Raw genomic sequence first — 144,179 nt, 5'->3', positions numbered from 1 at the left:
GCAACCCTAAGAATGTTTTCCACAGTGTTCCCAGTCCCCTGGTGAGATCAGGGGATTCCCCACTCCCAGCCTTTGCCCTCTCCCACCTCTTACCTAGCCAGTGAGGGGGAAGGGGGGGCAGGCCTGGGAGCATGCTCCTCTGTGCTCCAGAGGCTTTGTTGTCACACTGGGAATGATGTTGTTCCTGGCATGACAACGAAGGTTGCAGAGCATGTGTGAGCTTTACATGCACACACAGCAAGCACACACACCCCTGAGTGTGATTCCCCCCCGCAAGACACACCCTAGTTTGGACGCCAGGGACCTAGCAACCCTACCTCAAATTAAGCCCCAATGAATTAAATGGAGCTTACTTCTGAGTATGCATGTTTAGGATTGTTTCCATTGACCATGTCTGCAAAGGGGCTTCTCCGACGTCCTGTTTAGTACTAAATGAAAAGTCTGGGAGACATTTTCTGAAATACAAATCGTTGTTGTCATTTATGTAAATCGTTGTAGTCATTTCAAACAGTGCAGCTTTTTCTGACACAGGAACTGGCAAAAAAAAAATCCCTCCCCTGGGCCACCATGGGTTTAGCATTTTTTTAAAAAAATGGGACAAAAATTTTGCTACAGCACTATAGCACTGTAATGATAGGAATAGCAAACAAAAAAGGGTGCCCTTCCTTTGCCAGCTTCTCCACTTACCAAGCAACAAATTGGCCTTTCCCAAGATAAGTACTCTACATGTAGGTCATTTCCAGCTTTCTGTCTGTGATACAGGTTGATATCATGTGGATAATACTGCGTAGTGGAAAGGGACTTTAAACTGCATGATATAGTTTTACACCTCAGTTTCTTTTGAACCTCCAGTCACTGCCTGACAAGTTGGGTGGACCTGCTACAACACACACATAGGTCCCTTTTGGGGAAGCAAAAAAACTATACACATCCCCATTGTGGGTTCTTCTTGTTAGAAACAGGGGGTCACAAGACAGAAATGTTTGGAATTGATTGAAATACTATGACAAGAGCATTACACAATGTAAAATAGATGGTTCCACACCCAACCTTTCAATATGCCAACACCATGTTTTTCCAATACCCACAAAATGCCATGGCTTGAAATATTCCATTGCACAACATCTACTCATGATGGACAAGAAAACAGTCATAGAAATTTCAGAAAGACATTGTGGCTTGATAACATAGGTGGGAAATGGTTTCGAAACCATGTTCTCTATTTGTGTACTTCAGTGATGAAGTTCCTTGTTTAGGAATATGCACAAAAACAATCTTTCATTTGCAATTACTTTTAATGTTGATTTTTTTTAAAAAAAAAATCATTATTCCCACTTTAATGTTCCCCTCTCCATTCAAATGGGATACATTACTAGAGATTTTACTCCTCACCCAAGGAATCCCACTTGACAAATTATAATAAGGTTGGAAAAGCATCCCCATTTTTATAGTTAATTAAAATTCTGGCTTGCAGACTATGTTCCTAGACGGGCTTCTGACAACTTAAGAAAGCAGATGAGCATAAATAATATATAATAGGGAGATCCTTGTGTATGACTTCACCTATTAATGTTTAAAGCATAAGGGGGCAATTTTTCCCAACCTCCTCCAGTCTGCAATGCTGCCTACATGTATGCCAACATATGCAAATAAAACATTTCCTCCTGTGTCCAGTAGGTATGCCCTTCAGAACAGCGACCCACAGGAGCTAACTTGTTTATAGAGAATCAAATGAAATCTCAAGCCAGAAACTGGGATGAAAAGCACTTTGGAAAGACCTAGCAGGACAGTTTTCTTTGCTGGGAGGATTTGTGTGTTACTTTGCAGACTGGCAAAGGTACATCTCGCTTAGACTCATTGTCTCCCTGCCCTCTCCTGCCCTCCAAACCTCTTGAACTCTAAGCTAGATAGCCAGGCACCAGAATAGTGCTCAAATCCAAAGATTTCCAAATATTACTGAATGTCATTAATTTTTCAGTTTCCTTGGGTTGTAACAAGTTACATTAAGGCGTTGGGTTTTAATTTGTTAATATCCAAATGCTCATCCTTTTCTTTTCCTTTGGTTGAAAGGAAGCCTGAGAGCGGGTTACTTGTCTTCATTTTCTCACACACCATCTGCCAGTTGTTTATTTGATCTCCATCTGTTACCTGAGATTTGCTTCTGTAAGTTTTAAACAATATATTATTAAAATCCAGGCACATTATGCACCCAACAGGAATAATACATTTAGCAGCACCAGTGTCTTTTTATACTTGAGAATCACACCTTATATAACAAATTCATTTTTATTTCATTCCCTCTTGCTTTAAAACAATTATCAGTGCAATCCTAAGCAGAGTTACTCCAGTCTAAGCCAACTGGTTTCAACTGGCTTAGATTGAAGTAATTCTGTTTAGGATTGCATTGTAGGTATATTTATAAGCGGTGCTCTTCTTTTTATTTCACTTATTTATCATGCCTGTTCAACAGCAGTGATCTAAATGTTGCAGTGTTTTGCACTGCACCAGTATAATAGACCATTCACTCAGTTTCATTTCTGTTCAGACAGACTACATCTCAAACATCTGGATGCTTTTTGCACATCTGTGTATAAAACAGGTCTGAAATGCAATCCTGCTTCCCCACTATGTGAAGTCATAGAGCGAGCAGCTTGCAAGTCTAATCCTTCTGCTCCTTGTTCCTCCAACCAAGCAACAATTGTGCCCATTTCCCCTACTAACATAGTACATAAGGAAGGACATTCTGCAGTCTCCAATCTCCCTATATTGTTTGGCCACTTGAACTTCAAAAACATTTGGCATCCAACTACACCAGTAGTAGACTGAATGGCTCCTTTGTGGGTGATTAACCATATACTTCCAAAGGAGAGGAAAGAGTGCTCATTGAACCACTTGCCCCTTCTGTGTGTGCACACAGACACACTCACACATAACGTTTGCTGTGGCTTCATCTGTTGTGTTTCATGTTGGCTGCACAAAACTGGACTTGCTTGGTGGCACATAAGCCGATGAAGTCATATAAACAGCTGGGCTTCATGGTTCCTAACTCTTTCTCATTCAGCCCATCCTCCCTTGTCAAGAAAGTTGGCTTCAGGGGGAAGGGTGTGCTGTAGGTGGTGAGAGGGGACAGTCAGGACATTTTTTCCTCCTCGGGTAGGTTTAAAAAGGGGTGTGTGCTGTGATGCTACTGGTGACACCATCGGGACAGCATCCGAAAATCCTGATTATTTAAGGCACATGTGGAAGAAAATAAACTGAGTCCACCACTGTAAAACTGCAAAGGAAGGGCAGATGTGCTGAAGAACCATGCCCAAACTGATTCCAATCCTTGTGGGTCGACTGCAAAAATATATATATATATCAGGAGTAAGTTGAGCATGCAGAAAAGCCCCAAGTCAACTTTGTGGGGCTTACTCCCAGGAAGAATTCTTAAGGATTGCACTGGAAACCTACAAGAGAGGGCCACCCCACAGACGAAGTAGAGAATCACTCAGGGACTCCCTGGGTATTAGATATTGAGCCTTGTGCTCAAGTGATTTTAGCCAGGCAGTGATTTCAGCTCATGAGAGTAACTTTATTGCAAGAGAACTCAGTTGTGGCTCCCGGAGGAGCCAGATATATGCACCTCAAACTACACCCCCTTTCAGTAATCCCCCAATAAGAACACAGGCACTAGGGTCCTTCATTTGCATGCACTGAACAAAAGGTAACATGTTTACAAGGCAGCAATTGGCTCATAACCCAGAGGAACGATTGGCTGCTGCTAACCCTAATTCTCAATAGGATTGGATACCTGAGGAGCCCTGTTTTACTTGAAGCTAGCCCAATACATAACACCAGGTATTTTTTATATATATAAAAGACAGTAAATTAACCAAAAGGAGGAATCTTGGAAAATGGCTTGATGAGGATTAAACATGTTCCTGCAGTGGTGGGAAGTTAAGAGCAGCTGTACGTCAGGTCAGATCGAAACTGGGGCCATTCCTCTGCAATCCTTTGGATGCTATTCCTCTGTGAGTTATATTACCATGGTGGACTCATGATAACAAGCTCAGAAGGGCAGTTGTGTTAGTCTGCCACAGCAAAATTCAACAGGAATCTGGTTGCAACGACTAGGTTCTCATAAGGGTTACTGAAATGAAAACAAAGCCCCTTGAGCCCAATAAAGCCCTATAGCAATGCTCCTCATTATTATGGGACCAGCTATGTCAAATATTAGCCTCCAATGGTACATTATATGATATTTTCAACAAGTAATTAAAGCATTAATTTTTTGAGAATTGTAAGGGGAAGTCGTGCTGAGAACAAAAAAGCAGGAGAACTGTTTTTGAAATCAATGAAATTAAGGAGTATTGTGGTACGTTGTTGCACCTTCAGTACCGAGGGGGCTGGGAAGTATTCTGTATTCTGCCTTGGCATCCTGGGACAGCCCAAATCAGTATAATTTAAAAATTAAACAAAATGTGCATTGAAATGTGTATGGAAACTATAAAAGACAAAAAACATGTTTATAGCTCAGGACGGAGGATGCTGTCTCCTAAGCAACATATGTGTACATGGACCCTGATTCCTGCTGAGTGCAATAGAAAAGAATACTTTCACTCTCATCTTTGCTATTTCTTTATTCATTTTCTTCACTTATACCTTGCCTTGCTTTCCAAAGGGGACTCAAAGAGGCTTATGATGTTCTCTCCACCTTACAACAATCCTGTGAGGTAGGTTAGGCTGAGAGTTTGACTGGCTCAGGGTCACCCAGATTGAATCTCCGGCAGAAAAGGAATTTGAACCTCAGTATTCTAATCTGACACTCTTAACCACTGCACCACATTGGATCTCAGTGATGCTATCAGGTGAGGTGATGACATTAAAACAGTAAGCCATCAGCTACTAAAATGCATCATTGGCTTGGTATTAGATCCAGAGGAGTTAGCCATGTTAGTCTGTGGTAGCAAAATAGAAAAGAGTCCAGAACCACAGTTCTCTTCGTCAGATGCATGAAGAGAACTGTGGTTCTCGAAAGCTTACACTACAGTAAAGTTGGTTAGTCTTAAAAGTGCTACTGGACTCTTTTCTATTGGCTTGGCATATATTTTTACAATGCTTGAGCATGCTCAGCTGTTCAGGATCCCTAGTTTTGGTTTACAGTGAAGTCAAACTGAAATAACTTGTCAGCATTTATTGCAGATTGCTGTGAATTGAAGCTGATTTCACAGGTGACCTTTCAAGTCCTTGTGTATAAGCAGTCTTGCCCAACTGGTGACCCACCAAGCCAAAGGCAGTCCATCAACTATGTACAAAGACCCTTCTGAGGTTTGAAAAACTGCCTGTATATGTTGACTACTGGACTGTAAAAGCAGCGCTTGGCAGGTCACAACAATACAAGGTTAGTCAGGTCTATCCTACTTGATGAATCATGTTATGAGCTGGGAAGAAAATATAGTACTCTGGCATAAATCTGCACTTGGTTGGCATTTAGATTACTGGCATCTGTTCATGTCTACCATTTCCCTTTATGCAAAGCATCTCTAAGACCTTTGGGGCTACAAAATATCTTTGCCTTTCATTCCCTTCACATACCACCTATCTCTCCAACACACCTCAACCGAAAGATTTTGTGTACTGAACCACATTGGATTCTGGAGCCATAGGTTGCAGACCAGATCTAGGCCTGAGAAATAATTCCCATTCTTTCCATTCCTGGACAAAGAAGCCAAGAGAATTGGCCTTGAAAGTGAGAGACTCACAAGCAACTCCATTGCTAGACTAGAAACTACGCTCAGGGCAAAAGGAAATCATCTCTTTACTGTATAGTTCAACTCGCCTAATTTCATCTGAGAGACAGCCAAGTGACTTTTGTAAATTCCTGCAGTAGAAAGAAAGATCTTGACACATTATTTTCCATCTGACTTAAAATTGCAACCACCAAAATTGCAACTACAAACCATCACTTGCAGCAGCATCCAAAACGAACTATTGTGAGTGAAGCCAAACCAGAAAGCAAACTGTGTGTTATTCAGTGGGTGAGAATTGGTTGTACAAATCCAGCCAGAATATTTTTTTGTTCTGATTGGTGCTTGGTGGCAGCAGCATGTCTGATTTACAGGTATACCATGACATCTTAATCAGTCTCTTACTCCCCTCCCCACTCAAGCTTTTCTAAATCACACCAACAATAGGGGTGGTTGGAGGAATTACCAGATAAACAAACAGATCAATGTTAAAACTGGCTGTTTAGAGTAATTCTTAAGATTTTGCTGCACAAAACTAAAGATAAGCATCAGTTAATATCTAACAAGGAGCTGCATAGAGTCGTGTCTTATGCACCTCAGCACAGCACCTGCCACAGAATACAGAATTTCATCAGTAACTTGTGGAACAGTTCACTGGAGAACTAATATCTTCCACTGTTCATCACCACCAAATAGGGGAGGGAATCCAAGGGCATCAGGAGATGGTGACTGTGAGGCCATGGCTGAGTGGCTGAACACCTGTTTTGCATGTCCAAGGTCCCAGGTTCAATCCCCCGTCATCTCCCGGTAAAAGGATCACATAGAAGGTAAAGTCAAAGACCCTTGCTTAAGACCCTAGAAAGCCCCTGCCAGTCAGAGTTGATATGGTCTGACTCGGTATAAAGCAGCTGTGTATGTCTTACGAGGCACCAGGGCTGCTGCCTCAATACCATACAGGCATATGGATGCTGAGTAGATAGCACCACCTCCTGAGGGGAACTGGTGATGACATTTGCAGCCAGCACCAGGCACCGCTGTCCACCCACCAGGCATGGAGCTTCTGTTGGAGCAACACAACTTTTCCACTCGGAAATACTAAGGATCAGAGAGCAGGGGCTATTTCCTGGCAAGTGGGGCAGACCTTTGCTCATCTTTCTGTAGTGCTGCCAGGTGAGAGCTAAACTAGCAACCCAAACTCTGCTTGCAGTCCAGCACCTAAAGGAGAGACAGGATAGTCCAAAGTATGCAGCTGGATCTACTTTAAACACTGGCTAATGGTTTAATCTTATGGATCAAAATGAATTCAATCCAAAATGTCTTTGCTTCTAATGAACGATTTTTGTCCACATTTTTTTTTTACAGAACACAACCATGAGAAGGCTATTTAAAGCGGGAGACTGGGGAGGGAGGGAGGTGTCTTAATTTTCTCCTTGTCCTATTTTTCCACTGAAAATTGTCACCCTCAAACTGCTTTTACACACATTTTGGAAAAAACAGGGCAGTGTGTAGTTCAACCCTAAGCAAGAGCAAGAATGTTTTTTTTTTAAAAAAAAAAACTTCCTTGATCGTTGTCTGCCCACACCTAACAAATGTTTGACTGTTAACATAGCTTTTAGATTATGTCTCACTTCTTCAGGAAAAGTCACCTCAGAACTCACACAGCTGACCTCTCTAGCATTCCTCACATTGCTTCCATCAAGCCTCTCTGGCAGGGATCCATAAACAGTCAATTTACTGGACACGAAGAGGGTTCCACATGACACCTCAGGTTAAAATTCAGCTGAAGTTTAGCTAAGCTAGGCCATAAAACATTTTTTTAGCTTGTTGTTCTGAGCACAGTGATTTCCCCTTCCCACCTGATGGATGGTACCGGCTATCTGAGCAGAAGAGTCAAGGGAGGGAGCTGGATTTCACAAACTTGTTTTCTACGAATTGTCTGTGGTAGTGAAATAGCCTTTTATTATATTATTGTTCTTTTCTTTTTTAGGGTGAATAGCCATTTTTCTTCATTAGCCATAGTCAGGTGCTTTTTTACTTGGGATATGTCAGTGTTTTATATTTTTTAAAGTTCTTCATTCTGTGCTGGACTTCTCCAGGGCATTTTGCTGTTGGAGATACATAATCTTAAATGCCTCTTTCTCAAAACCTAATAGGAATATAATAAATTAACTAACTGACAACTTCCTGCCCTTTAATATTGCCCTAAAAAGGCCAACCTCAGGGGAGGTCTAGTCCTGATAGTTGGCCATCCTTATCTTCTAAGTGGAAATTATTTGAAAGATGGAGCATGACCATAAAAGCATGATTTAATTTATGATTGCCAAGAAACATAAAGACAAGTCCTTAGCTATAAAATCTTTTTCTGGGCTATCAGCTTCATTAAAGGGTGTCCTGACTATATGAAGAGAAAGAATATGCCTATCATATAGACTTAGACCTTTTTAAACAGTCATTCTTTCTTCCCAAAGAACTTTGAGAATTATACTCCTGTGAGGGATGTCTAAACATCACTAATAGAAACATCTTTATCGAATCTCAGTTTCCATGATTCTTTGGGGGGAAACAAGGATAGATAAACTGATAAAAACCAATATACTGTATAAGGTAGATGTCCTTAGCCTCCACCATTTAAGGAACAGAAATGCTGCTACGTATCCAGAGGGCTGTAAAATCATAACTATAAATCTGAGTCCGTTCTGGTTAGTCACATGGTATCCTAGAATCTATATGGTGAAAAGTCATTTCATGGGCAATAACTGCAAGTCCTATATAATAACAGGTAGGAAATGTTTCTTAGATCAACTATCACAAATGTGGCCAATAAAAACATATTTTTAAAGCAGGAATGGCAAAACTTTTCAATGATTCACTTGAGGAATACTGACAAGTGATGATGGGCTACATAAAGGATAACCCCATTCATTTATTTATTCTTAATTTCAGGCACATCTCGTTACAATAATGTGAGGCTGTGTATATGAAAAGAATTTTGGGGGTGTGGAATTCCAGTTTCTCCTGTGGAACTGCAGTATCTCCAAATTGCATATGCCGATGTTGTTACATAGGCCTTTAATCACACTACACTTTACTAATGGCAGTAGTGCAGGAAAGTGTGAACAATATATTCAGTACTGAATATATACCCAAAATATAGCTATTTGGAATTATTCGGGTATATTTGGATATATCCAGAATAATTGGATATATTAGGATAAACTGGTATTTACATTACTGAATTATCCAGATTCATAAGGGACTATCCGAGAATCAGCTGGTTTCTTTATCCCTTGCAGGCTTCCCAGGCAACAGGAAGAGGAGGGAGGGAGGCAGCATTACTGTGCATGTGTCTATGTCAGTGTTGCTTGTTTGCTATATGCCATTGTCAGGTCAGGCTGCTGCCTCGATATTACTGGCTTGCTAGGTTGGATGTTGGGATTCTCTGGTATGACATTGGTTCTGGTGGGATTCCTGGTCTGACAGGTTGGTTTTGTTGGGTTTGCATTGGCTCTGGGTTCTGCCTGCATGAGTAACTGCATTATAATGAGTCAAACCACTGATCTGTCAAAATCAGTCTTGTCTTTTCTGACTGGTTATGGCTGTCCAGATTCTCAGATAGAGGTCTTTCACATCACTTTCTACCTCACCATTTTGACTGGAGATGCTGGGGACTAAATGCGGGACCATATGCGTGCAAAGCAAATGCTCTACCATTGAACCACACCCCCACTCAAAGGCACCAGGGACAGAACAAGATTTGTCACTAGCAAGATTTGTCATTTGCAAAACGAGAAGAGGAAAGTACAAACATGAGTGAGAGACAGAAATTGAGGGATATCATTTTTATTCTGGCTTCTCCACTGTAAGAGACCATAAGTTGACCACATACATACATGCTTTAGATGCCAGAATCCTTCCTGGGCAAGTAGATCTCTTATCCGTGGATGACTAGGACAAGCCACAGACCACCCCAGGAGAAAATCAGCATCTTGGGGACATCTGGCATAACTAGACTCCCCCCAGCCTCCGAGCCCTTGGACCCCAAGATCCTGGTAGAAGGGCTGAAGTCTCGGTCAGTTCCAATTGATGCTGCCAGCTTGTCAGACTACAGGGCAGCTAGCCCCCATCCTTGTAGGGCCAGAACCTAGTGTTACCAGAACTGCTGGTTTTATGGGGAAGTTAGCTAGCAGTCTGGGACTAAATTTGGTGCAGATCTTAACCTCTGTATACCAGGGTCCACTTCCGCTGTAGCAAGAAAGGAGATTGCTTCAAATAAAATGTTGTTTTAATGCAATAATGTTGCGTGTGACTACAATAATACACACTCAATCAAGAACACACAAGTACTAAGAAAGGTAGTAAGGAAAGAATAGAGCCAGTTGCATGAGCAGGTTTCCACTTGAGTACGACGGAACTGGGGCTATGATATGAACCTGTCACGGCGAGAAGATAAAGGTCAGCAGTGAAGTGTAGTCTAACGGCCTGCACTAGACTAACAGAGAGATATGCAAGGGTTTGGATAGGAACGGCGCGCCTCGAAGCAGGAGAAGCCTGCTTAAATACCCCAAAAGGGGCTTTGAAGCGTGAGTGTTCCTAGTGGCTCTCAGGCATGAAAACAAAAGGTTTTATTGCTCCCCTTTCTAAAACTAATGGGCCACTTTAGGATCAGGAGGCTTGACAGTAACACCTCGGGTGAGGGGGAATCAAAGAGGGGGAAGAGGGTGCCGGACGGATTGATTGGACTTTTCCAGGAAGCAGGAGCTGTCTTGCTGGGATCTCCTTCTGGAATGTCGTGGCTGCTTTGTTCTGGGGCCATTAAGTGTTTTTGGATTGCCGGCACTCAATGTCCATTGCCGAGGTGGCCTCCCTAGATATGCAGAGCAGGGCACGGCTGGGCGCCGTGGACGTGCTGGGAGCCGGTTCACGAAATGGCTTCTTGGTTGCAAGCTGTTTCTGCTGCTGGGGGCATGGCTTCTCTCTGGGCACTTCTTGTGGGCTGGATGGCAGGCTGCCCGGTGGCTGGGCAGACTCAGTGACCGTCTTTCAAGGGCTAGCCACGAGACCGACCAGGGGGCACCCGGCTGGGCTCAGGGAGCGCCTTTCTGGCTGGCACTGGTTTGCTGACAGGGTGATACTGGGCCCAGGTGGAGCAGAGGTCCAGGGAAGCAGGTAACAGCAGCATGCACAGTCCGTGGTAAAGCAGCAAGCATGGCAGTACAGTCCCACATATGGAGTTCCTGAGTTATGCACAGTAACAGCGTGGCAAAGCACTTGGCACAGTTCATAACATTGCAGGAAAGGGGGGCCATAGGCAACACTAGACCATCAGTTCCTCAGGTTTTCTGTCACCCAGCAGGAACAGCAGAGAAAAGTGACCACGAGGCCTGCCACTGAGCCAGATAACTGCATATATAATTCTTTGTAGGACTGGGGCTCAATCAAGTCCTGGCTGGATGAAGCTCAGGAACAAGTAGAGCTTCTTCCACTTCGGGATACTTAAGTCTTGGCCTAACCCAAGCACCATTCTGGTTCAACCAGTTGAGAGGCCGGTGTGAGTCAATACGATCATTAGCAACAAGCTATCACCAATATATCTAATATGGCCCCCTCTGAGAATACTTAGACCCAGAGCTAGACTACCAGAGACGAATTACACAAGAACGTTCACGGGAAAGGAGTCGCAATGTTAGCCGGGAAGTAATACATTTATTACGTATTGCGAGACCCTGCATGTGCCACTCCCAAATAAAGGACTCACTACTGCCAGAGTTTGAGCCATGGAAACTTTATTAACTATTAATCAACATGTCAATTATCATTAATACTGAGCTGTATATTTTCTGTTATGCAAATATGCAGAAACTGGGGGGGGGGGCGGGGGGTGGAATGGACTCTGCAGCTGATGCAGCCTTTCACCCTGGAGAATGCAAAAAAGTCTGATGAGCAGTTTGGAGACTGAATCAGAGTATTTTAACTGTGTGTGTAGAACTCTGGCGGGAAATCAATGCAGTATGGGGCCAGAACCAATTAAAAAGCCCGGTGCAGAAAAGACCACACCGCCCTTTTTGTTGAGCTGAGTTGAATATGGTTTGGCACTTTAAGTGCAAAATGTTGCTGACCCCTGGCCTAGATGGTGAAGTGCCTGCAACTGTCCCCCCACCCCCGAGGCTTTCTTTTGTTGTATGGCAGGCAGAAATCCAGTGGCTGAATCCTTCAGGGCGAGTTCTCTTCTATTGCAGACCAACATGACTATCCACCTGAAACTAGATTTCTGTAAAGTATCTCAAAGAAGCCATTTAGTTCCATAAAACTCTGTTCCAACCAGCCTCTTCGCATTATTCTAGCATCCTACCTACCCCTCCAATAATCCATAACTTAAAAGATTTGATTTTTTTTAAGAGTCATTTTTGGTTCCAGAGCCATAGCTGGTAGACTTCTGCTCTAGAAGCTGCGCTGGCCACCAGTCAATCTCCTTTTTTTGATATCTAGACGGAGATGATGTGGCTATTTTATAAGGATTAGGGTGCACTACCATCTGCCAGTAGCGATGCAACTGCCTGGCACCAATAGCTGAAATCCTCCAACTTGCACGTTTGTACAGACACTCAGCCGAACACAAAGGGAAATACTGAAAACACCCAGGCTCGGCAGAGGAGGATACCTTAGCTTGAACAGCTAAACTGGCTCTCTGGCGATTCATCTGCAATGCAGATCCTATCAATTTTCCCGCTGTGACAGCAGCCGGCTAGATGCTGATTAAGGGGATTCTGGCGGCCTTGGAGAGAGAGAATGAGACAGAGAGAAGGATAAACCAAGGAGAAGGACTCAGCTGCAAGAGGGAAAGAGTAGGATTAGGAAAGGCAGGCTCTGCAAGAGGCAAAAGAATGGCCACAGTGTGCCCGAAGATAAACCATACAGTGTTCCTATGAAGACATTAGGAAGTTGTGTTAGTTTCTGCTAATCCATCACCTGTCAAGGGGCTGTTTCAGCAGGCCCGAGATTAAAGAAAGCAGCATTGTCTATTGTCTTGGTTACTGGTCACTCTGGAGCTGTTCCCACTTTGGAGCCTTGAAGTTAATCCCAGTTTAGTAGGGGGGCTGTCAAGGAAAACATTCCTTTTAACTGCTGCAATTTTGTAAAAAGCGAGGGGAGGTGGAAATCATTTCAGGGATCGGCTCTCTGCTGAGTTATCTTCACTATCATGTTGCTCGGGCGTCTCAGCCAGCAGGCCTAATCTCTTCCCCATCATCGGCAGGGCAGTTAGGGCATGCTCTTTCTCCGTCCTCCTCTCGCACACAGGCACCCCCAATGGGATCGTTTAAATTATGGACTGTGAAAAAGCTTCACATAACTTCCTGAGAGGTTAGGAGGGGTACAGCTCTGAAGTTCCGAAGACACACCGCAAAAGGTTCCATTTAGCACAGAGCCGAGACAGCTTGGAAATGTAAGCCATGTTCTGGCGCTGTGACCCATGGAGTTTTTCCTCTTTACCTTTATTATTTTAACCCAGGACTTTTTCCTAACCAGTAACTGACACACACCATCTTTGGCACAAGGGAACAATACAGCTAACACTGAATTCTGTATGCCCCGGACCACAGAGGGAAGAAAAGCCCTAGACTTGCCTTCCTATATAATATTTTGCAACAATAAGACTGAAAGGCTGAGCAAACTTCCTGACAAGTTAAGTCCTATTGAGAATCAATGGAACTTACTTCAGCTACTGATTTGACTTATTGCTGTTGCTGAAAATGTATGCTGAAAATTAAAGAAAGCGTCCAACAATGCCACATCTGTTTTAGGTAGTAAACCCCTTACTCATCATTAATTAAGATTTCTTCTGCATGAGGTCTCTCTAAACAAGCTCATTAGGTTCTATTCAAATGAGTCTATTCAAATGATGTGGACAGCATGTCTCTCTATGACTCAAACAGCTAGATAATTGCAATGTAAGAATCTATCTTGACTCACTTTGGATTGCAAGGCCTTTGAGCATCATGTGATACATACAAATAATGTGTCAAGATCTTTCTTTCTACTGCAGGAATTTATAAAAGTCACTTGGCTGTCTCTCAGATGAAATTAGGTGAGTTGAATTATACAGTAAAGAGATGATTTCCTTTTGCCCTGAGCATAGTTTCTAGTCTAGCAATGGAGTGGCTTGTGAGTCTCTCACTTTCAAGGCCAATTCTCTTGGCTTCTTTGTCCAAGAATGGAAAGAATGGGAATTATTTCTCAGGCCTAGATCTGGTCTGCAACCTATGGCTCCAGAATCCAACGTGGTTCAGTACACAAAATCTTTCGGTTGAGGTGTGTTGGAGAGATAGGTGGTATGTGAAGGGAATGGCAGGCACAGATATTTTGTAGCCCTAAAGGTCTTAGAGATGCTTTGCATAAAGGGAATGATAGACGTGAACAGATGCCAGTAATCTAAATGCCAACCAAGAGCATATTTATGCCAGAGTACTAAAATGATTGTGCAGGTTCTCCTGTCTATCTCTCCTGTGCAGGTTCCCCGGTCCAGGCAGCTTGCCCCTTATCTCTCAACCCGTGTCTTAATGACAGTGATCCAGGCAACGGTCACCTCTAGGTTAGACTACTGTAACACGCTCTATGCAGGGCTTCCCTTGGGTCTGATCCAGCGGCTGCAGCTGGTTCAAAATGCAGCGACGCGTGTCATCACCGGAGTGCCTGGCAGTGCACATATAACACCGGTATTGCACAAGCTGCATTGGCTGCCAGTGGAGTATCGAATCAGATTCAAGGTTTTGGTACTTACCTATAAAGCCCTATGCAGACTGGGACCGGTGTATTTGCGGGACTGCCTCTCCCTATGCGTGCCCCAGAGGATACTTAGATCAGGTGCCAAACAACTGTTAGTGGTCCCTGGCTCCAGAGAGGCCCGCTTAGCCTCAACCAGAGCAAGGGCCTTTTCAATCCTGGCTCCAACCTGGTGGAATGCTCTGTCCATGAGACCAGGGGCTGGCAGGATTTGTTATCCTTCCGCCGGGCCTGCAAGACAGAGCTGTTCCACCAGGCATATGGTTGAGGCTGAGCTGGGCCCCTACCGGTCAAATAGAGGTGAACACCCTCCCTATTAGAGGCATCCACCATCAAATTGTTTTAACCTACCACGCAGGTAATTTTAATATGGTGGAGTCGGTGGCAGACTGATCGATCAACTGACTACTCCTGCGCTGCTTTTTTGTACCTTTTTAAATATTTATATTGCACTGTTTTATAATAGTTGTTTTAAAATTGTAAAATATAAGTTGTGGAGTGTTGTTTTGCAGAGTATAATCTGCCCTGAGCCTGTTAGTCGGGGAGGGCAGAATAGAAATCGAAAGTAAATAAATAAAATAAAAATAAATGTATTACTTATTGCCAGACCCTGCATGTGCCACTTCCAAATAAAGGACTCACCACTGCCAGAGTCTGAGCTGTGGAAATTTTATGAACTATTAATCAACATGTCAATTATCAGTAATATTGAGCTGTATATTTTCTGTTATGCAAATATGCAGAAGCTCGGGGGGCGGGGGGGGGGGAAGGGACTCTGCAACTGATGCAGCCTTTCACCCTGGAGAATGCAAAAAAGTCTGCACTGGGCAAAAAAGGCCCAGTGCAGAAAAGACCACGCTGCCCTTTTTGTAGAGCTGAGTTGAATATAGTTTGGCACTTTAACTGCAACATGTTGCTGACCCCTGGCTTAGATGTGAAGTGCTGCAACTGTCCCCCCCACCCCACAGAGGCTTTCTTCTTTTGTTGCATGGCAGGCAGAAATCCAATGGGTGAATCCTCTCAGGGCGAGTTCTCCAGAGAAGCCTTTCTTGCCACTTCTTGGAGTATAACAATGAGGAAAGCGCTCAGGCACTGCAGTGTCTCCACTCACTCCCAGCCATCTCTGACAGGGGAGGGGGCTGGCATCCCCTCTGGGTTCTGCATTCACTGGGCAGGTCCAAGCCCAAGATGGGGTGGGTGTAGCTGGCCTGGTCCAGAAGTCTTCCCTCATCGCACCTTGCTGCAATTTTTCTCCATTTCCCCTCCCTCAGATGTAAAATCTTTGTACAAAGTGTCTACCGTACTTGAGTTTCATTTTGATGTGTTGTTAATGCGATTGAAGGAACTTTCCTTGCCAATTTTATGAGGATTTCTTTTCAACAAGATAAAAAGAGTCCAGTATCACCTTTAAGACTAGCCAACTTTACTGTAGCATAAGCTTTCATGCAGTGACAGGGGTAGTGGTGGCTCCTCTTTCTCCAGCCCTGCCCTCCTCTTCCTCACCCATCCACCAGGATTGTCACTAGCGAAGAGGGGCAGTGGTGGTTCCTGCTCCTCCTGTCCCTCACTGGCCCCTCTGCTCACATGGCAGCAGAAAGGGTTCTCCAGACCCAACTCAAATTCTCTGCAGCAGCTGTGGGGAATGGCAGTTAAAAAATAAAGGAGAGCCCAAACGGCCTCAGAATGCCTCCACAGGGGAGATTGGGCTCCTCCCTCCCCCCTCAAGCTATTTCCCCATATCAAAATAGCAGAGGAGGTAGGTTTATTTCTCTGTTTTTTTCTGCTCCATGTGGAGTATTCTGTGTACATGGAGCCATAAAAATGGGAGCAGTAAAAACATGCTGTCGTGACACAGGGAAACAACTTGAAGAGGAATGGAGGAGCCCCTCCTCCCCCCGCAGAGGCATTCTGAGGCCATTTGGGCTCGCCTTTATTTTTTTAACAGCCATTTACTTTTTAACCGCTGTGGGCCAAGCTACACATGATGAATGACACTTGAACGGCAAGTGGATTTAGTGGAGGGCAAGTGAACAGGGAGAAATACACTTGCTGTTCAAGTGTCATTCGTCATGTGTAGCTTGGCCCTGTATGGCTGTGGAAACCTGAGTTGTGTCTGGGAATCTATAAGATGCAAATGCCACGGGCACACAACCTTGACTCATATCGGGACTGCACAGGAAGGAGGTCTAATCCTTCAAATCTCTCTCTTCTGCTAATGGAAAATGGGCTCCCTATGGCTGTTAACATTTTACCTTACATCTTCTAAATCCAGTCTTTTTCATTAAAATGGGCCTGATTTTGATTAGAAAAATTGAGCATGGGCATAAGGCTTAAATCCCCTCTCTCTTGCCTATGCATCCCTGATCCACATAGAGGCTGCCCATGCCATTTCTCTTTTAAAGATGGACAAATATCCTGGTCTGCCTTCAGAGACTCTTCTATTTAGCATTTTAGAGGTTGGCCTTAGTATTGTAAACAGTTTCCAGGAATGCATTTTGGGTATGGCTGTCATCAGGAACTGCTGTTGGCACATCACCCTAGGAGCCCCCCCCCCCCGCAGGCCTCCAAGAATCAGTCTGTACTGCCACCTGGTCCTTTCCTCTGGAAGTGGCAAACACTGGCTTTTCTAGAGCAGTGGTTCTCAACTGATGAGGCACATACCACTAGCGGAACAGAGAAGTAGCCTCGGTGGGACACAGAGTTTTCATAACAATAGCTAAAAATTTCACTCTCCCACAATCCCAATGTTCACCTGCAAGTGTGACTTCTGCTATTTTTTATGCCCTTAACACTTACCATAAATGATAATTATAATGGTTTGAATCTAGATTAGTAATTTCTGTAGGTGCAAAGATTTCCTCTCACAGAGTATATGACAGGACCCCTAGACTCAATATGGCTCAAGAGAGCCAAGCTAGAGTGCCTTGGATCATGGACCCCTGGGGCTTACATAAGAATAACACTTTATCCTCTTTTCCATATTGGGCCAACTTAATCCTTTTTCAACAAAGGACACCCAACTTGGGCCAGATTCCCTTTTTGCCATGAAAGTGCAGAGCCATCAATAGGATGGGACTATCCTGTAATAATTCTCTGACTCGTAGCAGCAGGCTCTGACATCAGAGATGGAGCTTTTCTTGGGATTGGTTAGATCCTTCAATCAATCTCACAAAGAAGGATGGCTTAGGTCAGACTTCATTGCCCATAAATATCTAGGAACTTTGGACTTCTTTTTTGTCCCTGCTTTGGAATATCTGGAGATCCCAAGACCAGTGAGCCAGGGGTTAAAGACTCCTCCACTATCTATGTATGACAAGAAAATCTGAAGAACCTGCTACACCTAGGTAAAGTGTACTTAGTTGAGTGAGACCAATTTTATTGCTTTCATTTGAAAGGCTGGATGCTGTGTGATAGTGCCCCCCAGTCCTTTTGGGGGGTCTCCTTTCCTACCAGTTTTGAATCCAGCCTCCATCTGTTCTCTTTTTTTCTATAATAAACCTTTTTATGCAGACATTATCTCTCCCCCGCCCACCCCCAGTTTGGCTTCATTTAGTATAATGTGTATCTCTGGGCTATTTCTCTGAATCTCTTCCCTATGTGCCACATTGCTTGGAGCTACATAGTTACTGTAAGATATTTTCTGGGATTTATCTCCAGTCACTTCATGATTGTTCTAGTACTATGAGTCTAGATGTTCTCAGGAGGTATCAGCGAGCTGGGGTGTTTTCCAGTGAACCCTTGGTCTAAAGAAGTCTCCCAGCAAGGAAAGAAGTCTCCCCTTCCTACCATAACAGACTACAATTTCCCCCCTCTCCACCCTTCTGTTGCAGCTCAAAATGCTCGGCCAAATCCTGTTGTTAAAGGAGAGGGGAGCCTCAGGAAGAAGATGGGGGAGGCGTACCTGGCTGCCATGGAAATAGAGAGGCTAGAAAATCATGCTCTGTGATCAGAAATCCTTGAATGTGCGGAACCTTAACCTGGATCCAACCCAAGAACAAGTCAGAAAACCTTTCTCAGAAAATGTGGGAGACAAGTTATCTGACAGCACTATTGACAAGATGTAAAATGCCAAAGGATAAGAAGCCATATCCTAGAGGACTCAGCTTCTTTGGCCCTGCCCCCCAGTGGTGGAGCATGGGGGGGAGGGGCGGTTGGCCCGGGCGTGTAATTTCAGGGAGGTGCTGCGGGGTGGTGTGCCGAGGACAGCCTGCACTACACGGGAGGCCACCCATGGTGCCCTGGCCGCCTGCCGTGCCAACTGGACAGCTGTCCTGCAGCTGAGGAGAATGCCGACCCAGCGGTGGCAGGGGTGGCTCCCATGGAGGGCTGCCTGATGGGGGTGGGGAGGCGAGCGGCCTGAATTGCAGGAGCACTCCCGTGCCCTGCATGATAACGTCACTTGCAGTAACATCATTGCGCAGTCCTGGGAGCACGCATGCATGCTTTGCATGCTCGCACCTGGAACTTGGGAATTGCCCCAGGCACTGCAAACCCACGCTATGCTTCTGCTGCCTAAATGTTCCCATGCTGCCCAAAGAAAGAGAGTGGGCAGCTGTGCTGGCCACCCACCCATCCACCTGTGAAGACTCCACCACCCTTTATCCAGCATCACTCCAGTTGCCCAGGTTCATTATATATAAAATAATACTATACATTACTTCAACTACTGGACAATTGTTCTGGCCTCTGCTTGCTCTCTCTCACAAGACATGACACAGGCAAAAAATAGCGAAAACCGAATGACAGAAGGAAAGGACTACAACAGCTGGCCTGCTGATACAAAGGGGGGGGTGAATAAAATCTTTCTCCCCCTTTGCACATCAGCTGCTCACTTTGCCTCACTTTGAACAATTCCCTCAGCGTGAACATGAACAGAGGCTGTTCATGCTAGCAAAGAGGAGATTGAAATGTAAGGACATTTCAATTTCCTCTTTGCTGATGGTTGACTCATTTGAGAGAACGCAGGACCATTTCCACACGTCCTTAACATAGCACATGACTCACAGAATGCTGGTGGCTCCATCACGCGATTTCTGACATCACCCCATCATGTTGCCGTTTTCGTGGCACCCTCATAACTGCCTGTATCCGGGTGATGTCAGAAACCATGCTACAAAGCCACCAGTGTTCCACGAGTCTTGTGCTGCATTAAGGACATACGGAAACGACCCAGGTGAGGACATACATTCTGGGTCTAGGATTGGTGGCCATCTTGAGATCCAAAGGAGAAGCTGGAGGAGGGGGAGGAGCTGAAGGGAGCCCTTGAGCTGCCATTTACCTGCCCTTCAATCTGTCCCCTATGTTTAGCTGAGTTAAGAACCTTCCTTAGCATTTACACGCCAAATGTTACCTCCATTAGTAATTCACTGTGGGGTTGGAGGCTGGGTGTCTTATCCTTAAAAAAAACATTTTAAATAGAATTATTGCTGGGTCATGATGACCAGAAAGATTTTCATCTCTCTTTAATAGCTCTGTGGCTGGGAAGGGGAAATCAACTGCAGCCTCTTCTGCCTAGCACCTCCTTCCATCCCATTGCCCTGCCCTTCCTAAATATAGGGGGTTGTCCTTTACTGGTATAGCATCTCCTGTGTGCACAAAAGATCCTAAGTTAAATCTGTAGTATTGTCACTTTTTAAAAAAGTATCTCAGCTAGTTAAGCTGGTAAAAAAACCTTTTTGGGAGAACTTAAGAGAGCTGAAGGAGGTTTCATATGGTCATGATGATGCCTTTTCTCCATCTCTACAAAACAGAATACCAGCTCTTGGAGGACGCTAAATTGCGTGGCCGCTCCTTAGTATGATACAAATGCTGCAGGAGGCAGTTTCCTTCTGTTCCGTTTTTAAACAGGATCATTGACAACTGGAACTCGTAAATAATTCCCGTGAGCACTTTTCAAGGCAAGGAGTGTTAACACTTAAAACCTGGCTGGAGGCCAAGCTGGCTGGCTCACTGCATGATCTGCCCAAATAGAATTTCAGCTGGAACAGTGAGTCTTCTTTATCTGCCAGAATAAAACCTCTAAGGAAGTCCTGTGTTGAGGAGCTATGCAGTCTTTGCCTTCCGTAATTGAGCGGCTGGCAAAATAAGAAGTGAAGCTTTCCTCTTTGAGAGGCAGTGGGAGGTCATAGATAGCTCATTGGACTTGGACTAGGCAGATCTGGGTTCAAATCCGCACTCTCAGTGCAATCCTAAACAGAATTACTGCAGTCCAAGACTACTGAAATCAATGGACTTAGACTGGAGAAACTCTGTTTAGGATTGTACTGCTATTGTAAATAAAAAGGGCAGCCACCTGAGTTCTCCCTTCCCTCACTAAAAATTTCATATAAAAACATCTTATGAAGACATTCCCCTTTCCTCTGTAACCATTCTATGACATGGATTGTCAATGACAGACCTCACCAGGATCTTTTCCAGCCTTGCTCCCTGAGATCATTTAACTGGAGAAGCCAGCAATTGGATCCGGAACCACGCAAAGCAGGAAATCTCCCACTGAATTGCAGCAACTGCTCTGTTGCACAAGGAGGAAATGGACCTAATAACAGGTGGTGGAGTTAAGAAGCGGGAAGTACGAATAATCCTAGAGTGCATCTAATCCACCAGCTCTTTCCTGTTCACAAAGTGAGACAGACCATCTACCAACTTTTCACCAATCATTGGACGCACTGCAGATCTGCAGTACAACACAAGCAGATGGAAGGATTTATGCAAGTCAGTTCTACCGGTTCATCTACCTTGGTACAGTTTCCTTTGACCAGCAGCAGGTTATTTGGCAGAGATAGGGCTTTCCTAGCACCTGCTTCCAGGGATTCTTTAGGCAAAGATGCCAAGAGCTGGACCTGGGACCTTTTCTATGGGTCTCAGCCACTTAACTACAGGGACAGGGAGTGAGACTTGATGCGGTCTTGGTATAAAAACAGGTTCTTGAGAAAAGGAATATGTGCTCCTCCCAAATCTTCCATTCAAATCAGCAATTCACCAAGGGCCCACCTACACATCCTTCACTTCACTCTTTGGCTGATTCCGCACACGTTGGATAATGCACTTCCAATGCACTTTATCAATCGTTTGAGGTGGATTTTTTGTTCCGCACACAAAAAAATCAGTTCCAAATGATCTATAAAGAGGATTGGAAGTGCATTATCCAACGTGTGCGGAATCACTCTCTCTCTCTACATACAAACACACATGCATATACATTTATTTTTTATACTCCCATCTTTCTCCCCAACGGAGACCCAAAGTGGCTTAAATTGTTCTCCTCTTCTATTTTATTCTCACAACAACCCTGTGAGGTAGATTAGGGTGAGAGAATGTGATTGGCTCAAAGTCACCCAATGAGACTCCATGGAAAAGCAGGGATTCAAACCTGGGTCTCCCAGGTCCTAGTCCGATAGTTAAACCCTACATATGTGTCTTGTGTGTATGTTGAGAAAGCCAAACGAAACCATTTCAAAGACTGACTGAGTTCAATAGAAAAGTCAAACACACGTTTACCATTTCCCACTGACTAAAATCAGTGGAATTTGTAATGTACCCAGCACTGGCTGGACTGTGACTGTAAAATGGACAAATAGGAGTTGTGTTTGTAGGACCAAGCTCTCTCTCTCTTTTTGTCAAGCCCTGTGGTAAGGTGCTGAATACTCTTAAGGTACCTTATGCCAAAATACTAGTCATCCTAAAACATACAAGTATTCAAAGTCCTTCATACACATTTATCTCAGTAATCCTTAAAATAGACCTGCATGGTAAGCCAGTGCCATTATCTACCTGTGGCTGAAGTAAACCATTTTCATTGGTCTGACCACAGACACCAAGGAAGTTGTAGCCAAGGTGAAACAGGAACTGGGGAATTCCAGTGTACAGGGTACCCCCAAACTCCTATGCTATACCTGGATCAATAGATTTAGAGGCTTGGATCTCACCTAAAATTTCCACAAAGGGAGTGATTTTTGCCAGACTTGCAACTTCTTCTCTAAATATTCCTAGGTGTCTCCTATCCCCAGGAGTGGCATTTGGGGCTGCAGTGGGAGGGGGAGATGAGGAAGCTGGTCCTCAGGGATAGAAATCCCTTCCATTTGCAGAAATTTCAGACAGGGTCCAAGCTTGAGGAGCAGTTGGTTAGGGGAAATAGCAAGCAGAAGCACTGAAGTTTGAGTTTCTTCTTTGAAACATGAGATTTTCCTCCACCACTAACATTCCCGTAGGACCACTGTCATGTGTGAAAATCATATTGTGGTGACTAGGTTTCCCACTTTTTAAATTGGAGCCTCTAGTTGTCCCCTTATATCAGTATGACTTGTCACAACTCCCAGTCCTTTGGCAACCATAATGTTGACACGTTACATCTACCGAAACACAACATTGTGAGAAAAGAAACACTTGTGCAGTTTTCCAGCATTGTGACGGATGATTTTGCCCTACACAGAGGTTCTCCATCTGTGCACAAAGGTAAACCATTTACCTGAGGTAAAAACTTGTGCAGTTTTCCAGCATTGCGATGGATGAGTTTGCCCTACACAGAAGTTCTCCATCTGTGCGCAAAGGTAAAAACCATTTACCTGAAATAAAATTATTTACTGCAGCAAGCATCTCTGCTTGCTGAGGTAAACCATTTTCATTGTACAGCATAAAGCATCAACATGGCTCTTACCCTCCCAGTGTGCTTCAGACAAAGCCTGACTCATGCTGCATGTTCCTCAGTCAGGAGAAGCCAGAAGCAACAGCCAGTTAGGTCATTGCTCTCATTTCCAGTAAAATGCTGACAGCTGCAGAGACAGGTGAAGAGCAGATCTGGTTTGCTGACAAGCAGCTGAGGGTGCTGGGCTGTAGCCAAACGATTATATTTTATATGCAGCAGTCCCCCCTTTCCTGGTTGCCATTCTCGTTCTAAGAGAGACAGAATGCCTTCATTCTAAGCGTATCTGCAAATGCCCACACATTTTGTGGTGGGCGCATGATTTCAAACAGCTGAAGCTTTTTGCCTGAAAGAAGCAGAGTTTGAAGCTTTTGTTTAAAATTTATTAAAAGTTTAAAACCTGGTGGAGGCAGAAGCAGCTAGGAGAAAACACTCCTTGTGGCATTTGACAGTGGGGCCTTTGGAATGAATAACCTTGAGGTGTAATTTGTTCAGAAGCAGTACTACGTGGGAATGCAATTTGCTTCTCTTCAGACCTCCAAGTTAGGTCCCTTTTCAAGAAACTGCTGCACAGGTTTCCATGTTCATCAAAGCAGGAGCAGACAGTGTCAGTATCTGTGGATCAAGAGGCCTTGGATCACAGGTAGAACGTTTCTGGGACTGCTATAAAGCATTTCACCATCTGTGAGCCTTATCGATTTGAGCCATGTTGTTTTGCTTTATGATAACTCTCTGAAGACTTAAGTGAAAGCAAATCACTACAAAGACAAGTAATTAAGAAAATTAAAGCTAACTCTTGAAAGATACACAACTGATTCCAGCTGGCAGATCAGTTTCTGGGAGATGCAATGATTATTTGAGGCCTTGTTTCACTGGGTGAACAGGAGTCCCTCAGGAGAATTGGCTGAGGCCTCGTCGCATCTTTAGAAGTTTGAGGTGGCAGCAACTGCAATAATCCATGCAGCAGCTTTGTTCTTCCCAACAAGGCCTGTTGTCAGCATCCCATAATCTGAGGCACATTCTGGAAGGCTTGGACTTTTTTTCCAGTGCTTGTGGAACAGCCTTCCAGAAGAGGGCAGTCTGGCTCCTGGTCCCCCACCCCTGGATTTCTGGGGCAGTGTGAAAAAGAGGGAATTCCCTGGGGCATAACACTGGCCCCTTTCAATTGTTTTTTAAAGATGGTTTAAGTGTATTTTATATATGTTGGTTTAATGCTTGTTTTTATTTTTCTGTTAGCCACCTTGGGTCGTGAGATGCTTGGGAGACTGGCAGATGTATAAATGCTTTAAAGTGTGATGGGCTTAGTCCAACACATCTTGACAGCAATCCCTAAACCGCTGCCAAGATCCATACCTTTGCCTATAAACCAGACACACGACTATAGCACTTATGGTGCGAAATCAAAAAGTAGAAGTCAACCAGATACATAGAGGGAAATGTTGTAACAACAACAGTTATCATCACCTAGCAGAGAACCTTCAAGGACTTATGGGGGGCATCTCATATTCCCCTGTATCCCCAACTCCCACTATTTCTTCCTGGATTGCCAGTCCCCCATCCCTAGCTGCTCCCAGCTGCCACACTGTCACAGCTCATCTGTCCAGTGGGGGGGGGGGCATGTGGAATGGTGTGGGGAACCGGAAAGCTAAAATGGGTGTGTGTGCTCCCACATTGCCAGCCAATGATGTACTTTCCAGTGTGACATGGAATGATGGGTCACTGTGGGGCTGATTCTCTAAAAATTGGCGCCAAAAGTAAGTATGCACCACCCTGCCACCCCCTCCCAAAGACCCCAGTCTCCCAGATAAGCCCCAGTGGGAACCTGACATGCCTGATCTCTTTTTCTCTTCCCTAGCAGCCCCCACAGCTTCTCCCCGGATTCTGCCACCTTCCTTTATCTGCTCCCTTTGTTCACATTTCCCTCCTTTCCTCCCCCTAACAGCCTTTCCCAGGGAAAAAACTCACCCAGTGTCTGGTGGCTGCCACTGGGCCAAGCCCACTTGCCCATGTACTTTCTTTTTTAAAGTGACAGGCATTGTTTTTATTATTTGGGGTGTTTTTAAATTTCCCAATGTATTTTTTTCTTTAGATTTCTGATTCTCCTGCAAACTTGGAACTTTCTTTGGATGTTTATAGAAATCCCCCCAGTTGTCTCTAGCTCCATTTTGTGGATCTAGTGATCCATACTCTCAATTAATTCAGAATTAGATATGTGACCTGGTGCTTTAGATTGTCAAAACTATTGGGTCAAGCAATTTATTGTCTCAGGCTTCACACTGAAAGGAAGTGCTGTGTAGTGGTTAGAGTGCTGGACTAGGTTGTTGGAGAACCAGGTTCAAATCCTGACTCTGCCATGGAAGCTTGCTGGGTAACCTTGGGCCTGTCACATGCACTCAGCCCAACCTACCTCACAAGGCTATTGTGGGGATAAAATGGAGGAGAATTATGTAAGCCATCTTGAGTCCCGTTGGGGAGAAAAGTGGGGTATAAATAAAGTAAATAAATAAGTTTCACTTTTAAATTTTTGTTTCCTTAGCTCATTCTTTCATTTATTTTCAAATTTCTTTTCACGAGAAATGCATACAGTCAGCCAATTGGGATGAAATTTTCAGGAATTGTATCCCTCGCTGAAGGGACTCTCTCTGCCAAATTTCAGGCAGATAGGATAAAGTATACTAGTATTATGGGTAACTAAATTCCCATTTGTAAACAATGCGGAGACAGACATTTTCTTTTCCCAGTAGGCAGGCAGCATTATAGATCAAGCACTGGGAATCACTTGGCGTCCCAGAAAGGCATCTAACATGGCAGAATGAATATAGAAATCTGCATTTGGATATATTGTCGAAGGCCTTCACGGCCAGAGAATGATGGTTGTTGTGGATTTTCCGGGCTGTATAGCCGTGGTCTTGGCATTGTAGTTCCTGACGTTTTGCCAGCAGCTGTGGCTGGCATCTTCAGAGGTGTAGCACCAAAAGACAGAGATTTCTCAGTGCCACAATGTGGGGAAAATGTTGGCAGGTGATTTATATCTACTCAGGAAGGTGGGTTTGGGCTGAGTCATCCTGTAAGAGTTTCCCAGAGTGTGGAATGCTAATGGAGGGAGGCTTCACTGTATCCTGAGAAGGTTCTTTTGCATATGGATTGATGCTTGATATGCTAATCTTCTCTGCAGGACTATTGTAGAATGTATTTTGTTAGCCTGGTGTTTTTCAGGACTGGGAACCATGCTGTATTCATTCTTAAAGTCTCTTCTTTCCTGTTGAAATTGTGCTTATGCTTATGAATTTCAATGGCTTCCCTGTGCAATCTGACAAAGTAGTTGGAAGTGTTGTCCAGTATTTTAGTGTCCTGGTATAGGATACTGTGTCTTGTTTGGGTTAAGCTATGTTCAGTCACTGCTGATTTTTCCAGATGGCCAAGTCTGCAGTGTCTTTCATGTTTTTATTCTTGTCTGGAAGCTACGCTTTGTGGTCCCGATGTAAACTTGTCCACAGCTGCAAGGTATGCAATATACTCCTGCAGAGGTGAGGGGGGTCTCTACTAGAGATGGGCACGATCCGTATTACAATCCAAAAAACCCCACGATAATGGCGATCCCGCGATCATGACTCAGCGGATCGTGATCGGCCATGGCCAATGATCCAGCGATCAGGAGAGGGCTGGATCAGGACTGGATCGTGCTCGGATCAGGAAGCCAGACACTCAGGTGCCAGTAATCTATTCCCGGGGCAACGGAGCCAGGGGAATGCCTGAGCTGTGTTTCCCCTCCTTCTGTCGCCTGGAAACCCAAATGTAAGCTAGCTTTCCTTGATCAGCAGGGCTTCCTTCCAACCATGGAGCAGCAAAGCAGTTACCAGTTGGGAGAAGACATCCAGGGGAGGGAGGGGGAAGGGGGTGTTCTGTAGCCATGGGCACTCCAATCTCATCCCTGCAAACCCTGATAGGCAGCTCTGACGGCCAAACACAGACGGCCAAACACAGACTGCCAAACACAAACACAGATGCCGCCGGCATCACCCACCATTCTTTTCTCACCAGCGCGCTCCTTTTTGGCCTGGTGGGCGGGCACATGGGGGGTGCTGCCGGCAAGCGGCCAGAACCTTGCCCCCTGAGGTGAGGCAGCTCGTCGCCATCTCCCTGTGCCCGCTGGGCCCGGTGGCCGCCGCCAACACCCACCTTCCCACATAGCTGGGAATAGCAGCACACCCTGATTTGGCCTCCACAATCCACGGATTGGGAACAGGAGATGATCGGTACGGATCGTTTAGTTGGGATCGTCACTGGCGCCGATCCACGATCAGCTGGATTGGCAATTTTTTTTGGATCGTGCCCATCTCTAGTCTCTACTGTCTTTTGCTGATCATAGCATCTGTTGTTAGCCTGTACACCAGGCTAACAAAATACTCTTACATTCTACAATAGCCCTGCGGAGATTAGCATATCAAGCACCAATCCATATGCAAAAGAACCTCCTCAGGATACAGTGAAGCCTCCCTCAATTAGCATTCCACACCCTGGGAAACTCTTACAGGATGACTCAGCCCAAACCCACCTTCCTGAGTAGATATAAATCACCTGCCAACGTCTTCCCCACACTGTGACACTGAGAGATCTCTGTCTTTTGGTGCTAGCCCTCTGAAGATGCCAGTCACAGCTGCTGGCGAAACGTCAGGAACTACAATTCCAAGACCACGGCTATACAGCCCGGAAAATCCACAACAACCATGCATTTGGATAGTCTCAGAAAATAGAGTGTGATTTTCTTTATGTGCCTTTTTGTATATCCACCCACATGTTTTCCATAACGGTTCACTAAAGTCAGTCTGTGGGTGGGAGAAAGCATCATATTGCCTGTTTGCCCCCCACCCTGGTCTGCAGAACTGACTTGTGTCCATGATGTACAAAGAAAATATTTTGACCTGTGTCCCCTCTGCACCAGTTTCTGGGGCAGCATAACCATTAAGGCACAAACCTCCTACTACCTACAAGCAATCACAGCAAAGGACCAAAGAATATCATAGCTCAGGCTACCAGGAACCACAGGTTTATGGTGGGCTTCCCTCCCTAAATCAAACATTGAAAGAGTACTAAATATTAATCAGTATTCTCCTCTGCAGTGTCGCAATGATGACAAAAACATATAGGCCTTTCGGGGGGTGGCTTTTAAAAAATCTGTTGTTAAAAAAATACACATCTCTATAAGCACATGCCTTGACCTGGGGCCAAGCTACAAGTGACGAATGACACTTGAACTGCAAGTGAACACTCACATGTATTCCTCCCTGTTTACTTGCGCTCCACTTGATTACTATGTGATCGAGTGGAGCGCAAGTGAACAGGGAGGAATACATATAAGTCTGTTCACTTGCTGTTCAAGTGTCATTCGTCAAGTGTCATTCATCATTTGGATAGCCCAGGTGAGCCTTATCTGATCAGATCTCAGAAGCTAAGCAGGGTCAGTCTTGGTTAGTAATTGGATGGCATCAGTACCCTCAGAGCAAATTAGTTAAGATATAGCACTCTCTATAAACTATAGGAAAGGTCGTCTCAGAGCCAAGCTACAAGTGATGTCTTACACAGGTTGGACACTTGTCAGCTTCCCCCAAGTTTTGATGGGAAATGTAGGCGTCCTGGTTTTACAGCTTGGCTCTCCATTACAGCTGCAAGACCAGGATGCCTACATTTCCCATCAAAACTTGGGGGAAGCTGACAAGGGTCCAACCTGTGTCAGGCATCACTTGTAGCTTGGCTCTCAGTCGTCCTGATGAACAAGCAGGCAAAGCCAACGGACAGAGACAATCAAAGATCCATGAGGATCCTTCACTGCCTAGCAAGCACTAATAGTGACATTGTGTAAAGATACATTCCAGTTGTGTCTTTCATGCTTCTACCTTCAAGGAAATATTTCTGTATCAATATGAATGCAGGCGAACTGCTTCCTATAAGGTAGGGCTTTGCTTACTTCCGAATACAGAGGACTGTGGCTCACTTTGCATATTCTGCGACTTCTGTAGCTACATCCCTAGTTACTGACTTGTCCTGTTGCTATGGAATGACGATGAGTTCTTCCTATTCATCTACACATTCCTGCAGTATTTTGGCACTTTCTATTTGTATTACAGAAGTAGGTGGCTTATTTTGTTTTCTCTGTATTAAACAGCTAACTCGTACTGATAGTGGTGGACTTTGCACTCGTTTCCAAATAAGTAGGTAATATTTTTAAAAAGAATTTTCCTTTTTGATAGGGGAAGCTGTTCTCTTTCGAGGGGAAAAAATTACCCTTCTGCTTTTCCCCCTCTAATAAATAGCTTTCCCTGCAACCCTGTGGATGAGATAGGAAGTTAAGCCTCTGTTGTATGTAATTTAAATTATCCATGCACGTTTACTCAGATAGACTCTCCATTTTTTTAATAGTGTGCCTGTTGAACGTAACCCATCTGAAATTAAAAAAAAAATTAAGAAAACATTCTCAAAACCTTCACTTTAAATGTTAAAATAAAATCTATGTATGTCCGTCTCCAAATCCCTCTTATCATACAACACATGAAAAAATGGAACATTAGAAATATCAGAATACTGTTTCTTGGTAAAGAAAATAATAGACAATACTGACATTAACGGACCCACAATGAGATTCGGTATAAGGCAGCTTCATGTGTTCAATGCACAGCAATACTATCATTACTCCTTCTAAGAGCTGAGTACCTGTTCTCACAGCAACAAGGGCAGCAAAACCTGACCACCCACAGACAAAGTAAGGATTTCTACATTCTTGTGGGATTCTGAAGCTGTGCACAGAAGTATGGAAATTAACTGAAAAAAGAACGGCCTGAGGAAAACAGAGCATGTTTTAGGAGGAATGGAATGTGGAGCGCAGTAGAGGGTCAGTTAAAGAGGAAGGGTAAATGAACCTTCTCCAGAAAGGGGGTGATAATTTTGAGGGTGGAATAAATTGTTCTCTCTTCCACAATTCTTCAAGGGCCCCTGGCTTGTGGATTAGACATAGCAACCATTCAAGCATGTGGATGTGGAGAAACTTTTCTACATGGTAAAATCCCCATACTTTACCACACAGAAGAAAGCGTGACTGAAAAATATTATACGTTTGTAGTAATGCTGCAAGCCATGTAGTAGAAAAACTTAGTCTTATGTCTGTTCAAGAATTCCTGTTTATTAAAGAGGATTTTTAAAGTAGGATACGCACAGATCTTACAGGCCTGTTACTAAGCCACATTTTTTCCCGTGTACACCTTTTCAACACACACAACACTCCCCCAAGCTGCACATTTCAGGGAAAGAGCCATTGTGGTAGGAAAACTGTCAGTTCAGGAAGACATGTCAGCCATTACTGATCTTCATCAAGGAATGCCAAGGGACCCCAGGCATCTCCGGACTACAGTTTTAAAAACACAGTAACATAGGCTAGTGGTTTGCTGAACAGAACTTATTTTAGTTCAGAGTATGCTTATACAATGTTTGAGAGCTCAGGGTACCCCCAACTCTCACAAGGGGTGGGACTAAGCCACTGGCTGGTTGACCAGCTGAGGCCCTACATGCTAGTTAGGACAGGGACCCTAATCAGCTGGGCACCAACAATGTAGCTGACTGACAGAGATAAAAGGTTCTCACCTGTCAGATGTGAGGGCAGTTCTGAGGTAAAAGCAGGGAAGCATGAGGTCCTATCAGCTAACAGCTCTCTGAATCTCAGGAAAAACCTGATCCTTTGATGGTTGCCAAGAAGCTGTGAAAGAATTTATATGCTCTTTAGGCTTGCCTTAAACATCAAAAGAGAGTCCAGTGAGGTTTTTCTTTGCTCCAGGCAGTAAAGGAGCAACTTGGAAGAGGGAGGATGAGGCAAAGTGAACCCTCTTCTTCTACAGCTGAGGCCTTAAGGAAGCAGGCAAGTGGCAAGGAGCTGGGAAGCAACTACCCATTCTAGCACCTCGCCCAAGAATGGAATAACTGCATTTTTTTAAGTGTTGTTATTGACATAGCAGTTCAGCCATTTTGGATAATAAACTATATTATTTTGTGAAACCCCTTGAATTTCACAGCAGTAGCCTGGATACATTTGTGTGGACCTCCCCCCCCCCCCCGCCCCATATCTCTTCACTTTCCTTTCCTAGGTTGTTTGTATTCCCATTTCACAGCCTGATTTCACTGCATAAAGGGCAAGGAAAGTTTACTGAACAGAGAGACCTTAGAGTCTACAATATCAAACAGTGAGGTGACCTCAAAGGAAAACATATTCCTTCAGGAGGAAAAGGGGAGGGGAAGAACCCAAACCAAAACAGAAGTATAGTTTCCTTGCAAGCCCTGGCTGTTATACCTACTCATATCTGCCTCTGTGGTAACACATGTTTCATATGAGTCTATATTAAGATGAATTTTAAGTACAAATAACTAGATGCAGCTATGCAGTAGGAGGGAATTCCTCCTGGATGATGTAAAGTTTCTTAAGCCGTCAAATTAAAAATAGCACATGAAAAACCTGACCAGTCAACTTGGCTCTGAATCCAACCGACACATTTGGGAAACATTATCAAGTTGGGGAGGGGGGGGGGAGAGACGTATCACAGTAAATCTGCTTCTGTTTATATACCATTTTATTATTCATTTTTGACATGTTCCTTTTTTCTTCCATCAGTTCCTCCCCAGCCCTGAGCAAATAAACATGAGCCTGGGCTGAAATGCAAGACAACAGAGTGGGACTTTTCTTGCATTCCCCAAGCTCTCCCATGAAAGACAAAAAGGACTAACCTGAAGAAGAAACAAATGGTGAAGTGACCATTTGTTCTGATTTCTAAGAAATAAATGTGAAAGTGATGCAAGCTTTGAGGTGGTTGGGAGGATTAAGAAATGAAGGGTTGTTTTTTAAGAAAAATTATGACTGATGTGAAACAGACAAGACAGGTTAATAGTAACATGGGATATCTTGCATATGGCATATTGCGCAGAACAATCCACAGCAAGATATCGCTCAAACACAACCATGAAACTGCACATACTTTTCTGATCTGGTAATATGCAGTTGTCTGAAACAGCATCTACTGCAAACTCCTAGCCCTCACATGTTCTCTTAATTGCATCAAGAAAATAATCACGTACACACGTGAAGCTGCCTTATACGGAGCCTTATACGGCTGCCTTATACAGAGTATTGGTCTATCAAGGGCTTCGTTGCCTACTCTGGTGGACAGCAGCTATTCAGGGACTCCGGCAGAGGACGTTCACATGACCTGATAATTTTATTCTCTTTTCAAAAATGGAAATGTCAGGGATTGAACCTGGGACCTCCTTGCTTGTAAAGGAGGCCATCTGCCACTAAGCCACAGCCCTTGCAGACTAATCAAAATGCTGGGACACGACTATTATAGTAGGTTTACATGACAGAAATGCCAGTAGCGTTGATGAATTTGGACCATGACCTAATGGAAACAAAACGATTTTCAGATGTCTTCATTGGCTGTTCTTCTAAACCCCACATTAAAAACAGTGGATGAAAGCGGCTTTTATGAAGATTGGAAACATTTTAACCCTTGTCAAGAATTAGTTAGCTGAACCTTGGGATACTTTCACTAGATCGAAATCAGCAGGGTATAAAGTTAACAACTAGGTGGTGTGCAGGATGATGGCAACATCTTGGTTTTTAAATGTAAGGTCCCCTAAGTAGCTCACAGTTCCAAAAGGGTAGCCAAAATGTCTTCTCCCTTCCCCTTTATATTACCTACAATTGGTGTTCCGAATGGCACTCTGACCCCTTCTTCCCAAGACTATGGATCACGACTATTCTAAGAGCCAAGCACGGAGAAGCCAGGCATCATGGTGCATTACTTACACAATGGATGTTTCATTACATCGCAGCCAAGCTATCTAAAGCCCAGGTCCCACATAGTTCTAGAGCTTATACATGCCAAAAAGCTGGGATAATAATAATAATAACATTCGATTTATATACCGCCCTTCAGGACAACTTAATGCCCACTCAGAGCGGTTTACAAAGTGTTATGTTTGCTATGGATGATCCCTTTCAATACTTGCATACCAAATGTCATTCTGCAGTAGAGAGCCCTGTATGTAAAGCCTAATCTATATAATGTATATTAGTTATCCTTTTGGAGGGCAACGAACACTTAAAGGAATAGGCCTTTATTCCAATGTGGAATTCAACATGTAAATAATATGCTGAACCAGACCTGGGCAGGTGCGATCCCCTCTACCATGCAAGTGTACCATGCAATGTTTTAAGTTGCTTTCACACAGACATTTTGTTCCACCTTCCTGCCCAAATTACAGGGGATTCCTTGCATTCCCCGCCCCCCCCCAGCTTCTGGATGACAGTGTTGTGGAATTGTCCACCTGGGTTTTCCCCTGACTCAATGCCTCCCCCCCCAAAAAAAAACCAGTCCAGAAAGATAGCACTCAAAGAGGGTTTGATCACTGTGTGGGTGGTGTGGACTTTAGGACTTCTCCACCCACATTGCTGACCGTTTCTCTCCTTTTCCCCTTGTGCCTTTCATTTCTCTGTAGCACCATGGGCTGGCCTTTTCCTGGCTTATAAAAAAAATTGGTAGTTGCTACATTGCTATAATATGAAGACACTATAATGATGTTGCTCATACTGACTTTTTTTGTTTTGATAATCTGGCAAAAAACAGGTGATACCAAGGAAAACATGGCGAATCCCCTTCCCACAATGTGGCTGCTCATTGCCACTATGAATTCCTCTGCATTTATAATGATAATAATAATAATAATATTCGATTTATATACCGCCCTTCAGGACAACTTAATGCCCACTCAGAGCGGTTTACAAAGGATGCCATTATTATCCCCACAACAAAACACCCTGTGAGGTGGGTGGGGCTGAGAGAGCTCCAGAGAACTGTGACTAGCCCAAGGTCCCCCAGCTGGCTTCAAGTGGAGGAGTGGGGAATCAAACCCAGCTCTCCAGATTAGAATCCTGCGCTCTTAACCACTACACCAAACTGGCAGCAGCAATGAACACATAGGAAAAAGTCCCCACATGGAAGCAGCCTTAGTCCATGGATTCAAATTTGTTCCACAATAATGGAATTGGAAGAGTTTTGAATTGTTTTCCATTTGCAATTTTTTGGCCACCAAAACAATTTGGATGGAACTGGAATCATGAACAGGGCCTAATACTTGCTAGAATTACAAGTCAATGCAGATTCAGCAAACCTAGAGTTTGTAGCCTTACCATGACTTGAATACTCTCTTTTAGAGGATGTTTTAATTGTTAGCACTGCAAAATGCCACAAAATAGCAGCCTATCAACTTTAAAAAATAATTAAAATAATTAAAATGGCACATTACTAAAGGGATCTCTTTAGAAAGGTGATTCCCTTGACTTTAACGAGGTTCGAATTAGTGCTGCAATTTATTTACCTCTGTATCATTGTTTACTGTTTGTCAGTTTGACATCTTTTAATTCCAACATCTTTTGCCATAACAACAAAAACAATCCAAGTAGTTATTTAAAGAACATTTTTTTCTTAAAAAAAAAATTCATTTTAAACCTCCATACAAACATTTTTTAAGCAGGCATCGAAAGGTATGAATGGTGAAATCACAGTAGCTTTTGGACCTTTTTTATTATACAGAAGGCAAATTACTCTCTTCTTTAGACTTTTATAAACAGAACTCCCTTGTTAAAATTTTAATTCAGAAGACAAAGTATCTGACCATGTACTCAATTATAAGGAAAATTAACATTGCATCTATTTTGCATGTATATATTGATTTGGGCAGAACGTGGATTTTCATGTGAAAAGGAAAATGGAAGTTTGAGTGTGTGCATTATTTGAGCAGTGAGCCACTGGGGAGGCACACTATGTATGTTTTATTCAAGCATACCACCTTATTTCTCATGTTTGGGTCAAGGGAAACCAGTGTGCTACGTCTTTGCAGCAGGATCCGGCTCTGTACACTGCTCTGACTGGATAGAAATGGCGTCTCCGTGCCCCCTCCACCCTAGAGCAGCTTTTCAAGTATTTTAAACCATATTGTGCTTTCTATAAAAAGAAAGGATATATGAATATATGTTTAATTCAACAAACATACCTGCAGCACTTTAAAAATTAAAAAAGAAAAATAACTCAACTGGAGCAATAAAACATTTGTGGGGAAGGAGGAAAGGCAAGACACTCAACTGAATAAAAGAGCGATCCTAAGCAAGTCTACTCAGAAGTAATTTCCATTTATTCAGTATAGTTTCCTCCGAGGAAAGGATTGCAGCCTAACAGTGCGATCCTAAGAAGAGTTACTCCAGTCTAAGCCAATTGAAATCGATGGGCTTAAACTGGAGTAACTCTTTTTAGAATTGCACTGTAAGTGTTTCATTTACCAGTCTGTCATTTGTCTTTTAGAGCAAGGCTTATCCTCCTGGGGAGAACAGACCTCAACTCTTTTTTTTTTTGGTATATCCTTCTCATTATCTTACATATAAAATACTACTCTTGAGAAATGGTTCCTCTGAAAATTAGGGGTCTGATAAATGGACCTATGGAACAACCCAAGGATGGGTGTCCAATTCTTTGCTTTACATCATAGGACATCTTGTGTCATGCAAGGTCATCATTAAGCAGAAATAGCAATAATAATAATTTCAGAGCAGGCTCCTATTCAAACAAAAGCTGCAAAGTGCTAACTCCTATCACAGATATAAAAATAGAAAGCTATCTCTGCCTCAAGCAGCTTACAGTAAGGCCAACAAGACTATATCCCAAGTAACTTACGGTGAACTAAGTCAAACTGACATCTGCACAAATACTCTGAAATACTCTGGCTTCTGGGTCTGTAGCTAGGAAGTGGACATTCCCAGTCTAGACTATCTTACTTCTCTAAAACATTACAGACCAAAGTTTGCACAAAGTAATGGATTTACACTCTAGCCAGCATGACTAATTCAGGGGGGGAAATGGAGAAACAGTTGTGCTGCAAACTCTACAGAGTCTAAATATATAAAGCCAATCCTTACACACAAAAGCTAGCATATAGTTCTGAAAAATCTCTAAGTTAACCACAGCTGCTGCAGATCACTCAGAAGTCACGTTTGAAAGAAGAACTCAGTATTCCCCAATGGGGAACTCCAGTGGGAAACAACACAAATTCAGTGAAGGATCTTACTTCTTGGAAGTGTCACATTTGGGAACTCCGGCCAGCCAAGAACTGAAATGTAACTCTCAGGTTTCACACAGTGGCCAACTGTTGAACACAGCAGTAAAAGGGATTGAATGGCATTCTTATATGCAGCTCAGTTCCCACACAATGGGAGTCTTTTTTATACCTCTTCTGTTCTCACCCTTTATTATTCTCTAACCACCTACAATTTCAATATGGCAAAATGCCACACCTGACATGCCACATAATACACAGCGTTCAAGAGAATCAAAGCTGCACAAGGTACTGGGCTACAAAAGCTGCATCTTGTTCCTGAGCTGAAGAAAACTTGTGTATTTTGCTAACAGGGGTAAGTACCACATATCTAATTCTCAGCATGGCCTCATCTGCAGATCAGTCCATGCAGAGAGAAAAGATTTCTACAAGCTTTGGGGAAACCCTCGCTTTGCAGAAAAATCCTGAAAGTTAGAAGAATGGAGAGGGATGGTAAATCTCTCAAAATATTGATCTGCCATGGGAGACACAGGAGTGAAAGCCATCGAATGAACCAGACATGGCATTACAGGTGGGCAGGGGGCAGGGCAGAGTGTAGGAGCCACCAATGCTCCCCGTGGAGCTGTGGGAGTGGGCAGGTGGCAGACAGGTACAGCAGCAGGAAGGAGAGAGACAGGAAGATGGACAGAGCAGCATGGAGAAAGATGGGCAGGCAGGTAGGCAGTGGGGAGGAGGGGGATAGGTGGGTGGGCAGAGAGAGAGAGGAGGTGACGGGTTAGATTCCCTGTATCCCATGAAGGCAGACAGGTGAGCATGTGAAAGAGCAGGGAGGATAGGGTCCCCTTGCAAGTCTTGGGGGGGAGGGGTCCCCCACTTGGTGGATATTTAGCAACTACAATTCACTGCAAACTCTCTTCTGCTAGACGGTGTACAATCTTAGAACTTCTGTGAAAGGTGGCTTCGCATGTGCGTATGGGGCTTACCTTCTCTCTACTAGTTCTCCCCATCACTCAGAGAGAAGTGGCCCATATGAATGGAGATACCACCTCCACATGCTATGACAGCAATATGACACATATTTATTTATTCACATGTTTATGAATTACATATCTATTACAAATATTTGAGGCAGTGTGGTTGCTTCTGAAAAAAAAGGAATCTCGTGTTCTGTGAGCAGTTTTCCATCAACACAACTAATGGGCTGGTTTTAGCCAAAATAATGTATTACTCCCCCGAAGAAAGTTGCTGTTATATGGCTAAAGTCCTACCAAGCCAGTCTGTTGGAAGCTTCCCATGTGGTTCTGCACTGACAATTCTTAAAATCTGCAGCAATCACACCATGAAGATAACTGGAGTTTTATCTGTTACTCTCTCCAAAATGGTAATTTAAAAATAGGGGAGAAATTATTAAAATTTATAATTGATTAAAACGTTTTGACTTGCCACATGGTTCAGTGCTTCACTCAGGGAAACTTAGAACATTAAAACAAAGCAGTAAATAATAATGCTGAGATATAAGTTAAAATAGCTCCAAGTATGCCTCAAAGTATGTGGAATTCTTACTAATTAGTCTTAAAAGTGGTCAAAACTCATCGCGCTTTGAGAATCCCCTATTGACTCCATTGAGTGTAACACACCATATAAGCTAGACCTAGGCTAAATCCAATGCTGCATCTTTAAAAAAAAAGTGGTATCTTCCATCACATGCACACAGCTCTCTGCAAAGTTAGAAAAAGCACTAAGAGAGAAGCCAAGGAAACACACACACAAAGTCACTTGGTGCTGCCAGCGTGCTCAAAGGCATATAAAATCAGGCAAAGATATATACAACCAACTTGCTGACATCTGACTGGTTTTCTGCGCAGTTTCACATATTTATTTCCATAATTTAGATTCTACCTGTCTGCCAAAAGTCAGTCTAGGCAGTCATAAAAACCATATCAAGAATAAAAAATTATTAATAAACAATCATTTATGCACATTCAGGCCTCAGGAGAAAACAGAACTCCAGGAATTCTGTAGGAAAGGGACACTCCCAAATTAAGGGAAGAAAAAGAGCACCAATGCTCTATACTAAAGCTTTGTTCAGATGTGCCATACAGACCTTGACTGGGAGTTATGGAAACGATCTGGAAGGAGCTTCATTCTTGCTCGCACGATCCCCTCATCTACCTGTGTTACACATTACTAAGTGTGTTAGAGCCTCTCTACATGAGACATCTTACACGGGGACACTCAAGTGTAGGGAGATGCAATATTAGTTGGGAAACATAGTTTTAAAAGACAGAGCTGGCGGAGATCGCGCCTCAGAGGGTTTGTTAATTTCATCTTCGCCTCCCTGAAGGGGAGGTGAAATAGACAACTTTTTGGGTGGTGAAGAGGAAATTAACTAGCCCTCTGAGGAGCAATCTCTGTCAGCTCTGTCTTTTTAAACTATGCTTCCCGGCTAACATTGCGTCTCCCTATACTTGAGTGTCCTGTGTAAGATGTTTCATGTATAGAGACTCCTAGGTAGCTGCACTAGGTGCCATACATTCATTCTGCTCTACAGCTCCTGAACCTGAGGGCATAGTTGAAGGGAAAACAGAGGAAGTTTCCATATCAAGGTCTTCACAGGTACATTCTCATATGCGGAACTGCTCAGAGACCACAACAACACAAAAATCAATGCATACATCCACAAAAACATAAAAAAAACAAGGCACATAGCCAATTATATCATTTACACATTCAATTTAAGGTACCTTTTTAAACCGTCAAAGAGTAAGAATAGCATAAATCAATGCTCTGCCATACAGAGTCAGTCACTTTATTAATACAAGTCCACATACCGTAGCAACAGTTGTTATGTTAGGTAAATACGCATATGTATTTAAACACCACACACTATTAAATTATGTAAACAAACATCTTCTCTAAATAATACAAAAGTCCACTTGTCCAAAGAGGGCATCACTGAAGCATAGCTCGAACTTGTCTTGAAGTTGATTCATCATTCAGGTGTTTTGTAGTGAACCTACAAGATACAAAGGCACAATGAAAGGGTACTCTTTGGAGAAACTGGAGCAACTTCCAATCTTTCTTAGCTCCCTTACCAAAATAAGATTATCCACACTTTCTTAGCTCCCTTAACAAAATAAGATTATTCACACTAATTTATTCCAAGAAATTAGCAAGAACTGGAGACTATGAAAAATATAAAGCAGTTTACGGCATTCAAACAAAATGAAAGCTATTTATGCTCACAAATGTAACAGCAACAAGATTTGCCTATTATGCTCCTAGTATCCTTTTATAGGTGGCCTGGGTAATACTGAGTAATAAAAATCACCCACAGGTTGAAACAGGTTCCACTGTTTACAGGTTAAATGGAAGCAAAATTGAAATTATGGGGCTGTACCACAAGTGCATCCTGACGCGGATAGCCCAGGCAAGCTATCCATTGTCAGATCTTGGAAGCTAAAACAAGCAATATATATGAGTGCAACACAGTGAAAAAATAGTATAAAGTGTTATTGAAAAAGTAACAACAAATGTATAGTCCATTAAAGTGCAACATGTCCATTGAAGTGCAACAAAAAGAACTTATGTTCTTTTTTACAGGTGTCAGGAAGAAAGGTTTCAAAACGTCTTCCTCAGGAGTCGCAACACAGATAACACCTGAAAGTAATAAATCACCACCATGAAGCTCTTTGGTGGAAAAGTAAAAGCAGCCACACCTTTGGAGGTGCTTGCTTTTCCACCAAAGAGCTTCATGGTGGTGATTTATTACTTTCAGGTGTTATCTGTGTTGCGACTCCAGAGGAAGACGTTTTGAAACAAGTTCTTTGCCTGGCTCCTTGTAGAGTCGCGGGGGTCTTGTGCCCCCAGCCTTTCTTCCTGACACCTGTAAAAAAGAACATAAGTACCTTTAATATGAAAACAATTCTATGACTTTATATGTAGCACTCACCTTGTACTCCATTGTCGTGGTTGGTTGTATTGGTTGCCGCTGCCTGTTCTGATTGTATTTCTATGGTACTGTAGCATGTTGCACTTTAATGGACTATACATTTGTTGTTACTTTTTCAGTAACACTTTATACTATTTTTCCACTGTGTTGCACTCATATATATTGCTTGTTTTGGTACTCCCTTGAGGGTTGCTCCTGTTGCTTTTTTAGATCTTGGAAGCTAAGCAGGGTTACTCTTGGTTAGTAATTGGACGGGAGATCTCCAATGAAGACCAGGGTTGTGGAGACAGGCAATGGCAAACCATCTGCCAGTATCTTGCCATGAAAACCCCACCAGGGGTCACTGTGAGTCAGCTATGACTTGATGGCATTCTCTGTCACCACCACTACAAGTGCATTCACCATCTTCATCACATCTGCTGCGGCATAACTTTTTATAATTTCACACCAATTACAACTGGCTGCAGTACTCCCCCACCCCATTTTGGGACATTATCTCAATTCTCAACACATGAAAACCTGTTGGGATCAAACTAGGAAGATCATGTCAACCTCATTTAAAAATTCTAAACAAATATGAAAATACACGAACACTCAGTGTATGAAAATAAACTCATCCTTCTGTGACATCTTTTGTAATATGCACGACTTGATAGCCTTTTTAACCTGAAACTGAACCTTGAACTTTCTGCTTGCAAATTATATTCTCTTTTACTGAGATAAGGGTTTCTCCCATATGCCTCTGTGTCTCCATCCAGCTCGTGCATGAAATCCTTTAATAACTTCATTATTTGTCTCCTATACCAACCAAGGATCCCATTTAAACTCACAGGAGACAGGGGAAGTTCTCTGCATGGCCAATCTTACATTACTGATACAAAATAATTTGTGATCATGGTGTCTTCCCTGCCAGATAAGGATATTTAAATACAAGTTTGTTTAATTTTGTTTTATGTCAATAAAGGTATTGACTGACTGACAAAATAAGAAGAATAGTTGGTACCTGAGAGCATTCAACAGTCCTTCAACGGTGTCTGGAGGCTGTTCCTTTAAAACCTTTATGCAACCTTTCATCTGGAAAAAGAAAACATGCAGGTATTTAAGAATGCCAAAAGGAGGGGGGAGAGTCTCATTCCAGTCAGAACTTGTATGTTGCTCCAATACGTGGATGAGATCAGAAGAATACCTCCCCTGCCTCTATTCTGCTGGAACACAAAGGAACAAAGGAAATCAATATTCACAATAAACTTAGAATCTTGAGCATAATCTGGAATCTTCATGATGAGCAAAACCAAAACTTGTTTGCCAGGCTATCCTAAGCATGTTATACTTAGATTTATTTATAAGAGATGCATCTTCTGGCTGGAAAATACTAAAACCTTCTGCATAAGTTAACAATGCTGTTTGGCTGCCTACCTGGAAGTCTTCTCATTAATTCTAAGATGTTTAAACAGACCTGAAGTTCCATAAAGCATACTAAGAACTTAGTGATGAGGGACCACCATCCTGCCTACCATATTTTTTTGTCTTCCTGACCACTGGCTTAGCTCCACCACTTAGTGGTGACTGGACTTTTATGTATTATACTGCCCTGATTGCATCATTTTTAGTTGGATAATCCACCTTGAGTCCCAGTGAGAAATGTGGATTATCACTGAAGTGAATGAATGCCCTGACGCTAAGCTGGGCCTGAATTTTACTCCACTGAGATAGCCAGGCAGTCACCAAGTGCTCTCTTGTTCCTACATGATCATTTTTTTTTCCTGTTAGAGTTGCCAGCTCCATGTTGGGAAATTCCTGGAGATTTGGGGGTTGAAGCCTGGAGATTGCAAGATTTGAGGAGGGGCCTCAGCAGAGCATAATACCATACAGTCCACCCTCCAATGTAGCCATTTTCTCCAGAGGAACTGATCTCTATGGCCTGGAGATCAGTTGTAATTCTGGGAGATCTCCAGCCACCACCTGGATATTGGCAAGCCTATTTCCTGCTGACATGCCCACCCAATATTCTTTGCCCAAGGACTACCCTTAGGCTATTCTGAACTTTTAGCGCAAACTAAAGATTGGCATGGATCCAATCTTCCTCCAAGCGTCCTTTTCTCCAACTTATTTTTCTAAAACGGCAAAAAAAGAAAAAGAGACTGACACATGAAGTTAGACTACCAATGAAGACCTAACTGAAGTGTCTCCTTTGTGCCAGCTACAAAACTTTTGCTCCGTCAAGAAACCCTCATTATTATTCTTACATCAATCTTTGAGGCCTTGGAGAAAGCTCCCACAGGATGGACGTGGTCGTAGAGAATAATAACACCAACCATTACTCTCATGCAGAACATAAGGGTCTCTTCACTCGTGAACCTACTTTTGTATTCTCTGAAAAAAAAATTGTTGCTTTTACTTCATATTTCAAATCGGAAATAATTCATTTTCAAAGCAGTATAAAATGAATGCAGATTATCTTTCCGTTTCCAAAGTCAGTCACTTCTACATCACTGATCCAACAGATTTTGCTAAAAATAACAAAACTGGGGGACTCTGGAATCTGGATGAATCATAAACAGGACGATGCACATCAAACATAAAGCAAAACCAAATGCAATTTTGGGAATTGTATTAGATGTGGCATTTCCAGTGTGGTTATGAAATTGTTAATGTCTTAAGTGGAGTGGAATCAGGATGCAAGCACATGAGCCCATGCAGGAACATGGGATTTCTGCTACCGTAAAAGTCATAATGCCAGTGGCCGTATTTTTTAAAACTGCAGCAAGCTGTTTCACAAAGAAAATCCTACTGATATCCAAAGAGCTATTGCCATTTGTGCAAGGCATACCACTAGCATTAGAATGGTGATCTGTACTGTAATTTAATAATGCAGTAAATGAACAGTATTTCAAAGTGGGGAATGGTCAGCAATCATAGCTGCGCAAGGATCACACCATATCCAGTACTACAACTTGAGCAACAATCTCTGTGTTTACTGAACACCCTTTTGTTGGAGATGAACTCTCCTGTTGTCTTGTTGGATACACGGCACTTTGCTTTTTTTCCCCTACTGCCACTTTATCTGTTTTTAGATTACTTAACTATTTATCAATGCGACAATTTTAAAATATAACTTGTGAAATAGGGTGCCTTCTGTATGATGAGGTTTAGGCTCAAAAAACATGGTTGTATCTCCAAAGATCTCCAGGGACTGTCAAACAATTACTTTCTCCAAACATATCCATTAGAGAGATAGCAGAAAGCTCCATTTTTAAAGAATGAATGTGTTTGCATTGTCTATATACAACCATGTCAGTGTGTGACTGAGAAGCACAAGGTTCATTAGGTTCTCCTGACAGAATGACCAATCTCTGAACATCAAAGCTTGTAAAAATACACAATTGATTCAAAGGGTAAAGTCATGTGGAAAGTGACCTGTTTTAAAGATCTCTGACCCTCTTTTTTGGTCCTACCATATCCTCCCTCCCTTTTTTCAACTTTAAATATTTGTCAGAAAGGACAAAGCCAGGACACTGTACCTCTTAGCAAAAGACACAAATCAGACAAATTTTCCTTTTCATAATCATGGATTGTACAAAAGCTAAGCGACTCTAATTAGAATTTACTTGTACTTCAAAATATGTTGATAGTCGACCATCTAGCCATCATTAAGTATCAAGATGTCATGCAATATTTCCTTCTATAATTAAGAAGAAAACATGTATAGGTCTTTTGGCATTTCTTCTGAGAAATAGCACACTAAAGCAATATAAATAAAGTAATATTAAGCTACTGCTAAAATATTAGGTGCTCATCTGGATATGTGCATGGTCCCCAAAGGACATACCATTTCCTTCTTTCCCCCTTCCCCACTGGTTTTGATCCTAGAGAGGATTTCTGTGGCTGAAAAAGATTTCCATCCATAATGTGTGACTTTCTTGCCTGTCCACTCCTTCTACAGCTAAATGTCCCTCCAAATGCTACTCCTGGACAGAGGACCCATCTAGGAACAGTCCGAGGGGGGAGTTGGAGGTCTCTAGGGGTGAGGAGAAATATGAGAAAACCACCCTTCCCTTTCCCCACAGAAATCATCTGTGGAGCCAAGCCATTGCACTTGCACATGGCTCAAACATTACACTTCCCATATCCATACTAGAGGTGGGCACGAACCGAAATACAACCCAAAAAAACCACGAAACAGGCTGGTTCAGGGTTCCCGAACCAGGGTTCATGGAAGCTCCTTTTCTGGAACTTCCACGAACTTTATACTGTTTTGTTGGGTCATATTTACAGGGGCAGTTTAAATGGCCATTTCCCTAGGGAAATGGCCATTAAAACTGCCCCTTTAAGGGACTTGCAAGGGCAGGTTCCTTTAAACTATCAGCTGGCAGGCGGCGGGGGGAGGATCTCTCCCCGCCACCTGCCAGGCCCGCAGAGGGACAGAGGAGGCCAAAAACAGTCTTACCGCCCCTTGCGGGAGGAGAAGGTGGACCCCACACCACAGGGGAATGTAAGTGTGGGGCTGGCGCAGGGGTTGGGGCTGGGGGGGCTGGGGTTAAGGCAGTTTAAAGGGCCCTGCCACCAGCAGGTCCCTTTAAACTATCAGCTAGCAGTCGGTGGAGGGGATCCCCCCCTGCCGCCTGCCAGCTGATAGTTTAAAGGGACCTGCTGCATGCAAAGCAGGAAAGGGCCCTTTAAACTGTTAAATGCCCTTTCCCTGCCACTGCAAAGCGGCCAGAAAGGGGCATTTAAACCCCAAGAACCACGATTCACAAACTGAGTCATAACTGGCCCCATTTCTATGCCAGTTTGTGGTTTTTGGTCCATTAAAATCCACGAACCACGAACCTCATGGTTCGGGGGGGATTGGGGGATTGGTCTAATGTCTAATCCATACTGAGCATGCAGAGTGTATGTGCCACAGTAGGGTAGGGATGGAAACTGCGTCTGTGGGAAACCTTCTCTAGGCACCCCATTACAATGAATCAGGCTCATGAGTATAAAAACAACAAATACAATTAAAAAGAAAGACTGCAGCATAAGCAACATTGCTCTTATAGTTTTCTGCTTTTAAATGTGTATTTATTGTTACTATTGTTATTGTCAGCTGCCCTGAGCCTATTCATGGGAAGGGCGGGATACAAATCAAATAAAACAACAAGCAAATAAAATGGAAACTGGGAATGAAAAACTGTTAAAAATAAAAATGTTTTGATCTGTGGCAGAAGCTGTAGAGGTAAATTGCCTGATGGATCTCTTCAGACAGGGAATTCTGTAATACAGGTGCCACACCAGAACAAAGATCCCACCCAACATGTCCCAGACCATTTTCAATTTGAGACAAGGGAAGTTTATTCATCATTCACTGAAACTGGTAAGATGGAAACATCATTAACGATGGGATACAGAACTGTTTCTTTTCTCCCACTCCAGTCACAAATGTTCTGAATGTTTTAAAATGTCAAGCAGAAGTTTGTAACAGAAAGAATGTAATGATTGGAATGAATGAATGAGCTCCCTAACGATTATAAACTACATTAACATACTTTTAACAAACTTTGTACTGTTACACCAAAAAGTAAACCATGCATTTCTGGCTCTTCTACAGCTAACTTACGGTGTTTCCAGCATGACTTTACATACACTGGCCATCGTACTTAGACAGTCTGTCGTATTCTCAATTGGTAGGGTTTTGTTCTGGAAAAGTTGAAGGGAAAAAAATTTGGGTCACTCATATGGTATTTCCTGATCGTTTGCATTCCATTTGCAGAACACATATTGTAGTCTCATCACCTCTGCAACAAAGCGCATTGTAGCATTGCTCAGTGTTTTCAACACAGGTGTAGCTTCTGCATAAAAGAGGGACATTCTATTGGCCATCTCATTGTTGACTTCATTCTCAATGTCGAGCTGATGGAAACACAAGGAAACACTAGTTAAATCACTGTGCTGGCTGCCATAAACATCAGTTAAGATACCTTGTCCCACTAGCTGCCGTAAACATGGAGATCATACTGATGAGCAATCATGTTCAAAGCATAATGTGACTGTAAGCATATTAAGGGGAGGGGTTGTGGTGCAGTGCTGGCATGCAGAAGGTCTCAGGACTGAACGCTGACACCTCCTGTTAAAGAATCTTGGATAGCAGAAGACAGGGAAGACCCTTACTCTGACATCCTGGAGAGAGATTGCTGGTCAGAGTAGACTATATTGAACTAGATAGACCAATGGTGTGACTTGGTTTGAGGCAGCTTCATATGTTTATATATTAGTCAGGATCCAAAGATCCACAGAAGTACCGTGCCTAAGAGGAATCCAAGCTTGTGTTTCTTGATCAGCACTCCTCCTTAATATAAAGCAAATCACTTGAAACTGAGGGTAATTTTCCAAAGCCATCTGGGATGCAATATTGGCAGGGAGGTGGGGACAGTTTGTTGTTCAAAGAAAAAAGTGTTTTATAAAGAAAAATGTATTAAGTATCCCCAAGTCTTTAGCTTTTTGGATCCTAGTAGTTACAATAAAGTAATACTTCCTTTAACATTCTCTTAGTAGCACAGCTGCTATATCGACAGTGGTTATTTGTGCTCTGTTCAAAGCACACAGGAGACACCCAGCCCCGTAGCATCAATTCCCTTTTGCAGAAGATTTAGGAGCTACTTTAGGAGCAACCATGGAAGCAGGAGCAAGCACAATGGAAAAAATGGTTCTTGAAAGGAGGAATCTAAACCCCAAAGAACAAAAAGGGCTTGATTCTCACTATGAATAAAGATTTTAGAATGTGAATAAATCTTATCTTCAAGACCAATATATCTATCCATTGTTAAGTCTGCCAACTAAAAGCCTCGCCACCTGCTGGTACAAAAGCTGTGTCCATGATAACAGAGCCCTAAAAGTACATTCTCAGTGCCAGGCTCTTACAGGAATAGCTTCTAAGTATACCGTGGTGTAAACTTGGCTATGAACTAACCTTTAGTGTCAACAGAACAACAATAAAGATCAACATGTCACCTACTGGTACAAGTAAGCTGCTAAAAGAAAAAAAATGTTTTACTTACATGCATATTATTTATTCTGTTGCGACTTATTGTCCTCCTGTAATAGCTGAAGTCATTCTGAATTGCTGGGTTTCTCATCTTTAAAAAATAAACAAGTCAATGGAGAAATCAGCTTCCAAAACAACTAACACAAAACAAGCATATTTCAGCATCTAACCTTGAGTTCATCAAAACGGAGAGTAAAATGTAAGATGGCGGCGAACTGCTTGGCAAGGGCCTGTTCTCGCTCTAAGTGCTGAGTTGGTGTGTAGGGGGGGCAGGTGAGGGACTCCAACAAGCTCTGCAGGGCTTTCTCTGGAAGGAAAATGGGGCGGGGGTAGGGGAGAGATGAAGATGAAATTGCATAACCTTATTGCATTTATTTAAAAAGCCATTTTCAAAATCTGCACTGCTGTTTTATTTGGCAGGTCAACAGTTAAAGACTTCAAAACTTTATTAACAAAGTGCCATACCTGGCTTTTAGTCAATTGTTTACACACACATTTATTTACCAGATATTATTAGAGGAAAAGCATCTTGAGTTATTGTATCTTCACTGTCAAATCTGGGGAAATGGAATAGTTCATAACACATCGGAACCAATGAGCTCAACAAATAAAGTCCTTTGAAGGACCTATGTCCAGCCAATAATTTTGAGGGGTGGGGGGGAAGAACCTTCTTTTCTTTAATTGCACTGAAAAACAATTCACACTTGTGGACAATGCTTGTGACAAATCCTTCCTGGCTGATATCTGTATCACATGTAGACTCTAGATGCAGAGGCCCTGTATGAACCACTCTTCTTCTAGTTTCTTTTGCATACTATTCAGCAGGTCCATTTTCTTCCATGTTCTCAACACAGCTATGTCTTGTTCCGCCTTTCTAGTCCTTGCAACACAAGCATTGAAGTATGTGTTTGCATACAAGTGGCTGGCATCATAATACCAGTCTTGGAGGTGTCAAAGGGTTTTTTTCTCCAGGTTAGCAATGCACTATGGATCAGTAACTTTCAGAAGTACACACACCAGAGGCAGAGACATTCTAAGCTCAGATCTCCAAATGCTATAACAGAATTTCATCTCAACAAGCATCCAGAAGAGATACACCAGGAAATTCTATTGAGACTATTAAGAAGGTGCTCACCTAATCTGATGGAAAATTCATAAAATCGCTTCAACCTCACCACCAGGGGACATACTGAATTCCAGGCTCTTTCTTGAAGCTGAATATCATTTGGGTTTTGTATTGCCTGAAGGGGGAAAAAAAAAGAATTTGACCAATGTCAGAGGCATGACAGTGGTACAAAATAGTCAGAATTCACCCTGGCATGCTCCTACATTTAAACCTATCTCAACCCAATACCTCATAAAGACCAGGGCCTTTTTGGGGGGGAAAGAGGTGGTGGAACTCAGTGGTGGAACTCAGGACTGCACAATGACGTCACTTTGGGTCAGTTGGAACAGGGGGGTTGTTTTTTAAAGTTTAAATCACGCTTGGTGAAAATGGTCATGCTGGCACGGAGGGAAATCTAAACTCCACTCTGCCTGGAGATTGGGGGTGGGGCCACTGGCCATGTGACCATTTTCAAGAGGTGCCGGAACTCTGTTCCACCATGTTCCCACTGAAAAAAAGCCCTGATAAAGACTATTCATTTGGAAGGGAGTTAATTCTTTCTGCAATTCCAACAATTACAATAAAGTCCACTCTTCCGTTAGCCTTGCATTTCCCCTCTTTTTTCTTTTTTTTTTTAGCTTACGTTCCTTGAAACAGAGATCTGTTATCCCCTACCCTCTGCACGTGCATTATCATATAAAGCACCATATACCTTGAGCTGAATAAATGAACAGCAATGTAATTATGACAACATGAGAGATGCAGTTCACCCAACCAAGCTGTTTGGAGGTGCACCATTAGGAGCAGAACTGACAGGAATGCTAGAAACCGTCAACATCCAGTGCTCTTATCCTACAGCAGGATTCATCATCTGTCCTTTTAGTCATTAACAGAGAAAACAGAAATATTTGCATTTTGTGTATGGTGTGTGTAAGAGGCGCATCTCTGGAATCGGTTAAGAAGCTTGAAAAGCTGTTCCCAGGGGGTCCCCTGGAGCAGTATTTCAGGGATTCTTTTGGGGACACAGAGGAAGGCAGAAAAGTCATATTCCATGGGTGGAAATCCTTCCACTCACAGAGATGCTCAGTCACATCCAAGCCTTTGTATTTTTAATTCGGAATATCAGGGAGCATTGCTACAGTCGTCAACAAGATTCCTGTTTTGGCAACTTCGTTTGAGTGTAGTAGAAATCTCCATCCGAAAGAGTTAACTGAGTGCCAAGCTACAAGTGACGAATTACACTTGCCTGGCAAGTGAACAGACTCACGTATATTCCTCCCTGTTCACTTGCCCTCCACTTGATCACACAGTGATCAAGTGGAGCGCAAGTGGAGGCAAGTGAACAGGGAGGAATACATGTGAGTTTGTTCACTTGCCAGGCAAGTGTAATTCGTCACTTGTAGCTTGGCTCTAAGAAAAGGTTAACTCAATCAGAAAAAAATCTCACAATTTTTATTTACTTTTTCATAATCATGAACATAACAGTTAAACAAACAAACAAACCACCCATCAGAAGAAGAAATACTGCAGACTGATTTTGTTTCTTCTGTGATCAACATACATCTCTAATCTCTTGTCCAGCTCCTTTGTAGGACTGCAGATCTGACAGCATGCTCTCCGAATCCTGCAGCACAGCACTGACTTGGTTCCATACTTCCCTTTCTCCCTCTGTTGGCTGAGCATCTGGGTATAACATTAAAAAGTAGACAGTTAAAAAGCATTATACTGTAAATGAACCAGCATTAGACAGTTATTCAGTTCAGTTAACAATAGTGCATTGAATCTGATGCATTTTTCATTAGCGCACAGACAATTTGGGTGAAGCTTCCAGCAATTTCCTGTCCCTTACCTCAAATCTAACCAGTGTTATTAACAGGGCTCATTTTGAGGGGGAACGCACAGGAACGCAGTTCCGGCAGTTCCCCAAAGAGGTCACATGTCAGGTGGCCCTGCCCATCTGACTCTCGGCCATTTTGGGCCCGTTTCAGCCTGGATTGGGGCCAAAACGGCCCAGAACGGGCCTCTGACGGGCGGTGAATCACTCTCCCACTCAGCAGCGGCCTGATCCTGACCATTTTGGGTCCCTTTTCGGCCATTTTCAGCCCCTTCTTGCCATTTTGGGCCCAATTTAGGCCCTGAATGGCCAGGATTGGGTCTAAAACAGCCAGGATAGGTGATGTCGGGGTGGGGGTGGCATATGCAAATCAGTTATGCTAACGACACACTTCCGGTGATGACAAGGGATGTGGCATATGCTAATGAGTTCCTCCAGCTCTTTTTCTACGAAATGACCCCTGGTTATTAAAAATGATCTCATTACCACCACCACCCCAATCTCTTTTGGAAAAAAATGTTTGTTGGTTGGTTTTAGTACAGATTTCAACAAACTTCAAAGAAACCAAAATATCATCAAGATTAGCTGGATGCATAAAAAGGAGCAGGAGTCCTTTCTGACTGGCAGGGATGAAGTGTGAGGTTCGAGAGACAGCGTTTCTAGGAGAAGACATACACAAAACAGTTCTCCACAAAGCATCAACTTCCTATCCAGAAGCATAGCTTTCGTAACAGTTAACCTGTCCCCATCCTCACCAGCTAATACTATCTACCAGGCTGACAGATGACACTAAGAAAGAACCAAAACAATCATCTTTCTCCCTTGCTTTCCCCCAATTTTAAAGCACATCAGATTGTCTTGCCTTGCCTTCTTTTCCTTGACATTATTTGCACACCCTGGTTTTTGGAATAAGGTTAATCTCCAGCAAAAGTGTCGATCTGGCTAGGAGATAAAGTTGTCTCTTTGGAGAGGAGGAACTGATTTATTAAGATGTTTGCGGAATCCCTGAAATTAACCCAGTGTTTTAACTGATCTTTTAACTGACAGTCCGCATGGCATAATGGTTAAGCTAGAATCTCAGGGACTCAGGGCCAAGCTACACATGACGAATGACACTTGAACGGCAAGTGGATTGAGTGGAGGGCAAGTGAACAGGGAGAAATACACTTGCTGTTCAAGTGTCATTCGTCTTGTGTAGCTTGGCCCCCAGACTTGAATCCCAACTCTGCCATGGAAGCTTGCTGGGTGATCTTGGGCCAGCATAAAATGGAGAAGAAGGAATACGCTAAGCCATTTTGGGTTCCCATGGGGGAAGGGATTACAGTATAATTAGTTAAATCAAATGACTTCTCATAACAGAATAGTCAGTCCCATAACAGATTGGGGGAAAGCAAAGGCAAGAGAATGTGTTTTATGAAAAGAGAGACTAATGAAGGGGAGTGATAATAGAGAGCTTTTGAGGTACGGTGGTAGAAAGCTAGAGTAGAATTTGGGAGGCCTGAGTTCAAATCCCAATCAACCATGAATCTCACTTGGTGACCTTGGCCCAGTCACACACTCTCCACCTGATCTACATCACACAGTTGTTGTGAAGATAAAATGGACAAGAAAAGAATGTTGTAAGTGTCAGGTCCAGTGTATATCTAAACTGTACTGACTCCATTTTCTAATGCTTCTAGTGTTTAAGTGCTTTCTTCCCAGGTGCACCAGTTCCCAGGCAGCATTCCCACCGGAGGCGACTGTTTTGTCTAACACCGTTCCACCAAGCATTGGCCTTGAAGGAGAGCAGCTTCCCAGGACTGAGAGATGTTGTTTTGAGAACTGTGGGGGGAGGCAAATCCAGATGGGTATTGTTACTCTGTACCTCATGCTTTGCCCTTCATTGGTAACAATGACTATGTACCATCCTGAGTCTCCTATTCAGGACAGTGGACTATAATGGACCTTTTCTGCAGTAAAGTTTCCTTGTTCAATCAATGGACTCCTGTTTGCTTTTGAAAGGGAACCTGTAGGAAGCGCCTTATCTAGCCACAAGCTGACATTTTGTTACCAATCATGCCTGAGTCGGGCCCAGCGGAATCCAAGGTTGTCCCGGACAGGGATCCTTTGTTTGATCCGTATGCGTCCCCCGACAGTCAAACAGTGCAACCCCAAGAATCTCATGTGCCAGCCGGGGCTGGAGCTTCGACGTCTACATCACCTCTCATCGACCTCAGCAGTGAGGGGACAAGGCCGACGGCTACCGCTCTCCCCTTGATCTCGTTACCCACCCCGTCGGAGTGGGGAGCCAGACCCCGAGAAACGCGAGAGCGCCGGGCCGGAGGGCTTCATCCAAGAATTTCGATGGACGGACGCCGAAGCCTAGAGACTGTCCCTGAGCTGGATAGCAGCCAACCGTGGCTGTTTTGGAACAGGACGGCCGAACAGACGGACGGGAACACATCTCGCCGCGGCGCCCTGAGTTGGGATTATTCGGAACTTGTCCCATGGAAAGAGCCAACGGAAGTTCCTGAACAAAGTTGGGTGCAAATGCAAAGTCGCACCCATGCTGTAGATTCCGGCATCTCGGCAGTGACGGGCCTAGCCAAAGGAATCCTAGCAGCGAGATCACGAGTCGATCAAGGAGACCCTCCGCCTTGGGGGCCGTTTTCCCCGGTGAGTACAACCGAGGGAGGTTCCGTGATGGGGCAACCGGGTCCTAGCCGAATGCAACAGTTGGAGGCTAGGCTGATTGATATGGAGGAAAGTTTGGCTCATGCCATTCACCTAATCTCAGCGATGGGGGCAGGGGAGAGAATCTCACCTGAAGAAATGGCGGTACAAATCGCCACCCTCCAAAGTGTCATGTCCTATCCAGTGGAGGACGCCCCGCAGCAGCCGCTACCTTCGGGAGAGGAGGAATACTATCCGGGAGAACCGGGAGAATCGCCCGCGGAACTCCCTAGGATAGACGAAACTCCGCCGGGCAGGGATACTCCAGCTGAGGCACCTGGAGAGACTCCGACGGAAACCCCAAAATCGGACGGGGACCCATCTCCCAAGGAGACTCCAGTGGAGGAGCCTAGAGAGGAGGAAGAAGGGCCAACCCGTCCAACCGAAACGACGGTGATACCCCCTCCTGCTTCTCCAACGACAGTTCGGCCGGATCAGACGGAAGAGCCCCCGGCCCCTTCAGAGGAGGAACGACCGCTAGAAGTGGTTCCCATTCAACAGACCCCGAGCGCCCCGACGCCACAAGATCAGCCTTTGCGTCCCAGAGACACGACGCCGAGAGGGGTAAGCCCGCACGGCCCACCACCCATCAGGCCTTCGCCGCTGCGGCCCCTTCCGCTTCGACCGCAACTAACTCCTTCGCAGCAACCGATACGTTTGCCACTTGAGCAGCCCGTAATACCACCTCCGAACCAACCGGTGGGGCCTACACCACTACGACCCCACCAACCCGTCCCTCAGCGGCCGGTCATTACTCAGCCGCACCGGCCACCTCCACCTCAACCGCTACTGCCAGCACCTCCTGTATTGCCACCAGCCAGACCAAGATTGCAGCCGCCTGCCCGACCACGACTGCAGCCACCAGCCCAGCCGAGAGCACCACCGCCAGCCCAGCCGAGGCCGCTACCCCCGGCTCAACCGGTGGTGCCGCCGCCAGCGCAACCAGCACCGCTACCACAACCGGGTCCCCCCATACCTCAAGTGCCATTGATGCTTCCGACGGACTTCTACCCAGCACCGGCTCCGAGGCAAGACCTCCCGATGGGTTGGGTGAAACTGGAAGCTACTTTTGATGGGGATCCCTCCAAACTGGGATTTTTCCTAGTGCAAGTCGTGCAATTCTTCAACCGGTGGGGACACCTCTTCGGCAGCGAGGCCAGTCAAATTGAACATCTCGGCTCCCGCTTACAAGGCAAAGCAGCGGACTGGTATGTAGGACTATATAATATCGGGGCCCCAGAACTCAATACTCTCCAGGGGTTGGTGGATGCTATTCGAGCGCAATATGAAGACCCCTTAGAGGAAACCAGGGCCCGAACAGAATTGCAAGCCATTAAACAGGGCAGCATGTCGGCGAGAGACTATATCACGAAATTCCGACAATTGGCTGCCAAATGCCCTAGGTGTGAGGAGTCCACCAAAATCATTCTGTTCAAGCAAGGACTAAACCCGAGACTTTTGGACAGAGCCCTCATGCAGGACAATCCCCCTACGTTGTTAGGCTGGATCCAACTTGCATGCGAAGTTGAGAATCGCATTTTGGAAGTCCGTTTGGTTGAACAACAACAACAAACGGGACAAAGAAGACCCTTGACTTTACAGAAGGGAGGACGGGGAGCTGGGTACGCCACCCGTGGAGCGAGAGATGCTAGATGGCAACAAGGGCTGTGTTTGCAATGCGGACAAGCCGGTCACTTTGCAGCACAATGCCCCTACCGGCCTGTGCAAAGACCTCCGCTTCAACTACGGCGCCCAACCCTTGCTCCATTTCCTACTCTCCAACGCCCGATTCCCGCACCACGAGCGAACAGAGGCCGCGGCGCTTCCCAAAGGCCCGCCTCAGAGAGAGGACTAGAAGCGGAAGAAGTTATGGAATACGACCCCGCTTCCCCAAACGCAGAAGTCAATCCAGAAAGCCCCCAGTCGGGAAACGAGATGGATCTGTCGTAAAAGGGCCCAAACGACAGATCCGCCCCAAGCCCGTTCCTGCACGGAACCGGCCGCCCGGGTCCATCTTATTCATGCCAGTGACTCTAATCAACCCAGAGAGAAAAATGCACATCCGAGTGCAAGCCCTTATCGACTCGGGCTGTTCGAGAGACATCATCGCCCCAGCTCTAGTCAATGGACTAGTCTTACCAACTCAGGAATTACAAAATCCAGTAATCTTTGAACAAATGGATGGCACCAATATGAACCCTGTTACCACTGAGACCATCCCAGTGATCACAGGCATGGGACAACATTGGGAAAAGAGGTCTTTTGTCATCAGCACCACTGCCAAATACCCGTTAATTCTAGGCAGCAAATGGCTATGTGACCACAATCCCTACATAGACTGGGCCCAAGGATGCATCACCTTCAGTCATGCCAACTGCAAAAATCACCGTTGGAACCAAAACTGGGGCAATGATCCAACTCACACTGAAAACGCCCTTCTTACTCAAGAAGAAATCAACCAAATACCCGAACCGTATTGGCCTTTTCTAAACGTTTTTTCCGAGGAGGAAGCTGATACTCTACCCCCGCACCGACGAACGGACTGTGCGGTGGAAATTTTACCCGGAGCCTCACTGCCCAAAGGACGACTCTATCCCATGAGTCTCCATGAACGAGAAGAGCTCCGGAAATTCATCGACACCAACCTCCAACGAGGGTTCATCCGCCCAGCCAACAGCCCCCACGCCGCTCCGGTTCTCTTCGTGAAAAAGAAGGATGGGGGACTACGACTATGCACGGACTTTCGAGGACTTAATGCAGTATCCACCAACAACGCCTATCCTATACCACTCATCCGAGACCTTCTCAACGTCGTGGCCCAAGGTAAGATCTTTACAAAATTAGACTTAAAAGATGCTTACTTCCACGTCCGTATCAAGGCAGGGGATGAGTGGAAAACCGCATTTAATACGCCCCTCGGACAATATGAATACCTAGTTATGCCTTTTGGATTGACGGGAGCCCCGTCTGTATTTATGTCCATGATAAACGAAGTTCTGCACGAATTTCTGTACAAAGGGGTGGTGGTGTACCTTGATGATGTCTTAATTTATTCGGACACAGAGGAAGAACATATTCAAATGGTACAAAAGGTCCTGGCCACCCTGATGAATAATAAACTGCCCATCAAGTTGTCCAAATGTGAATTCCATAAAACCGAACTCACTTACCTTGGGTATTGCATCTCCCAAGAGGGTTTAAAAATGGATCCAACCAAAATACAAGCGATTCAAGAATGGCAAACACCCACCACCCGTAAAGAACTACAATCCTTCCTGGGTTTTGCCAACTTCTATAGAGACTTTATAGCAAATTTCGCCCAAATCACGCTCCCCTTAACAGAGTTATTGAAAACAAAAGATAAAGGGGACCAAGCTAAAAAACCCTCCTCCAAACTACAATGGACCTCCGATTGCCAAACTGCTTTCGAATGCCTGAAAAAGCAATTTGTAACGGAACCCATCCTCTCCCACCCCAACGAACAATCCCCTTTCGTAGTGCAAGTCGACGCCAGCGATGCGGCAATAGGGGGAGTTTTACTGCAGAAGGGGGAGGATGGAAAATTGCGGCCTTGTGCGTTCTTGTCTAGAAAATTTTCGGAGGCGGAAAGGAATTGGAATGTGTGGGAGAAGGAGGCTTTTGCAGTAAAAGCAGCCCTTACTAATTGGAGACATTGGCTGGAGGGGGCGCGATACCCCTTCGAGGTCTGGACAGATCATAAAAATCTGGAGGCCCTCCGAAGCCCACGCAGACTGAATGCCAAGCAATTGCGGTGGGCGGAATTCTTTTCCAAATTCAACTTCACTCTGAATTATCTCCCGGGCAAAACTAACTTTTTGGCGGACGCCCTATCGCGCATGCCCCAACACAGGAGCAAACGGGAGGAGACTGTCGACACGGTCTTCTCGCCTACGCAACTTGGGGGCGTGGTGACTACTCGCAGTCGAGCCAAACAGCCCCTCCCGGCCAACCAGGAGTGGAAATCGAAACTTAAAACTGAGGTGGAAAAGGAGGGGGATAAGGCTCCGCGAAACAAACTGGTCCAATCCCCACAGGGGGATTGGCTAGCTGGGAGCAAGTTTTATGTCCCAGACAGCCTCAGGCTGGAGGTCTTGCAGCGCTGTCATGATGCTCCCACTGCTGGTCATTATGGGTATCTGAAAACATTGCATCTAATCCAAAGGCAGTTCTGGTGGCCGGGCATGCGCAAAGACATTTCCCAATATGTTAGTTCCTGCCCCGTTTGCCTCAGCGCCAAAACCAGAAAAGGAAAACCTCCGGGTCTCCTGCAACCATTGGAAACACCCAACAGACCTTGGGAAATAATATCTATGGACTTTATCACTGATCTACCTATTTCAAAAGGACATAATTGCATTTTAGTCGTGGTAGATCTGTTCTCCAAACAAGCTCATTTTATTCCCTGTACTGCTATACCCACCGCTCGAAAACTAGCAGATTTATTTTTAAAACACATCGTAAAATTACATTCTTTTCCGTCCAAGGTGATTTCGGATCGCGGCGGACAGTTCGTTGCCAACTTCTGGCGGGAGCTTTTGAGAATGTTGAATATTGAGCAAGGCATCAGCTCAAGCCCCCACCCACAAACCGACGGACAATCCGAAAAAACAAACCAGATACTAGAACAGTTTCTTCGTTGCTACATTAATTTCCAACAAGATAATTGGGTAGACCTTCTCCCTCTGGCCGAATTCTCATATAACAACAGTGTACACGCTTCAACTGGAGAGGCCCCTTTCAAAATTGTCTATGGAGCTCACTTCAATCCCTTCCCGTTGGACGCTCCCCCTCTCCATTCCTCTAATTTGCCAGATGTATCTTCGTGGTGGGGAGGGGCGGCGCAACAATGGACTCTTATTAAAAAACATCTTGAGAAAGCCAAACTGGATTACAAAAAATACGCAGATCGCCATCGTGTGGCCGAATGGGATTTACAACCTGGAGATCATGTGTATATTTCCACAAAGAACCTGAAACTAGCTCAGACAAGCCGCAAACTCGCTCTGAAATTCCTGGGACCTTTCCCTGTGCGCAAAATAATAAATAAAGTGACTGTTGCTGTAACTTTGCCCAAGAACTTACGCCACGTACATGATACGTTCCACGTCAGTCTTTTAAAAAGAGCTCCTACAGATGACAAGTGGCACATCAAAGCTCCACCCATTCCAACTTTAATTGACGACCAAACACACTATGAGGTACAACAAATTTTGGACTCTAAACTCAAACGAAATCAGCTTTTTTACCTCATTAGATGGAAGGACTTTGATTCTGGGTACGATGAGTGGGTGAACTCTGTACATGTTCATGCTCCTAGATTAACCAAAGCTTTTCATACTCGCTACCCATATAAACCAGGGGGGGATCTATTTTAAGGGGGGCAGAATGTCAGGTCCAGTGTATATCTAAACTGTACTGACTCCATTTTCTAATGCTTCTAGTGTTTAAGTGCTTTCTTCCCAGGTGCACCAGTTCCCAGGCAGCATTCCCACCGGAGGCGACTGTTTTGTCTAACACCGTTCCACCAAGCATTGGCCTTGAAGGAGAGCAGCTTCCCAGGACTGAGAGATGTTGTTTTGAGAACTGTGGGGGGAGGCAAATCCAGATGGGTATTGTTACTCTGTACCTCATGCTTTGCCCTTCATTGGTAACAATGACTATGTACCATCCTGAGTCTCCTATTCAGGACAGTGGACTATAATGGACCTTTTCTGCAGTAAAGTTTCCTTGTTCAATCAATGGACTCCTGTTTGCTTTTGAAAGGGAACCTGTAGGAAGCGCCTTATCTAGCCACAAGCTGACAGTAAGTTGCTTTGAATCCTTGTTGGGGAATACGATAGAGTATAAATAAAGTAAGCAAATAAATAAATTCAAAAATTGGCAAGGATTCTCGGGTCTCTCAATTATGTCATATAGCATCAAGGGACCCCTAAAACCCTCAACATCTTCACCACAAGCTTCACATTACTTAAGGGAGGCACAGGGATGTAGGAGAGGGTGCCCACCAAGGTGGTAAGGGGCACAAGCTCTAGAAAAGTCTCACTCCTACCTAAATGCAATGTACCCCAAAGCATCAAGAAATCTGGGAGCTGCAGCTTCCACCAACGAGCCTGGCTTCACATAACCTCTGCCTATACGGGTTATCCAAGAGTGCTCTTCCCCAGTGAGTCATAAAAAAGAGAGATCCCTCTTCTCCTATGGGGTACAAAAATCTTGCTGGTTTCAAATGCTATTCAAAGATGTGGTGGCCCTTCCCTCTCAAAGACCAGGATTATCACCCAAAGCAGTTAGCTTCAGACTTTCCAGACCTGGGGCCCAAAGAGCATGGGATTCCCAGCAAGCACATGAGTCCCAGGGTACCAGATTCATGTGACACAAAAAGGGAGCATGGAGTTACAACCTCACTGGAATCAAGTCCAGAATCTTGCTCAGCAGATCAAGAAAAGTAGGGACAAAAACATAAGCTGAACTCTAGGAGGCGTATTATGGTGAGGAACAACTGGAGAAATGCTTTTCACCACCAATTTGCTTCGCCATCTTTCTGCCCCTTAAGCATGTGTGCAAAAAAGAAGCGGAAGACAAAAACACACTTGTGCTCTATCTACGTGCACTAGCAGCATGGGATTTCCAAAAAGGAGTACAAACATGGTAGCTAGCTCTGTAGGGGCTTATGACACACCAGGTGGGGCTCTCCAACTCACCTGAGGTCCTACCACTGATGTAAAGGGCAGTAGAGTTCTCTTAATTCCTGTTGTAGTCAGTGAGGGTTAAAGAAACCCAGGCTTGCTTTGTATGATTCATGCATGTCAGGAAACCCTTCTTCCTACACCTCTTTGTAGATGCAAGGAAGGGCTTTCTGCAACAAAAGGTTAGGAGGATATTAGCTCTACATGACACTGCATAACAGGAGAGCCAAGGTGTCAGACTATGACAAGAAGGCCAAGATTCAAATTCCTGCTAAACCATATATTTCACTGGGTGTAATCAGGTCAGTCACAATCTTTTAGCCTGACCTACTGACCAGGGTAGTTGACAGCATAAAAAAGAAGAGGGGAGTATGATGTATGCTAAGCAACTTGGAGGAAGAAAGGATAAAGCAAGGATAAACCTCGATGTGTTCCTACAGAGACTACGAAGAAATATATGTGAAATATTCTTCTGTGATTCTTTTTCTTTGTGCATTATTCAAAAAATGTGACTCCTAAGGCTCCAGTTTTGAAAGCTGGCACAGTAGGTGGGGCTCTTTCCCCTTGTGCTATTTTCCCACATAAAACTCCAGATGCTTTTACACCTGTGAAGGAAAACAAACAGGAATCCATGGTGTTTTTTTCAAGGCAGGGGTAAAAACAGTTTGTTTTTATGTGTGGGAATTCCCAGCAGAAAATTAGTGCAAGCAGAAAGAATTCAGAAGCCCATCACCCACCACGTTGGTCTACTCGAAATTATAGTCTCAGCAGCTGCATTGTTTTTTGAAGGGGAGGGGGCTTACCCCAACAGCCCTCAGTTAAGTGAAACTGCTTTGTGACACTGCTCATAAAGCTCAAGTTGAAGAAGAAGAAGAAGAAGAAGAAGAGAGCCTGACTATGGTCCAGGAGATACAAAATGTTAAGAACGATAGTGAAAAGGTGGGGGTGGGGTAGATGTGTGCACAAGTTTGGGGAAGTTTCCAAATTCTTTATTCGCACTGCCATCCATGATTTCTTAATGCCACCCGAGTGCTGAAATCAACAGAACTCATAGTTCTTTGTTGCCCCCTCATTTGGTCATCAGAAAATTTCGATTCTTTTATATGCTGATGACATGGTCCTGCTCTCCCTTACCCAAACTGGACTAAAAAGATTACTGCATCAACTAGATGAATACTGCAAAGAGGAGGCCCTCAAAATAAATTATGACAAGACCAAGGTCATGGTGTTTAGAAGGCGGCCCAGAAGGACCACCTGGAGTATTCATGGAATTCCCATTGAACAGTGCAGCTCCTATAAGTATTTGGGAGTGACCTTTAGCGAGACCCTAAGTTGGAATATACTCATAGTTGTAAGGTAGGGAAGGGCCAGTGTTTATCACTCTGTGGCTGTGCACTCTGTTCTCTTTGAAAAAGAAAAGGCCTCTGCACTTCTCTTTAGATATGAATGGATGGACATGTCCCGTCCTAAATACCCTTGCATACTCCCACCGTATTTAATTTTGTCCCTCTTCTGTTACCTGCATGGGAAAAATCTGATGGATCAAAAACGTATCTAAATATATACCTATTCCAAGTTTAAGTTCACTTGCATAACAAGTCCAGAACTACCCATTCCAGCAATCTCAAAGGTACGTTTAAAAAAAATACATTCAGTATTCCCTCTGCAATCTTCTCATGGGGGAAAAACATGGTATGGCAGGTGCTTTCAAATTAATCATCTTCCCCCAGGAATTCCAAAAAGGTATAATCTTATTGTAGGTATTGATCATACGAGGTCTTATGCATTTAAATGGTTCCTATATATTGCAAATCTTTCCACCATGTGATTCCTTGAATGCAAACTTCTCTCACTAAGCACATTTCCAATTACTCTTCTCCAACATCACTGAATGTTCAAAGCAATTACTCAATCGAGTCCTTCAACCTTCAGGTACTCACTTATATACTTTGATATGGTTCCTTTGCAAAATGTTATTTCTTCCTTATCTACCAGAACACTCGCACACACTACCAAATTCAAAGGCAATGTCATGAAACACAACAGATTACAGCTAATTCATTAATACTTATTTTCCAGCAGGCATATCAGTTTTGATATGCCGGCAGGCTAATGCTTATTACAAGGATAGTGCTCTGGAGTTATGTCACAGCAGAAAAAAAGAGTGGCCCTCGCTTTGTGAACAAAGGATTGGATCCTAAATCCTGCAAACACGGAAGCCATTGACCCCTCCCATCTTCAAGGCAGGATCCAGCATCTTTGTTTACTATGCAGCTGGGTGACTTGAAGAGGGCTGGGAGATGTCTAGAACATTGGTGGGAAATTTGAAGTGAATCTGATAGAGTGCCCCTTAGAGCTCATTAGAAGACCTAAGCGACAGCAGCAAAGAAATCCTACTCTGCTGCTACCACTGCTTCAGCTAGTTTGTGCTTAGCTCATTTTGAAGTATCTTAGCACTGGCTGAGTCCAAAGTCTGAGCCTTTACATTCCCAGGAAATTGTTGGTCGCAATGCTATTTTCTTTTGCTGAGAGTATTTCTCCAATCCATTCTGGTCTGGATGCTGGTTGTACTACAGATAAGACACTAGAGATGACCAGTTTACCATCTCATCTGTTTATGGGCCATTTTGATCCAGACACTACAACAGATGCTGACAACATCCTGTGATCTGTGAAGGCCACCAACTGTATTGTGGACCCTTCTCTATTCTGGTTACTTAAATTACATAAGGATCACATCAATGAGTACCTGATGTCCATTATAAATTGATCACTGACTCTGAGTAGCTTTCCTTGGTCTTTAAAGCAAGTGGTCATCCATCTGCTACTTTAAAAAAATCACTAGAGAGGAATGAAGTGGACAATTATCACCTGGTGTCTAATTTACCACAGGCAAGATGATAGAGAGCAGGGTATCAGAACTACTCCAGGTCTTCCTGGATGGCTCATCTGCTTTAGACCTCTTTCAGTCTGGCTTCAGATCAGGCTGTGGGACCGAGACAGTACTGGTGGCCTTAGTTGATAATCTTCATCTGAATGTAGACAAGAGCTGTGCCTCCTTCTGTGCTTACTAGGCTTATCAGCAGTCTTTTATACTGTGGGTCATGCCATCTTCTTGAGACATTTGGAGACAGAAGTAGGGATTAGGCTGCTGTAGCATAGCAGTTAAGTGGCTGGGTTCCAAACCAGTACTCTGCTAGTTCGACTCCCACTACTGCCATGAACTCTGCAAGTTGCCTTGGATATGCCACTCCTCTCAGCCCCAGCACCCCAGCTGTATTGTTGGGATAATAATAACACTGACTTTTTAAACTATTCTGAGTATGGCACTAATCTGTCCAGAAGAGCAATATATAAGAATAATGATGATGATGATAGTGATAATAATAATATTAAAGGATTTGCTTTGGATTGGGTTAAATTGTTTCTTACAGGCAGATCTAAGAGGAGTGGTGATAACCAGTAGTCTTCAGTGTGAGATTTCACAAGGCTCAGTCTTATTCCCCATACCATTCAATCTCTATGTATTAGAGGAAATTATGTGTGATTTTGGAGTAGGTGGTCATTCATTTGCTGATGATACTCAGCTCTATTTCTTTTACCAAATAATCTGGTGATGCTAAAAAGGTCCTGAACGAGTGCCTTGATGCTGTAGTTAAATGTCTAAGGATGAACAAATTGAAACCAACTCTTGACAAAGTAATGTTGGTTGGGAAGGCTGAAGTTTCCAAGGAAATTGTGCTTCCCATTTTTGATGGGGTCTAAAACCTGCTGACTCGGTTAAGAGCCTAGGAGTTATACTAGATCCAGCATTACTGATGGAGAAGCATGTTAATGCAGCTGCAAAAAACATATTCTGGCAAATGCATTTAGCCTGGAAGATGGCCTCCTACCTTGATTTGGCTGATCTGTCCATGTGGATCCATCCTATATTTACCTTGAGGGTAGACTACTGTAATGCATTCTGCATGGATTTGCCCTTCAAGTCAGCTTGGGAACTCAAGTTGGTACAGAAAGCTGCAGCAAGGTGTAGGGTGCATATCATACCCATTTTGCAGACACTATTAGTTACCAATCAGTTACTGGGCTCAACTCAAGGTTCTGATTATAGTCTACAAAGTCTTACTTGTCTTGAACCTACTTAGACAGGTTTTTTTTTCCTTCACATTGTTTTCCAATTCTGTTATCCTACTGTATGGTTCATTATATCCATTATTATTATTATTGCATTATTTTTTATATTTTGTAGCCCATTTTGAGTCTCAGCAAGAAAGTCAGGCTATAAACGAATCTTCAATTGAATGCCCAAATGACATACATTACATATACTTGCTATACCTTAATCCAGTGAAAGACGAGGTTAGAAAACTTATTTGCAAACTATATTTTAAAAGACAGTAGATAGGTAGTTCAGTGAAACATAATCAAGCACTCAATCTTTTTTTTTGGAAGATAATGCCATTAATCCAACAATGACAATCAAAGTGTCATATGAATAAAGATTTAGCATTTCCTTTATAGGTAGATACAACCCCCCCAAACACACACACACACACACACTAAGGCAATTGTGGATAGACATCAGAATTTTGCTTCTTTCATTCTGACATGACACCCAGGTTCTGAAAGAGATGTCTACTCTCATATATAGTATGCTGACACTTCATAGTGATGTGTTGCTGAATAAAAAGTGTGTGTGTGTGGGGGGGGGGGGGGAATCACAATAATCTGTTTACTAATGCTTTCGGAATACATCACAAGCCACTTACAATGATCAGTTTGTACATCCAGGGGCAAGGTGAGAAGGAGTCAGGGAGCACAGGATCTGGAGGCCACCCTAATCTTCTCTCTGATAGAATTTGAGGAAGAAATTAATGTTTCAGTGGGACTTTACAGAGTCCCTGAAATCATCAGATTGGATTTAACCAGCCTTTTCAGTAATTCCCTTCTTACCACAGCCCCACCCCCCATGACTTTTGTACACAGTTTCCATGACCCTCAGCATACCTTTTTCAGTTGTCAAAGGGTACATTCTCCTCTTTTTTTTCACCATCAGAAAAACTGGTTGGACCCAACCTACTCTCTGTGAGGTCTATTCTTTGTGCTTAAAAAGCTAACAGCCAAACAAGAAAGCTACTGTAATCATCTGTCCAAAAGTAGCCAGATGACATGGCAGCATTAGATCATTAGCTTGTCCTTTTAAGTGATGCTAATGATTATGAAAACATGGTATTGGAGTTTTGGATGATCTGAACAGCTAACTGTTAAGAGGAAGCTGAAAGGATATAAGTGGCGTGTGCTGTATGGTACATTATGGTACATTAGCGCATGCAATTTATTAGGAATAAAAATGAGAACAGAATGCAAGCCAGGTAGGAAGCTTTGCTCACTTTCAAAGTCAAAGAAAAAATTTGGACCCTGATCAAACTCTTAAGTGAGAACTTGTAAAAGAACCTCGTTCGGTTCCAGAAAAACAGAAATGGAGCAAGAAAGGTGCTCTGGGAGAACAAATATTGAAAGCATTAAGTCAGATCATTTGAATGGATTGAACACGTGACTCTGTTAAAGCGAATCAGGCTTAAACATTCCTTCTCAACCTTTTCCTAAATCAAGGAAAATGATGTCCCAATCTTTGAACTTACTTTCAAAATCCAGGAAAAAATGTGGGTTGTTTTCAATTTCCCTGGAAAGGACTTTAAGAAGGTTACCCATACCAGCAAACCTAGTGAATGCAACAAAATCACAGAGTTATATCTGTACATTTAGGATGTTGACAAAAGTAAGGATTTGACACGTTCTGCTCTTCTCATTCATGCTAAAACAATAAAATTAAGCTCTGCCGAAAATACAAAGTATATGGACGACTAGTGGGTAATAGTGAAAACTGCATCCAGTGGGGTGGATCCAACCATTCTCCGGGAAGCCTTCCTTAAGCCTAAGGACGGAGCCTTTTTCCAACTTAAGTGGCTCTTCATTTGAACAAAGAGCCACAGAAGTTGAAGGAATGCTCCGTAGGCTAGAGGAAGGTTTCAAACTTTACTCAGTGGACTGGTAGGATAGAGGAAGGATCCGTCCAAGGAGGTACCCCAACCAATGAAAATGATATATAGAAATTGTCTTAATTAACTGGGGATGGGGGACAAGACAATGTTTCAAATGACCGAAAGTGGTAAGGTAGAAGCAGCATTGCTAGTGGTGTTCACACTCATTTCTTTTGTACTACTGACTCTGGTCAAACAGATTTTTAGGTCCCCTTCCCCTGGAATCCTAACTCTCTCTCTTTTTTTGGTACAGCAACTCTAATGAGAGATAAGTACAGAATGGTTCTCTCCCATTTGCTTCTTAGAGCAATATATAAAAGAAAAACATAAAAGCAAAAATTTTATTTAGACTTACAAAGTATTTTAGATTCCAGCTCAGTTTCACAGGGTTTTAAATTTTTGCATTGATTTGTTTAAAAAAAAAACCTTGACCACCTTTCTATTCACCTGCTCAAGTCAGTTTACAGAGGTCCTGTATCAAACATATTTATACTTCATTAGTCCATGTAACTTCAACTTATAAACAGCCACTCATTTATTATTGCAATTAGGCAGGGAGCTGGCAGGGTTTTCTTCTTTCCAGCTACTGCTACACCATCAGAAGTCATTTGTGCCATGTGCGGGCAATGGGCTAATAAAAACGTTTCGGGGCTAGTAATTTTTGTGGAGCTGTCTGGCCAAGCTATGTGGGATATAATCTCCATGTCAGACATTATTATATAGCTCCTGAACCCCCAACAGTTCAGTAAGGAAAGAATTTCAAGTAATCCTAAGCACTAGAAGCGTTCATTGAAGAGTTCGTCTGGTGTTACGAGAAGAGTAACCGCAACAACATAATGTCCCTTCTAGGATAGCCTCATATAGCTTCTCATGAAAAACAGGTTCCCTTGTATATATAACAGCTCTTCTTAATGTTAAAAGCACTTGATTTCGAACTATAGACCAAGCCCATGGATATAATCAGTCGCTGGCTCAGTTGGCTTTGGAGATTCTCCCAAGAGTTGGTTGTCCTTTTCAAGGAAAGCATGAATAGCATGTCTGAAAACTCAATCAATGGCCATGTGCCACTGTGTATACTCTCATCTATGAGCAGGTATGTCAAATCCTTTCAAATTAGTAACATTTTTTCAGAATACTTTAAAATGTGTGGTATCAATGCAAGTTTCAGAATAATCAGTTGAGGAGGTATCAAACTTTGAAATTTAATGTAAATAATTTTAATACACAAACACCTCTTTCAGAATTTCACATTTGATCCCAGTGGTACTATTTCACTGCCATTAACATGCCGTGCAGAAGACTCAATGTACAATGAACAATTCTTTAAATCAGCAAGGCAAAGTCCATGCTAAACATATGAATGCATCTCTGATTATAATGTGATTGCATGTGTCCAATCTTAATGTTTCAAGAAAGAGACTTACCTCATTATAAGAGTGCATCAGATTACATTATAAAGTATATTTTAGTTCCAAAGTCCCAAACCAAACTAATTCATCGCAAGGTACTGTAACTAAGGCAAGCGGCCTAAACCCATATATTTGGGTAAAGGTTGTTTCTCTTATAACTGCACAGAAGGTTATACTAGAGCTATTAAAGCAAAGACTTACACTATGGCAAGTGGCATAAAGCTGGATGCCCACAGATTCCAAACAAACCTCCCACCACCAAAAAGAGGCAACCAGGTCTTCCCAATGGGTTTCACTTAGGCTGAAGTTTCTTTCCATATAGCGGCAATGGTATCAAAGAGGGCTCAATTTGGTCTCATACCTGATTTCCTCCAAATGTCTCACAAACATTCTTTTTGCACAGAGCTGGTGCACTGAATCAGAATGAAAGGGGGTTCATGATGACAGAGGACCATTCAGTTTTTATGATGTTTATTTAAAATACAAAGTGGATGCAACCAACATATTATAAAGGAACACTCATCATGGGTGGCTTCCTGTCAAGTGTGTACTTTGTGGCAAACCTTGGGTTTTCTGCAGTGTAATTTTTAAAAATGACACAGTTGCTGTGGACTTCAGAAGAACAGGAAATGTGAAGTGGTTCCCTGCTCCTCTGTATAATGTCAGAGAAGTAAAGAGAGAGAGAGAGAGACCAGAGTGTTCGCATTAATAATAACAGTGTTTTCTCTGCTATAGCCCAAGGGCCTGCGCCCAGAAGATAGACTGCTAGGGACTGCACTTTGGCCTTTTCTGGAAGGGTAATTTATGCGGGTTCTGGCCTGATATCACTTCAGGTCTTCTTCTGAATTCTGCATGCTTAACTGCCCCCTTCAGATTTCAATGTGGTGTTTTCATGGGTTCTCTTCAAATTTTCTGCCTGTGCTCATTCCCCAATGTTTTTCTTGAAGTGGTTTTGAGTCGACTTTTTCAATCGTGCAGAATTTTCCTTTCCTTTTCCCCTCGGCTTTCTCTTCTACCCTTCTCCCCTCCTCTATAGGCCACTGCTCACTGATTGGTCTCTCCATCCTCCTCTCAGCTCCCCCTGCCCCTTTCCCCCTCTTCAATCCCCTCCTTTTCTGTGTGGAATATCAAATTTATATTATGTTTTGCTTTTAATTATTTATATGTAAATATATGATATTTTTATATTTGCATAGTTGTAAGTTAATTGATTAGATGTAGTGTTTTTAAATGTTTTAAATGGTATGCGATGTTTGTATTTCTGTTATCCTCCCTGAGCCTGCAAAAGCGGGGAGGGCAGAATACAAATGCAATAAATTAAATTAAAATTAAATTAAATTTTCCCAAGGCACACCTTTTTTTAAAAAAAAGAAAACAATGATGTTATTATTGTTGTTATTGTATTGTGTCAGGTTGCCTCATTGGTGCCAGACTCTGCCTCCCAGCTCAGGCAAAGCTTTCCCATTTGGATTACATGAAAATTAAAAAAACAATGGGTGGTATGACAGCACTGGTGACACCGACAGTGATGCCAATGTCCACACCTCACCACACAATCTTCTTTATTTCATGGCGGTGTGGACAAAAAAAGACAGCACCTACAGAGGAATTAAAAGTGGCATGCGAAAAGGTAGGTGACCCAAACGAATCTGATCCTTGAGAAAAGAACACCCAAAAGGAGAGAAGTAAATTGGCTGTGTAGAAAAGGACTATGTAACGGCTGTCCGAGCCTTGAGCATTGCATCTCACTCTCTCCCCAGGAGATGTGCTGGCTCTCAAGGGCAAGCTGGGGACTAGTCTCTCCTGTTTTTCTGAATCATTTGAGAATCATCTCCTGGTTTATTTTTTCAGTATTCCTCACAAAGCTTTGTGGTGCTAAACATTCAGAGGTATCAACTCATTTCAAACGTCTTTTTTGTTCATAGTGATAAAATACACTTGTTTATAATAAATGGGGAAATCTGAATTGTTCAACTGTGCTTTGTTAAATTTCGTGTTCCTAATTTGTCTTATTGTGATGGCTGAATATAATATCCATCATTCTACAATGTGACCTTTTATAGTCCTTCTCTTTATCTATGGAAAAAAGGTATTTATGTTGCGTTGGTCTAAAAGTAAGATCCAAAAAAACAAGATTTTTATGACCCATGTAATTTGTGCAGCAAGTTAACAAATTAATTTATTTATGTTATTTGTGGAGCCCACTAACAAATTAAGAACCTGCTTTGAGGAATCACCCCCTCACTCCAAGCAAGTCCTCCATCCATGTAGCAATTGTTGAGTCCAATCTTCTTTAAAAAAACTATTTATTAATAAATATAAACTAGGATTTCAAACCTAATTCAAAGCTTAGTTTTAGATACTGTATGAAGAGAAACTCTAGTTGACTGTACCTATAATTTAAGAGCAGCCCTGGGGGTATCAGATCTGTGAGACCGCAGTTCAAATCCTCATTCAGCCATGATATTCCCTGAGTGATCTTGGATCAGTCACTGTCTCTCTTGGTCCAATGTACCTCACAGGACTGTTCTGAGGATAAACTGGAAAAACCACATACGTTGCCTTGAGCTCCATGGAGGAAGGGAGGGATAAAACTGTGATAGGCAGTTAGATATTCCATCACTACAGATGACTTCAAGCTAACCACAATGAACCAAACCGGAAGACAGCCCCAAAAATGTTCTCCTCAAGCTCTCCCACTGAGATCAATACAAATGTTTTTCTCTAGTGGAGATACTGATCTATCCAATACAACTTGAGAACTTTGCCTGAAGCAGGTTATTGAAATTTGCCTCATGCTAAAATGTTATATATGTTATTTAGGGAGGGAGTTTTTTTTGCCATCAAGTCACAGCCAACTTAATGGCAATCTCATAGTGTTTTCAAGAAACATTCTGAGGTGGTTTGCCATTGCCTGCCTCTATTTAGCAACCCTGGTCTTCCTTGGTGGTCTCTCATCAAAATACTAACCAGGGCTTACCCCGAGAGCTGACAAAATCAGGCTATCCCAGGTTATCCGGGTCAGACCAATTAGGAAGTAAGACCAGAGTAAGTCCACTGAAGTCAGCAGCACTTAATTTTGAGAACAAGTGGCCTAAAATATGCCCTTCTACATCATTCCAGAGAGATACAAATACCTGGATGCATTTAAGATAATATTTGTACGAGGCTGAAATAACTGAATCTTGCCATGTGTTATCCACATAGTAAAAAGAGCAATAAAAATTAGACAGAAATGCAAGTTAGCACTTGCACATCACAAACAACTTGCTGATGCTTTGGAATTGTTCAATATGTTACTCCTTTGAAGGGGGGGGGAACCCTGAAAAGGCTAAATGATTATTTTAAATTAAGTTTTCCAGACCTGCCATTTATACTTATTGGTTTCTTTCATTCCCACAGCAAGCAAAATTGGCATAAGCGGCTTTTGTGCAAAAGATCCACAGAAACAAAAGGTATTGTATTAAACACCTAATGAGTCTGAACTTATTCGTGGAAGCCAAGCTCTCTCACACCATGGGTGTTCCAAGAAAAATATTTTCCATCACATTAAAATATTAGAATTCCTACTGGGAATCATTCAGGGCTTTAAAGATTATTTAAAGCACTGACAAATTATGGTTGAAAAATTAAATTGCACAAGAGCTTGAACATTTTAAAATGTTGTTCCTTGGCAACAGTGGGCATTATATGTGTGAACTAACTTAACAAGACACCCAGTATGTGCCCAAACTCATCTAAAACTGTGGGGTAACCACAAAAATTAGTCAAAAGATAACAATAATCATTAATTTGAAAAGGTGTTACAAAACAAGTGCCCTGACCCGGATAGCTCAGGCTAACCCAATCTTATCATATCTTGGAAACTAAGCAGGGTGAGCCCTCATTAACACTTGATGGGAGACTACCAAGGAAGACCAGGGTCGCTATGCAGAAGTGGACAATGGTAGGCCACCTCTGTTAGTCTCATGCCTTGAAAACTCCACCAGGGGTCGCCATAAGTCAGCTACGTCTCAACAGCCCTTTCCACCAACAACAGAACTAGTTTTTACTGTTAATTTTGACTGAATGTTTTTTCTTCTACTGAACTGAATTAGAAAAAACATGTACAGTTAACATTCACATTTATAGATGTCCTCTTTTAAACAAGTAAACAAACCAAATACATTGGAAAGGAACAGAAAGATGTCATCAAATGACAACTTTACAATTTGCAGAACCACTCTAAGTGTGGCATTAAGTTGTCCTGAAGGGCAGTATATAAATTGAATGTTGTTGTTGTTGTTGTTGTTGTTGTTGTTGTTGTTGTTGTTAATCATGCCATTCTGAAAACTTTTCTCAGGATAGAAGGGAGCGGTTGTTGCACAGTCTCTGCTTAGTCTCTTTCTTCTTATAAAGAAAGAAGTTGCTTCTTAAATATGTTCAGCCAAGCCTTATGCACTCCTTCAATTATAAGAGGTTCCACATTTTATACTGCTGGGCAATGGATTCATTTGAAGCACTGCTCTCATTTCGGGAAGTTTTAAACATCAGCCTTGGTGTTGTGAGAGCTGTGTAATGACATCTGAAGTTCATGCCTATATAGAAGGAGACCCACTATGAGTCCTTCAAATGTTATCGTTACACCAGTATTTGGAGGAAATGATGTCAGAATAGGAAGTAGCCCACATGGACACCTTCTATATCATTACAGTCTTCTGATACAACCAAGCATCATGGGAAAAATCTATGCTACAGTAGCTATCTTGTTGCTAAAGATAACCTGAGAACAGTCCTCTTGAAGCTACTTTTTGGTATTTGGTAATTTTCTTTTTCTGGAGCATCCATCTCATCTCTATGTCCCTAAGTGCCACCTGGAAGGCAGAACAGTAAACTGACCCAACGCCAGTGACTTGTCCTTCACTACAGGTGACAACATTGATCTACCATGGCTGTGTCGGAAAGATTAATCACAACTCACATAAAGACACACACTTTCTCTATGCTGGGTTTCAGGATTGCAAGAGGCTGTTTATATCAAGGAGGTTATCACCGTAGTGCAGGCTTCAGGTTCAAGGCCCAGATGGTCCCGTGAGCACAGGCAAGAGTATCCACTGAACCTAAGAAGCATTGAGAAGGTTTACTGTCCAACTTTAGTTTCTAGAATTTATTTATTAAAATCTTTATACCTCTCCTTCTCCTTCATCAAACCGTGGCTCAAAGTTCCCCAAACCGTAAGCTTCTGCCGTTGCAAGCCTTCACTGTTAACATTCCCTTTTGTCACAAGGGTAAACTTGGAAAAGGGGAGAGGAAGGCGCAACTGGAATCTGGCCCAGAGCCCAAACTAACTTATTTGAGTCTGCCTGGGAGAGTTCACTCATCACTAGGTTCTTTTAACCTGAATTCCCAAAGCTGTCTACAAAATTAAAATATCAAACAAAAATTCAGCAGAACTGCTTTAAAATGCTGGGGTCACTGTGGAAAGTAATTGTTCCTCTTTAGATGTTTATTTACAATATGTATCTTGCTGTGCCTGTTCATCACCAGGAACTGCTAGTCAGGAGTGGATGAGCAGGTCATGATGACACTGACTAGTTCTTGTATTCATTTAGCTGGATTTTTAAAATTCATTTTTGCTCTGCATAGTAATGTGACTTGGTCCAACAGGTCTTTGTTGCATTGCTTGGCCTTTTGATTCTTTTGGTAAAGGAATTGTTTCTCTTTCTTCTCCTGTTCTCAGGATAAACATACCTCCGGACATAGTTGATCACTTCATGCATCTAATGAAATGGTCTCTGGGTTATGAAAGCTTTTGCCACAAACTATGCTTGCTTTTAAGGGATCACAAGACTCTATTCTGCTGCAAACCAAAATTGTTTCTGGTCTCCAAAAAGTTAAAATATACACCAATTAATAATAGGAACAGATATTTTTATATTCTATTTTTAAAAGCGTTTTCTAAATTCTGGCACAGAACTCAGCAAAAAGATTCTTTGGATAGGAAATTCTAAAACAGAGATGCCACCACAGAGAATGCTCTAGATCAGGGATTCCCAACTTTGTTGACTCAGTGAGCATTTTTGCCCACTGCTAGGCAGTGGGCACCATCACAAAATGACTGCCATCTGTAGGGCAAAGCTGACCATAAAATGGCTACCAGGGGATCAAAAATGGAATGCTGGGAGAGTTCAAGCTAAGTGTCCTCTAATGATAGAGTAGCTGTTTCAGAATGGGTGTTCCCAACAGATGTAAAGGTGATTCTTACTGCGGTTTTCTTTTCCAATGAGATGGAGGGGATGGTTTGGAGAATGGATGCTTGAAGGAAGAGCAAAGTGGGCATCAGGAAAGATATTGGCAGGAGCAGGAGTCATCATGCCCATAGTCACCAACTTTGAGATAATTATTCAACATTTAGTCTCTGTTTGTTGAATCCTCTGATGAAGACAATACCTTGAACAGATCCTTCAGATGATCTCAGAGCAGAACAGATGGGAGATGTTATTTCATGTAACCACTAGAGATGGGCACGAAGAGCAATACGAACAAAAAAAAAGCCACGAACAGCCCAATCTGCTGTTTGAGAACAAGCTGTTCGTGAGGCCCCATTCTAAACCAACAGGTGGTTGTTGCAAGCCACGTTCGTTGCTGTTCGTCAAGCCAGACAGTCTGGCACCTGCAATCAATTCCCTTGGCAACGTAGGCAGGGATTGTCTGAACTCTGTCTGAACTCCTGCTATTGCCCTGGAAACCCCAATCTAAGCCCAATTTAGCTTGATAGGCATGTCTTCCTTCCAAGTGTGGAGCTCCAAATTTGTTACAAGGAAGCAAAGAGCAGGGGGAAGGGGGCTCCCAGCTCTAGTTTTGCAGACAGTGAGGGAGAGGCAGTTTCTTTTGGCATTTTGAGACAGAGACAAGGAGAGTGCATTGGAGCTTGAATTTTCTTTGTGTGTGGTGGGATATGGATCTACCTCTTCAGGTTCCAGGGCTACTGCCATGCTCTGGGGCCAAGCTATTATTTACTATTGGTACCTTTCCTGCTGCCTGCTCAGATAGGTTTTCTGGGAGTGGTGCAGTAGGGATCTACCCACCCTCAGGTTCCAGGGCTGCTGCCAAGCTATTATTTATTATTGGTACCTTTCCTGGTGCCTGCTCAAGTCAGGTTTCTGGGAGTGGTGCAGCAGGGATCTTGACCAAACTTGGATAATGGCTGGAGGAGAGCCTGCTGGCCCCTACGAAGAGCCAACCATGAACATGTTCATGAACAGGGTCATGTTCATGGTTATTCGTGAGTCCCTGTTTGTGGATGGCAACGAACAACGAACATCATGTTTGGGTTTTTTTTTCTGTTCGTACCCATCTCTAGTAACCATTATCCTAGTTATTTAATCCTTTAAAAGGCAAGCACCAGTATTTTCACTTGTGCCCAGAATATGCGACCAGTGCAGGCAGATCTAGATGGATGCAACAGGATTTGTTTGACTGTTTCTAGTGAACGGCCTCATGGCTATATTCTGGAGCAGATGAATAGTTTTCAAGGACAGCCAACAAAAAGACCACATTACAATAATCTCATTTTGAGAATACTGGGACAAGTATGAAAGAGGAGTGTGAGTAACATACCATGTGAGGCTTGAAAAACCTATCAGCATCATTTGGCCCTCATGTGTTGTTAGTGACTCCAGACATCTGCCCAGGACTCCTTATCCACACTTGTGTATGATGAAGAGAGGCACAATTGGATGCATTCTGCCTACTGATGATACTGAACTCCAAAACTCTACACCTTCTCTGAGGATCTTCAAACAGTTGCTAAATTATGGCATCCAACAGAACATATCCCATGTGACAGTGCAGCAGTCTCCCATTACCATTTTCCGAACCTTTCCTGAGGTGTGGAACTGCTAACTCCAGACAAGTAAAGCAGGATACCGCCATCTATGGTATCAAAATATTGCTGCAAAATCCAGGACAATCACTCGATAACCACTGTTCGGCAAAAGTGATCCACTAATGTGGAAAGAGAATTTTTATCATAAAGCCAGACCCAAAATTAAACTGAAATGTATTTAGGTAACCTGTTTCATCTCAAGCGATCTGGAGTTTATTTGTAAAGCATTAGTTTGAATATATATCTGAAGGAGAAATCTTCCCCTTAGGAGAAAACTTCCCCATGAAACATCATAAAGCAATGTAAACCAGACACACTTTATGTTCCCATAACTGGAGAGGCAGCCTCACTTCAAATATAGAGGAAGTTCTGCAATATCATCCATTTCTGTTTTCATCGGTGGAAATAAATGGGGCTTTCCAGATACAGGGTAGATCCTCATATACATTTCAACTCTGGCAATAATTTCAACCAGCATGGAGTAGTGATTAGAGTGTCAGATGAGGATCTGGGAGATCCAGTTTTGAATCTCTGCTCTGCCACGGAAGATTTCTGGGTGACCCCTGTCAATTATATACTCAGTATAACCTACCTCACAGGGTTATTAGGAGTAAAGATGTAGAGAGTAGAGAAAGGGGGAGAAAGTCGTAAATCCTTATTGGGGACAAAACAAGTATAAATGAAGTAAATAAAATAAATAAATCAGAGGAAAGAAGGCTGTCTGTGCATATGCATTTGGGAACAGCTATCCCATAGCTTTCCACAAGCAAACTTGATAAGATATGTGTGAATGAACTCTTTACAATAGGAATGTTGCCCATCTGGAAAGTATCCAGAAAGTATAGCAAGAAGCTGGTGGCAGCATGTGTGAATCAACACTGACAGTGCAATCCTAAGCAGCAGGGTGGAAAACACATAGGAAGAGAACTATGCCTTGCACAGGCATAAATGGCACTTACGTCGATCCAAACCCCTCTCCGCCAGCTATGGGAACAGCTATCCCATAGCTTTCCACAAGCAAACTTGATAAGATACGTGTGAATGAACTCTTTACAATAGGAATGTTGCCCATCTGGAAAGTACCCAGAAAGTATAGCAAGAAACTGGTGGCAGCATGTGTGAATCAACACTGACAGTGCAATCCTAAGCAGCAGGGTGGAAAACACATAGGAAGAGAACTATGCCTTGCACAGGCGTAAATGGCACTTACGTCGATCCAAACCCCTCTCCGCCAGCGCTCACTTGAGGCGCAGTACTGCAGATGGGCCGCCACAGGCGGGCACGCTTGGTGGCCAGGCGCAGGTGCAAGTCTGGTGCAAGTCCCCATGCTGGAGCGAGAGGGGGTGGGGGCGGGGCATGAGTTAGTCCACTTCCAAACCCATTCCAGCTCTGGGAACGCCCCCTCCAGCAGCAGAAAGTTATGCCACGGAAAAAGGAGGTGCAGCCCATAGGCACCCATGGAAAGGGAAAACTTGAGCCCCTCTCTCGGCATCCAGCCCCGCCCCCTGCAGCCCTAAGGAGCATAGGATGGGAACTACCACAGGAGTCAATCCGTGTCTGCTTCCGGGTTAGGCGAGCCTCCCTTCCTGCACTCAGTCACTTGCAGATGCACCCTACAAAACATCTGGCTGCATTGCTCATGACCTCAGGTAAGTGAGCACATGGCTGAAAGCTCTGCCCGTCAGCCTTCTGCCGTAGGTACTTTGAGCATGAGGCAGGAGATAGGGTACTCACGGTGGCGGGCACTGAGTGCACTGAGGGGACTTAGCGAGAAAACGGGGGGAGAACTTTGCACTCGCTCAAGGGAAGAAGGGCAAAGTCCAGAATGTCTGGCTAACTAACAATAACAACTCAAGTTTCCTTGCAGGTTATCTGACTCTGAAGTTCCATCTCAGTAAAGAGCGAGGTAGCACTTACAGATAAGGAGATGGGGCGGTGGCTAATGTGGCTCGCTGATTTGTGCTGGCTGCCCCATCACCTGAACTTGTCTGACTACTAGCCTTGGCGGGGGAGAGGACGTTGGGGACAGCCCCTACCTGCCCCAGAGGCAGTTGCCCAGAAAACTACTCTTGACCAGGTGTTTGTAACTACCTGTTAACTTTCTCCCTTAAAGGTAAAATCACCCCAAGGCAAAGCACTTCCTTGCCAGAGGGTCTTGCATCAGCTGGTCACTAGCTGTGGGGCTACCACTGCTGCTGTCTACTATGTGCATCTTCTCAGATGTTGGCATATGGGCTTTGCCTTGGCCATGGGCTGGGCTGGGTTACTTGCAGCACATGTGTGTCTTTCCCTTGCAGGCATGTCGTGACTCATCCGGGAGATGACCGAGCGTGTCTGCTTCAGCCCCTCTCCCTGAATCCTCTGCGAGTGTCATTCAGATCCAGCCCAGGAAGCAATATCTTAAGGCAGTCCACATCTCAGCCTCACCCCTGGGAGCGCAGAACGAGGGCTGCGCAAAATGCCTTGGCTCCCTTTCCCAGTCGAGGGGCATTGGCAGCTTTTTTAGTTTAATAAAACGTGTTGAAAAACAACAAACTTCTATGTTTGCATGCCTGACTGACATTGCCAGTAGCCGCCCTCTCAACTCCCTGTCACACATGTCCTCTCACACACCCCCGCAAATGTATCAAGTGGTACCCTGTCCAGCCTCCCTGCCCCCTTCCTCCCCTCAGTGTAACTTCAGGCAGTGGGGTGGGAATTGAAGTGTGGCCTATGAATGTCTGCAGGGGAGGGGGTTAAGGACTTTCATTCTCTGATAGTCTGAGCTGCTGGCATCTGATAAGCCAGGAAGATGGTCACTGCACGTGGAAAGTTGCTGCCAGGGGGTGGGGGATGTGTTTGCGGAAGCAGGGATGGACTTGGGCAATCTGGCGTGGGGAGGGCCTGTCAGTCCACCCTGGGGAAGGGCATATCCCCAGTACTGGGGCATGGCTGTCAAGGTCCAGCCCTCATTCTCACATTGTAGAGATGCAGTGATGTGTTCAAGTGGCGCCGCATCAAGTTTGTGCGCGCTTTTCATTCCCATCACTTCCAAACAGCCTCCCGGACTCCCACGTGGTTCCCAATTGGCGTTCCTGTCACTTATTGAAGACCCCCCTCCCCCTCCTGCTTCTCTGGAACCTGGGAACTAATTAGGGTTGCCAGTCTCCAGGTGGTAGCTAGAGATCTCCCAGAATTACAACTGATCTCCAGGCAACAGAGATCAGTTCCCTACTATCTGGGCCTACCTTTCAGGGAGGGGGAACCTGTTTCTTGTGGTGGTGGCAGCAGTGGCGTGGATTTGCAGGTGCACCAAACTGCAGCCACCAGCCTAGCCCTCATTGGAAATGGGGGCTGGACAGGCGAGAGGGTGAGTGTTCGATCTGGACCTTCACTGTCACCTCTGCTCCCCTCCCTGGCAGGGATGCCTGCTCTCTGACGGGGGGCCTATTAGTGGCAGCAAGGATCACGGCCTCCCCATTGGCTGTGCCGCTGCTTGCCACTCTTCTGGATGTCAAGGGAGGGGTGTGGCCATTGGCTGGTGTGAGCGGGGTTGTCAGGGGAATGGCTGGTGGGAGCTCCTGGCAATGGCCGCACCTCACCTTGTCACGCTCGAGCGCTGGTGGGACTCTCCTGCAAAAGTCCATAGGGAGCTGTGGAACAGGACTCCATTTATGTCAGCACATAAGCGACGACGCTGTCTCGGGGCATAGGATTGAGCTGCCCATCTCTAATTAAACTGAAAGAATTGCAAGAAACCTCAAGGCATGTGATCTACTAAATTCTTGTTCTAAATTCTTGTACTAAATTCTTGAGCCTTTTGCACTTACATTCTATGGATATTTGGTCATAAGTAAGCCCTACTGAGTTCAGTGAGGACTTAATCTGAAATAAGAGTGCATAGGACTGCAGTCTTAAACAGATGTTTGTATCCCAAAATGATAACCTCCTCAAACCATAGAGTTGTCAGTGGAAGGCACCTGTGCACGTTTTCTACCTGTTAAGGATATCCCCTAATCATTATATCCTGCTGACTTATAATATGGTTCCAGTTATTCACTACCACTCCAGGGGGAAAGAATGGATGTATGCATCAAGTGTGAAAACCGCAAACTGTACGATAATATTATTATTAATAGTGAACAGATCACGTAACAGGCAGGCAGATATTAATGAGCAGAAAAGTATTGCCTTTGTATTATGTCCTGGCTGAAACAGCAGAAATGTTTGGGCAACACATCAATCAGATTTAACTAGAGGAAAGTTTAAGATTAGCCAGTCCTGTTCAATCCATTTATAAAAGGCAAAAATTCTTATTGTGCTTTATAACAAGAACGATTGCCTACAAAATGCACAGTAATGACTTGTCTGGCAATAAAAAAAAATCCAGCAGCTGATTAAAAACTGCTTTCAAATAGAAGCAAGTACACATTGCAAGTCAAAAATTGTAAAAATGCAAATAATGGTACATTTAAGAAGTGGAATATTTAACAGTAAGCAACTAGAAATGGATCTCAATTCAGCAATAAAATCCATACACTAATGTCTTGTTAAGACAAGTTCAAACAAAGTCTCTCTTTTGTATTCATGATCGTTTGCTCCAAATCTAGTTTTAAGCACGACAAATTCACACCATGATTAATCATGCACACCCCTCTATGGTAAATATCATTTGCTTCTTTCATAATACTAGATGCACATGACCAAAGTGATCTATTATAAAAAGAAAACAGACGTTGTCCAGTGATGTCAGCAAAGTTAAACATATGCACAAAAGTGGACATTGTGCAGTTGTTTGGACAACCCTGCAGTGCTACACCGTGGATTTCCTGTGAAGGAGACATTTAAAACTCACAGACCACTCTATAGACATTTGCTCATTCAACATGGCTTCACATGAAGAGAAAAAAGGGTAGCTAGTTCAGAATGGATTTTGTTGGTTATATATTGCCCTCTGCTGTTTGACAGAGAAAACAATGGTCAAATCATCATTTTTTTCCATTTTTTAAATTGAGCATTCCAAGCTATTAGTATTATAGCTAAAAATCAAAAGGTGCATTTAAAATCAGAGTTTGAAAACAAAAGCACAGAAAACAAAAGCATGGAAGCTCCCATATTGTTCCATATTCTGTTGGCAATTTCATCTAAAATCAAAGTTGGTAAAGTTTATACCTTCAACAAAATGCCAATGAAAACACATATTCAGAGTCTAAAATGAATTCTCTTCAGACAAGAGTAATCCAGTGCAAAATAGAAAAGAGGAGGACTGTGAGTTAGTTGGACCATCTTAAAATATTTTCACGTCAGACCATTAGCCTACAGATGGAACTAAGGGGAAAGTTCCCTCTGTTGTCTACTGACATGCAGACATTTTATCTGATAAGGCTGCATTCGGCCACTGCCTCAAACCTGAATTTGTTCTTGTTGTGAACAAGCCTCAAATTGCCATTCTTATGCACATTCTTCCTCCTCCCCTCATAGGTACAGTTGCAACTGAAGACTTCTTGTTTAAGAAGTCTTGATTGAAATATGTTGGATCTTTAGCAAACTGGCATTTATTCAACAAACCAGATTCTAAATTAAGATCAAATCATAGTTTAAAAACTAGAACAGAAACAAATTCCAATTTGTTAAAGAGTCTGCATTTAGACCACAATATTTCCTAGGTCAGAAAATCTACTGTGATTCCACAGGCAAGGGGAGGAGGGAGAACAGAGGAAACATACAAGCCAAGGATTTCATTTATATTTCACACAAACTGTGGTTTGTTCATGACATATGGGCACAGCCTCCTGATAAACAGCACTACAATTGGAAGACTGTGTGCATTCAAAGGATTAGCAGTGGAAGAATAACAGTTATCCAAGCACACCAAAGACATCACTGCTGGTAATAGCAATGTCATTTCTGGATGGCATGATCTTACAGACAGTAAGAGGCAAATGCCCAAAAGTTAAATTAAAAAAAAACCAAAGAAAGAAAGAAAAACTCATCAAGAAACTCTTCTAAATGCACAATAAACTTCCCCGAAATATGCCTCCCCCCCCCCGATCTGGTGTACTGTTGGGCTAATTAAATTTCCCTCTCTTCATTAAATTGGACTCCCATGTGCCTCCAATGCATGAAATTCCCAGGCCATGTCTGTCTAATGATCCCAGAGATGTACCTGAGAAAAATGTATCATCTAGTTAGTCTCCAAAAATTAAAAAAGATCATGCAGCTATATCATATAGCACAGCTGGCAAAAGAATAAAAGCAATCCCAGTCACGGGGATGTATATAACACAGCCACTTTGTGTTCCATCTGAACACCAGCTCAGAAGCTTGGCATCCATTAAAAACAAACTCTCCTCGTCCTCGTGTATCCAAATGCCTCCCATTGCCCCACTGCAATCACTCCAACACAGGCAGCCATCTAATCTTGGCAGCACTCACTACATGGCAAAATTTAAATAGCAAGAGACTCCTGGCAGCTTGTCAAGTTTGAAATTCTTTGTTCCAGATATCCAGTAAAACCTAATAAGCTTTCTGAGGTGTGTCTTGATCATGCAGATGGTTTATTTAAAAAGGTAATCATTGGCTGATTACAAGATATGGCAGTGGCAGATGAAGAAGCGGTCTTTTGGGGTTGCAGGACTTTATCTATGAAAAACCAGCAACTTGAGATGGGCTCAAAGGTCATGGACAATCAGACAGATCTTGGAACAGTCCTGGTATAATGTGCTTCCAGAAACAATCCCCTATTCTGTTTTCTCTCTTTGTTATTAGATTTCTTCATGTTCTCAAAAGAATATAAAGTCTAAGGACAGACCAGCTTGTACATCGTTATTTGGAAGGTCAGAACTAAGTTAACATTGCTTTGGGTACTATTCAAGGTTGTTTGGGGAGGTGGGGTGGAGAATTGACTCCTGTCCAACACAGAGAATTTTATATTCCTCTTAAAAAGTATGTGATCCAGTTTCAATTTAAAAAAAAATTAATAGTCCATTATTCTCAATGCGAAGAAAAATAAACAGACCGACTGCAAGTTGGTAGCTTCACACATGCAAATTGTATATATTTACTTCAGTCTTGTTTTGCACTGATAAATTATGCAAGTTAACCTGAGAATACACTGTGGGGATGCTGCCAAAGTCAAGGTTATTGGGCTGCAGGTGCCAGATTGGTCTATAACCCAATCAGACAGAATTCAGGGCTTACCAGACTCTATGATATAAAGAATGGCTTCATGATCTCTGAGAGGCCTCTGTGTTGTGTACAACACAGGAACATCTCAACAACACTTACGGTAAGTTGGAGAGATGAGGACCAGTTGGATTACTTGATTTGCAGATTAATGGAAGTGTAATGGTGGAAGGGCAGATTAATGGTGGAAGGGCAGATTAATGGAAGTGTAATGGTGGAAGGGCAGGAAATAGGGTTGCCAACTCTCTGGGAAACTCCTGGAGATTTTGAGAGTGGAGCTTAGAGAAAGTTAGGTTTGGATAAGAGAGGGACCTCAGTAGGGTATAATGCCATACAGCCCACCCTCCAAAGCAGTGATTTTCTTCAGGGAAACTGACCTCTGTCATCTGGAGATCATTTGTGGTTCCTAGAGCTCTCCAGGCCTCACCTGGAGACTGGCAAACCTAGGGTAAAGATCAGGAGGAAGGAATGATCACCTGCTCACCAATTATCTCCCATATGTCTTCCACCTAAGCACATTGCTTGTTTCCTCCAGCCGGGCTTACTTCTGAGGAAGTAAGAGCCAGCTGGGTGAGGGAAGAACAACAAGAAAGAGGGATTGTTGGCGAGGGAATGAGCGAATGGATAAACACGTTCTTCTTCTCTGCCATTTTCCCTGTAATTGCTCTCAGATGGTTGCCACTAGGAGACAATGTGGGCTTAGGACCCTATGTTTACCTTTTAATGTTCAGCCCTGCCCACAGCTTCTTCATGCTTCCCCAATTTGAATTAGAAGAGTAAAGAAACATTTAAAAGAAAATTGTTTTGCAGAAGAAGGTTTTCCATAGCATATGCGGATATTTCTGCCAATTTGTTGTCATCTTTCCCACTAGTTTTATATTTGGGGTTCACTTTTGAAATCTGGGATGTAATTGAGGGATAGTTTACAACAGTTACATCGATATAAATGAACTGTGTTTACTTTTCAGAGTGTCCCTTTATGATATTTGGTGGGGGTGTTGGAATTACCTTGAGTCTGTAAGAAAAGTGAGACAGGATATTTCACAGGACACCACCATCTATCTGCATGTGTGTGTTTTATGTGCTGTCAAGTCGCCTCTGACCTATGGCGACCCTATGAATGAGAGACCTCCAAAATGTTCTATCTTTAACAGACTTGTTCATATCCTGCAAACTGGAGGACGTGGCCTCTTTTATTGAGTCAAGCCATATCACTTTGGGCCTTCCTTTTTTCCCTACTGCCTTCCACTTTCCCTAGCATTATTGACTTTTCCAGAGAATCTTGTTTTCTCATGATGTGACCAAAGTATGATAACCTCAGTTTTGTCATTTTAGTTTCTAGGGAGAATTCAAGCTTGATTTGATCTAGTACTCACTTATTTTGTCTTTTTGGCCATCCATGGTAACCACAAAACTCTCCTCCAGCAGCACATTTCAAATGAATCAATTTTCTTCCTGTCAGCTTTCTTCACCATCCAACTTTCACATTCATACTTAGTAATGAGGAATACCATAGCTTGGATTATCTTGAGCTTGGTTCCCCTTTATCTTTAACAATCTTTTCTAGCTCCCTCACAGCTGCTCTTCCAAGTCTCAATCTTCTTCTGATTTCTTCATTGCAGTCTCCCTTTTGGTTGATGATTGACCCAAGGAATAGAAAATAATGAACAATTTTGTGTCTATCTGCATACATCTAAACAGTGCTTTTTTCTGGGGGTACGCAGGGGTACGCGTACCCCTAAACATTTTGTGAATCTAACAGGAGAAAGTAAAAATTTTAAAATGTTGGAATTCCCGCTAAACCAACTCCAAACATATTATGGATATTTATGTGATTTGTTAAGTTTTATGTAGCGTATGTTGGCAACAAAGATGTTTAGTTATATTTAAACTCACTAGGAGCGCTGTTCATCTTACAAAAAGTGGAATGTCTTTGAGTATCGAACACGCCACCGAGATCGCTGGCATAATCAGTGATCGTTAGGGTGCAGACAAATACAAACAAGTCTTCTCTAAGCCACTTGGAGCTCTGGTAGTTGGAATCTAGCACAGTGATTAGTCAGTCTTGTTGCTACCCCTGATGGCGGCGACCAATTTGTGTATTTGTGTACGTTTTGCACAAAGAGCTTGTCTATAGCGAAACTCTTTGGTTGTGTTCACGTGTCACTATAGAGGGGCTTGATTGACAATATTGATGCCCATAATTCTCATCACCGACAGTCTTCTGACATCATTTCCTTTCACGGTGTTTCCTGAGTCTCAGATGGAAGCGAGTGTTTCATGCCAATCTGGAAGTTATTGTGAGCTGTGTAATATGAGGTAATGCATGTTCTTGGTAATTTTGTCCATTGACTGCATTTATTTTTTCCAATTTGAACTATAAAATGGTGATTTTCTGGAGTCAAATTGAGAGTACCCCTAAACATTTTTTTTAGAAAAAGAGCACTGCATCTAAATAATTTTTGTGAGGTGCACCACCCATAGAGGGCTTTAAAAGGGGATTAGACAGAAACATGGAGAATACCTCCATCAATGGCTACTAGCCTTGGTGACTGAAGGGAATCTCCACATTCGAAGACAGTAAATGTTTGCATATCAGTGCCGGGAGGCAACCTCAAGGGAAGGCCTTGGCCTCTGTGCCCAGTTGTTGGTCCTCCATAGCAATCATTTGGTTGCTGTGTGAAACAGGATGCAGGATTAGAGTGATCACTGGTCTGATCCAGAAGGGCTCTTCTTACATTGTTCAATGCTGTGAGGTGGCAAAAATTGTATGCACTGCACAAATATGAATTTGTGTCAGTACAAATTAATGCACTGCATATAAATTATTTACAGGTAGGAAGAAAGGCATAAAATGCTGAACAAATGCACACAGTCACTACATAGACCATTAACTTTGTGATTTATCCATTTCCATATTGATGTGCATTTCCTTCATTTATTTTATTTCATTTATTTTGTAGTGTTTTGCCACTGGTAAGCATACTTCATAAGCTTAAGGCACAAATATAGAGCTTTTTGTCAGAGTGTCATTCCATTCACACACTGGTCAGAGACTCAGTTTAAGAAATTCAACAATCAGGGATAGAGATGTGCACCTAAAAATTTTTTGGTAAATCTGATTTTTTTTTTAACAAATCTGAGAAAAAAATTGGAATTCTCTAATTCCTAATATTTTCTAAAATCACACTAGGAGCTATCCAGTGGACTGGGGAGGGGAGCATTTTTCAACCAAATATCACCAAATTTGAAGGGAACCTACTCCTGACTGTCCTCTAAAGACTCCCCAAAATTCATGAATATTGGGCCCCAGGGGCCAATTTTATGATCCCCCAAAGAAAGTGCCTTTATTCCCTAAGAGGTAAAATAAATTAGGGCTATCCAGGGGGCTGGGGATGGTATCTTCCAAGCAAACTCCACTAAATTTGCAGGGGACCTACTCTATCTTCTAAAGACCACTCTGAGTTTCAGGAAGATTGGACCCTGAGGGCTAATTCTATGGGCCCCTGAACTCCATTGTTTCCTATTGGAAAAAAAGTCAAAGCTGACTCCCACTGCAGAAACACACTGGTGCAAATCTGCCATGCCAAGGCATACTCCCAAATGCAAGCTGAGCTCATCTCAGGGAAAGCTCAATAGAACCAAACTTGAAGCAAGGGAATGGAATCCCCCAGAACCAAAGTGAAGCAAGAGGACCAACATCACACCAGAGAATCATGTCCATTCCACCTAAACCAAATTGAAGCAAGTGACACTGTTGCAACTTAGCCCAATAGCAGCAAACTGAAGCAAGGGACTGCCTTGTTTGTGGCTGGGTACTGCTCGAATCTGTTCTGTGGTGTTTCCCTACTGGATGAATCCATTGCCTGGCTGCTGTGAATGACACAACCTTCCTAAAATTTGGAGGGTCTTTAGAGGACAGTCAGGAATAGGAGTTTGCTTTAAAAATACCACCTCCAGCCCCCCCCCCAGATATTTTCCCCCATAGGGAATAATGGAGAGTGGGGGGCACCTTCTTTGGAGGCACATAAAATTGATCTCCAATTCATAAAACTCAGGGGGATCTTTAGAGAACAGTCAGGAGTAAGTTCTCCCCAAATCTGGTGAAGTTTGGTTGAAAAATGACTCCCCCACCAGCCTACCAAACAGCTCCCAGAGTGATTTTCCCATAGACAACAATGGTCAAATTTTACTGAATTTTTACTGAAAATTCAGCAAAAATTGAAAATACCTGGCTTTTGATTTGGAATGCCTGGATTTCACCAGCTAAAATTCATCAGCCAAAATTCAGTATTTTAATCTGAATTCTGAACCAAAGTGCACACTCTAATCAGTGTAAACAAAAGCAAGCCAAACCATAGGCCTTCAACATATTTTTAGAAGAGACTGCAGTTAGAGGAGTTATCCACTAAGTGGCAATATAAGTCTACCAAAGAGAAAAATAGCTCTTCTAAAAAGATCGCACTGCAGATACATTTTTCTAAAAAACAAGTAGAGAGGTCTCCAGGAAGGTAAACAGAACAATGCAAGTGGCCGTGTTTAATTCTGAAATTTGTTTCTAACCCAAATACTAACCGCTCTGGGCCACTTTAAGATCAATATATAGAATCCAATTATAGTAGTAAAGGAGAATAGCAGTGATGGAAAGTCCCCAAAAGAAATTCCCTTTTTTGTTGTTGTTAACTATGCTTATTTTCAAGCGAGTTATAACAATGAAATTATCATGAAAACAGAAGGCTGATGGTGAGTGCTATGTAAAGATGTATTGATAAACAGAAAGGTATCTTCAACTCTTTTTTTTAACAATCAGCATAGAGCAGTATGGATCAGTAATCTGATACCATGAAAGAAGAACTAGGATACTGACAGTGCAATACCAAACAATGTTACACCCTCCTAAGGGACAAACTAGACAAGCAAGTTTTTAAAGAGTTGGGTCTAGGTTTCCCAGACCCAACTCAAGTCCCTCTCAACCACACAGCAGCTGTGGGGAATAGCTGTTAAAAAATAAAGGACAGCCCATAATAATACAGAATAATATATAGAATATTGATAGAAAATAATTAACCATAAGGATTAATCATAAGGACTGACTAATTAACATTATTTTTGGTAAAATTTGTATAATGTACCAAACTGAATAAGTTTATCTGAAGATATATATGAGTCAAATTGATTGATATTATATGATGATAGTTATATAGATTTATAATTGAAGGGGAACAAAAACAGTAATGTAATTAAATATAACTAAAGCAGAAAGAAGAAGATATGTAGAATGAGTAACACATAGAGCATAAGTTAAATTGGTTGACTTATATGAATGTATGGTTTATATGGTTTATGATCTATAGAAATATTTGAAATTATGAAAAATGGGATAAATTGTTTATCCAACATGGAAAAAGGGACTCAAAGTTAGGGTACAGAGTATCAAAAATAGTTAAAGAATTATTGCTTAGAATAAAGGGAGAATATATATTTGTTAGATAGAGGAATATAAAAGGAGTAAGGGAAAAGGGACAAAGGGACAAAGGGTTGGAAAACTGTTGGAAGTCAACAAAAAGGGGGGGAAAGGGAGGGGGTTAGAAATTGGGAAATGGGAGAATTGATTGTAATGTGAAAATAATTGATCCTAACCCAATAAAAAAAATTTCAAAAAAGAATAAATAAATAAAGGACAGCCCAAATGGCCCCTGAATGCCACCACGGAGGGAGTGAAAGGCTTCTGCCTCCCCCCCCCCAGCAATTTCTCATGTCAAAATAGCACAGGGGAAGGTCACTTCCCTATTTTTACTGCTCCATATGCACACAATACTCCACACAGAGCACAAAAAGCAGAGACACACAGTCAGAGCTATTTTGGAAAACAGCTTGCTGGGAGGGGCGCTCTGGATATCTAGAGAAACCCTAAGTTAATTGAAGTCAATGGGGCTTGGAAGGGTGTCATTCCACCTAGGACTGCACTGTAAAATATAGGGTGCTGTGTCAACTATGTCAGATAAAGCTCCATTGATACAGGGATGCTTTTCATGGTTGTCACCACTACCATCAATAGAAGACAGCAGGACTGTATCTCTGGACAATCCCTGTTATTTTCAAGTGATACGACATAAACTTTATTAAATAAGAAATAGATTTGTGCCAAAATATTCCTTTCAACTCCATTCCTTTATGCGGGCCATGTATTTACCATTTTTTTTCAGGACATGAATTCCAGCTTAACTGTCTATGTGTACATGCATGACAAATTTCTCTCATCAGCCGTATAATATTTATTCTGGCTAGAAGGATAATCTTCCATAGTAGGAGCTGGCTAGTGGCTATAACAAAATGGGCTTCCCAGCACATTGGGATACAAACTCAAATTTGAGTGATTATCTTTAACCTAAATCCTGATTTCACAAACTAACTATAGTTAAAATAAACCATCGTTTCATGTTATGTTTGGGTTCACTGGAGAGTTTCTGTTGGCAAAAGGATATTCACCTGCAGGACATGGCTTTCAGAGTAATTCTGAACAGTTACTCCATTATAAGCCCATTGATTTCAATGGGCTTAGACTGGAGTAACTCTGCTTAGCATTGCACTGTTTGTCACCTCCCCCCTCCTGCCTTATCCTCAATGCCCCCCAAATGCTGCTGGAGGTCTCCTGTTCCCCCAGGAGAGGCACTGGAGGGGAAGAATTTGGGGCTGCAGCAGGAGGGAAGAAGCAACAAAATCACACAGTGCAGGTGGAAATCATTTCATCCATAGAAATATTCCAGTGGGTCCAAGTCACATCTAAACCGAGCCACTGGGTTCTTTATTCCTTTCCTCTTCTTATCAAGGACAGCATCTCTAGAATGGCAAAACCTTTCACGGCCTTTCAAATACCACTGCTAGATTCAGGAGGATTTAACAAAAGGCTTTCTGAACTTGCTTTCATCAAAAGCCTGTTAAAAGATAAGAGAGAGAAGATTCCCGTATAAACACAATACCCAGGAAACTGTGTTTACTTTTATGTGTATTTGTCCAAGATTAAAATTGCTCAGACAAGGAAATGTGATTTGTTCTACAACTTTAAATTACTGAATGGTACTTTATAGCTATGGTATGAACTTGGTTTGGCAGTAAACAAGTGGTTTTAGCTTGATGAGCATCTTCTTTTAAATAAACTAAATTATCCTCTGTCCCCCTCAATCAGCATCAGGTATACAATATTTACAGATGCCCTTCACACACCATGGAACGGCATCCTGTTTTGTAACTTTGTCTGGGTGTGGCTCCTAGTCCATTTCTGGCAACATGTCCTATGACAGTAAGCAGCCAGACTTGTTCCTAATACATAGGAAAAAACAGATGGGTATTTGGCTCATCTGCTTTTCCTAACACAGCATATGCAAAACAAATTTTAGGTTAGCTCTTCAATTTAATGACAAAATGCTTCCGAAGTGGCAGCACCCAGACCAAATGTTTTCAAGTGCTTTGGTTCTCATATGCAACATCCAGAATTTTTTGGGAAAGTAGAAAAAGCACATTAAAATGTCAAAAATAAGAAACACTTTGGAGCAGGAGTGTCTTAGAGGGCACCCATTGCCGATGCATATACACTGTAAATAGGAGGCATCCATTTGATCTTGAGATATTTGCCTATGGAAGAGGACAAGTGTGTATGGTTTACACACACATACAGCACGTTAAAATCACCAACCAAGTCCTGATTTGTCTTCCATTCTTTACTACCATGAAAACTGTAAGGGCAGGTAGCAGAACTCTAAGCTCTGCTGCCCTTTCCTTTGGCATTCTGTACCTAGAGATTTTGAAGAGTCCCCCTTCCCCAAAATCTGTTGTTATCACCTTCAGTCATATTTTTATTTTCAAAAGCATTGGCCAGTTACTGCCAAGATGCATGTTGATGTTTTAAAGATTTTGGCTTATGGTTGCAGCTTTTGTGGTTGGATTTTTACACTGTGTTGTTATCTTTCACGGAAGCCAACTGTTTATAAGCTTTTTGGGGAGGGGGTGTCTTATTGATACCAAGGTTGGAAAACAACCCCTAAATCTTAAGAACTGGGTACTTACCTGTGCCAAGGACCAGATTGGCTTTCACCTGCCTGAACATAACTAGCGCTACCCTGCTCAGGCAGCACTTATTAATTTCAAAATAATATATTCAAGGTGATAGCGTGAGTGAGTAGAAGTAGAAATTTGCTGTCTGTGGCACATTTCTCTCATTAGCTTTCTATTTAGCAGCACTTAATGACGTTTAACGCACCAGCAGTTTCCTTACACTGCATACACAATGCCTCAGGCTTTTGCCAGTAGCAGTGACCAAACCTAAAATAAACTTCTGAAAGTGAGTGCTGGAAAACTGTGCCATCCTCTGCATTTCTTAGTAGTCCTTTGTGTTAGACAGTCCACGTCCTCCAATTAGTCCTTTTAAATTATGGACATTCATATTAGAAACATGAAACCTTCCATTTTCAGCAGATAAAACAAAAGATGCTAAGGATCATTCTGTGATTATTCTGCCCAGTTGAAAGGGTTGGCAGGGGGAAGAGAGTTTTGACTATCATTCACCTTGAAGATCTCCAAAGTGGTTCCTCTGGGAAATGAGACGCTTCCTGCAGCATTAGTCAGCAAAGCTCCACTCAAGCAATGAAATACATGACTTCAGCAGAGTTGCTGTAGCAGCAGGTGGAAGGGACTAAGGTAAATCAAGGTGGCTAGCAGAGAAAAATAAAGAAAAGAGAAACTTTGTCCTTCTTTTCCTCCTCTCTTTACATGTCTCCAAAAGATTCCTTTTCAGTTATCATACACAGCCCACACAAGTACTATTGTTGCTCTGCTAATTCATTGAACCTGTAAAGTCCCTGTACTATGTGCTACTTCTTCTATTTGGTCTAAGCCATCAGTATTCTGCTAGCACTCTAGAAGCAGTGGGATGGAGCCAGCCTTCCTCCAACCTAAGGAGACTTCCCCCAACTTGAACAGCTCTTCCACTGGAAGACGGGTCCTTTGATTGGAGGAAGGCTTCAAACTGGAGCCAATAGAAAAGATGACTTGTAGTTTAATTAATAAATAAACTTTGCTCAATAGAGTAGGAGGACAGGGGGTAGGGTTCTAAGTGCCGATAACTTATGAAGAGACTTACAGTGCAATCCAAAACAGAGCGAAACCCTTCTAAACCAATTTAATTCAATGGGGTTCAAAGGCCATAACTAAGGCCAAGAATGCACTGAACGTAGGGGCTTGGAGGACCAATAGGCAAGTGCATGCCTCTCTCCCCAGCTGGTCTTTGGCAAGTGCCTTTATAGTAGTATCACATGCTGGAAAAGCAACATAAGGATTTAACTAGTTTAAAAACAAAACACTGTGTTGCAAACAAGTAAAGTTGTTCTAAGTTTAAAAATAAAACAGGTTAGCCTTGAATTAATGGTTCTGATTAGAGATGGGCACGAACCGAAATACGAACCAAAATTAAGCATGAACCAGGCCGGTTCGTGGTTCGTGAACTGCAGTTCGTCAGATCCCATTTCTGATGAACTGCCACGAACTTTTAGGCTGGTTCGTTTGGTTTATTTTTTGGTTTGTGACTTCAGACAGCATGGTGCCAATCCATCAGTTTCCTAGGTAACAGGGGATGGACTTCCTGCAGACCTTCTGCTGCCCCAGAAGTGACCTTCTGCTGACTCGGAAGTGATGATTTGTTGACCTAGATACGACGTTTTCACAAACCAAATGAACTGGTTCGCGAACCAGGGGCAGGTTGGTGAAAGTTCGTGGTTTGTGAAATTTGACAAACCACGAACTGCATGGTTCGTTTTTTCCCCCGGTTCATGTCCATCTCTAGTTCTGATGTGCATATGGGCTCCAATATACTGACAAGGTTCTGAGACAGCAGGGGGCTCACCCATTCAGTTCCAAACGCATATCCTTATGGGAAGCCACAAAATCTATAGTGGGTCCATCTGTGAACAGAGCCACAAATCTTTGGATGTGGGGGAAGAGGTATATTTATGTATGATGACACACACCACCTTATTCATAATACACACCTAAAAATCATGTGATTTCAGGAAGCATTCAATATAGTAAGCGATTTCTTACCTGGAAATTTATTACTTCTGACAGTCAATAAGCTGCAACAATGGAATTGCGTAGTCAATAATAGTCTCATACAGTACATGCATTTACACACAGCATTTCCTGCTGAAACAACCCTTCCTTCAGCTTTACATATTGCACTCCATCCCTGTGGGCCTCTTTAAATATTAACAATTAGCAGTAAATGTCAGCATTCACCAAATTTATGACACTGAAACAGATATGTGTAAGTAGAAAGACACAGAAGCGCTTCCTCAGTGTTATTGTCAAACAAAGTTTTGCTTTTTTCTAAGAGGTAACTATACTTCCAAGAGATGAAAACTTTGATTCATTAAGGTCCTGTAATTTCTATGAATATATAAAGGAGATGTACAAACAGTTGGTTAAAATAATCAAAATATAATACAGCTGGTAGATATAAAAGACAAAAAGGACCAGCAGAGTAAAACCAATTTAAAAGCACAGGTGGCAAAAATATTTAAAATAACATCAGCAGGTGAAAGCATAAAATAAAATCCAGACAATGATAAAGTCAAGAACAGCATAAAACCTCAACACAATACCAATGGAACTTACAACTTTTGTTGGGGGAATAAGGAACTGCCAAAGAAATCTACCAAGTTTGATGTTTAGTATAAAAAGTATTACTTCATTATAGAAAAATTACCTCACTTCTGAGAATTTAAAAACTTTAAAAGAGATAGGCAAATTTCTAATGACTGCAACCCTAGTCTACTTCTGCCTACCAGTTTCTTTTCCTTTCCTTTTATTCCCTTAGAAGCTCATTGATTCAAATCTTGAGCAGCGGAAAATACTTATTTCTTATCTTTTTTGGAGGCCAGGGCTAAAAGAACTGAGACATATTTTGCAATTGCTAAGGTGAATTTAGGATCCTTATCACTAAACAAAAGAGCCAGAGTTTCTGGAGTATAAGGGGACAGTTGGTTAATTAAGGGCTTAATATAATAATCCCTTATCTGCCTACCAGTATTAATAGACAAGGCCATAACAGAATTAGCTAACTGGCAAGAAACAAGGCAGAACTATGTCAACGGGTGAAAAGCTGGAAATAAAAGTTTTCAAATCAATCACAACGCACATGAAACCAGGGCTGAATCCCTGTGTGGATTCAGCCCAGGGCAGTCCCTAGGTGGGTTTCATAAATACAACCATTAGATGAGACTGTAACTATTCCAACAAATATAGAAGAAGACAGGCATTCCCAACAAGAATGTATCAATGGATGAGATCTTACCTTTTCAGAAATTCTCCAAAGCTTCTTAGAGTTCTAAGTGAAGAGTAAAATCTGCCGATTATAAATTTAGAATATTAGGTTACAATGATTAAAGATGTGCACTAAGAAAAAAGCAGTTCAAATAATCCATGATGCATAGACAGGAAAAATATTGAGCTTTGTTTTGTTACAGTGTGGCATAGTGGTCAGTGTCAAACCAGGCTCTGTGGGACCCAGGTTCCACTCTGCAATGGAAACTTGCTGGGGGACCTTGGGCCTGTCATACACTCTAAGCCGAACCAACCTCACAGGGTTGTTGTGAGGATAAAATGGAGGAGGGGAGAATGATGTAAGTCTGATTAAAATTCAAGGAATGTCTGGTACGTTTTCACATTCCCACCCATGCCTACTCCCTCCTCATTTTTTTTTAGCATTTGCTCTAGTAAGAGTTATACATGCACCAAATTTGAAGCTAATCATGGTTCTTTTCAGTATCAATTCCTGTTCCTGAAAAGTTCTTGGAATTTAGCTTTGAAGTCTCACATAGCGTCTTTTCCAAGAATAGAGAGAAAGAGGAAAAAAATTAATTTCACAACTGCCCTACCTTTTCTTTCTTTTTTTTTTAAAAAGAATTTTTATTGGATGGGTTAACAAACATAAACATAGAAATCATTATCATTATTCACCCCATTGCATTTTCCCCATCCTCCCCCCCCCTTTTCTGGTGACTCCCAGCAGTTTTCCATACCCAACTTAATCTAAAAAAGTATATCATATAAATTCTTAAAGTCTATAATAATAATGTAATAATATAATATATATCTATATTATACCTATCAAATCTCTTTAGTTATCTTAACTATCTACACTAACTATATTACTTATTTTAGTTAAAAATATAAAAATTACATAAGTAACAATAAGTACATATGCTAACTAACTAAAACAAAATTACATACCTACTCCCCTGTAAATATACTATACTAATCCAATAACATATAGTAAAATATACCCCTTTTAAAGCTTAAGTAAGTTTCTATCTCCCCTACTTCTCCAAAGACCACAATTTCCCCTTCATGTCCCACTTTTTTCCCACATTTTTCTTAAATTTTTCCCAGCTTGATATATAGTCCAATTCTTCTTATTACAACTGCCCTACCTTTTCTATAAGTAGACAGAACTCTGTAGTGCAAAGGGCATGTGAGATGCACACGTATGATTCTGGATAGTGCTATCATCTAGTATCAATCTGTCCTGCTTTGTGAAATATTCTATTTTGGCTGTAACTTGAACATAGGCTGAATTCCCCAGATAGCTACGGCACAGTCTTGAGCCTCACTACATCCCTATCCCCCAGTACTAGAATCAAAAACTAAAAAAGCTTTCCATCATCCACAAAGATGCTTTTTTCCAACCACATATGAACTACTATGGCTGGCATCCAAAGACCTACTTTAGTGCCCCCCCCCGACCCCGTGTTGTCATTGATTTTTTCAAACGGCAGATATCCATGCCTTATCACAAATTGCTTGTGAAACCTCAGGAACTTCAAAGTGGTTTGCAGCATAACATGGGTTGGGGGATGCTGTTTCAGAAACACAACTTCCTATCTCTACTGGGGAGGATGACCAACTCCAGCCTAGGAAATTCCTGAAGATTTGGGGGACAGTGTCCAATCCGTGGAGGGGGAAATTGGGGTGAGATTTAACCTAAAATCTATGGTATACCATAGTGTGCCTCTGAAGCCACCATTTTCTCTCTGTAGTCTGGAGATAAATTGTAATTCTAGGAGAACTCCTGGCCCCACCTGGATATTGACAAACCTACTCTTAAGTATACAGAAAATATATGTGGTTCTTGGTCCCACGCCTCCCTATCTCAGCAAAGAAATGAGAATAGTACTTGCTAGAGTCTAGACAATACCTAGCAAATGTATTTAACCATAGACAAAATGCACTTTTAAAAAACCCAGTTCAAATACTGCAACACAGCAGTCTACTGCATGCTACGGGAGAAAAGCTTATTACACATGCCAAGTTTGAGCAATCGCACTTTACAGTCAATTTAACTTAAGGCAATGCACAGCTGCTACTTTGGAAGTTTCCTGCTGTGGAAGTAATAATGAAGGCCATACGATCAGTCTTCCAGCGCACATTAAATATTAAAATGTTTTTTAAAAACCCTGTGTAACAGCATGCTAAAAAAAATATAAACATGACTACTTGGATAAAAGATTCAAAACCACAACAAAGCTTCTACAAAATTTCCCACAGAAGATTTTGCCTTTGGCTCCCCTATTCCTCTCTTATGACAGCATTACACTGAACAATGGGAGGCTAAGAATGTGCTTAATGTGAAAAAAACAATGTTCCAGTCCTATCATTCCCTCTCGTGCATCATGACACGGTGTGGAGCTGTACATGCTGCACAGTGAAGCAGCATCCTGGAAAATTCAGTGAACATTAGAGACCACTAGAAGCCAGTGTGGTCAAGAAGCTAAAATATGGTGGAGTTGGATGAGCCCAGAGCTGATTCACCTGCTCGAACCACTACCAATGCAATCCTAAACGGAGTTACACCCTTCTAAGTCCGTTAATGTCAATGGGTTTAGAAGGGTGTAACTCTGTTTAGGATTGCACTGTAAGTCTTAATGTTACTTCTGTAAATACAACCGGTGCAGCATTATTCTTCCTACACTACAAAAAGTATTATCAGAAGCCTTGGGAATAGGGCTACCAACCTCCAGGTAGGGTCTGGCAAATTCTCCTGGAATTAAAACTGATCTTCAGAACACAGAGAGCAGTTCCTTTGTTGGGAATGGCACTTTCGGAGGGCTGACTCTGTGGTTTACTACGTAATTTCTGCATCATTTTACATGTCATGTATAATTCCCTATTCTTGGCTTCAGCATTGTTTTAGTTCTGCATCAGATTTCTGCTTGTTTTGAAATTTACGCAGTCCAAAACCAACAGGGATTGTTTATTGGATGTCTCAGCTGTTAATCGTATGGACTTATGCCATGTAATCTGCCTTGTGTTTCAGTGAGAAAGGTGGACTATAAATAAGTTAAATAAATAAATGGAAGACCTGGAGTAATATCACATCCTTGCTGAGCACCCTTCCTCTCCCAAAATCTATTATCTCCAGGCACCGCCCACAAATTTCCAGCAATTTCCCAACCCAAAGTTGGCAGCCCTACATAGGTCAAGTGGGAAAGTCTACTACAAAGCTTCTTCTCATAAATTTGTCTTCCAACACTAACTTTATGCTGCAGAAAGCACTGCATCCTACATCTCAAACTAAGTATGAAAGGACCCCGTAAGAAATATTTTACACTTCTAAGCTATGCTACTTCAGACCAGGTAACAAGCGGTTTATTTTTGAATGCCCCTACCTCCCAAACACACCCTTAATGAAGTAAGCTAGCACATGAAGAAGAGGACTATGCTACATTCTTCTACCTGATATATATAAGTCCAGACGTCCACTCACCATGAAGGATGCCAGGTTCCAGGTAGTGGCTGGAGATCTCCCGGAATTACAAATGATCTCCAGACTACAGAGATCAGTCCCCCTGGAGAAAATAGCTGCTTTAGAGAGTGGATTCTATAGAATTATACACCACTGAGGGCTCTCCTATCACCAGACCCAGCCCTCTCCAGGCTCCCCCTCCCCCTCAAATCTCCAGGAAATTCCCAACTTGGAGCTGGCAAAGTCACCACTGACAAGTATGTTTTATCATCCTGGTGACTTGAAAGCAGAAGTGTGTGACCCATTGTTGACACAGTAAACTCAAAGAAGGCTGCGGCCTAGTTGCTGAAGCGACAGAGGTGAACCTGTAGAAAGATCTCAGTGTCCTGTCATTGCAGAAGGAAAAGCCATACCTCCTGCCTTAATTTCTCCTCTCAGGAGGCTAGGTGCCCTTAACTTTCTACATGAGTGGTGGAACATAAAGGTCTTCATCCCTTTCTCTTAAAGTCAGAGTTGGTCATGGTAGTGGTAAGAGTATACAATACAAGAGCCACCAGAAATCCTGCACCCCCAGTTTCTCACTCATATCAGTGGCTTCAATTTATCTTTTCTCTCTTCTCCCCCTAGAGTTGCCAGGTGCCCGCAGCGGCAGGCAAACTCCAAGGAGTTTGCACCTCTGCATGCCAATGGCAGCAGGAGGGAAGCCACCTGGCAATCACCCACCACCAGCAGGCAGCCCAGGCAAACAGGTACACACACCTTTGTGCCCCACTGTGATGACATCACAGTTGGGGAGGGAGGGAAAGAGCACACTTAGCGCAAGGTCTGATACCATAGGAGTCAGCCCAAAACCAAGCATGCACACAAGGATTACCCTCCCAATCTCCCACCAGTTGCCAGGGAGACATGGAAACTCTACCCTCCCCTTCTTTAGCCTTTCTACCGCTATTCAAAACAAGTTCTAGAAGAAAGAGATGCACAAACAAACCCCCACCACCACTATGTATCCTATATTATTTATTTAAAAAATCCAAAAAGAAGCAACCCACAGGTGCCATGTACTAAAACACATTAAGAACATAAGAAGAGCCCTGCTGGATCAGACCAGTGGTCCGCCTAGGCCAACATCCTGTCTCACAAGTTAGCCAGCCAGTTACTCTGGAGGACCAACAGCAGGGCACAGTGGCCAAGGTCTTCCACTGATGTTGCCTCTTAGCACAGGTATTTATAAGTTTACTGCCTCTGAATGTGGAGGTTCTCTTTAGTAGAGATGGGCACGATCGACATTACGATCGAAAAATACCCACGATAATGGCGATCGTGCAATCAGGACCCAGCGGATCGGTGCTGTCCACAGCGACTGATCCAGTGTTCGGGGGGGTGCTTGATTGGGGCGAATGGGCTCGGATCGGGAAGCCAGACACACAGGCGCCAGCAATCTATTCCCCTGGCAACGGAGCCAGGGGAATGCCTGAGCTGTGTTTGCCCTCCTTCTGTCGCCCTGGAAACCCGAATGGAAGCCCAGCTTGTCTTAATCAGCAGGGCTTCCTTCCAACCATGGAGCAGCAAAGCACTCACCAGTTGAGAGAAGACACCCAGGGGAGGGAGGGGGAAGGGGGTGTTCTGTAGCCACGGGCACTCCAATCTCATCCCTGCAAACTCTGAGAGGCAGCTCTGACAGCCAAACGCAGACAAGCAGCCAGACCCCCTGCCCCCTGAGGGGAGGTGGCTCGTCGCCGTCTCCCCGTGCCTGCCGGGCCCAGCGGCCACCGTCTTCACCCACCGTTCATTTCTTGCCAGCACGCTCCTTTTTGGCCTGGCAGGCGGGCACATGGGGGGTGCCGCCGTCGAGCAGCCAGACCCCCCCACCCCCTGAGGGGAGGTGGCTTGTCGCCGCCTCCCCGTGCCCACCAGGCCTGGTGGTCGCCGCCACCACCCACCTTCCCACATAGCGGGGAACAGCGGGGCGCCCCTCCGCTTTGGCCTCCCCGATCCACAATCCACAATCCACGGATCGGAAATGGGATATGATCGGTGTGGATCACTAGCTCGGGATTGTCGCCAGCGCTGATCCACGATCAGCTTGATCGGTAATTTTTTTGGGATCATGCCCACCTCTACTCTTTAGTCACCATGGCTAGTGGCCACTGATAGATCTATCCTCCATGAATCTGTAAAATCTCCTTTTAAAGCGGTCTACTGCTGGTGCATTTCACTGAAATTATTTAGGTGTATACAGATAGACCCCGCTTGGTAGTGTCTTGTGAAACATCCTATCTCACTTTTCATATAGACTCAAGGCAATTTCACACGCACACCCCTGCCCTTACCAAATATAATAAATGAACACTGAAAAATAACCATAGTTCAGACTTAACAATGTAAGTGTTGTAGCTGTCCCTCAATTCCATCCAAAATCCCCCCTTAGTCATCTCTTTTCTAGACTGAAAAGTCCCAGACTCTTCAGCCTTTTCTCATAGGAAAGGTGATCCAACCCACTCATCCTCTTGGTTGCCCTCTTCTGTACTTTCTCCAGCTCTGCAATGTCTGTATTGAGATATGGCAACCAGAACAGCGCACAGTACTCCAAATGAGGTCACACCATAGATCTATAAAGGGACATTATAATTACAGTTTGCCTTTTTTTTACATCTGCGGCATATGGGGTTGATACTTTCATCAAGCTATCCACTACAACCTCAAGGTCTCTTTCCGTCTTGCAACTAACTACCTACATGATTGTTAGTTTCTCAAAGAACTCTAAAGGACTTGTGAGGCAAGACTTTCTTTTACAGTAGCAAAAGCCATGCTGATTTTCCCTCAGCAGGCTTTGTTCCTCTGTGTGCCTACTAATTCTATCTTTGATTACAATTTCTGCTAATTTTCCGGGGGCAAATGTTAGGATAACTGGACTGTAATTTCCTGATTCCGCTCTGGACCCCTTTTTAAAAATTCATGTAACATTTGCTACTCACCAGTCATCTGGTACAGTGGCTAATTTTAGTGACAAGTTACATACGCAGGTTAATAGATCAACAACTTCACATTTGATTTCCCTAAGAACTCTTGGACATATGTCATCAGGACCAGGAGATGTATTGGTTTTTAATTTCCCCAGTAGGTCTGAACTTCATCTCTCATAACCCCAATATGACTCAGTTTTTCAGACTTCCTTCCTAAAAACAGTGGCTGTGGTGTGTGCGTACATGCCCCACACTTTTCATAGGAACACCGGTGTAAGAATTAATTTAGCTTCTCTGCCATCTCCCCATTTTCCTTTAGTAGTTCTTTTATTCTTTGGCCGTCCATTGTAACACTTCTCCCTATACCTTTGTTAATCCATAAAAACGAATCTAATATTTAATAAACGGCCACAATTGATCTTCTTGCCTATATGATTTCTTCTCTCATACATGCTTAATTGCTGTTTATTTATCAACAGTGTGTAGCAGGATTTGAATTCAATGGCACCCAACAGAGACCAACAAGATTTTCAGGGTGTAAGCTTTTGAGAGTCACAGCTCCAAGGACCATAGTTTCCTTAACTGTTTTTGCCCATCTGGTAAGGTTTGTGTTTTTTCAAAACTTGGGCAGTTAGAATTCAGGCAGCTGCTAGCAGATTTTAAATTAAAATCCTAAACTCTCCATACTGATGAAGGTATAATTTGAGTAAGAGCAAAACCTGGATCTTAAGATACGCTTACCAACGCTTAGTGATAATATAAAAGCTTTTGTGTCGGTATGCCTAAGCAACTGGATAACTGCCATTTTTATGCAAGAGAAGGAATCATTTCCTATAACCTGAACTTTGAATCCTTCCATTTGCACACTTCTCCCCCCCCCCCCTTTTTCTTCTCCTTTTCTTTCCTTTTTTGTGTGGGTTTTCTTTTTTTCTGGATGCTCATTTCCCTCCCTCCTCGTCTTCATCTCTCTCGCTTGCACTCTCTTCCTCTTGTCCCTCCCCAGTTTTGCTGCTCACCTTCCCATTTTATTTATTTTTTAAATAAGTGATTTCATTGCAGCAAAGCACCAGCTCATCTTGAATTTCATTTCCTCCTACACCCCACCCCCACACTGCACCTCCTTTGAAAGCAACTTCTGGCTCTCATTTTGGCCGTGCTTTATTGTGCTTTTGTCCTGTCAGCTTTCTCTTTGCTTTTTCGTTTGGAAAGGTCTTATTTTCTTTTTTTCTTTCAGATTCCTCTAATCAAGGAAACTTTGGATCAATGTTCATATTATATTTTTATCTGCCCCTCCTCCAAGGAGCACACAGTGTTTCCCACGTTTCCCCCCTTCTGCTTTTTTATTATCACAACAAGCCTGTGAAGTAGGCAAGGCTGTGAGAGAATGTTTGGCCCAAAGCTAACCCAGAAAGCTGCATGGCTGAATGGGAACTTGAATCCTCCCCCCACAATGCAGACATGCTTACAGACCCTATGGACACCTAGCAGTAAATCACACTCCACAACCACCCACCACCATCTTATATTTAGGCTGTCAGCCTTACACAATTAACCTTTCACCAAGTATAAGTAACAAAACCTTCACAGAAATCATTTTGCTAAACCCAGCAGCCTGGCTGCTCCGGTCACACAGTGTGAAGACAAGAAAAGAAATGCAGGGGATTAACTGAAGGTCCAGAAATGTGGGAAAGGTCAAATTAGAGAACGTCTGTGTCTCATCAGGATCCCTTCCCCCCCATTAAATAACCAGGATTGTTGTTCGATGAGGCAATATTATCGAGCAGTCCACAACTGTACCGATTAAGGGACTCCACACAGTTAAAGCTAACCCTCCGCTTAATACTAAAGCATCACAGAAGCTGCGAGCAAGACTGTGGGTAACCACTAGCAAAATTATGTAGCGAAAATTCTCTGAGAAACACATATCCCACATCCGAAGGACTATTAATATTAATGGTACTGAAATCAAGTGTGACGTCTCCCAGCCTACACCCCCACTATCATGTCTTCTGAAATCACAGTGTTTTGATCTCTCTCTCTCTCTTTTTTTTTTGTTCTCCCACTGTACAAATCACATGGCACTGCTTTTCTCCTTTTATGGGCAAAAAAGAGAAGGAAGTCAGCCCAGAAAACTGCTCACTTCAAGACAGCCGCACGATTTTTTTTTTTAAATGCAAGATGTAATGAGAGTCACCCTTTCCCACCTCTGTGAGAAAATGCATTCACATCCTGTAAAGGTGGTGGTGGGGGACACCTTCGTTGCTGACTTTTCAAATGTGCATGCTGCTATATTTCTAAAAAATAGTGTTTCCTGCTTAATCGACACAGGGTTTTTAAAAACAAGTGGCACATATAATATATGCATATGATATGCCTTTTTAAAATTCAGTTTTGTACAAATGTATTACCGGCATATGATGATACATGCATCATTTTTGCCAAACAGATGTACTGATAGCCTAACACAGAACACCAGTAAAAATGCACGCTTGCATAATCTGGCATGTGCAGTTCCATACATTTCTACAGATGTCCTATAATGTTTCAGCATCTGCTTCCCACCAATCTGCTAAATGCAGCTTTTGTTGGGGGGGATCTTAACGCAAGCAAAAAAAGAAAAAAAACCTCTGAATATCCAGCTAAAAAGCTATGACTCTGTCACTGTGAACAAGGGTCTGTATTTTAGACTAGTGAAAACAGAAGCCCTTTTTTAGTAATTATATTTTATCACAAATACAGGGAGAGCGTGTTACATGCAATCATCCCGGTATGCGTCATTGCCATTTGGCCTGAAAGGACAGTGTGCATATTTACACAAGAGGTTGTCCCAATACATGCAATCGTCATTTTCTTCCAAAAGGGGCAAAGTGAGATATTTTCAGCCTCAGCATAAATATCAGTGGGAAGGATCTTCCCCCTGTGGTGCATGCCCTGGTAACATCTCGATAATGCACTCCAAATGGGTCTGCCCTTGGAGACTGCCCAGAAGCTGCAAATGATACAGAATACCAGGTGTTGAATGGAGTAGGTCATAAGAATCATATCACTCTAGTCTCGTCCATCTACACTGGCTCCAATCAGCTTTGGGGCCCAATTCAAGGTGCTAGTATTGACCTTTAATGCCAGCTTAGGACCAGCATACCTTAACAACCACCTTTTCTCACATGAACCTACCCATTCACTCAGGTCACCTTCAGAAGTGTTGCTTTGGATGCCCCTGCCACCTGAGGCTAGAGAGACCGCAACTCAGGAATGGCCTTTTTGGTTGTGCTGCTGAAACTTTGGAACTCCCTGCCCAAGGAGACTTACCTGTCTCCCTCTGTCATTATCTTTCACCAGTGGGTGAGAACTTTTTAAATTTTGTTTAGTGTACCCCCAGTAAACTCTTATTGGTCCTCCTCCCTTGTTGCGTGTATGTCTATATGTTCTTATTGTATTTATATATACATTTTAAATGTTTTAATATATGATGTTCACTGCCTCGGGGACCCTTTTGGGGTGGAAAAGTGACATATAAATGTTTTAAATAAATACTGTTAAAAATCGCTCCTTAATTAAAAGCCTGGCTGAAAAGAAGTATTTTGGCCTGGCACCTAAAAGAAAGCAACACAGGTGCCATGCGAGCCTCGAGGGGCAGGGCATTCTGAAAGCAAGGTGCCACTACTGGAAAAAAAAGCCTCTCACTGCCAAATGCCTCGCCTTTGAAGGCAGAGTCACAGAGAGCAGGGCTTGTGAGGCAGATCTTAAATGGTGGGCTGGACAACATGGGAGGAGGCGGTCCTTCAGGTACCCCAGTCCCAAGCCACTTAGGGCTTTAAAAGTAAGAATCAGCACTACAAATTGTGCCCCAAACCAATGGAAAGCGAGTACAGATCTTTCAGCACTGGGGTGATACAATCCTTATATCCCACCCCTGGCGATAGCCTGGCTGCAGCATCTGGGATGAACTGAAGCTTCCGAACTATTTTCAAAGGCAGCCCCACAGAAAGTACATTACAACAATCTAACTCAGGGGTCCTCAAACTTTTTAAACAGGGGGCCAGTTCACTGTCCCTCAGACCGTTGGAGGGCCAGACTAAAAAAAAAACTATGAACAAATTCCTATGCACACTGCACATATCTTATTTTGAAGTAAAAAAACAAAACGGGAACAAATACAATATTTAAAATGAAGAACAAGTAAAGTTAAATCAACAAACTTACCAGGATTTCAATGGGAACTATGGGCCTGCTTTTGGCTAATGAGATGGTCAACCAACTTTTTTTTAAAAAAGGCTCTCCTAACTTCAAAAAAAAAGGCTCTCCTAACTTCAAAAAAAAAAAAAGGCGCCCCCTATCTGCAAAAAAAAAAGACCTCCTAACTTCAGGAAAAAAAGGCCCCCCTTAACCACAAAAAAAAGATCACACCCGAGACTGAGAGGAGGAGTCGAGAGACAGAGAGAAGGAGGGGAGTCGGAGAGTGTGGCGCACATTCCACACATGTGCACTGCGGGCCCGGGACAAGTTGGCTGCTAAGCAGGACAGGCAGCGGCGGCAAAAACACCCAGCGGACCGGATAGATGTCCTCGACGGGCCACATGTGGCCCGCGGGCCGTAGTTTGAGGACCCCTGATCTAACTTGTACATAATCAGAACATGGATCACCGTGGTGAATCACCCATATCAGGATGATAGCTTGTAATGTGTTCTCCCCATACATGTGGTTGCCAGGCTTCCAGTATGCGTGACCATCGCATCCAGATGGCAGTGCAATCCTAAACAGAGTTACATCCTATTAAATCCATTGAAATCAATGGTCTTCAAAAGAGGTGATCTGCTTAGACTCAGAAGACTCCAGCTGGTAATACAGCTTACATTACACCAGTTGCAAAGAAAACCCCAGTTTGCATACAAAGACAAACACATTTCCAATGCTCAGTGTTGCCTGCCAAAATAAATATGAACAGGTGATGACCATATATTGCATAGTGCCAGTTCCCCACCCCATGCTGAAGTTTCCTTATTTATTTTATATGTCAGCTATTCAGAACCACCTTACCTGCACAGATGAATCAGACATTTTCACTATGATATGAAACATTCACTTTCCATCCTTCTTAAGGATCCTACCTGATGAAGAGTCCTAGCGGGCTCAAAAGCTTACACATTTTTTGTCAATTTGGTTGGTCCTAATAAAAGTTATTACATAGATTTCGTTTTTCTTTTTAGTGGGATGAGTCACTACACCGCACTGGTTATTACACTATGTACACAGGCTACTGGGTACTAATGAAGGAACTGAAACTAATTGATAGGTTTGCCAGTTCTGGGTTGGGAAATTCCTGGAAATTTTGGGGGGATCCTGGGGAGGGTGGAGTTTGGGGAGGCAAAGGACTTCAGCAGTGTATAATGATATACAGTCCACCTTCCAAAACAGCCATTTTCTCCAGGGAAACTGATCTCTGTGGCTTGAAGATCAGTTGTAATTTCAGGAGATTTCCTGCCACGATCTGGAGGTTGGCAGCTGGTTACTAATAGAGGAACTGAAGCTAATCTACATGAATGGTCACGTTAGATCCACTAGAATTAGATTAAAATATTTGTTACCTAGGACTTGTGAGGGATGGGGGTTGCCAAACACTCAAATGTACCAAATACTCCAGGATATTGCTCTGCCCTGCCCACTACCCAGAGGAATCCAGAGCAACCAAACCCCACCTCAGTGGAAACACTATGGTGAGAGCCCCCATGTCTTCCCTCCTGAGCCATGGAGCTATCCAAGGTAGCAACCAGACAAGCAGGCGAGGTTCCGGAGCCCACTGACACAGCAGGCTCTTGATAGCTAAAGTCAAGCTGATGGCGAGAAACATCTATGGATGACATCATCTGGTACCGTCAGCTGTCAGAAGCCCAAAAATGGCCAGAGGAATCCAGGTGGCTGGCTGGAGAGGTGGGCTCAAACATGCCTGACAGTGCAGGGGTATGGTGGCTATGGGGGAGGTGCTTACCCTCTGGACAAAGCCACTTAACTGTGCATTTTGATTAATCAAATCTTTTTCTGTATTCAGTTTTGCAAATTCCACATTCTAGTCCTTTAAATCTGTAAGTATGATATTTTCAATATAATAATTGTACAATGCCCAGTTTAAGGTCCGTTATAAATAAATTACTATTACTGCACAACATACAGTTTCACAATATATGCCTTCATTCTAGGCTCAAGGCCAATTCATATAACTATTACTAGTTCTGATATTTAGCATTTATCTTGTAACATCTGAAAGCAGAGCTCAATTCAGGATCCTTTCTTTCTTGTCCACAATACTAAATACATTGCTTTAGATTCTGTCTGGAATGAGTGCGGAGGAGCACAAAGAAGCAAATTTACCACTATCCACAACTGCTGTGCCAAATCCTGCCTGCAGCGGTTTCTGGAAAACAGTGGAGGCAATGTGTCAAGGGGAAGGGGTGAAAATTGGTGAAAATGCCATCATAATTAGTATCTACGCCATTGCTTTGAACCAAGTCCCATCAAGCTGCTAGGAGAGGTCATTAAAAATAAAGGTGATTTTTAATGAATTGCTCCCATTGCTTCCCCATTGCACAGGGAAAATTATGTCATGTTCAGGCATGGGGGGGGGGGAGCATGAGAATGTGCACACAAGGTTGAGTACCCCCGTTCCTCCCTGCCCTAGCACCTATCTGCCCCCTGGGTTGGATCTGGCAATCCTATTTTAAGCAAAAAGGAAGGTTAGCCATTCTAGACCTAAGTGGGATTAAAGCAGTAGGAATAAAGTTAGGAGAAGTAAGCAAAAATGGGAAGGGACTACTCATGACAACTATAAGAAATGGAATAAAAGGACTCATGTAGTAAAGAGCAGAGACTTAAATAGAGCAACAATGCAGAAAAGGGACACATAATATTTTTATTATTTATTTAAAACATTTCTGCCCAAACAGGGTTCCTAAGGTGGCCAACATTAAGACATTTGAACATTAAATCAGCATTTAAAATAATATATGAAGTAATTCAATTAAAACATATAACCACACACACAATACCAAAACTGGAGAGGAGGGCCAATAACAGTTATTGAGGCTGTGCCAACAATAGAAAAATATAATAGAAAAAAACACCTCAAAGTTCTCCTAGACAATAAAGGCAATTACTAATGTGAAGTTAAAAACAATTTTATATTACAAAATGCTATTTCTACAGCATAAAGCACAGGCATTAATACTGGTTCATTTTAAAATATCTGCTATATTCCTAGAGGAGCATAAAAAATGAAAAATTATACACATGCATAACACACATACACAAATCAGTGTTCTAAAGTTAAACAATGAAAAATATAACAGTAGACTAATTAAAATCCACTCCAAAAAAGAAAGGTGCTTAGAGGATACAACTGACAGCCATGAGTACTGGACTAGAATCTGGAAGACCCAGGTTCGAATCCTCACCCTGCCATGAAAGTTTGCTGTTTGAGCTTGGGCAAGTCCTGCACTCTCAGCCTAACCTACCTCACAGGGTTGCTGTGATGTCAAAATGGAGTGGGGATGATGCAAGCTGCTTTGGGTCTTCATGGGAGAGAACAATGGGGTATTAATTAAGTAAATGAAAATTTTTATTTAATTAATTAATTGATGAACAATTCAAATAATACACAAAATACTGGGATGGATCCTGACGAAATTTACTCTAATGGAAGGAACTTCTGACAGCATAACATAATTTTCCTGCCTCCCCTGCCCCATATAACACACTGATCTCCAAAAAATGCTGTTCTTGGGGGGTGGAAACCCTTCAGGAACAGCAGGAGTAGAGAACTAAGGATCTGCACTGGGAAAGACAACACAGCAAAAATTGCCCCCAAATGATCATGGAATCATAGACTCATAGGGTTGGAAGGGGCCTCTAGGGTCATCTAGTCCAATCCCTTGCACAATGCAGGAAATTCACAACTACCCCCCCCCCCCCCCGACTGCCCCAGTGGCTCCTGCTCCATGCCCAGAAGATGGCAAAACACCTCCAGGATCCCTAGCCAAACTGGCCTGTGGAAAATTGCTACCTGACCCCAAGGTGGCAATCCACATTACCCAGGGCATATAAGAAGGGCCAGGAGAACAAAGCACTGATGTAACTCATTCTGCCCTCCCCCTCATGACCTGTGCAGGTTCACAGAATCAGCATTGCTGTCAGATGGCTATCTAGCCTCCACTTAAAAACCTCCAAAGAAGAAGAGCCCTCCACCTCCTAAGGAAGACTGTTCCACTGAGGGATCGCTCTAACGGTGAGGAAGTTCTTCCTGATGTTTAGCTGAAAACTCTTTTGATTTAATTTCAAGCTGTTGGTTCTGGTCCGACCTTCTGGGGCAGGGGAAAACAACTCCATGCCATCCTCTATATGACAGCCCTTCAAGTACTTGAAAATGGTTATCATATCACCTCTGAGGGCCAAGCTACAAGTGACGAACGACACTTGAACGGCAAGTGAACAGACTCACATGTATTCCTCCCTGTTCACTTGTGCTCCACTTGTGCTCCACTATGCTTGATGAGTGGAGCGCAAGTGAACAGGGAGGAATACATGTGAGTCTGTTCACTTGCCGTTCAAGTGTCATTCGTCACTTGTAGCTTGGCCCTCAGTAGTCTCCTCTTCGGACTAAACATTCCGAGCTCCTTCAACCTTTCCTCATAGGACTTCATCTCCAGATCCCTCACCATCTTTGTTGCCCTCCTCTGGAAACGTCCAGCTTGTTTACATCCTTCTTAAATTGTGGTGCCCAAAACTGAACACAATACTCTAGGTGAGGTCTAACCAGAGCAGAGTAGAGTGATACCATCACTTCTCGTGATCTGGACACTATGCTTCTGTTGATACAGCCCAAAACTGCATTTGCCTTTTTAGCTACCATATAACTCTGCTGACTCATGTTCAGTGTATGATCTACTAAGACCCCTAGATCCTTTTCACACATACTACTGCCAAGACAAGTCTCCTCCATCCTATAATTATGCTTCCTTCCTAAATGCAGAACTTTGCATTTATCTCTGTTGAAATTCATTTTGTTTTAGCCCAGTTTTCCAGCCTGTCAAGATCATCCTGTATCCTTACTCTGTCTTTGATTGTATTTGCTACCCCTTCCAGTTTAGTATCATCTGCAAATTTAATAAGCATTCCCTCTATTCCTTCATCCAAATCAATTATAAAAATGTTGAACAGAACAGGTCTCAGGACTGACCCCTGAGGGTCACTCCTGTCACTCTTCTCCAAGAGGATGAGGAACCATTAAGTAGCACTCTTTGGGTGCGATCTGTCAACCAGTTACTGATCCACCTAATAGTAAAAAGACCCAAACCACATTTTACCAACTTGTCAACAAGGATATTATATAGAACCTTATCAGAGGCCTTACTGAAATTGAGATAAACTATGTCTACAGCATTCCCCTGATTCAGCAAGGTAGTAACTTTCTCAAAAAAAGAGTTAAGGTTAGTCTGACATGATTTGTTCTTGAGAAACCCATACTGGCTCTTAGTAATCACAGCCATCCTTTCTAAATGCTCAATGACTAACTGATGATTTGTTCTAAGGCTTCTCCAGGTATAGATGCCAAGCTGACAGATCTTCCTTTTTCCCCTTCTTGAAGATGAGGACAACATTTGCCCGCCTCCAATCTTCTGGCACCTCACCTGATCTCCAAGAATTCTCAAAAATAATAGACAGAGGCTCAGAAATTACATGGTCCAAAAAACCAAAACCACTCCTGACGACACCATCTATGTAGCCAGTCATTTATTTGCAGCATTCTTCTTTCCCTTCCTAAACCATGGCCTATGACAGGAATAACTGACAAAAACACAACCTGTGCTCCCAGGTCCTTAACCTTTTTACCCAGTGCCACATAGTCTCTTTTAATGTGTTCTGGATTGTGCTGGGCAATATCATTTGTTCCCACATGTATCAGGAGGAAGGGATAATAATCTGTGGGTCTGATAAGTCTTCCTACCCTTTCTGTCACATCCTGGATGCGTGCACCTGGTAGACAGCATTCCTCTCAAGATGACAAGTCTGGTCAGCAAACTTTACCCTCTACCCCTCTCAGTAGGTAGTCCCCAATTATCAGCACACACCTTCTCCTATATCGAGGAATGGAAGCTCGAGTCTTCTCATCCACAGGGGCCTGAGAAATTTCTTTCAAGGTTCAAGGAGTCTGGGGGAGTAGCTATTGATCTAGTGGTCCAGAATCAATATCTATGGGGAGTTCCTGGAACCAACTGCTTGATATCAGAGGCTCAGAATGTCTCCTGATTATCCTGCTCCTGTGAGTTACTTTCTTCCATGTGCCCACCTCTTGTATTGGGTGCTCTTCCAAATCCTGAGATACCTTTCCCTCCTCCTCATGTTGCCCTCTGAAAAGTGCTTCATGCGTTCTGTCCATGTACTCTTCACCTTCCCTTATTAAACTGAGCGTGGACAAGCGTGCCTCAGGTCCCTGTATCTCCTCCTCCAGTAGGGCTACCAACTTACACTTGCTGCAAGCGTAGTTGCTGTTACCATCAGGTAAGAATACCAACATGCCACCGACTGTACATGTCACTGCCTCAGCTCTCTCACCAGCCATGCTGCTGCAATCCATTTCAGAGGTAGTTCAGGTTTTATGTTACTTCCCTGATAATTCCCCTGCCAAACTGCCTCAGAACTAAACACAAAAGTAGAGACCCCTGCAAATTAACCAGGAATGGGAAGGTGGAAATCCACAACGGGAGGAAAAGAGTGAAAAAACTATTGGGTTTTTCACCCTTTTCCTCCAAACTGCCTCAGAAGACAACTTGAGAAAGGTTGGCAGAAGGGGGAAGAAAGCATAACACCTATAAGATGTAAGAGATACTCAGCTTCTAACAGGGGCCACAAGCCAAACCCACAGGCTAAGAGCCAATAGGAAGAGCAAGGAGGAGCCTAATTTAATTCAAGGCTCACCCAGCAGAGGGCAGGGCCAGCATTCAGCCCCAGGCAAAACTGACACTCTCCAACTAGCAACAATCACCCTCCTCAATTAGTTCTATATACAGCACTCACACACACCCAAACACTGTCTTCCCACACAGTAGCCTCAGCTAATTCCCCCCCCCCCCCAGTAGTTAAGGAAGGCAACAGAAAAATACTCGCCACTCCAACAGCTCTCTTTCCTGCTCCCTCTCAGAGCCCAGATGGCTGTGTTGTGCCATGATGTTTGAATGAAACCCATTCTGACTAAATTTTACAAAGTCCACAAAAAGGAGTTATTGTATAGATGTTTCCACAATATAGTAGTCAATTATGGCTACCTTCCCCAGAGGTAATTCTTATAGACCAACGGTGAGAAGCTAGTTCTTTCAACTAGAGAGTCCAAACCCTACCTTGATTTTAGGAACTACCTTTCCCCACCTTTTCTGAACTCTTCCATACTCTATACTCCTCTCTTCAAGTAAGTTCATCAGTTAGCAGCTATGTAGGAAATCATTTCTTTTCTTGTTTTCACTGTATTATCCATGCAAATAGTGCTTTACAGAACTAAAGTAAGGGCTGCTTCACGTGATACTAGTTAGAACAGAGAGGTTAATCTCCCTGTCAAAAAGTACTCTAGCATTTGAACAGAGGCATGAAAGGCATTTTTTTACAATGTTACATGATGTGAAAGGCAATACATGAAGCAAACTTCCCATCCACGTCTTCAAGGAGGGGTGGAGAAGAGAAAACATAGAGGAGGCACGGAGATCAGGATTGAAAACAGGCCACAATTTTATGCCAACTGTACCCAATGGGGGGAAACACTACAACGTTGTTAACTGCCTGATCGATGGCAGGAGTAACCAATCCAGCCATTCTGTTGGGTAAACCAGAGGGGTCGAGTAACCTAATACCATACATAGCATGAACTAACTTGTGCTGCCTGAAGCCACCAATCTGAGGGTGTGAATGGCAGCCAGCCCTCCACAGGACACTGGCCAGTATGCCTGAAGGGAAGGGATCCCATTCCACTGGTGGGGGTGGAGGATCCCCCGCTTTCATCCTCCACCCCCCGCCTCCACTTACCTGGCTGACGGGGGAAGAAGGCATGCTTCTGAGGTCGTGTGACATCACTGATGTCATTGCACCACCGTGAGAGCACTCCTGCACCTGTGCAGTGATGTCACCGGAAATGACATCATCATGCAGCCATGGTACTGTGCGTACATGAAGAAGGGAAAAAGAAGGTGAGAGCCAGGTCTCCCCGCTCCCATCGAGAGGGACCTGGCAACCGTACTCAAGGGCCGATTAAGGCTCTCCCTCATTTACATGGGTCCATCCTCTCTAACCCACTTGAACTATGGTCCCCATCCAGTGCCCAAGCACCAGTCATGATATTATGAACTCAACAATCTATATAGAGATCAGAAAACCACTTTGCTACAAGGCAAGCCCCATTTTTGCCAGAACTAACACGAGACCTCTGTCTAAAGCAAAGAAAGGTAAGTACATCCTAGTAGTCTTGATAGGTGATCAGGAGGAAGGCAAAATGCACACTGGGCTTTTGCTTTTCTGAACCCAAGTGTGGATGGAAGCAGAGTAGTCTTTCTTTAGTTAATGACAAATTGTTTCACCTTTTTTGACCTCAAGACAGGTTTAAAACCTAAATGCAGCATACTGAAGAATGCTCCAGAAATCTCTTCTCTGGGCAAGCAGCAATTTTCACGCATGGATGCATACCTCTCTCTGTCTCATTAGGACTTGTAGAAGGCTCGTTCACACATGCAAAATCAGGGGATGGTATCAAGAGCTGAACATGAACTGTCTGAATGCAATGTGTGTTAAAAGTGAACGTACACATCACATTTAAAGATGCTGGACATACATCTTGGCTTCCTAGCTAGCAATTTTCTTTAATAACAATAAAGGAAATTATGTATTATGCTCAGGGACCTGCTTATTTGGTTCCACGAACAGCCCAATCCGCTGTTCGTGAGCAAGCTGTTTGTGAGGCCCTGTTAACAGCGAACATGTATTCGTTCCAAGCCCTCTTCATGGCGTTCATCAGCCGTTTGTAAAGCCAGACAGTCTGACGCCTTTCAATCAATTCCCCTAGCAACATAGGCATGGACTGTCTGAACTCTCTCTGAACTTCTTCTGGCTTTCCTTCTGGCTTGTAATCCCTCAAAGTAGCTTCCAGCAGACAGTCCAGTTTTTTCCACTGTGGACTTTTCCATGGACTCTCTTTTCCCCAGCTCAAGTTCAGCTAAGTCCCAAGGGGGCTGTTCTGGCTCCCACGATCCTCCAACTACGAATATGTTCGTGAACATGTCATGTCCTTCGATGTTTGTCAATCCCTGTTCGTGAATGGCAACGAACAACGAACATCGTGTTCGGGTTTTTTTCCTGTTTGTGCCCATCTCTAGTCACAAGCAGGAAACCCATCATTTGACAAACTGTTCTAACGCATCTGAGTGAATTGAGATGTGTCCAATTAGCACAACTGTATGGCCTTCTAGCATGATTACAATGCTTTCTCTTAACCCGCCCCTATCTGCCATTTCCTCCCATTTTTAAAAGGCATCTATTCTGCATTTCTTACATCTACTATAACATGAGACTCCCTCACTCTCCATTATATGTATTGCTTTCAAGTCCCATACCGAAGGCTTAGAATAGCAGTGCAAAAGAACCTTACACAGAAAAAACAGATCTTGCTTTCTGATGGAGGCAAGATATATTCCCGTATGGTAATGTTTTCCACAGGTCAGGGCCCCTGGTAGCTATTTGCACCAACCATACCAGCACCTTTTAAGCTTATATAACTTATCCATGGAATAATGTTCAAAGAATATGGGGAGTACTATAGCTTCTTCAAGACTTTGCCTCAACATTGAACAGCTTGCCTTCTCATAAGTGTATGACAAGTTGCGAGGATCTGCTTTAAAAGTGAAATATTTCAATGAACATATTGGTGTTCCAAAATATCTTTTTGAAAACCACCCAGCAGGGCAATGAAAGCTGCTGAACTATGTACAGAACTAAGGAGGTCACAGGTATTAAGTTCATGATTTTGGCCCATAGTGATTTCAGCCAGGCAGTGATTTCAGCTCATGAGAACATCTTTATTGCAATACAATTAACCACCACGCTCCCAAAAGAGCCAGATATATACACCCAAACTATGCACCTTTTCAGTGACCCACCAATAAGAACATATGCAACTAGGATCCTTCGTTTGCGTTCCCTGAATACAACACAACTTGTTTACCAAACAGCAATTGGCCCGCATCCCAGAGAATTGACTGGCTGCTGCTAATTACTACCCAATAGAATTTCAGACCTGAGGAGCCTAGCTTTACCTGAAGCTAGCCCAATACATAACAACAGGAATACATAGGGTTGCCAGCCTCCAGGTGGTAGCTGGAGATCTTCTGGAATTACAACTCAGAAACCTAACTTTTTTCATAACTATCTGTTATTAAGGTCCCGTTTTAATTGTATTTTATTTTTATTATTTTAATAACTGTATTTTATGCTTGTAAGATAGATTTCTATTTTTACTGTTCTTAACTTTGTATTGTGACGGCCTTTGGCCATATACAATTAAACCTACTATTACAACTGATTTCCAGCTGACAGACATCAGTTCCCTTGGAGAAAATGGCTGCTTTGGAGGGTGAACTCTATAACATTACAACCTGCTGAGCTCCTTCCCCTTCCTAAACCCCACCCACTCCAGGCTCCATCCCCAAATCTCCAGGAACTTCCCAACCTGCAGCTGGCAACCCTAGGAATACAACATCCTAACCCCCACCCCGCTTCCTCTCTCTCTCAATGTCAACCATAGCTATTATCAATGATACAGCCACTGTATCCACACAACCAAATGCTATCAGTGATGTTTGCTATGGGGCTTAGATACCTCGGAAAGTCACTCATGATTCAGCCAATTTTATTACAGAACCTGTCAAAAGATACTTTATTTTTTTAAAAAACATTTTTTATCCACCTTTCTACCTTGCAGGAACTCAAGGGAGATTTCAATATAAATTTTAAAAAAGCGAATTATACACACAGTTAAAAAATACAGTTTACGGCTGCCAGTAACACAGAGAACCAAAGTTAATTTAAAGCAGTCCAAAATAAAACTATATTTATGTACAGGACTTTCTCCATCGTTACAGAATGATACACTTAACAAGTCAGAGTTAGATTTGGTTAATTCTTTCCAATTTGTTTTTATCGAACAATGATGTAGTGCTAAACAAAACAAAAAAAGAGTTGGCAGTCTAGAACAATCATTAGAACTTTTCCCCTCAGACAGATACACATTTTCCCTTTCTCTTTAAAAGCTGTTGATTAGATCTGAAACACACGCTGGATTAAATTTTTGGCTGCTGGCAAAAGAGAAATAGTGGCAAAACAATTAGTCTATACTTCCTAGCCCGTTAGTGAAATGGGCTCGCCTTCATAGATGCCCTAAAGCAAGAGAAAGAGTAGCCATTAGAGGTGGGCATGAACCGGGAAAATATTGAACCATGCAGTTCATGGTTCATCACATTTCATGAACCACGAACCACAAACTTTCACAAACTTGCCCCAGTTCGCGAACCGATTCAGTTCATGAAAATGTCACTTCTAGGGCAGCAGAAGGTCACTTCCAGGGCTGCAGAAAGCCCATTCCCCCCACTGCCTAGGAAACTGATTGATCGGCGCCAGGCTGTCTGCAGTGACGAATCAAAACACGAGCCAAACGAACTGGCCTAAAGTTTGTGGCAGTTCATCAGAAATGGGCTCTGATGAACCGCCAGTTTACAAACCACGAACTGGCCCAGTTTGTGATGAATTTTGGTTTGTATTTTGGTTCATGCCCACTTCTAGTTCATGCCCATCACTGGTCTCATTCATGTTAAATCTATACCTTACTGCATTAAGCTATATAAGGAGGACTACTGCATCCATTCTTTGCTCTTGGCCTTTAAAAGGACTTGGAATGGAATACCGTTTGGCATCAGAAAATGTTTGATCAATTATTGCTCGATATGCTTTCAGGTGGATGGGTTCCATTTTTTTATTCTTCTTCCCAGCATGCCTGCTGGGCAACCTCATACTAGCCACGTCATATGCACATTGAAGTTAGCAAAGCATCCTACTCAAGACGCTGACTAGAGTCCTGTTCACAAGTTACAGTGAACACACAATCCACGTGCAGTGTTCACTTGATTTTTCTTTGTATATGTGTTAAGTAATTCTCACACTGTATTCAATGCCATGTACCGCTGAACAAGTGACCAAAACCACATGTTTACTGTTCCACGGTTTCACTTCTAAAGTGGTTATATATTGGCTCTTTCTTACCAACAGTTGACACAGGTAAATGTAGGACATATGTGCATTCGCTGTAATGTATGAAGAGGAATAAATAATTCTTAAGATCAGGGCCTTAAAGATCTTTTTTTTCCCTTTCATTATTTTTCTTTAACATCCAATCTAATGAAGGATTCTAAAAAACTTGAAAGCCAGTGTTGTGTTATATTGATTGGTCTTAAGAAAATGCATTAGATGGCTAGAGTTGTAAAATTTCTGTGGGAAACCCAGGAATTTTGGGGAATACTGAAACATTCTCAATACTTTCTTATGAGACCTAAGCTTATTTTATTACTTTAACTGGACAGAGTACATAATTTAAAACTTAGCATATAAAACTACATTAGTCAGAATACTTATGGAATTTAAAAGTATAAAGACCTTAGTTTTCTTCAAGTAAAATATGCCCAGTATTTGACAGGGAGCATACAACTTTATAAGGCTGAAAATACTGAATTCTTCAACACAGTCTAATAATCAGGGCTTTTTTTCTGGGGAAAGAGGTGGTAGATCTCAGTGGGTTGCCCTCAGAGAAAATGGTCACATGGGTGGTGGCCCCACCCCCTGATCTCCAGACAGAGGGGAGTTGAGATTGCCCTCCGCACCGCTGAGCGGCGCGGAGGGCAATCTCAACTCCCCTCTGTCTGGAGATCAGGGGGCGGGGCCACCACCCATGTGACCATATTGAAGAGGTTCCGGAACTCCGTTCCCCCGTGTTCCCCCTGAAAAAAAGCCCTGCTAATAATCATACACATTATAGCATATTTTGTGGTCAAAATTCGTTACATATGAACAATGAACATGTCTTAGAAAATATGTTGTATTTTAACTCATTCTGAAAGAGAAAAGGGGTTGATCTTTCTGTAAATGCTCTAAAAATAATGGTGTGCTCTGCTAAAACAATTGTTGTTGCTCACCTCTTACTTAAGCAGCATTCAGAACAAAATTAGAGCACATCTCAGCCATAAATACAATGTAATACATGTTTTTCAGTGCATGGAGAAAAACAGGAAAGATGTTACAGGACTGTGAGATTACAAACACGGCCATAGACTGTCACACAATTCACTTAAAACTGATCCAATTTCTCATCAAAGTAAAGTGGTCGAGCCAATATAACCCTAAAGCCATTATTTGACATAGAAGAGTCACTAGAATGCACTTTTGATGTTCCACTTTACATCATGCTCAATATAGTTCACAGGAAGACCTAGGGGTACGCTTTACCAGCCATTTTGTATCATCAGCTCCAGTGCTATACCACAACAGTATAAAAATATCTACACATATTAAAGAAAAGGTGTGAAAAAAGAGGGACATTCTGATTATTACAGGCAGCTTCACACAGTATTATTTTCTACAGGGAGATCTATCCCATAACACACAGTCACACACACACACAAATACAGCGCAAAGTCTGAAGTACTGCTTCCTAATCACTGTATTCACATTGAGAGAAACATTCCTGTAACACAATGAGTTTCAAAGAAGACACAGTGAGGTAAGCAATCCTGTGATTCAATTTTGTTGCAGTCCAAATTGCCATGCTCTTGTGTACTCCTAATCATATTTTACTTTCACACTAATAATCCCAATAAAGGTTGTCTTTTAGATTACGCTAGCACAAAAATATCTAAAGCAGGATTCTACAACTGTATTGTAATACTACTAGTACAATCCTAAACAGAGTTGCATCTTTGTAAGCCAATTGATTTCAATAGACCTAGGAGTATGTAACTCTGTTTAGGATTGCACTGTATATAAACTCACAGAACAACTGCCCTGCCTTGAGTTCAAAGTCTGTAGTCTGTAATATACTTAACTGATACCAACATGACTGGTTTCACACAGGTGACTGTGTGTTTCACATCTGAAGGGTAAATTGCTTTGGTTCACACACATGCAAGTGGGACACCAATGCTAACAGGGTTGCCAACCTCCAGATGGAACCTGGAGATATCCTGGAATTACAACTGATCTCCAGACTACATAGATAAGTTTCCCTGGAGAAAATGGCTGCTTTGGAGGATGGACTTGATGGCACTATACCTTGCAGAGGTCACTCCCTAGCCACCATCCCCAAACTGACGAATTTGCCAAGCGAAATGCTAATCAAATATAACTACGGGGAAAAAATTCAAGCACGTTTTTCATCTGTATTTCTTAAAAAGGTTAAAAAAACATTTTGAGATGTGAGGCAAACAACATTGATTTACTGCGTAGTCAGATTCTTTGAATATATATTTTAAGAACAACTTTGTATAATATTTGGATAAACAAAAATACTGCTATGAAAGAATGCAAATATGTACAAATTTTTCATATCGGGAGCTATAAACCTTGCAGTGGCAAAGTCATGGAAACATGTTTCTCCACTCAAGCCTCAATTTATCATACACAATTTCCCCATCAGTGCCACAAAGAATAGATGCCAATTGCTTCTCTCCATTCCCATAAGATTTCAACTAATTTTTGTATTTTGTTATATGTTTGCCAATGCTGCCAAGTTCAATAGAATGCATAGAAATGTGTTCTAAATAAGCATCCAAGCAGGTTTGCATCCCTGAAGGATAAAAAGTTTCAGTAACATTAAAACACTGATTTTATAAGTCACCCAACACATTTGTACCTATGCAACTCACCTCGTGATTCAGAAATAAATATGCTACCTGAAAGTGGAATGTTGTGTAATCTGTGTGTGCTGTTAAGTTGCAACCAACTTATGGCAACCCCAGTAAGGGGCTGTCAAGGCAAGTAAGATGCAGAGATGGTTTGCCATTCCCTTCTTCTGCAGTTTTCCTTGGTGGTCGCCCATCCAAGTACTGACCCTGCTTCGCTTCCAAAGTCTGATGAGATCAGGCTACACTATGCCGCCTCCCTCCCAACAAGAAAAGTGGACTATAAATATGTCCTCTATTATTTTAGTTTTGATAGTAGAGGTTTTAGTGACCAGTCAGTCTCATGTGATATAGTACAATGTGGCAGTGATAAAACGAAAGATCCTTCTTTGCTTCCATGCAGTAGAGGACCTCGCGAGCTAAAACATCTCTGGTAAGCAGTACCAGCTGAACAAGCACAAATGGACTACCATCAATGAAAGGCAAAAACATTTAGGGGTTTCATATAGGGTTGTCTGTTACCAGAACTGCTCTTTATTATAATGGGGAATTAGCTGTAGCAGTCTGTAACTATTAATATTAAGCGAGGATCATAACCTATGTTTACGGAGGTCCCGATCCCAGACACTCTAGTGAAAAAGAGGCAGACAAGGAGTAAGGTCCAAACACGTGTATTGAGTGTAGCGTAAGCCTAGCTTGCACAATCATACAAAGAACATACAAGGTCTAAGAAACATAGAGTATGAAATACAGAGACGTTCGCATTAGCTGGTTCCCAACGATGATAGGGGGAATACTCACTTATCCTGAAGCGAAGCAGAGACACAACAGCGAGGTGGCCCAATGCCAGCACTGGGACCACAGACGGACAGCAAGGAAGTCTGGATAGGAATGGCCTAAGCACCGAGTGGTCTGAGAGACCAGCTTAAATACCCCAAAACGTACCCTGGGGCTGGTGCTGTACTTGGTGGTTCTCACAGATTAAAACAAAGGGTCTAATGGGCTACTGAATGGCTTGGATGGGCCACTTTGGTAATCAGATTGTGATAAGTGACACCTCAGGAAGAGGGGACAAAAGAGGGAGGGGGAAATCCAAGTGGGCTGAAAGGATGTTCCAGCGGACAGGGCTTGTCCTGATGTCATCAGCTTCTGGAATGCGGAGGTTCCTTTGAGATGCATTCTCTAAGTGCTTGGGATGGTCAGCACTTAGCTCTTCTCCGGGGAGGCTCCTAAGATATGCAGAGCAGGGCGAGGGGCTCTCGCTGCGGACGTGGTGTGCCTGCTTCACCGAAATGGCTTCTCAAAGCAGTCTTCTTCCCAGGGTCTTCTGTCTGCCTGAGAACATGGATGCCGGCTGGGCATAGCTGGGGCTGGATAGCAGGCTGCCCGGTAGCGAGGGCAAGCTCGGGGACCGGCCCGCGGGAGGCTCCAGGCGGGAACTGACCAGGGAGCGCCTAGCCAGGCTCGCTGGAGGTTTCCCCGGCAGGCGCCCGGCTGCTAGCAGCGGCTTGGGCCCATATGAGGCAGGCTTCCATGGAGGCAGCGGGAACAACACTTTAAAACACAGTCCAGAACAGGGAACAGGCACGGTCCGTGGCAGATTGCAATGCAGGCACGGGGAACACAGTCCAAACACACACTGGGAAGTCCAGATACAGGTCAGGGCAGGGCTGCCCAGAAAAAGAGTCCTTTGTGCAGTTACCCAAACATGGAGTCAGTAAACTACACAGTCTATAGCAGAAGCAAGGTAATTGACACGCAGGCAGGAAACTGACACGTGTATCAGAGCACACACGTGCAAGGCAATCTTTGGTGTAGCAGTGAAACAGCAACGCAGGAAACTTTAGCACAGTTCATGGCAGGCTTCAAAGCAGGGGAGGGGGCCTACTTGGCAACAATTCCCCCCCTCGGAGACCCCGGGACGTCAGGCGCGCGGGTCTCCGAACTTGACTTCAAAGGCGAGGTGGTCGGCAATGTCCGGTGGTCGAGCTTCGAGCGAAGAAGGAGTGGGAAGGGAAGGGGGAGGAGGCATCACTCAAAAATTTAGTTTGGAGAACCACCTAACCGAATAAGTGCAATTTAGATCAGCCAATGGGCTGCAGGTCTCTGGGTTCACACCAGGGGGTGTGCTAAGTGCAATTGTCAGAATAAATAGTAATAATTCATAGGTAATAGCAATTCATGTATACAAGCAGAAATAATTCATATTTTGCGTACATAGATCAATTCATAACTGGAGGTCCGTAATTCATGGTGGATTGATACACTAAAACCAGGGGCAATTCATAATTCGTAAGCATAGGATTAAAGGTAAAGACAATTCATGGGTACAATTCATGAATGTAAGAGTAAAAGCAATTCATAGAGGATGAAAGTGAAGTGTGCAAGCAAGGCATAGATCAATTCATCAAGGGTTGAACAATTCATAGATAATTAAAACCATAAATACATAAATATATAGGATTAAAAGCAATGATTCGGGAGGTTAAAACCAATAAAAGCAGCAAGAGTAAAAGCAAGTGCGTGGAAACAATTCATGAGGGGTAGGCGGCGGAAGGGCTCATGGGGGCAGAAAAATACACTCTGCAATTAAAAACCAAATCAATATGGCTGGATTAAAATCAAATTCATAGACTAGAACTGCCTCGGCGGAGGGAGTCAGGTTAAAAAGGCAATTCAAAAGGTTAAAATCAAATTCATAGGGATAAAGTTCATGGGCGCACTTGCAGTAGATAGAGGGAGGGACTAGTTCGGGGCTAAATTCATGGGAGTAAAATTCATAAAAGCAATGGAAAGAAATTCATAAAACAATAGAGCAACAAAGATCACAGATGGCTCAGTCCGCAGTACAGCTGCTGGACTGGGTTGCATATATACAGGAACAAGCAAACTTGGTCCATGTGTTCCAAAACACACTTCCACCCCCCCTTGCTGTCTGCGTCAATCCACAGAGCAGGGTCGGCAGGCGGCGAGAAGGGCTTCAGGCACACAGTTCTAGTCCTCATGGAGGTGGCGCTGCTGGCGGTCGTTTGGAGACGGGCCGCGGGTCGGGAGGCAGAGTAATATGTCCCCCCCTAGTCCACAAGAGGGCCTCGGAGCGGTGTCCGGCAGCAAAGCGTCCATGGGGCTGGTTCAGGATCCATACATATAATAAAATATAGTCATAGTTCATAACAACGCAAGCAAATAAACAAGGGTTAAAGGAGGGCGCCAAGAATAACCATTAGGGCAGGAGTAGGTCTGGATTGTAATGATCCAAACGGTAAGACAGCTGGAGTTGCTGGAGCTGTCGGCGGCTCCAACAGCCCAAATAAAGTAATGAGGCACATAATAAAACTTGGAAGGCCAAAATAACAACGATCGGGTGCAGAGCCAAATTGTAAATTCCAGTGGCAGTGGGGCTCCAGCCAAAGAGGGTTTCCCACCACGAGTGCTCACCGGTGGTCTTGATTCGTTGGACCAGATCCAAAATCTCCTTTCCGTTGTGGGACACAACCAAAGCAGTAGTATCCCCGTCCCTCTGGATGCTCTGGAGGGTGCGGTGGAGCTGGGGATGGGTCAGGAGCTCGTGGATTAGCTCCATACCGATGCCAAGGGGAATGGGCTTCACATAACGATAGATGGAGAGTGCCACCAGGATCTCTTCTTGGGTCCAGACCGGTACCGTGTAGGTGAAGTCGCAGGCTGCCACCGAAGACAGGTTGCAAAAGCAGCGATTGACTCCCGGGATCACGGGCTTAAGCTGGAACGCATTCAGGACCACAAAGTCGCAGGCCGTTCGCACGCAGGCACATCCTTTCCCAAGGTAGACCACAGCGGAGCTGTTCTCCCGGACGACCTCGAAAGGGCACTCGTTGAGGGCGTCGACTTGCGGGGCTACACAGGGGTGATGAGGTGCAAAGGCTTGGTCTTGGCAAATGAAGCCGGTCTGGTCTCGATGCTGGCACCCTTGGAGGCTGACGAGCTGCCATCCGGTCGGGGTGAAGCGGGCCCAATGGTCGGGGTGTCTGGCGTAGAGGACTTCGGTGTCGCTGACTTGGAGTCCCAGAGGCACGACTGGATACACATGGAATGACTCGTGCGCACTGGCCGTTAATAAAAATAATTTAAGCTCCTGGGTGGTCGGTGAGAATGAGGAATTTACAAGAGACCACCAGGATTCAAGCTCCAGTTCTATGGGTGACAATTTGGGCATAATCAATCTTTTAATTTCCAGGGGCAAATGCCCGTCCGTGGCTTGCCGAATTAGCCCCATGGCCACAGCCTGATTTAATTGTTGGGCTTGCATACATGCCATGGCTATTGACATGTTGCGTTCCAAAGACTGTGTTCCTTTGAGCAGCAGAGAAAAATCTCTTTCAATTTGACTCTCCCAGTTAACTAAAATGGAGCTGATCTCGTGTTGCCCATTTGAAATGGAATTTAGGGACTGCACCACTGGTTTACCTAAGTCAGAGATGCTAGTCGTGACATGGGCAAACTTATTAGCGAGAGTCTCAATGTTGACCGAATCCATGATTGCTAAGCCTCCGGCTGCAGGAGCAGTCCAGTCGGCAATGCTTCGTCTGGCACGCGAGAGAGAAGGGGAGGGATCGATCCACAGTTGTAGCCATGCATTCCAACCCTTGCTACCGGCCTCCAGATAGGGAGCGCACTGCGGCAGCCTCTGGGTTATATTTAGCTCAGCTAAGTCGATGCGGATCTCTTTTAAAGACATTTGCGGGCGGACTAGAACTCTCTCTCGAATGTCAGTTTTCAAAACATGGGAGCCCACTATATGCGTGCCGCCTTGGCTTAATTGTTCACTGCTAGCAATCAAAGGGTCAATTTGGATGGCGTGGGTCTCCTGGGTCCGGATCAGCAGGGAATAATTGCCTGGTTCGTGAGTCAAATTTACAAAGAGCAGCCCAAGCCGGTGAAATTTCTCTACTAGGGGCTTGGTTTGGCATTCGGGCGTCTGTTGAACCAGAATCCAATCGGGTGGGCCGTGTTTGGCTAGGCCTTCCTCTTTTACAATCCAGGTCAGGTTCTCCCAACGTTCTATAGCAAAGGAGAGAACTGCGCCTGAAGGGGGCGTGATAGTGACTGCTGCCGATTCAGTGGTAGTAGTGCCTAGTAGGATGGTCATTCTAAAGGGGTCTCCTGCCTTCCATACTGCGGCCGACACTAAAATAACTTCACAGTATGGTCCGAGAGCCTCAGTGACAAATGGCGAGGTTTCGAAATTGGCAGGGGTGGTATGTTTGTCTACCACCGGGACTGCGGTGGGGGCTGGCCTGATGCGGGGGAGGAACATACAAGGGATCGGGGCAAGTGGTGACACTGTGTCAGTAGGTGAATAGCATACTAATTCTTGGGACATGGTTTTCACTCCCACACATAAAATAACAAGCTCTGGGGGTCGGATCCACTGCTCTTCACAACTGCGGAAGTTTGTGCGATCCGTGGGGGTGGTCATATTAATCTGCTGCACAACCTTGCAGACCATCATCTCATTCCCTGCTAGTGTATTGATACATCTCCAGTGGGGGTAGGGCATTAATTTGGACGGGCGTCCCTCTATTAGGGGGCCTGCCAGCATGAGCAAACACAGAGTAGCCAGGTGCCTCATCTCCTGGCCTTCTTTTCCTTTCTGTAGTGAAAATATCCTGGGGGGACCTGCGGATATAAGTACAGGTTCCCTGAGTTTATTGCAGCAAAAAAATAAATGAAGTAAAGGGGGAAAAAGAAAAGGGAGAGCGTTTTTCTGCCAGCACTGTCTATTAAGCGGGGTTCGAACGAGAAGTCCCGGAGCACTAAGCGAGCCTTCCAGCTTGTTGCTCTGGGGAACTCCTGTGCGGGGGCTTCTTCCTATAGCATGTATATTTCAGGGGGAACGTCTTTGCGTCGAGCAAGGGTCGGCTGAACGTTAGGCGGGATTATGCAAACTCGCCCCAGGGGTCCCTGGGTGCCTAGGCTATGTGGCCTTCAGGTGCCCCTTGCTCGGTGGCGGGCTGCTTTTATTTTGCGGGCTGAGAGCTGTCGGTCCGGCTCGGCCTGGCCTTGCCGTTCTAAAAAGGAAAAAAAAAACTAGAGAGCGGTTTCCATTAACTGTAAGGGTTGCTGCAGACGGGGGCCCTCGTTTTAATTTTCAAAAATGGGCTTTCGTCATATGTTTGCAGGACTAGCAATTTTTGGAGGGACTCCCTCGGGAGGCCCCATTTTCTGGTTTTAAAAAAAAAAGGTACACCGGGCAAAAAGAAAAATGCACTGAGCACAAAAAGAAAAATACACTGAGCAAGAAGCATACGGGTGTGGGGTACTTTCGGGTTGCCCTCACTTGGAAGGCCTGGCATGGCTTCATTATAACTTCAATATGTCTCCCCCCCTTCTTTTCCCTTGTACGGTACGGGCAAGGGAAAAGATTACGTGGGGCGGGCGGCTGCTGGCGGAAAGGGCCGAAGTGGAGCCGAGGGCGCTCGGCGGCGTTTATCGAAAAGCGGCGGAGGCGGCCGAGATCTGCCGGCGCCACTGGGTCTGGGTTATTCGGGGGTCATCTTGGCGCGGGGGATCCTGGCTATGTAAATGAGGTACGCTGCCCCTTGTGCGTGGCGAACGCACCCCAATAACACATTCCAGAGGTAACATATTTACAAAATACTGGCGGGTCTTTTACCTTTGCACTAAAGCGTACTGACTGGTGGCGCCGTATAGCAACTCACCATGACGAATATGAACATTAGTAAAAGAGGGATGTTGGGCTATCTGGGGGTCCTTTTCCAGGGGAGGCACGGCCCTCAAAGCCAAAGCCGACCATCATGCGAAAGCGTGGGTCTGGCAGGTGAGACCCCGAATCTACGTAGATGCGGGATCTTCACCAGCACGGCGGGTGAAATGTTTTCAAACAAAGAAATCACCTTTTTTGGTGGTTTCAACGTTGGAAGACTGCATTCACTTTTGGGCTAAAGCCTCTCCAAACACTTTCACACACAGCAAATCTCTTTTGCCTGTGCAATTTTTTTCCGAACATGCGGCTTACAATCCAATTAAGAATCACTCTCGGTGGTGGTCCTATTTGGCTTTGATTGCCGTGTCTTCTCCTAAGGGTCCCAACTGTGGGGCCCGCCTAATGAGGTCAAAGAATAGAATTGGAAAAACTTTTAACATGTACACCGATATCTACATATTCTACTATTTCTTTTATTCTAAAGCTACAAAGGTCTGGTCTAAGGGGACACACGGTATCTCTGGCCCAGGGTGGAGGGATATCTGGCGAATCACTGGGCAGAGGGGGGCTGGACTGGTGGAGGTTCCCCCAGGGTCGTACACAGGAGGGGCGGTTTGCAGCGGCTTCCCTTTCCATTCTTTTAACTGAGAGGCATGAAAGTATTTTAGCCACGTTCCTCCTGTCCTTCTCTGGATGGCTACCTGATAGACAGCTGGGGAGACTCTTTTTGTGATAGGGACTGGGCCTTGCCACTTGGCTGCTAGTGAGTGCGCCTTTTGCGAAAACTTCCTGTACAGAACGAGCTGTCCTTCTTCCCACTGCCTGGGGTTCCTGACCCATCCCAATTTGCGGTCCATATCCTTCTGAGCTGTGCCCAACTTCTGGGCCACTTGCATGTGGACGGCGTGTATGGTTGAGAGCAGGTCCTGGACCCAAGCATCATTAATCACTACAGGCTGCATGTCGGAAGGGAGCTGCGTATCTAGCCAGAAGGCTTCCGGGAGTTGCATTCTTCGCCCTGTCATTACCATATGGGGTGTGAGCCCGTGAACTGCGGTAGTGCCTCTAATGGCCATTAGGATTATGGGGAGTTTTTCATCCCAGTCTCTCCCGGAGGAGCGAACCATCTTGCGGAGAGCCTCCTTGAGGGTCCGGTTGGTTCTTTCTATGGCGCCCGACGCTTGAGGGTGGCCGGCTATGTGGAACCGTTGCTGGATGCCTAGTGCTTTACAAAGCTCCTGTGTAACTTCTCCGATAAAGTGTGAGCCTAAATCGGAGTCCATGACTCGCACAATGCCCCATCTTGAAAAGACATTGTTGAACAGTAGTTTGGCTGTGGTGGCTGCATTGTTGCGCTTGCACGGAAACGCTTCGACCCATTTGCTAAAGGGGTCTATGACAGTGAGGCAGTAGCGATTGCCGCGAGCAGTGGGGGGAAGGGGGCCGATAAAGTCAATCTGTATGCGAGCCCAGGGTCCATCAATTCTCTGATGCTGGAGGGGAGCTCTAGGTCCGGTGGGGTCTGCATTAACCATAGCGCAGGACAGACAGTTGTCTACCCATTGCGCTACTTCGGTGCGCATGCCAGGCCACCAACCAACCTCTTTTACCCTTTCCAGAGTCAGATCCTTGCCTCGGTGTCCCTGCTCGTGGACAAACTGAATTAAGTCAGCCCTAACTTCCAATGGTACTACCCAATGGCGTTCGCCGGCTGCATCTACTGCCCAAACTATGCCTTCCTCTTCTCTGATCATGAGTCTTCCTGTCTGATCTCTCCCTGCGGTTAGGAGGTCAGTTATTTCTGGGTCAGATAGCTGTAGTTGCGCTAGGTCTAGTGTTCCCGTAGTGCCCTGAGCCTGGCTGCGGGCTTGTGCTCGAGTGGTGACAGGGTGTAAGGGGCAGTCGGTAGCTGGTTCCAGTGGGGGAGCACTTTCAGTGGCGGCTGCCTTGGCTGCAAGGTCTGCCTGGTCATTCCAATAAGCGGTCTCTGAGTTCGTCTTCTGGTGTCCCTTGACATGGGTCACCTGCGTTGGGCCTGAGCGAGACTGGAGGAGTGCTGCTACTTGCTGCCATAGCTGTAGGTGGGCTACGGGTTTCCCATCGCTGGCCCTCCACCCCTGATTTTGCCACACCGGGAGCCAGACCGTGGCGGCTTTGGCCGTCCAATCCGAGTCTGTATAAATGGCAAGTGGGCTTTCTGGGGGCTCAAACTCAAGCACCGCCAGAAGCGCTTGCACCTCAGCCGCTTGGCTGGAATGGGGACGGGCTGGACCTTTGAGGGTATGGGCGTCGCTCACTCGCACGGCGCCGTAGCCTGTCCGAGGGGAGCCTCCAACGTGAAAGGAGGAGCCGTCACAGAACCAGCATGTGAAGCCGTTCTGTCGGGCTTCCTCTAGCGGGACTCCCCAAGTGACTGGCCAGGCAACCTGCGGTGGCGGGTCCAGGGGGCACTCGTGCTCGGTCCCGGTTACCAATAGGCCATAGGGGGCTGGAGGCTCGGTGGTCTCCTTTTTAAATTCCACTCCGCGGTTGACTAGGGCCAGGGTCCACTGCGCTATGCGGGCGTTTGAAACTTGTCCGTCTTGTATTTTTCCCGACAGGATATATTTGAGAGGCGTGTGAGTGGTTTGAACTATTGTACGTGAACCTCCTATGATAAATTCCCAATGGGTCAGACTCCAAACTAGAGCAAGGCAAGTCTTTTCGCATGGGCTGAACTTGGTCTCTACTGCGGTTAGGTTGCGAGAGGCATAGGCTACTACTCTAGCGGTTCCCGCTTGCTGCTGGGTGAGCGTGGCTCCTATGCTCTTGTCTGATACTGCTAACTGAATAAAGAATGGCTGGGTGACATCTGGATGGGCTAGGGCCGGGGCTGCGGCCAGACTGCGCTTTAGCTCGGCTAAGGCTGTCTGTTGCTCCGGTCCCCACTCCCAGGGAGTGTTCTTCTTGAGGAGAGCATAAAGGGGGCGAGCTTTGTCTGCAAAGGACTCGATGAAGTCTCGGGAAAAGTTAAAAGTTCCTAGAAGGGCTCTGAGGGAGGGGACATCGGTGGGTGCAGGCAGCTTGGAAATGACCTCCATTCGCTGGGCGTCCGGGGTGCGACCCTCGGGTCCCAGGGTCAGACCCAGGTACTTGACGCTGGTCTGAACCAATTGGGCCTTTTCCCTGCTTGCCTTGAACCCAGTCTCGCGGAGGAGTTCCAGGACTTCCCTGGTGATTTGGCGGGCTAATTCTTCCGTGGGGGCGTGGACCAAAATGTCATCCACGTAGCTCAGTACATGGGGCCTCGAGGAGGGTTGGAGGCGTTCCCACATCTGGACTACATGGGCATGACAAATACTGGGGCTGGAGTGGAATCCCTGGGGTGTCCGCTTGAATGCGTATTGCTGGCCGCGGAAAGTGAACGCGAACTTGTACCAGCAAGACTCATGCAACCGGATGGAGTGGAAAGCATTGGCCAGGTCTATGACCGAGTAGAACCGGGACCCAGCGGCAATGGCCGTTAGGATCTCATTATACTTGGCCACAACCGGGGCAACTGGAGGGGTGGTGGCATTCAGGGCACGGAAGTCGACCGTCATTCTCCAGGTCACTCCATCTGCTTTCAGAACTGGCCACAATGGGGCGTTGCAGATGGACTGCATCGGGAGTATGACGTCCCACTCAAGGAGTCCTTCTATAGTCTTGGCTATCCCTGCCTCAGCTTCTGCTGGGTACTTGTACTGTCGTTGGGGAGGGGGGTCCTTTCCTTCAATCAGGACGCAGGCGCCCTTCACTATCCCACACTCGGCCTTGTCTGTCACCCACACTTCGGGAAAGTCCTGAACCCAGGGGTCTCCTGTGATGGGGGCGAGAGGAAGGGGGGCCTTGAGGGCTGCGCATCGATGGACTGCATTAACAAAGTCTGGGCCTCCCGGGATGCGCCACAGGAGCCCGTTCGCTAAGTCAATGGTCAGTCCCTCGGCACGGAAAAATGGCATGCCCAAAAGTCCATCGTCTTCTCCCCGGTTTGCGCATGCCGAAATCCGGGTGGTCAGGTTCCCAACGGAGAGGGGGATATCCTGCCAGACCGGGGATTCCTGCGTGCCGCCTCCAAAACCGGCGAGTTGCATGGTTGTGGGGGTCTGGGTGCCCTTCGTGACTAAGGTGGGCCGGAGTATGTTAAGTGAAGCTCCGGTATCTATGAGGAGAGTGGCAGGCTTCTTCTTTTCCCCGGGAGTCCCGATCCCTGCCTTCACTGTCGGTCTCCCCCATGTGTCCGGCTTTAGTTTGGCAACTATGCCCACGGAGGGAGACTGGGACTCGGGGCAACCCTATTCTGATCCTGCACCCTGATCGGTGGAAGCGGCGCTTCCTCTAAAGGGGTTGTTGGGGCTCGGGCGTTCCCGAACCGCAGCTATCGGGGGACTCGAGAAGGGAGGGTCTGGCGGCAAAGGGGGCGCCGACGGAGGTACTGGGGGCTGCTGCTGGTCTTCCCACTCCATGATCGCCTTCATTAGAACGGACGTGGGCTTTCCGTCGAAGAGCTCCATGTTCGCTCCAATGTTTTTGAGGCGCATCCATAGTTCCCAACGGAGGGAGTCCCTGGACTGGGGCGTGCTGCCGCGGTCCCGGTAGCCCTCGTGGTCGCCCTGCGATGCTCCCCAAGCATTAGACTGATCTGGAGGCGGGTAGACCTGATGGTGGTACGGGTGCGATGCTCGCGAGTGAGAAGGGGCTATGGGTGCATCCTGTAGTCGGGGCTCGTGGGGTCCTTGTTGGGAGGAGGAACTGTAACTCGGGGTAGGCGCAAAGGAAACTCCCGGACGGTAGTCCCTCGGTCCTCTTCCCCGGTTAAAGCTACTGCTCCTTCCCCTCAGGATTCCTCCCCTTGCCTCCGGATACGGGCTGCGTCCCTGTGGTCGGTACTGAGAGTGGGGGCCATGATTGGCGTAGGTAACTGCGCTAATCGGCTCGCTTTCCTTCCTACGAGAGGCCGGGGACTTCACATGGCGGATGGCGCCGGTCTCTCGCAACAGGCCAGCAATGCTCCTGATGCGGGATTCCAGCTCTCCCCATGTAATGCTCCCGGGCTCGACTCCTGCTAGGGCTAGGCGAGTGGTGCTGTTGAGTCCATCTATGACTGCCCTCCTGAATTCTAAGTCGTCGAAGTCCGGCATGTCGCTCAAATCTAAATCTACCTCGTCTGCTAGTTCGGCTAGGAGCTGTTTCCTGGCTAAATATGCCTCTGGATCCTCTCCGGGTTTTTGAGACTCTGCAATATACAGGGCCTTTAAACTCTTGGTGGGCCACAGGAAGGCACACAACTCTTTCATGGCACCATACTGACTGCGAGTGGCTAGTCTCCTGTTAGAAATGTATGCATTAAGAGAGGTGACTATTTCGGGGCTGGCACAATGGCGAGCCAGCTGAGCTACATCGGAGCCACTGGCGGAGGGCTGGGACATGGTCACGTGTGCAAACCATTGTATAGCTGAGTCTCGGTTCAGGGGTCCCATGCGGTCCGCTATGGCTTGGAGCTCATCGGGCCTCCAATTGCGGGTCTCCTTAACTATTCGGTCTGTCTTCCTGCCATCCTCGTCTGTGGAGATAATTTCTTTGGTAGCTATCGGATGGAGGGGCTGTGGAGCTTCCTCGGGCTGGGGCGAAGGGGGTGACCAGCTATCGGTACTACCTTCGGGGAGGGCCAAGAGGGCTGCGGGATGCACGGCTGAGATTACGGCCTGCTGCATCCCCAGGTGCTGCTTTAGGGCCTCTAGCTCCCTCTTACAGGCGGAGTGGTCTGCTGCGGCTATCTTTGCACCTTTCTGCTCTGCCATGAACTGGGCGGCATGGGTTAGCTTAGCGATTCTTTCCTGTCCCTCGATTACTGCGTGCTCAGCCATGTCGGCACGAGCGGTGGCCGCTTCAGCCTTGTGCTGGGCGTCCTGGAGGGCGGTAGTTAATCCTTGCTTTTCTAATATGAAATTGACGCGTTCAGCGCGCCACTCAACTGCCTTTTCCTCATGGTCTCTCTCCTGTTCGGTTAGTTTGGCCCTGAGACTCTGGATTTCTAGGTGCAGGGCGTCCTGTTCTCGCTTTGCTTTTTCCTCTAGCTCCTTCCTTTCTTTGTCTTGGGCCAGTCTGAGCCTCTCTATTTCCTGCTCACTATCTTCCTGCGCAATATGTAATTTATTTATCAGGGACACGCTGTCCTGTAAGGCAGTAAAAAGTGCCCAAGCTCCGTATCTGTCCTTCTTGCTCGACTTGGGCTTCTCTTTCTCACAAAAATCTTGGAAGGCACTTCTGACTATCTGGAGCGGGTCGGGTCCCTTAAAGGAACCGGCTTCCCAAGGGCAATCTCCCTTCTTAACTAGCCACTTCTCCAGGCGGGGCACGGTGGGGTTTGCCCGGTACATTTTTACTTTTCGTTTAAGGCTGACCTCGGGGGAGGTTAAAGAGTAGATCAGCGACACCAGGGGTGGGGCGATTAAAGCTGCTCAAGGGTTTTAACAACTTCTTCCTCTCTATGTTCCTTTTGGGAGGTTTATCCTTCCCTCAGGTCCTCAAGGGTTTTTACCAGGGGGTTTTAAGGTTCTACTTTTAGGGTTTACAGGGTATTTTAAGGGTCCTACCCTCGGTTCTTCTCCACCGGGGGAGAAGGGAAAATTCCTATTCCCGTTTCAAGCTTGCCTACAAGCCACGGGACCAGGAAACGTTTACTGGCTCAGAAGGTGCTCTCAAGCTCTCTAAGCCCAAGAGAAAAAACCGCTCAGTGCTTCCAAGCCTCTGCTCAGAAGCCAAAGCTCAGGGGTCTCCCAAGCCTCTGCTCGGAAAACCAAAGCTCAGGGGTCTCCCAAGCCTATGCGCTCAGAAAACCAAAAAGTGTTCCCAAGCCTCTGCTCGGAAACTGCAACTAAGGGGTCTCCTAAGCCTATGCTCAGGCAACCAGAAATGCTCCCAAGCCTCTGCTCAGGAACTGAAATGCTTCCAAGCCTCTGCTCGGAAGCTACAATGCTCTCAAGCTCTCTAAGCCCAAGAACTAAACTCAAAGTGTCCCCAGGCCTCGTGCTCAGAGACAAACGGTTAAACTGTCTCCAAGCCTCGACCAAAAGACTAAATGTGCTCAAGGACTGCCTCTGCAAGTCCCCAAGCAAAAGTGCCCAGGAGTAAAGCTACAATACTCCCAAGCGGAAAAAGCGCTCAAGAGTTCAAACAACTCCCAAGCAGGGTGCGCCCACGAGTCTGACTTAAAACTCGCAAGCGGAAAGGCGCCCAAGAGTCTAACTTAAAACTCTTAAGCACGGTGCGGCCGGCTGCCGCGGGGCTTCAGGAACCTGGCTTCAGATTCCCAAAGCTGAACTGACCAAACGGACTATCGATCCCTTCACGTTTCCTCCGGAGCGGGGATTGAAGCCTAAGTGCTGGCAGGAACGGGGGTTTGGACGGACTTAGGGGAGACGGGGGAGGGCGGAAAAGAATTTTATATGTGCTGCTTCAGGAAGTATATATGCGTATATATCTAGAGCCTACTTCTGGGATCCCACCCACATAGACGCGTTTAGGCGGCCCGGAAGGTGGCCAGGAACTTCACCAGTTCAGAGGTCCTCACCCACAGTACACCGGTTATAACGGCTGGAGGGCCTCGCGGTGCACCACAAAAGGCAAGTAGTCCAAAGCTGGCTGAAGGAGGAAATGGGGAAAAAGCCAACCCACAAGATAGAAATGCTCGCTAGAGCCACACACACTCACACTTTTAATTCCCTGAGCTAAATTGCGCTCTTTACACTGAGGTCTGGAAAATTTTCCTCTAAGTCAGTTCGCTGAAAACACGCGTGTCGACTCACGTGGATTCACACGAACTGGGTTATGCCCGCATTCTCCACCAGTAAACTGTTACCAGAACTGCTCTTTATTATAATGGGGAATTAGCTGTAGCAGTCTGTAACTATTAATATTAAGCGAGGATCATAACCTATGTTTACGGAGGTCCCGATCCCAGACACTCTAGTGAAAAAGAGGCAGACAAGGAGTAAGGTCCAAACACGTGTATTGAGTGTAGCGTAAGCCTAGCTTGCACAATCATACAAAGAACATACAAGGTCTAAGAAACATAGAGTATGAAATACAGAGACGTTCGCATTAGCTGGTTCCCAACGATGATAGGGGGAATACTCACTTATCCTGAAGCGAAGCAGAGACACAACAGCGAGGTGGCCCAATGCCAGCACTGGGACCACAGACGGACAGCAAGGAAGTCTGGATAGGAATGGCCTAAGCACCGAGTGGTCTGAGAGACCAGCTTAAATACCCCAAAACGTACCCTGGGGCTGGTGCTGTACTTGGTGGTTCTCACAGATTAAAACAAAGGGTCTAATGGGCTACTGAATGGCTTGGATGGGCCACTTTGGTAATCAGATTGTGATAAGTGACACCTCAGGAAGAGGGGACAAAAGAGGGAGGGGGAAATCCAAGTGGGCTGAAAGGATGTTCCAGCGGACAGGGCTTGTCCTGATGTCATCAGCTTCTGGAATGCGGAGGTTCCTTTGAGATGCATTCTCTAAGTGCTTGGGATGGTCAGCACTTAGCTCTTCTCCGGGGAGGCTCCTAAGATATGCAGAGCAGGGCGAGGGGCTCTCGCTGCGGACGTGGTGTGCCTGCTTCACCGAAATGGCTTCTCAAAGCAGTCTTCTTCCCAGGGTCTTCTGTCTGCCTGAGAACATGGATGCCGGCTGGGCATAGCTGGGGCTGGATAGCAGGCTGCCCGGTAGCGAGGGCAAGCTCGGGGACCGGCCCGCGGGAGGCTCCAGGCGGGAACTGACCAGGGAGCGCCTAGCCAGGCTCGCTGGAGGTTTCCCCGGCAGGCGCCCGGCTGCTAGCAGCGGCTTGGGCCCATATGAGGCAGGCTTCCATGGAGGCAGCGGGAACAACACTTTAAAACACAGTCCAGAACAGGGAACAGGCACGGTCCGTGGCAGATTGCAATGCAGGCACGGGGAACACAGTCCAAACACACACTGGGAAGTCCAGATACAGGTCAGGGCAGGGCTGCCCAGAAAAAGAGTCCTTTGTGCAGTTACCCAAACATGGAGTCAGTAAACTACACAGTCTATAGCAGAAGCAAGGTAATTGACACGCAGGCAGGAAACTGACACGTGTATCAGAGCACACACGTGCAAGGCAATCTTTGGTGTAGCAGTGAAACAGCAACGCAGGAAACTTTAGCACAGTTCATGGCAGGCTTCAAAGCAGGGGAGGGGGCCTACTTGGCAACATGTCAGCCTCCAGGTAGTAAATTCAAGGAGGAACCTACCAGCAAAAGTAACAAAGCGAGGTGAAAGCACACCAGTAGGAAAAATCAATTATAGAATGTATCAAAAATAATATAATGGAGTATCGACTCTCAAGGAACAGTCAAACCATCAATAACAAGAATCAAGTATAAATACAAAGACAGGTGCATACAAATCACGTGCACCCGTATATTGTACACGTAATGCAAGAAATTCAACAAGAAGAAATCCAAAAGGGAAGTCCAGAAAGTCCATATAACTGGGAAAAATCAGCCAAATCCAATGATGTAGTATTTTTCTTCTTCCAGGTGGAGCTGTAATCAAAGGCTGCCGCGAGGAAGCCCAAGGCGCCCACAGACAGTGCCAGCTGAATTCCGCTGTTTCGTATTTACCACGTCATCAGGGGCGACATATAACCACCTTAAACGGAAATTAATTCAAACTCTCAAATTACATATTCAAAGCAGTCAATTTCCAAACAGACACAGTGAGTCTTGCTCGGCGTCCTTACAGCAGCCAAGTCATTCTCCAGACCTGCTTTGAATATGTAATTTCCACCTGGAAGAAGAAAAATACTACATCATTGGATTTGACGGATTTTTCCCAATTACATGGACTTTCTGGACTTACCTTTTGGATGTCTTCCTGTTGAATTTCTTGCATTACGTGTACAATATATGGGTACACATGATTTGTATGCACCTCTATGCACAAATGATTTGTATGCACCTGTCTTTGTATTTATACTTGATTCTTGTTATTGATGGTTTGACTGTTCCTTGAGAGTCGATACTCCATTATATTATTTTTGATACATTCTATGATTGATTTTTCCTACTAGTGTGCTTTCACCTTGCTTAGCCTCCAGGTAGTGGCTGGAAATCTCCTAGAATTACAACTGGTCTCCAGGCCACAGAGATCAGTTCACCTGGAGAAAATGGCTACATTGGGTGGTGGAGTCTATGGAATTATGCCATGCCAAGGTCCTTTCCCTCCCCAAACCCCACCTTCTCCAGGTTTCATCCCCCAGATCTCCAGGCATTTCCCAACTTGGAGGTGGCAACCCTAGTTTCATAATAAAATGGTCAAGCTGAACTTGCGAGTATTATCAGAACTGTTGGGGCCCTCTTGCTACGGCTCATGGAGCAGTCTGTGTTCACAGCCCCTTTGCCTTCTCAAGGCCAACAATAAATCCAGCTGTATCTGCTGCCTTCCTAATCGAATTGACAAATGAGCAAAAAACTCAGTAATCCTAGAACTGTTGGGTCCGAGGCAATGTTGGGTCTGAGGCAACTAGATGTGTGCATGGCAGAGAGAAAGGGTATATAAAAAGGGTACGTTCAAACACAAGGCACAATTTTGAAAAAAAAAATATCTTAATAATTAGTGCTTTTGCACACAGCAATTCCCCGCCATAGTCACCGCAGGCACCAGAGCAGAACAGCAGCAACAGGACTTCCATCTGGACAGAAGCTTTTCCTTCTCTTCTCTGCCTCCATCCCCATGGAGTCCCCCCCCCCGTCCCCAGATAAAAGCATGACAGGTAGTAGAAATTTCATTTCAATTTAATTTATTTTTAAATACTGATACAGCTCATCCCAAGAAGAAGAAGAAAAATACTAAACAGCAGCATGCAGAAACTCAGGGGTGGGGAACATAGCTTGAGGTTAACCCCATCATGAGGTTTTGCTACTATTTTTATCTAACACTGGGTGTGTTGAGCGTTGCTTGCTTTGAGAGACAAGCTAATGTGAAAGGCCTTCTTTCTCCAGCAGGAGGGAGGAGTTGGCCACCAAAACTTGCCTCTAAGTGGATGGGAAAGTCCTAGGATAAGGGGAGGGGGCAAAGAAAGGGACAGAGTGAAAGAAATGAGTCAACATGAAAACAGAAAGTGCTTCTCACAAGGGTGCTCCTTGCAGAAGTGTGTTTATACAAATGGTTCTTCCCACAAGGTCAAAGAAGCGGTGGCGGGAGTGTTCTGTGCACTATCACAATAAGATCTGAACCAAACATTTCAGTAAAGTTAAACTGGGCAATCAGAAATCCTAAATTGAGTCTCAATGCCAATTCGGATGAAATATATTAGCACACAGATTGGGTTGTTACAAAGGGCCTTTTATGAGACGTCTTTGCCTTCAATTTACACAATCTGAACTGTGATCCTTCAGACTAGGAAAAAGCCTAGTCATGCCACAGCTAGATATTAACAGCAATCAAAACAATAAACAGGCCACAGGAGAGAGAGATTAAAACACACCTATGTCTTTTAAGAACCACAGCTGCACTCTGACTCTTTCCTCCAAGCTTTTTAGATCCATATATCAGTAATTATGTGTTCTCCCCACCACCACCCAAGATCTTAATCTTTGATAAAGATTTATTCTTCAGATCAACATTACAGCTATGGGCACTCACATGTCTCTACAATATGCCAACATTTTCATGGCTGACTTGGAGCAGTGCTATCTCAGCTCCCACCCACTAATCCCCCTCCTTGTATTTGAGATTTATTGAAGACGTATCATTTGGACACATGAGAAAGAAGCACTGCAGGAATTTCACCGGGCCTTCAGCAACCTTCACCCTACCATCAACCTGACCATGAATCAATCCAGATAGGAAATCCATTTGCTAGACACCACTGTACACATAAATGATGGATGCTTAAGAACCACCTTATACAGGAAACCTGCCGATCTACATGCCTTCAGTCACCATCATAAACACACCAAACAATCCATCGTCTACAGCCAAGCTCTGTGTTACAGCCACACTTATTCCAATCCCTCTGACAGAGGCCGTTTCCACACTACTCACCTTCAATCGGAACACCGCAGAACGTTGCGAACAAAACCCAGAAGATAGCATTTTCTTGCGCGAGCTTTGCACGACGTCGTGCAAAACTCGCACGAGAAAACGCTGTCTTCCGGGTTTTGTTTGCAACGTTCCGCGGCATTCCAATTGAAGGTGAGTAGTGTGGAAACAGCCAGAGATTCTCACCTGCAGGATCTACAACAGGCATTTTTGGAATTGCAATACTCACCTGATGTAGTAAGAAAACTGATCGACAAAGCCGGAATGATACCCAGGATTGGAACAGCCTACTTCACAATAGGCCCAAACAAAACAACAACAGAATGCCACTGGTGGTCACATACAGTTCTAAGCTCAAATCAGTTCAACGCATTATCAGTCACTTGGAAGGCAAACTCTTGCTTGCTCACAGACAGCCCCCTAAACTTAAATAATTTCTTACTCACAATAATGTACCTCTTCACATGGACACAGATTCTGGGACCAGGGCCTGCAACAAGCCAAGATGTATTCTGTCCTCATATTCACTCTGACAACATAATCTCTTGATCTAACAGCACCAGTTATACCAACTCAGGTTTATTCGCTTGTTCATCTTCCACTGTCATATATGCTATCAAGAGACAGCGATGCCCTTCCACTCCCCCCCTTTCCTTGATAAATTAGGGAAGTGGCAAGGAAGGGGGTAACACACATTGTAAACTGCTCTGAGTGTGGCATTAAGTTGTCCTGAAGGGCGGTATATAAATCAAATGTTATTGTTATTATTACATTGGACAAACAGGTCAGTCCTTACGCAAAAGAATAAATTGACATAAAACTGGCATTCAAAGTCACAAGACTCAAAAACCAGTGGGAGAACATTTCAGTCTTCCAGGACATTCCACTGCTGACTTAAAAGTGGCTGTCTTCAAAGAACCTTCAAGTACAGACTACAAGGTGAGATTGCTGATCTTGAGTTTGTTTACAAGTTCAGAACAATGGAAGCTCCAGGGCTGAATACAGATTTGGGATTCTTATCTCACTACAGATGCTAATTTTTGGTCTACTCAAGTGGCTTTGTACATTCACATTCTTTGCTGCACCCCATCTACCTCCTGACTAGGATATAAAGGCTCAGACACCTCCACTCCTCCTTGTAAATGAAGAAGGGAGCTTTAACTCTTGAAAGCTTATACCCTGAAAATCTCTAAGAGCTAAACTACAAGAGACGAATTACACGCGAAGGAGCACATGAAGGGAGTTGCAATGTTAGCCAGGAAGCTGAGTTTTAAAAGAAATCAGAAGGCTTTATCAATTTCCCCTCTGGACAGAGCCAGGGCAATCTCAGGTGGTTTATTTCCTCTTCCTCTCTCAGAAGGGGAGGTGAAACTGACAGAGACTTCAGAGGCAAAGAGGAAATTAACAAACCCTCTGAGCAGAGATCTCCCTGGCTCTGTAGAGAGGGGGAATTGACAAAGCCTTCCAATTTCTTTTAAAGCTCAACTTCCTGGCTAACATTGTGACTCCCTTCACATGCTCCTCCTCGTGTAATTCATCTCTTGTAGCTTGGCTCTAAGACTGTAATGGTCTCTAAGCTGCCTCTGGACTCAAATCTTACTGTCTCCTTAAATGTGTATACCCAAAGAGAATGATGGTCTCTCTTTCCTCTATGGATATGAGGAAACAGAAAACCCCAAACCCACAGCAGACAGTGGCTAGTAACAGTGTAGTATTTGCTTGTTTCTCCTCATCAACAGGCCTCACCCTTGCCATTTTCTGCTTCCCTTGTGTCTCTACTATAGAAACATAGAGCAGGAAGGCACCCCAGTGGTCACTGAGTCCAACCCCCCGCACAATGCAAGACATTCACAGCTACTTTCCCTCACTCATCTAATGATCTATGCCCAGAAAAGGGGGGGGGGGCACCAGGATCCCTGGGCCAATCTGGCCTGGAGGAAATTGCCCTGGGCATACAGGAAAGGGCCAAGAGAGCTGAGCACCAGCTCCTCCCTTCTTGCCCTTCCTCTCAGGATCTGCCTGTGGCCCGGTACAAGACAGAAAGCTGTCCGGAAAACAGATTTTTCCAGCTCTTTGCTTATGTTTTAATGAAGGTCTGGGAAACACAGGAACCTTTGTTGGCACCACAAGGCATTATCGTGACCCAAATAAGGAATCATTAGAAAGGATCACAACCATTTTATCAACTCATGATCCTTTTCCCCAACCCCAAACTTACTGTGTTTAGAATTTCTTAAAAGCTCAATTCCTGTATCCAAACCTTCTGTTGAAAATTAAAGGGATGTTTAGCTTTTGTGATCAAGGAGAGAGTGTTAATTTGTAAAGAAGCAGAATCATCATACTTTTAAAAAGGTGACAGCTCTGCTGTTGCGGAACAACTTTCCTGAGGGAATGAGACGATCTACGTCTATCTTGGAATTTCGGAGGGGCCTGTAAGATGGAAGTCTTTAGAAGAGCCTTCAGGTATTCTTAACAATAACTTTGTGGGCCTTGGGCTTCTTCTGATGGCTGTTATAATCTAATTTTAATCTGTTTTTAAGTATTACATTTCATATAATCTTTATTGATGTGTACCCGCCTTGGGATAAGAGTAGGTTCATAAATGTTTTAAAATAAAATAAAAAGCCAAGTAACAGTAGAATGTTTTTAAAAGCTTTACTAGCTTCAAAGATAATATAATAATGATTTCAGACAAAGCTGTAATCAGTGACAGTTTATTCAATATCAATTGGAAAAGGAAAAGCTGCCAGCCACCAATTTATTATTTTGAGATGCTTCTGAAGTTCTCCTGCAACACTGCCACAACATAAACCATCCACTAACTCCACCTGGTTTCTAGTGGTTTTAATCTGGTTTTATAAATGCCGTTAGCCACACAAACATGCCTTCCACAAATTAAAGTTGCAAATACAAGAAACCATATGCAGTTTAATTTCATGTATAAACTTTCCAAATCCCAATACTGTGGTAACAGAACAATGGGGGAAAAAATAGTTTTCCTTTCAGTGTATTTTACCCATCTTACCATTAGTGTAGACAAACATTGTAAAAAAAATGTCATTACTAGACTACAGCTGCAACCCACTTAGGAGTGTTTTTTTCTGAATATATGTACTTAGGATCACACAACATGTAAGGTAAGTCACTAAGCAAGAGATCTGTGACTGGATTCTTCCCCTCCCCCCCCTTTTTTTAACTTTAAAGCAGTGGTGTCCAAATGTGATAGTTGATGGTGGAAGATGGGTTTTAGCTCTTTTCCCATATTGTTTTCCTGTGACCTGTTCCCTTTATGGGGCTAATAGCAAGGGGGGGGGGTCAGATCAGGAAAACTATACAGGAAAGGAAACTCCCTTTCTTCAAGCACCGTTGTTCCAATCAAATTCAGAGCCACCCTGTGGATGCTTAAAACAAAAAATGGGAAATCCAATCACAGACATCCCACGTTACATGAAATTACAGACGAAAACTACATAATATTAACCTATTTTTTTCCTCCCATCAATTCAGCAAGTTTTTAATGATGTTACAGTTTAATTCTTAATGAATTCCTCCCAAGGGCTGGTTCAAACATTACCCTTTTGGAGTGGCATAGCCCTTTTACCTGTACCAAATTAGAAGAGATGTGAGAAACTATTTTGAGAAGGTCCAGAGTATCCTTTTGGAAATGATTCTTAGGCTAGCTTTCAACATCCACGAGCAGCCTGTGGCTGCTGTTAGGGGACAAACAATACTCTGTGTGAGGGGGGCTCCCTGGGGTTCAGTGGCAGGATTGTGGGAACTCACCACAAAATCCACATTTACAAATGGAAACGTTCAAAACCAGTGGGAGAACACTCCAATCTACCAGGACATTCCATCAAAGACTTAAAGGTCGCTGTAGTTCAACAGAAACCTTTCAAAAACAAAATCCAAGGGGAGGCTGCTGAATTGGAATTCATATGCAAATTTGACTCTGTCAAGCAGGGACTGAATAGGGACTATGAATGGTTATCACATTATCACAGGTAACAGATTTCCTTTACAGAGGCGGGGTCTGGGGGAGCCCAGTGGCGCCTGGCGTGGGCTTTCGGGGACCACAGTTCTCTTTGTCAGATGCATCTGACGGGGAGAGCTGTGGTTATCGAAGGCTTATACTACATAGGAATTGGATGGTCTAGCTGTTTTACTGCTGCAAACTAACATGGCAAACTCCTTTGAAGCCTCACCCAAGCCAACTGACCCCCACACCAAAAGGAGATGTTTACATTTACTAGCAAAGGAATGTTTTGGTTGCATCCTCCATGTCCCCCCCTAATTGCATCTTCTCTCTCCTCCCCTCCTCCCCCCTCCTCTTCTATATTTGACCAGTTTCTGTACCATGCATCTGATGAAGAGAACTTGATTCTCGAAAGCTTATGCTACAATAAAATTGGTTAGTCTTAAAGGTGCTACTGGACTCTTTTTGATTTCACATTTACAAATGTTACAGCTGCAATGCAGAATTTTTTCTGCAAACAGGTTAGTGTGTGGGTGTGTGTGTGACACTCCTTTACAGTGATGCCCATACTTGTATCTTTTATTTTTCTTGTCGCCAGGCCTTAATTATCTCCATTCAGTATCCCCCACAAGCCATACAGCAACTAGGCTGTTTTGTTAAATCCATACAGTGAACATGAGGCACAAGACGATTCAGTTTTACCCCCTCTCTCAAGGAAAAGCAGGGCAATATGAGAATCACAGGATGGGCCCCAAGTATGACAGGAGGAAGCAAGACAAAAAACAAAACCAGATTTTCAACACAATCCATACTCAGTGGAGGAAGAGGAACAGAGAGGGGTAGGGGAAGCCCAGAGGAGGGGTGGGGACACCGAGATCTAGAACTGGCCAGAAAATGCAAGAAGACACCCCCCCTTTTCATGCCCCCCCCCACTGTCATTCAACTTTTCTTCCAACTGGGGGAAAAAGAACAGCAACCTCTTTAATCCTTTTAGCAAGTCTTCCTCCAAATCGCAGTTGAAGTCGAGGTCATCATTGGGAGGGAGGGAGGGAGGCGGGGGCAGCAACAGGTGTCTTTCCCTCCCCACCCCCCAAGCCCAGGGCGCCAAACCTAGCAGCGTCTCCTTTGCGCATTTCCTTGGGTGTAAGCCTCAAAACCGAAATGCTGAGGGTGGTGATGAATGCGGCGGGGGGGGGGGGGGGCGAGAACCTGCGGCACAGGGAAGGCAGGGCAGGGTCCACCTCCCGCGGCTCCAGCGCGCCCTCAACCCGCCCTCTCCAGGCAGCCCCAACCCAAAGCCGCGCCGCAGGCCGGGCCCCGTCCGTCCTTCCCCCGCCCGTGCCCGCTCCCAGGCAGCGAGTCGCGGTCCGCGCTCCGTCCCCCCGCCTCGCCTCGCCTCCCTGCGCCCTCACCTGCTCCCTTCGCCTCCGCGCTGCAGACAACGGCTCGCTCAGCCATGCCCGGGCGGCGCTCGCTAGGATGACCCGACCCTGCTCGGGAGGAGGGGAGGGGAGAAGGCAGCCGGGCGGGCGGGCGGGACACTCCCTGGGAAGGCGCTTCTGCTTCTTCTTTCCCTTCTCTCGGTGTTTGTTGTCTGGGGGAGGCGCTGGCTGTCAGTCAGGGCGCGCTCGGCCCTGCCTCCTCCCTGCCGCAGACACCGCCTTGCCGAGCGGGCGCGCCACGCTCTGCCTCAGCGAGGGGTCGTTCCCGCGCTCCCCCGAACAACGAGGGTTTTAGCCCGGAATCTGGCTGCGTGGACTCGGCTGGGGCCCTCAGTGACAAGTCAAAACCGAGCCTCTGACGCCTCTCCCTGAAAACTGCTGCGGGGCCGCCGCGCGTTCTTGGATAGCGCGCGGTCATATTCATTCCCTCGCCGGATTTTTTTTTCAGTGTGGAGGGGCAATGATTGTCGTCGTGCGATACCCATCGACCTGTGGTATCAACTGTAAAGATGTGCTGTTGTAGCGCATGGCTCGTGTAATCGCATTCCACTGGACAACTCCAAATTTCCCTTTCCTTCCTCTGCCAATCTGAGCATTTGATTTACTGGATCCATCGCGGTGGGTTTTATGTTTTTTCCTGACTCCCCCTCCTCCCATAACGCCCGTGGGGTGGGGAGAGTGATTGGCTGCTGTTCAATGGTCCTGAATTGCACACCGACTTTCACTGTGATTCCTTAACCTCTGAGGATAGTTTTAGGTGGGTAGCGGTCTTGGCAGGGCCATATTAACCCATGGCTGGGCCCCTAGGCTTTCAGGTATTTTGGGACCCCTTCCCATTTCTATCTTTCACCCCACTACAGCTGACAGTCTGATGCTAGTAGGGTAAGTACTAGACTGCAGTACATAGCCCCATATCCATTTTGAGGGTATCCTGAAGAATTCTATTCATATATATGAGTGTGTGTGTGTGTGTGTGTGTGTCAATGTATTGCCACAGCGCACAGTGTAAAGTGTCTTTAACCATTGGAGCTGTAGGGCGCAGGTAACTGCCTCGGCAAAAAAAAAAAAAAGATGGGCCCTTAGTCCCTGTGGGGCCCTTAGGCTTCAGCCTAGTCAGTCTTGTGCATAATACGGCCCTGGGTGTTGGTC

The 144,179-nt window shown here is 44.1% G+C and overlaps 1 protein-coding gene across 3 annotated transcripts; it reads right to left on the bottom strand.

Annotated features, from left to right (window-relative positions):
- Positions 1 to 39,073: 39,073 nt before the first annotated feature.
- CYRIA (CYFIP related Rac1 interactor A) lies at positions 39,074 to 143,122 on the bottom strand. Of its 3 annotated transcripts, XM_054979628.1 has the most exons (13): positions 143,001 to 143,122; positions 93,445 to 93,495; positions 92,193 to 92,224; positions 65,262 to 65,341; positions 49,928 to 50,049; positions 48,397 to 48,502; positions 47,432 to 47,568; positions 47,275 to 47,352; positions 46,013 to 46,129; positions 45,837 to 45,916; positions 42,484 to 42,610; positions 41,241 to 41,311; positions 39,074 to 39,301 (listed from the first exon to the last, which is right to left on the bottom strand). In XM_054979628.1, the coding sequence occupies exons 4-13, from the start codon at positions 65,329 to 65,331 to the stop codon at positions 39,238 to 39,240; spliced, it is 972 nt and encodes a 323-aa protein (XP_054835603.1). In that variant the 5' UTR covers positions 65,332 to 65,341; positions 92,193 to 92,224; positions 93,445 to 93,495; positions 143,001 to 143,122; the 3' UTR covers positions 39,074 to 39,237. The 3 variants fall into 3 exon arrangements, with proteins under 3 accessions (XP_054835603.1, XP_054835611.1, XP_054835619.1); XM_054979636.1 differs by lacking the exon at positions 92,193 to 92,224; XM_054979644.1 differs by lacking the exons at positions 65,262 to 65,341; positions 92,193 to 92,224; positions 93,445 to 93,495; positions 143,001 to 143,122 and adding an exon at positions 59,635 to 59,705.
- Between the last annotated feature and the right edge of the window lie 1,057 nt (positions 143,123 to 144,179).

Source organism: Eublepharis macularius, chromosome 1 (assembly GCF_028583425.1).
Source record: "Eublepharis macularius isolate TG4126 chromosome 1, MPM_Emac_v1.0, whole genome shotgun sequence".
Lineage (NCBI taxonomy): Eukaryota > Metazoa > Chordata > Lepidosauria > Squamata > Eublepharidae > Eublepharis > Eublepharis macularius.
This window is presented reverse-complemented; position numbering and strand designations above follow the sequence as displayed.

Excerpts from the sequence above, each read along its gene's own strand:
- CYRIA (XM_054979628.1), bottom strand. The coding sequence starts at position 65,331 with ATGGGTAACCTTCTTAAAGTCCTTTCCAGGGAAATTGAAAACAACCCA. Across the intron at positions 50,050-65,261 it reads TTTTTTCCTGGATTTTGAAA|ATGCTCAGCCAACAGAGGGA; the intron begins GTAAGTTCAAAG and ends TGTTATACCCAG. Across the intron at positions 47,353-47,431 it reads TCCGTTTTGATGAACTCAAG|ATGAGAAACCCAGCAATTCA; the intron begins GTTAGATGCTGA and ends TATTTTTTAAAG.